The 144,179-nt window shown below is 36.5% G+C and overlaps 5 protein-coding genes and 1 non-coding gene across 6 annotated transcripts; 5 read left to right on the plus strand and 1 right to left on the minus strand.

Annotated features, from left to right (window-relative positions):
• Window positions 1-29,867: 29,867 nt before the first annotated feature.
• LOC131160926 (uncharacterized) lies at window positions 29,868-42,455 on the plus strand. Its single transcript, XM_058116799.1, has 3 exons — window positions 29,868-30,047; window positions 41,034-41,178; window positions 41,281-42,455. The coding sequence occupies exons 1-3, from the start codon at window positions 29,868-29,870 to the stop codon at window positions 42,453-42,455; spliced, it is 1,500 nt and encodes a 499-aa protein (XP_057972782.1).
• Window positions 42,456-42,899: 444 nt separating this feature from the next.
• Window positions 42,900-83,599, plus strand: LOC131160927 (extensin-like). Its single transcript, XM_058116800.1, has 4 exons — window positions 42,900-43,087; window positions 71,676-72,266; window positions 82,818-83,345; window positions 83,590-83,599. Exons 1-4 carry the CDS (start codon window positions 42,900-42,902, stop codon window positions 83,597-83,599), a joined length of 1,317 nt encoding a protein of 438 aa, XP_057972783.1.
• A 2,707-nt stretch (window positions 83,600-86,306) lies between these two features.
• Window positions 86,307-86,413, plus strand: LOC131161060 (small nucleolar RNA R71). Its single transcript, XR_009138221.1, has one exon. It is a non-coding gene; the product is annotated as a small nucleolar RNA R71 (small nucleolar RNA).
• Window positions 86,414-98,347: 11,934 nt separating this feature from the next.
• Window positions 98,348-99,174, plus strand: LOC131160334 (non-specific lipid-transfer protein 1-like). The gene is made up of 2 exons (XM_058115923.1): window positions 98,348-98,803; window positions 98,947-99,174. The coding sequence occupies exons 1-2, from the start codon at window positions 98,457-98,459 to the stop codon at window positions 98,960-98,962; spliced, it is 363 nt and encodes a 120-aa protein (XP_057971906.1). The 5' UTR covers window positions 98,348-98,456; the 3' UTR covers window positions 98,963-99,174.
• A 30,272-nt stretch (window positions 99,175-129,446) lies between these two features.
• Window positions 129,447-131,299, plus strand: LOC131160017 (non-specific lipid-transfer protein 3-like). The gene is made up of 2 exons (XM_058115302.1): window positions 129,447-129,836; window positions 131,078-131,299. The coding sequence occupies exons 1-2, from the start codon at window positions 129,472-129,474 to the stop codon at window positions 131,085-131,087; spliced, it is 375 nt and encodes a 124-aa protein (XP_057971285.1). The 5' UTR covers window positions 129,447-129,471; the 3' UTR covers window positions 131,088-131,299.
• Window positions 131,300-141,536: 10,237 nt separating this feature from the next.
• Window positions 141,537-142,066, minus strand: LOC131160077 (uncharacterized). Its single transcript, XM_058115396.1, has one exon. It carries the CDS (start codon window positions 142,032-142,034, stop codon window positions 141,717-141,719), a length of 318 nt encoding a protein of 105 aa, XP_057971379.1. The 5' UTR covers window positions 142,035-142,066; the 3' UTR covers window positions 141,537-141,716.
• Between the last annotated feature and the right edge of the window lie 2,113 nt (window positions 142,067-144,179).

Genomic DNA, 144,179 nt, shown 5'->3' on the forward strand with positions numbered 1-144,179 from the left:
AAATCAAAAGAGCTCACAAATACCAAAAAGAAATTCTTCTTGTTCAATCTATGAAAATCACTTAGTCACAATTAATACAAGGATATTGAACAAATTGAAATGAACTATTAAAATATTAAAGAATGAGTTTCTGAGCTTATTGTATGCTTATTATATTGAAACAAATGAAAACAAGATTGGCATTGTTCACTGCAATCAAGAAAGCTTGGATTATACAAGGCTTAACTTAGAAAGTACTAAGATTTGGAAAGTAATACGAATTTTGGGTATTCATATACAAAAGAATAATCTAAAATCAAAAGAGAGTAAATTTTAAGTAACTCAGGATTATTGCATAGTAGAGAAGTATTTTGAATAAGGAATAAGGATAAGGGCTTGAAGAAAGTAGGTAAGTCAAAAACACTTATTTATAGTCGTCTGACATTTCACCCTCAGTCAACCGGTTGCTCTCTAACTTACTAAACTTTTCAAGATAAGGCTCATCAGTCGATTGACTCATTGAAGCATAGTCGACTAACTTGCCACTGACTTATGAACTTTTAGGGAAATATACAGGTTAGTCAACTGCCCTTTCGAGCATAGTCAGCTGATACACGGCTATATGAATATGAACTTTTCGTAAAAGTATTAATTTTTCTACCTCAGTCTACTGACCCTGTGTCTCAGGCCAATTATGCATCTCTTCAGGAATATTATTCTTCTCTTGATCAAAGACTTGATCGTATTAAACAACATATAGCAGAATCTTAACATGGAAAGGCTCAAATGGAGATAAGTCCTGGTGGATATGATGATGGAGATGATAATGCCACTTATGGTTAAATAACTTTCTTAGCTTATACATAGTTTTGGGTTGAAATATAAGCTCTGATATACTTTGTTTCATGCTCTTTTGCACTTTCTCGTGCTAGTTTGGGATTCTTGATTATCTTCTTGAGCATGATGAGTGGTAGTTTATCTGTTTCATGTTTACGCTGTTTCATGCATTAGACTGCATATGCTTATTGATGACCTTCTCTTTTTTATTGATGTCAAAAAAGGGGAGACGTTTTAAGAAAAAACATAAAAACTGAGCATGAACATTTAATTTGCGCCATCTAACATATGACTTTGAGTATGAACTTTTGAAAAATGACTACATCATGCATGCATGACCATGAGCATACAAATCTGATGGAATTGTAGATGCATGAATATTTTCTTAAAACCAAAAAACTATTTTGGGTTGTAATATTTGACATTGATATTCAATTTTGTCTAGCTATTTTGTCTGTTTCTTTTGACCATCTTAGTTCACATGCTGATGTTGCATTATGTTATATATCTTTTGCATGTTGAATGATGGATGACTATGTTATGATTGAGTTCTATGTTGGCTTATGGTCTTTATTCTTGTGATCTAAGTGCGACATTTTTTGGCCCTTAGTACCTTTGCATGATATTCATTATAGTTTTTTTTTTTTTTTGTTGATTTAAAAAGGGGAGAAAATTTAGCAAAACTAAATGTGAGCAAATTAAGAATAAGCATGGCATGTTAAAAATTTAAAATGATTGATAATGATGAATCTTCATGTGATATTTACAACTTATACTATTCATGCTTTCGTACTTATTGCTTATTTGTTTAAGCATGCTATATGATATTTTTTTTTTTTTTTGCTTATGATTGCTTATTGCCTTGATATTTATATGGTTTTTCTTGATATCTTACTCTTTTTGATTGATGTCAAAAGGGGGATAATTTTTGGGTGAAACTTGAGCATGACACTAACCTAAGCATGAATATTGCTAATTATGAATTGATATGAATTGTTGAATATTGACTCAACCATGAAACGAAATATATGAGCATGACATTGATTTTGAATTATGACATGATGTGATATTGAGAATGATATTGATAGCAATCTTGATATATGAGCATGATATTGAAATTGATCTTTGAAATGAACATTGACTTGATATGCATTCATGTTATATGTTAACATACTTTTCAAATATTGTTAAGTTGATGCTTATTGTAAGGAGGCTTACTCATTTTTTTGTCTTATTTGCTATCATCAAGAAAGGGGAGATTGTTGGCCTAACAAGGCTTAAGAATCTTGTTTTGATGATAAAAAATCAAAAGAACTCAACATATTTGGTTAATTGAAGTTTCATAACTCAAGTGTTTTTGATAAAAAGGTTCAAGATCTCAAGTGCTTGATGAGTTCATTAAAAGCTTGGACTTAAAAATAGAAGATTTGATGAAACTAAAAGTCTATTAAAGTCTATTGAAGAATGAATACAAGATAGGCTTAAAGAATGGAAGTAAAAGCATGAAGACTTGGTGTTTAGAAAGAGATATAGTCCTTAAGAAGTCTCATGTAAGTACTTCAAACGATTTCAATATGGTTGCATGAAACTTTTAGGATCTTTTATTGACTTAGAGACCCGTTTTTGAAAACCATGGAAAATACTTTTAAAAGTCTCATTTGAATGCTCCAAGTTTAAAAAGATAAAGAGTTTTGGAAACAAAGTTTTTTGAAAGCATATTAGTTGTAAGATCATGCAACTGACTTAATATGTTTAGGCGACTGACCTTTCTATACTGACAAAGTTAAGCAAATGGAACTGAGACAGGCGATTAACCACTCAGGCTCATGCGACTAATCTCATTCTGTGTTTGAAAAATACGCCGAACTTAAAAGGTACAGGCGACTGACCTCAGGTCCAGTCAACTGACCTTCGTATTTTAGATTTTTTAAATAGCGAGGGAAAGTTTCCAAAATTGATTTCTTGGACCCCCAAACTTTGAGAAAACTTGGAAAACACTGCAAGCCACTTAGGTAACATGAAAATTAACTTTACTACTCCATAAATACATGTTATTTTCACAAATAAAATACAACTAGCGAGCACATACGAATTGAAAATTTAGAATTCTACTACTGAAACTTTTCTAAGGCATTGTTGTGCTATTGCTAATGATCCATGGTTTATCTGATTTTTTTATTCTGAGAATTTCAATTCTAAATCAGAATTCTGATAACAATCATCTAAGCTTCATCTTTCTATATTGATTATGGATTGAAATATATTGTGATTAAATTGTACTAATATGCTGTTATTGAAAGTGTTACTTGTACACAAGTTGTTTCTTGTTTTTCTTGTTATTATTTGACGATTCAGGATTGTTGGATCATTGCCTAATGAGAAAAGGTATTCTTGTTAGAGAAGGACTTGTTATTTGACGATTCAGGTCTATTGGATCGTTTCCTAGCAAGAAGGGGTATCTTTGTTAGAGAGGGATCTCCATGCGATAAGGAAAAGTTGTAACTTTGCCTGGTAAGAAATTTGGAAAGGAAAATCTTCACAGCGATTGCTTGGAGCAAGGACGTGGACCAGTGGCTAAACCTTGTAAAAGATACAGTCTTTATCTATTCTTCCTTACTCTCTTTAATTTACTGCAGGTATATATTTACTGCAGGTATATATGACCTACGTGTATGATTATTTAACACTTGCTGAATATTGGGAGTTGTTGAACTTTTGATTTTTAATATCAGATAGCTAAAAGGTATTTTGTGTTGTAAGTTTTACAAAATCAAATCTCTGAAATTATGTTCATTAAATATGAGATTTACTTCAAAAGATTCTGAGATCTGTTTCTTACAATCATAAATTGATACTTAGAATTTATCAGCTGGGCTTTAACATCAATGAATTGAATTTGTATTAAAAAAAAAATTAGATTACTAGGATACTAAATTACTAGATATTGAGAGTTTACTAAAATCATAATCTTAATTATTATTTGAACCAATTGATTAATTGAGTGGTAAAATTCTAAAATTGAAGTTCTTGAAATATAACTGAGACATATCTTGTGTGATTACCTTGTCTATTTTACAGGACACTTTAGATTGGCTTATTGAATCTATTATTGAAGTTATCATTGTTCATTGCTTAAAAGAATAATTGATTCTGAAATTTGGTTATATATTGAAGCATTGGATTCAAATACTAAAGTGCTGAATATTAAAACTGAGTTTAATAAATCATTATATTGAAACAAGATTACAAGAAAATTCAAGATAACATTCAAAAATCAATATTGTCTTTGAAGTATACTGAAAAGAAAATGTGATCTGAATTTTCATCAATTGAAATTCTAAAATTTGAATTACTAGTATCATCTCTTGTTAATTAACATAAATAAGGTGGTTGATAAGAATTGTGTTACTAGTTGGAGAGTGTGAATGAATATAAATTCATTGGATCAAAACTTATATTGAAAAAGGGTTATTCTTGAATAAAGTTTTGAAAGGGAAATTTTAAAAACCCAATTCACCCCCGCTCTTGGGATTACACCTTACTTCTCACTTTCCAAATTCAAATTCCTTTTATCAAGGGTCCATTTCGAATTCAAATTCCTCTCTCGAATTTCTTGAAACACCCGTATTTGGAGCATAACTTTTGCTGGAGAACTACACAAAGGGCAATTTGGGAATCTACAGAAAGCTAAGAAAAAAAATCCTACAACTTTCACGTAGAAGATTTTCCAAGATAGGAAGATCTCGATAGAAAACATGGCATATCAAGGTGGTAGTAGAAAAGGAGCCAATTTTGGGAGAATCTTGTTTTGGGGGCAGATAAGAGGGAGGACAACCAGAGCCTTGAAGAAGGATATTTTCTTCACCATCAAAGATAAAATTTGAAGCTTGGAATAAGAAAAAGAAGAGTGGAGCCGAATTGGAGTTGTTAATTATTGAGATTCTCGATCAATATACAGTTTATGTTTTAACTTTTTCATCTTTTCTTTGTTCAATTTTCATTATGAATTCTAGAATTATTATGGTTTGTTTTGACTCTATTATGAGCTTATTGGAATTGGTGTATTCCCAAGAGGGTGGTAAATTGGGTATTTAAAAATTTCCTCCTAGGTCAATTCAGATTCCATAAACAATATTACACAAACCTAATGTCTTTCTATATAATCAAAAACTCAATCAAATATTCAAACAATTAAACACAAACATTCAAGTGCTGAAATTTAAATTGCAGAAATTAAAAGTAGACACAAGAAATGTTATCGGGATTTGTTCAATACTGCTTACGTCCCCACCTCAAGCTAACAAGTAAGAGGATTCCACTTTGGCTCGCTTAACGAGTGAAGTGGTACCTAATACAACACCTTACCAAGATGATGCACCTAGTTCTCTTAACCAATTCTAAACCAGTCCGGTGCTTTCCTAACCGGGTCTGACCAAGTTCAGGACTTTTCATAGGGCAAGTCTCCCTCTTCCGATAACCCATCGGGAATACAACAGATAATCAAATATTGTGTACAAGACTAATGCTTCTACAACAAGCTGATATGTACAACCATGCACAATACAACCAATGGACTCATTGATGATTAATATTTAATGCTCAAGTGAGATTCTCAACTATATCTATCAATCAAATAAAATATATGATAATGTAAGAGATGCTAATATATATATATATATACGATCCTTGATTCAAAAGTATAATGCACTCTAAATATTTATCAAGGAAATCAAGGCACAATATAATCTCTACCTCAAATATATTTCAACAATGAAGTGTAGGTAGTGATTTAGCTTCAAAAATAATTTTCAATAATCACACAAGAAGCTCTTGAGCCTTGCAATGAATTTGCAAAGAGACACAAGCTCTAAAAAGTTTTCCCAAAGATAAAGATATAGCAATCAAGTAATATGGGAAGAACTTTAAAATAATACTCTCAAAAGGGATTTTAAAATAATGAAATTGTGAGAGTATGAATTTTGTAAACAAGAGTTTGAAGCACACAATGAAGCTCAATCAATCTCCTTTCGAACTTTCAATTAATTTGCAAGTGAGGAGAACAAGAATGAAGCTCTCTTTTGCTAAATGATTTTTGCAAAGAATGTTAAAAAGAGTACGAAAAATTTGGCTTGCATATGTGAAATATGGGAAAAGGGAGTATAAAAGTTTGAGAGGATTTGTGTTAATCTATTTGCTAATCCCCATCTTAATCAAGCCAAATGAAGGGGTATATATAGAATCCCCAAAAAATATAACCATTCGGGATACAGTCGATATTTTGGAAAAGATTAATTTGTAAGTTAAAACGAGATTTTAAACTTTTAAAAATATGGTAAAAATTATAGAACCCGAGTGGTTTGGCCGCCTGGTCCTTAGGGCCAGTCACTCAAACAGACACAAGGAGAAAAGTAAATTTCTCATGTTCGGTTGATCGTGGGCAACAAATGGTCAGTTAAGCTAGGCGATTTTCCAACCCTTCGTGGTTTCGATCACCCAATGAATAGTTCGGTCTGTCAAACCTTACAATTCGATTGCCCGAGGTGATTTTGAACTAAAAGTTTGGGCGCCCATGGAAGTTGGAAAAACTCAAGACTAGGGTTCGGTTGATCGTGGACAATATGTTCAAATCTGGGTCAATCGCCCGAGCTGAGTCAACAATTTGACTTTAGGCCGGTTCAATCGATTGAGGCATTTATAACACCAAGGTTCGGTCACCCGAAACTCTTTCAAAGTTGACTTAAGTTCTGATTTTACTTTAAAATCACCCCTGTTCACAAATGTATAAATTTAAAGATGTATGAGATTTTTCAAGAAATGCTTGGGGACCTAAGGTCTAGGCTTTTAAATTAATCCCAAAAAATCTAGCGTTGGTCTATTGAAGTCTTTGTAAGCCCTTATTTTAACCTTAAACTTATTCAATCATGTGTGAATAAGTTATAGCATTTTTTTTGCTAAGGTTTTAGGGTCCTAGTGGTCAGTCTATGGTCTTTTGTATCTTGAGCATTCAACCCTTATCATGCATGAGATGCAAATATTGTAGACTATATAATTATTACAGACCCAAAGAAAATATAATGCAATTACAATTGACAAATTTTATCTTCATTCCTTTTGCACTTGGTATTGCCATGCCATATGCCAGGTGATGTTGAATTTCAACTCCTTATGGTTTCTTTTTTATCCTTACCCTCCGTGCATGCAAAGTAATAATCCTACTCAACTTACTCAATGCATAGGCAAGATACTTCGTATTTTTCATAATCAAAATGGGATATGACTCAAAAAGTCAATAGAGGTAATTTCTATTGCTAAGGCTATGATGTAGCCTCTCCATGACAATTGTAAATCTTATTTCTATGTGATCATAATTTTATCATTCCTTTTGAGTATACATCATTGAGTTTAATACTTTCAATTATCTAGCCAATAGTTGAGTGATTTGTTGTGCATGTTAATTCAAGAGATGGTGCATGTAGTTTAGTTTCACATGATGTATGCCATGAAATGAATGAACAACAATAATGTGCAATGTGATTTATTTGGTTTCTATGTGAAATATTATTAATCTTAATGTACTTAAATGCTTTTAAATTTGCATAGACATATCGCGGGTTATCATATGTTGGGTAATTCTAATTTTATTCGAGAGAGGGTCTTAGATAAGTTAGAATATTTTGTCATCAAAAAGGATGATAATTGATTGATTGCATTATTAGGATTTAGGATTTGATTGGTTGGGTGAGTCAGATGCCTTAGTATTTTCTTCTTGGGTGAAATCTTCTTTTTTGAAAGTATTTGGTCAATTCTTCATTTGTTGATTTAATTTTATTTATATATTTATTTTAATTTTTTAGATTCAAAATCCACGACTTTTTTTTTTATTTTCAAATAATTTAGAATTAGAACAATTTCAACAATTGATGAGTCTATGAAATGCATGATTTTAGACCATCACTTATCTTTGTTTATCCTCATTTTACTATGTATTTACCCAGAGTTATTATTGTTCAGAGCTATGTAAGGTTTGTTTGTCTTTTCAGGAAAAAAAAGTTAAAACCATAGAGTTAGGCATTACGAGAAGCAAAGGAGGATTTAGAGGACTCAAAGCTCAAATAAGATGTTCAGCCAAACTCCTAAAGCTTCAAATCATCAAGGGACAAAAAGACAATGTTTGACCATGTGGTGCGATCAGCAACACACAAGTGTGACTTAATCCACCACAGACTCCATTGTTCAAATTGAGATCAAAATGTTGTAAGGTTCAACCAAGTCCTCGACCAAGTGACTCTCTAGGGCGACCATGTTGAGATGCTGAGCTAGATCTGATATCAAAATTACCGAGAGCCTCGACGAAGTGTTCAACCAGGAGATCTTAGGGGGCAACTGTGTCAAGTTCCTGAGATTTCCTAAAGATTGAGATCTTGCAAGTCTCGACCATCAAATCGACTAGCAAGACCCTGAGGCACAACACAATTGAAGGTATTGAAGATTTGAATTTTTTATTTTCCGCAAGTCTCGACAAGAGTGTGCACAGGAATAACATAGGGGGGACTTGGTCAACAGCAACGATCTTTTGCACAAGATTTGCTGCAAACTTTCCTAACTTGTTAAACAAACCTTGTAAACCCTAGAGCTTATAAGTATTCGCTACGAAAATGAACTCTGGACTTTTCACAACATTTTAGTGACAAACCTTACAAACAACCTTGCACCTTCTATATTTAGGAAAAAGGCTTCAACTAAACCCATGTGGGACATGTTTAAACAAGTAAGAATTGACAAGCCTCTCCTAGATAGCATGAAGCAATCGCCTGCATTCATAGAGTTCCTTAAGGACTTATCAACGCAGGAGCAAGAGTCTAGGGTACATATGGATGGTCTACTTAAGCAGGTTGAGCACATGAGCTCTTTGATACTAAGGCACCTTGTTCCTAAACTGAAAGACCTTGGCTCACCCACTATTTCGTGTGTAATAGGAGGTTATACCATTGAAAGGGCTTTTCTAGATTTAGGAGCAAGTGTGAACATCCTTTCATACTCAGCCTATCAAAAACTTGACCTAAGGAAGATTAAGCCCACCTCAGTAATAGTGAGTTTGGCTAATTGATCTCTTAGGCAACCCTGAGGTGTGGTAGAAGATGTGGTGGTAAAGGTGGGAGAATTCCATTACTTTTTCAATTTTATCATTTTAGATATGGAGTCTTCCACAAATTCGATCCCTATTCTTCTAGGAAGGCCATTCCTAGCCACTTCCAATGCTTGCACTCAATGTAGGATGAGGATTATGGACATTTCATTGGGCCATAATCACTTAGGCTGAATATATTTACTACTTCCCAACATGCTCTTAAAGCTGTCCAAGCTGTACCTGATTGAGACAATTTTCAAGGAGAAGGCTCCCTTACTTTTATGGAGGGACCCTTTAAATAATGCACTTCAGCTTGAATATCCCTCCATGACTAAACTAGGAGACTTTAATGAACACACTTCTGCAAGACTTGATTTGATCTTCCATACTAAGAATAAGTTGGGGGTATGCAACATCATGTGTGATGAGAGAGAGGGGAAGTCTAATGTCACTTTCGAACCAGGGTGAGTTCGAAACGAGCTTATATGTTTGGCTGAAGACAGTAAACTTAGCGTTTCCGAGAGGCAACCCAATAATTTTTCTTTTCTTTTTGAGTCCATAGGCTGTTTAGGTTAGATTAAGTAGGGGTTTAGCATCTTTAGAATAGGCCTTAAGATATGTTGGGGGTGCAACCAAGAGGGCGCCATTATACATGCGGGTGACTAGGTCCAGCCTCTATACTCTACTGAAATCTAAATATATAGAAAGGGTTGACCATATCAACGACAAACACTAAGCTATGGTGTGCCCTAGTCGAGACCACCGAAAGGTTGTTTACAAAAAAAGACAAAAAAAAAACAAAAAAAAAAAAACCTGCTTCGCACCTGACTCGTCACCTTCTATTTTTTTTTTATTCTCACCTTCTCCTCGCTCTCAAATGTGTCTTCTCCTTCTCATCCATCTCTGGAATCATCCCACGCGTCATCTCAACCTAACACCAAGTGGCGACGTCTTCGAGTTCTGGCACGATGAGGTTCCTCGTCGATGAGTCAACTGATTTCAGGAGTGCAGGGTGAAACTACATACGTAGTGAGGGCACCACGCAGACAGTTACGACAAATACCATGACGGGGTTTGGCTTTGTGACCAAGAAGTTCGGTACAAACCTTGAGGATGCCAGAGGAACCCTATGAAGATTTGCACACGTGTTCGCCACACTCTACAACACTTTCATCTGTGGAACAACCCCCACACCTTGCCATCGGAGTTCATGAGGTCATTGATGACCACACTACAAGGCACCGAGAGAGCATGCTAGGTGTACAAACATTGCCTTATACATTTGAATCCTACCAGTCTCTACAACCGGATACCATGCCTGACCAACCGAGGCCACTCTAGGTTCTCCAGCCACATCGGTCTCTACCTCCACTTTCCCCCCACCAGCTTCAATACCTATGGGAAACAGCATCATCCCATGATGCAGAGTTGGCCAAACCATTTATAATTTCTTCTAATTCGGGTTCTGATTTTGACTCAAACTAAAATCAACGCAGCTGTATCAGTCACTATTGGGTCATGTTTTGTGCTTTTGCGGCACAATTTTGGTTTATTTTTTTTTCTTTATTGTTCATCATGTTTATGTAGCAGCCTCAGTACTTGTAAATGTTCGAATATGAATGAATATACATGGTTCTTTTGGCTACCATATGTCTTTTGTGCTACAGTGTATTTTTGTATGCATGTTATTTTTGGCTTCTATAATATGCAGGTACACTATTTGTTATTATTGGCACCATGCACTATCCTCCCCCATGATTGGGTTCTATCTTTCTTGCTAAACTTCAGTGAGGACAATGAAGTTCTAAGTTGAGGGTTGGGGGTGGCACATTGCATAGCACATTTCATGCACAAAAATGGAAAATTTTCAATTTTTAAACAATTTTCAATGAATCCTATTTGTCCAGACCATGCTAACACATATGTTATACACACATATGTTATACCCTCTACATACACTTATATAACCTAGTGTCATATGCATAGGCTTCTCAATTACATGATTTCATTATACTCACTAATAATGTAGTGAGTTAGTTGTGTAAAATTCATATCACATGGCCGATATCTTGGTATCACTTTAGGTAGTTTGACTTGTGGTTTGTTTGGGTTAATATGACTGTGTAAACTTTTGTATTTACATGGTACTTCTTGGGGCTAAAAACACACTTACACGTGATTTGTAGTGTAATGATCTGAAGAATTGAAAGCCTCTTGCATGACAGATGCAGTTGATGTGTAATTGCATGTTGGTAGTGGATATAGGTTCTCGTGTGCCTTGAACTTAATCATAAATTGTTAAATTGAACCTATTAGGTACATGTTTTATGGGAAAATGTCCGATTTATAAACGACATGTTGCCGAAATTTTGACAGGAATTTTCCCAAAATAAAACTTTGTGCTAAAGATCATTATAATAAAATTAATATTAAAACATCTTTGAAAGGATGAGTGAAACCAAATAGATAATTAAACATCATCCTAACATAATCATCAACTGTTTAGAAAGGCTCAGATCCATCCCTATAGAAAGCGCATAAATGATCCATATGCATCACTATCATCTACTAAATTATTGAGGCTCTAATGAAATCCCTGAACATTATATCCTATGCTTGAAGTTTTATGGTTTGATATGGAATGTTCTTGGGTCATGAACGTTATTGGATGCCTTAATATATACTCTCTGATGCATCTATGGTCTATAGGGACAACTATACTAATCAAGTCATAAATGAAATTGAAAAATACTTAGTATATTTGATTTTAAATATTTGGATTGATGGCTTATACTACTAAGTATAATGAAATTAATCTTTGATTAGTATAAGGAGTTAAAGAATCTAAGTACGTACTCAAATTGATTGGGGGAGCATCTAAACATAAAATCCTATTTTGTTTTGCTCAAAAATATGTTTAGCTTAGATCTGTTTTTGAATCAAGTGTGACATGTGCTTAACTGAAATGATATTGTTGAAAATCTTTGTTTATGTTACCACAGTTGTTTGCACTTGCCATATGATCTTGCATGTGATTGTTAAATTTTTGGGATCATTATGGTTGTGGTTCTCTAGTTATATTTTGGTATGTGCTTAATTGAGAAATCAGAAAATTTGTGCTTGCTTGCTTTAAATTAAATTTGTTTAACAAGCACAACCCCTATATTTCTTGACAACATCATAAAAGGGGATATATATATAGGCAAGAGATAGAAAGTTTTTGATTTGAAAGGAATTCTTGCCATGTATATATATATATATATACATGGCAAGAATTCCTTTCAAATCAAAAACTTTCTATCTCTTGCCTTATTATCATTATATACTATACGTTTTTAGATTGCATAACTGGTTTGGCGACATCATATGAAAATGCATGCGAACTAGTTAGACTGCTTTTATGCTCAAACCTTCTATTTGGTATCATATACTGTGTGTTTTTAACTCAAAACCTTCACGGGTCTTATGGTATATTTCAATTGCAATGGTTTGTGTATCTTTTTGGTTTAACTATGTTTTTCATGTCATTTGAATATTTTAATAACCAGTTATATTGTTTGTCTGCTTAATTGCTGAGGTTATCTTTGTCATTCTTTTTGCATTGTATGACTATTATATTTCTTAAATGACTGAAAGTTATACCTCTATTTTATGTGTTAAGAATATTGGACTGGTTGAGTAAGTTGTTTTGGATATATTGTCAATATACTACTCAATCAGGTCACTTGTATATAAGTATTTTTGGGAAAAATGTTTTGTTTTCAAACAGCGTGCTGCTAAATTTTCTATAAAAAAAAAAAACCTTTTACAAACATATCTTGTATTCAGATGATTATTTGCCTATATACTTAAATGTTTATTTAGGCCATTTTTGCTGTTACCAAAAGAAGGAGAAGTAGGCAAGTATTTGTCATAAAAAAAAATGGGAGATCGTTGACCCTATGGGTCATATCCTAATTTTGATAATGACAAATACTCAGGTATTTGATGACTTTCAAGTGTATGTGTAGGTTTATATTAGTAGATACTATTGACTTTACGAGTCCAATCTTGTTTTGATAATGACAAATCACTTGATATTTGATCTATACATTGAGTTTGTGAACAGGACTTACGCTAAGCATGCATGGAAAGTTAACAAATCTTGGCAAGATCCATGGAACTCAAAGAGTACGGGAATCAAGATGCAAGCGGAAAAGTTCAAGAATATCTTGGGAAATGGTATTTAGAACTCATGTACTAATATTTTCATATGATTTAATTTGAGGCTCATTATAACTTAGAATGGTTTTAGGATTCATGCATTTCATGTACATCATTATAAAACTCTCATGGACCTTTAAATGTTTTCAAAATCATGAAAAATATATTTTATGAAAGACCCAAGAAAAGGAGTCAAGCATATTTTTTAGTTAGAAATGAAAATTTGAGAAAATGATGACTTCGGTCGCCTGAACTCAAACCTTAGTAGCCTGAAAAATTTTTTCGGTTGCCTGAAGATTAAGTTTAGTCGCCTGAAGAATTAAATGGAGAAGATAGAACCTGGCCGAGGCTCTTCGGTCGCTTGACCTTGGAACCTCAAGCGCCTGAAGTTGACACTTCAGGAGCCTGAAGTCGAGTTCGGTTGCCTAAACTCACGTGAAAGCCTAAAAATCAGTTCTTTATTAAAAAGGCACGCGAAGTATCTTATTGATCCAACAGTTGAGATTAATTCTAAGAGTAATATAATATATATTATGAATATCTAAACCCAAGAACACAAGCAAAGAGACACAACAAGAAAGATATACATCTCATTGCAAGACTTGAACCCTAGAGTCGATTTTTTGCACTTCAATCTTCTTCCATCTTCATTGGGAAAATCTCTACTGAAATCAAAAGGGTATTCATTCATCCAACTAAACTTTAATCCAGTATTAAGGTTTGATCTGTCAAGTTATTACTTTTCAAGAACCTCTCATCTCTTTACGTGTTTATCATTAGAAAGAGGTTTTGATCTCGAGTGTGTATTCATATATAAAAACTGATTTTCGAAAAGATCATGTTTTGAGAAAAACTTGTTAGCTTGGTTGATTGATTTGCGATTCAAGAAGTGCATAAACACATATTCATATATATTGTTCATTGGGATTCTTATTGAAAAACCTACTTTGATTAAAATATTGGAACTTGAAGGAAAACTTTGTGATTTTTGATTGAATTGTATTCAAGTCAATTTTTTGTTAAATAGCTCACTTCAAATATACTTGTGCATCTTTACAAAGTGAATCAAGAACCCTAGTGGACTCCAAAGCATTCCAAATATATTTTTACTTGGGAGTTTTGATTAAATACAAATTTGTATGTTAACACATATCATGCATCAAACGATTGTATCGTTTTTCATACATTTTTTAGCTTCAAGTTATATCATATGTTAATGTACTAGGAAATTGAATTGTACTCCTTAAGCTTTTGTTAGAACCATTGCTTTGAGTGTTATTTTTGTATTTCATTATAAACACGGTTCGGGTTGTGAACCGGGTGTGAGGAGGAAGTTGTACCTCTTGTAAGCAGCGGATAAGGAGGGAGTTGTACCTCTTGTAAGCAGCGGTTTGTAAGGGAAGCTCCATCCCACTTTAAGGAGCAGGGTTTTTAGTGAATCCTTAAGTGGTTTCTTAAGGCAAGGACGTAGGCCAAGTCGGATGAACCTCGTAAAATCGCGTTTGTCTTCTCTCTTCCTTTTACTCTTTATTTTCCGCGCTATATTTAAATTGAGTATATTGCATGCATAGATAGGATTGCCACACTCACATATAATTGAGGAACTAGAAATAGTTGGTAAACTTATAAGAAGTGTGTAAAAGGAAATTAAGTGGATTATTTTTTTTAATATCCAATTCACCCCCTCCCCTCTTGGGATTACACCTTAATCAACATTTGGTATCAGAGCGGGTTTACTTAGACTTGATAGTTAATTTGTAAAACGATCACATGACACACATTGGTGTAACTCCATTTGATGAGGGACACTCATTCACTAGATCACCCATTTTCTGTAGTGTAAATTACACCTATTGGAAACATAGGATGAGCATATATTTACTGAACGTAGATTGGAAGGATTGGAAAATTGTGACTAAGGGAAATCACATTCCCATGAAAGTAATTGATAAGATTAATGTACCTAAAACAGAAGATGGATATATTGAAGAGGATTGGAAGTCAGTTCAAAGTAATGCCACTGCCATGAATATACTCTTATGTGCACTAGACATAAATGAATTCAATAGGGTAATGGCATGTAACTCAGTTAAAGAAATTTAGGAAAAATTAGAAGTTACATATGAAGGCACTAAGGAAGTAAAGGATAGCAGGATAGACATGCTCACTAGTGAATATGAAGCATTTAAAATGATGGTTGATGAATCCATACAATCTATGTACACTAGATTCACACACATCATTAACTCTTTAAATGCTCTTGGAAAAACTTACCTTCTTATGAGTTGATCAAGAAAATACTCAGGAGATTACCTCCAGTGTGGGAAGTTAAAGCTACTGCAATAGCAGAAGGGAGAAATCTCAAGGAGATGTCGGTGGACGAATTTATTGGATCACTTATTACCTATGAGCTGGCGATAAACGAGAGGAAAAATGAACAAAGCAACGCTAATAAGGTCACTGCACTTAGGCATCATCAAGCTACTCAAGTGAAGGAATCGATTCCGAAACAGATGATGACATGGCCTTGCTAACAAAGAAGTTCAGAAAGTTCTTAAAGAAGAACAAAAAGTTCAACAGAAAATTTTAGAACTCTAAATCAGAAAGAGGAGAGCAAAGCATGAAGAAAAAGAAGGAAGATCCACCAACATGCTACAATTGCCGAGAAGTTGGACACATCAAGCCCGAGTGCCCCAAACTCATAAAAGCTTCAAAGAAAAAGAAGAAGGCGCTGAAAGTCGGCTGGGATACACACAGCACTAGAAGTTCATAATATGAATCCAGCGATGACGAGGTTGCCAATCTGTGTCTAATGGCACATGATGATATTGAGGTACAATCATCTCGTTCATCATCTTCATACTACTCTAGTGAATCTGAAAATGAAAACGATATGATGTCATATGATGAACTAAAAAAAGAATACCTATACACTATTAAAATGCTTAAGAAGAAAACAAAGAAAATTTCTGAGTTAAGAAGCAAAGTCAAAGAATTTTCAAATCTTGTTGAACACCAAAATGAATCTCATGCGTCTTTCATAAAGAATAAAGAGTTGAAAATTGAGGAGTTAGAAAAGGACTTGAAAGACAAAGTTGAAATTATCTGTAAATTTACTGAAGGACAAAACAATTTTGAAAAGCTCTTAGGATCTCAAAGAAATTCTCTAGATAAAGAAGGGCTCGGTTTTAATGGTAATGAAAATATAAGGAAAAAACAACTTTACATGGGGTATTTCACAAAAGAATCAAAGTCATTTGTTCCAACTAAGAATCATTATAGATATACTACATGCTTTAAATGTAGAAGGTTGGGTCACATACAATTTGACTGCCCTTTCAAAAATAAAGATGTAAAAATTAAGAAAGTATGGAAGGTGAAAGGTCAATCTAGCACTAACCCCCCTGGACCCAAGACAATCTGGGTACCAAAGCTAGTTGTTTAATTGTGTCTTGCAGATTTGCTTAAGATCCACATCTTCAAAAGATAGATGGTATATGGATAGCGGATGCTCACACCACATGACCGGAGACAAATCAAAATTCACATCCTTCACACTCAAGGAAGGGTTTGTTACTTTTGGAGATAATGCTAAGGGAAGGATCATAGGTGTCGGTAAAGTCAGTAATGATTCCTCACTCATTATTGATGATGTTTTATTAGTTGAAGGTCTAAAGTACAATTTAGTGAGCATAAGTCAACTATGTGATAAAGGCTACAAAGTATCATGTGAACATGACAAGTGCATAGTTGAAGACAAAACTAATAATAAGATATTGTTCATTGCTAAGCGACATGAAAACGTATACACCACAAGTTTTTATAACCTAACTTCACAAAGTGTAACATGCTTATCTGCTATGAATGAAATAAGTTGGATTTGACATAGGAGACTAGGACACGCAAACATGGATTTAATTTCAAAATTAGTTAAGAAAGAATTAGTTAAGGGACTGCCCAATACAAAATTTGTGAAAGATAAAATTTGTGATGCATGCCAACTAGGAAAAAAAGCAAGAACAAACTTTAAGAAGAAGAAAGAGATCTCCACTACTAGGTCACTTCAAATTCTACACTTAGACTTATTTGGACAAAACCAAATTCAGAGTTTAGGAGGAAAATCATACGTTTTTGTCATTGTTGATGACTTCTCAAGATACACATGGGTATTGTTCTTAGGTCATAAAGATGAAGCATGTGAAAATTTTATAAACCTATGCAAGAGAGTACAAAATGAAAAGGGATACACAATTACCAAAATTCGAAGTGATAGGGGTAGGGAGTTTAAAAATCAAGGCATGGAAGACTATTGCAACTTATTAGGAATTGCCCATAATTTTTCAACTCCTAGAACACCACAACAAAATGGCATAGTTGAAAGAAAGAATGGATCTATACAAGAAATGGCCAGAACTATGCGTAACGAACATAGATTACCCAAATACTTCTGGGCCGAGGCAGTGAATACCATGCTATGTACTAAATAGGGTTCTAATTAGACCATCACTTTATAAGACTCCTTATGAGTTATGGAATGGCCATAGACCAAACATATCATATTTTCATGTTTTTGGTTGTAAGTGTTTTGTGCTTCGAGACAATGAGCATTTAGGAAAATTCGATGTAAAATCTGATAAAGGTATCTTCCTAGGGTATGCCTTAGATAGTAAAGCCTTTAGAGTGTATAATAAATGAACATTGACGGTCATAGAATCTATTCATGTAGTGTTTGATGAGACAAATCCCTTCTCCAAAAGAATTGATGAAGATGAACCTGAATTAAACAATGAACTAAAAGAACTATCAATTGAGAATGATTCAGAAAAGAAAATTGAACTTAGAGAACCATCCATTGAAATTGAAGAAATTACAACTGATGTAAATGCACCAACTAGAGAATGGAAATACATAAAGAATCATCCCATAGATCAAATAATAGGTGAACCACTACGAGGAGTATCCACTCGCTCCTCTCTTAGGAACATGATGAGTCATGATCACAAGAAGAACCTAAGAATGTGAGTGAAACTATAGAGGATGAATCTTGGATGCTATCCATGCAAGAGGAATTAAATCAATTTGAAAGAAATAGAGTATGGACTTTAGTTCCTAGACCAGAGGATAAGTCAATCATAGGGACCAAATGGATATATAAGAATAAGAAAGATGAAAATGGAATAGTTGTGAGAAATAAGGCTAGATTAGTAGCTCAGGGATATAACCAAGAAGAAGGTATAGATTTTGATGAAACATTTGCCCCAGTAGCTAGGATGGAAGCCATACGAATGTTATTAGCATACGCAGCGTTTAAAGATTTCAAGCTATCAAATGGACATGAAAAACGCATTTTTAAATGGCAACATAAATGAGGAAGTGTATGTAGAACAACCCCCTGGGTTTGAAAACCTTAAGAACTCAGATCATGTTTATAAACTAACAAAGACCTTGTACGGTTTAAAGCAAGCTCCTAGAGCTTGGTATGAAAGGCTAAGCGGATTTCTATTAGAAAATGGATTTATAAGAGGAAAGATAGATACAACCCTATTTATAAATACTAAGAAAGATGATATTCTCCTAGTGCAAGTATATGTAGATGACATCATCTTTGGCGCTACCGATAAAGAATTGTGTAATGAATTTGCCAATACAATACAAAATGAATTTGAGATGAGCATGATGGGTGAACTAAATTTCTTCCTAGGACTTCAGATTAAACAAGCAAATCATGGAATTTTCATAAATCAATCAAAGTATATTAGAGACCCACTCAAAAAATTTAACATGGAAGACGGAAAAATACTAGGTACATCTATGAGCACTTCATTGAAATTAGATAAAGATGAACAAGGTATACCAGTAGATGTCAAACTATATCATGGAATGATAGGTAGCTTGTTATACCAGACTGTAACACCCGAACCCCAAAGGGCCTGGGATATTAACTTTTTACTAGTGATTTACAGCGGAAGCAAAATAAACTCAATTTTTATTAAACTAGAGTGCTAATTATCCATATTACAATCATTTATTTCAAAAAAAGAAAAATTTCACAAACATAAATATCTGAAACCATACTAATATTTCTAATAAATCTTTATTTTTTTCTAATCCCCACCCGCATGCTTGCTAAGCCTGATTTCCAACATATCCTTCAGAGTTATCTGAAATAAAATATGATTGGAGTGAGACGACGCTCAGTAAGTAAATAAGATTATTATTAGTGTGTGGCCAAAATGAGCTTTTAAAGAATTTCATAAAAAAATATTTAATACTATAACTTCAAGACTGCTTTTAGAATAAACATAAATTTAAAAATTTCTACATAAAACTTTTGTCATCTATTTCAATCGTAAATTTTTACAATCATATACTATAACTGCTAAATTAAACTTTTAACTTTAAAACTGTAAAAATATTTAATGATAAACATATATATACTTTTCCTTATACGTTTTCCTTAGATTGTCATTTAAGCACTAAAATGATCCTTTTCACGTAAACTTACACTTTTCCTTTAAATCATCAATAACTTTGTACATGTAATTAAATATGTATAAACATATATTATAAAAACCACCCTTAGGCCCATTTGCCGTAAGTCATGTTTACTCCCATGACTGGGTTGTGCGGTCCGAAGACTGGACTTAGCTGGCTGGTCGACCAAACTAAATCAGCGTACGTAAACTTTAAGTGAGATTTTCCTTATTAAGTCCTGGTCCGGAACCAGGTGTGCACTCAGGAGAAATCCACTAACATAAATAACCACTCTGTAAACAGTGTGGGTGCACTCTGATCCGTATAAACTTTAAGCTGCGGTACCGAGCATCTGTAACTTTGAATTTTCGTTGCCATAATTTTTATTAAAATCATCTTATTATAATTTATGCAATTTAAAATAATATCATGAAAATCTCATCTTTACTCATATTTTCATAAAAATGTAACGTATAAATAAACTCATGCCACACAATTTTTGTATTAAAAATATATATAATTTTATTTTTAAATAGAAATAAATGCTGAAAATTTACCCGAGGGGATTAGAACATTTATTAACCCAAAAATAGATGCAAGTATATTAAAGATAGAACTGGTATAATTAAATACGCGTAAAAATAAACTCATGGAAATTTTGTAGAACTAATTAACATAATTGAAATTTACTTATAAAATAAATTCGAGTATGAATTTTAAATAAAAAAAACTAACATAATCAAAATTTACTTACCTTCTTCTTTTACCGTGTGCTACGAACACAAAAACTATCTTTAAGCAATGAGATCGGAAAGAGTTGGTGAGTGAGAACTTACTCAAAATTCCCTCTCCACCACAAATTCTTTCATTCACTAATCCTTCTCTTCCTTGGAAAATTGTTGTGAAAAATGAAGATTGAGAGCTCCCTATTTATAGGAAAATTTTGGGGAAGAAATGAAATTTATAAAAGTGTGGGGAGATGGGTGAAATTATAATTTTTAAAAATTAAAGAATGGGCAAGGGATGGGCAAGGTATGGGTTGAGTATGGGATGGGGATGAAGGCCATGTGGGAGTGCTTGCCACCATTCCCATTAAATAAATTTTTAATTAATCACTTACCTAATTAATTAATCAATTAGTTAATTAATTATTTTATTATTTTATTATTTTTCTTAATCATTATTATCATTATTATTATCATTGTTATTACTTTTAAATTATTTTTAGTATTTATTTATTTTATTATTTATTTTTGAACAAGAATTAAATTTAAATTTTGAAAACTCATGTGGGCCCCACATGGTCTTGTGGCCCCACACAACTTCGAGACCCGAATGGATTATACGTAACCCGAATAACTCTTATACGATTTTATGCATCCTACATAACTTTGAGACTCGTGTAAACCTCCATATGGCTTCGAGACTCATGTGGGCCCCACACAGTCTTGTGGGCCCCGCATAGGATACCTATATTATTATTATTTTATCATATATTTCTACAAATTACATCAGTCAAAATATTATTTTATGTACTTATTTATGTATATAAACAGTGTCTTGTGACTCCGGGACTTATGTGGACCCCACATAGTCTTGTGGGCCCCACATATGATACCTATATTATTATCATCTTATTATGTATTTCTACAAATTATGTCTGTCAAAACACTATTTTATGTATATATACTTATTTACGTATACCAACAGTGTCTATCCTGTTTATCCTATGAAATTCCATTTTGATCAGGCCGACCTCCAGGGAGTGACTGAGCCGCAATGGTCTCTGAGCACTCGCTTAGACAAGGTCTTTCTTAGGCATCAAACATGGAATCAAGGATCCTACAAAAAAATACTTCTGTATTGATATTAACTTAATGACCATTTTTATTATTTTATTATTATTGTACTTTAATTATATATATATATATATATATATATTTTTTTTTGGGTCATCACACAGACTGCCAGTAAACCAGATATAATGTTTAGCGTATGTTTGTGCGCAAGATTTCAGTCTGCTCCAAAAAAGTCTCACTTGCTAGCTGTTAAACGTATACTTAGATATTTGATAGGAACCGTGGACATTGGGTTATGGTATCCTAAGCACACATCATTTGAGATTCTTAGTTATTCAGATGCTGATTATACTGGTAGTAAAGTGGATAGGAAGAGCACTAGTGGTACTTGTCACTTCTTAGGACACTCCTTGGTCTCTTGGTTTTCCAAGAAACAAAATTCAGTTGCTCTTTCCACAGCTGAAGCTGAATACATAGCGGCAGGTAATTATTGTGCTCAAACGCTTTACATGAAGCAACAATTGAAGGATTTTGGATTAAGCTATGAAACAATTCCCATAAGATGCGATAATACGAGTGTAATAAATATCTCAAAGAATCCCATATTACATTCACAAACTAAGCACATAGAAATACGACATCACTTTCTTTGTGACCATGTACAAAAAGGGGATGTAAGACTTGAGTTTGTATGCACGGATGAACAATGGGCCGATATATTCATGAAACCACTTGCGGAGGATAGATTTATACAAATTAGACGTGAATTAGGTCTCATGCATAGTCAAGAGGTTGCTTAAAATCATGATTAAATGATATAATTCAGAGGGAGCAACATCTCTTACGACTTAATCACTTGAAAGTGCATATTATTAATATTATTAATATTTGGTATCAACATTTGGATACATTCAAAACCTTAAGATCTCTAAGGGGAAAAGAACATAAGGTTGCATCTACTCATGCTTTATTTGTTTACACCTTTTCATCAATGTCAAAAGGGGGAAAAAATCTGGAAAAGCAAAAATAATAAAATGGAAGCAAAGAGTCTTGGTAAAACTAAGTTGCCAAGGGTGAAACTAATTTGCAAAGGGTGAGATATTAAAAGGGAGAAATCTAGCATATTACATTCATTATGAGCATATTTCATATTTCATTCATTATGAGCATATATATTTCATTTGGATTCCGGATAAACACTTTGTGTATGAACATGAACATATTGTCATTCATTGAATATTTGATGCATTAATTGAGGGGCAGCCTTGTTAGGCGTAACCCATTATATATATTTTTGCTCATGGATTTGTCATCATAAAAAAAGAGGGAGATTGTTGACTCTATGAGTCCAATCTTGTTTTGATAATGACAAATCACTTGATATTTGATCTGTGCATTGAGTTTGTGAACAGGACTTACACTATCCATGCATGGAAAGTTAACAAATCTAGGCAAGATCCATGGAACTCAAAGAGTACAGGAATCAAGATGCAAGCGGCAAGGTTCAAGAATATCTTGAGAAAGGGTATTTAGAACTCATGTATTAACATTTTCGTATGATTTAATTTGAGGCTCATTATAACTTAGAATGGTTTTAGGATTCATGCATTTCATGTACATCATTAAAATACTCTCATGGACCTTGAAATTGTTTTCAAAATCATGAAAAATATATTTTATGAAAGACCCAACAAAAGGAGCCAAGTAGATTTTTTAGTTAGAAATGAAAATTTGAGAAAATGGAGACTTCGGTCACCTGAACTCAAACCTCAGTTGCCTGAAGAATTTCTTCGGTTGCCTGAAGATTAAGTTCAATCGCCTAAAGAATTAAATGGAGAAGACAGAACCTAGTCGAAGCTCTTCGGTCGCCTGACCTTGGAACCTCGGGCACCTGAAGTTGACACTTCAGGAGCCTGAAGTCGAGTTCAGTTGCCTGAACTCGCGTGAAAGCCTAAAAATCAGTTCTTTATTAAAAAGACACACGAAGTATCTTATTGATCCAACGGCTGAGATTAATTTTAAGGGTAATATAATACATATTATGAATATCTAAACCCAAGAACACAAGCAAAGAGACACAACAAGAAAGATATACATCTCATTGCAAGACTTGAACCCTAGAGCCGATTTTCTGCACTTCAATCTTCTTCCATCTTCATTGGGAAAATCTCTACTGAAATCAAAAGGGCATTCATTCATCCAACTAACTTTAATCCAGTATTAAGGTTTGATCTGTCAAGTTTTTACTTTTCAAGAACCTCTCATCTCTTTACGTGTTTATCATTAAAAAGAGGTTTTGATCTTGAGTGTGTATTCACATATAAAAACTGATTTTCGAAAAGATCATGTTTTGAGAAAAACTTGTTAGCTTGGTTGATTGATTTGCGATTCAAGAAGTACATAAACACATATTCATATATATTGTTCATTGGGCTTCTTATTGAAAAACCTACTTTGATTAAAATATTGGAACTTGAAGGAAAACTTTGTGATTTTTGATTGAGTTGTATTCAAGTCAATTTTTTGTTAAATAGCTCACTTTAAATGTACTTGTGCATCTTTACAAAGTGAATCAAGAACTCTAGTGGACTCCAAAGCATTCCAAATATATTTTCACTTGGGAGTTTTGATTAAATACAAATTTGTGTGTTGCCACATATCATGCATCAAACGATTCTATCGTTTTTCATACATTCTTTAGCTTCAAGTTATATCATATGTTAATGTACTAGGAAATTGAATTGTACTCACACGCTTTTGTTAGAAGCATTATTTTGAGTGTTATTTTCATATTTCATTGTAAACACGGTTCGGGTTGTGAACCGGGTGTGAGTAGAAAGTTGTACCTCTTGTGAGCAACGGATAAGGAGGGAGTTGTACCTCTTGTAAGTAGCGGTTTGTAAGGGAAGCTCTATCTCACTTTAAGGAGCAGGGTTTTTAGTGAATCCTTGAGTGGTTACTCAAGGCGAGGACGTAGGCCAAGTCGGCTGAACCTCGTAAAATCGCATTTGTCTTCTCTCTTCCTTTTACTCTTTATTTTCCACGCTATATTTAAATTGAGTATATTGCATGCATAGATAGGATTGCCACACTCACACATAATTGAGCAACTAGAAGTAGTTGATAAACTTATAAGAAGTGTGTAAAAAGAAATTAAGTGGATTATTTTTTTAATATCCAATTCACCCCCCCTCTTGGGATTACACCTTAATCAATAGATACACTAATGGCATATGAAGTAAAGCTTGACGACCCTGAAGATCATTTTTATTGTATTTCATTATTATTTAATTCGGGTCTGTAATATTTAAGTAGGGAAAGTCTGTAATATTTAATGCATAGCATGCCTGTAAGAATTACAAAGCTCAAAGACTTTAGAACAACTTTAGGTCCCTACACAAAATCATGACCTTAGAAAGACCTTAAGGATAGGTTGACCGATGCTGAATTTTTTTGGTGTCCTAAAGAAGACCTAGACTGACCTTTGGACTCCCTATAATTTTTAAAAATATGCCCTGTAGTCTTAAACATTAATTATTATATGAATAGGGTTAATATAATAAGGGACTTTGAATCGAAATGTATGAAAAATACATGTTCAGTGATCGAACTTAAAAGAAAAATTTCTCACGATTGACTGAATTGGCCTGAGTCAACAGTTTGACCATAGCACGGTCGATCGAACCCTGCCTAGTTCAAATCACCCGATCGACCAAACTCTCTCCTAGTCAAAAGTTTGACCTCACGGTCAACCACACCTATTGCTTAAGCAAACCACTTGGTTGACCGAGTTCCCACGTGTATTTGGCCAACTACCCGATTGACCGAACCACTTAGTTCAAAATCACCTGGTCGACTGAACCGCGAAAAAATGAAAAATCACCTTTGGGAACCCTATTCTGGTCGACCGAACTTTTAGTTCAAATTTTACTTGGTCGACTGAACTTCGTCACTTGGTCAACCGAAGCTTACTTTTAGTTGACCGGTGCTCTCAGGTTGCCATATTATTTTTACTATGGTTAAAATTTTTAAACGGGGTTAATTGTGTTAAAATGGTTTAAAATAATCCTAATATAACCATATATGTCCCCAACAGCTATAATTCTTTCCCTTTCTATATATAGCCTTTCATTTGAAAAATTAAAGGGTGATTAGGGTTTTAGATTAGTGAAAAATTCTCTGAAAAATTTTATTGGCCAAAATCTTCCCCAATTTCATATTCTTCACACTAAAAGCCATATACTCTTCCATTGATGATTCTATTGCAAAACCCTTTTGAGAGAGAGTATTTTGAGTTGTTCCATATAGTTCCTACATGCTTATACTCTCATATAAGTGCATTGATTTTTGATTTTAGTGAGAGTAAGCCTTAGAGGTGTTCACGGTGATTTAATTCATAAATTCATTTGTGGGAAACCTTCTTAAGCTTGTGAGGCTTTGCATTCTCATTGCAAGACTCAAAAGCTTGTCTTGTGTTGTGAAGAAAAATATTTTTGACAAAACTTACTTTTCAAAAATATTCTTTGTGCTTGAGCTTTTGAAAATCTTGTTTGAGATATTTGATTTTCATATTGAAGGTTAAGTAAGGATTTCTCCAACGATTTAATTTGATAAATCTTATGTGTGAAAAATCCTATAACTAAGTGGGTCTTTGCATTATTATTGCAAGACTCATTTGGGCTTGTATTTTGTGCGTGCAAAAATATTTTTAATAGATTATTTTTAAATATCTCCTCGTGATTGATTATTGAGAAAGTATTTTTCAGAGATATTTAGGATACGTTTGGTAGTAATCTTTGAAACCCTAAGTTTGTGATTGAGATATAGTGATACATAGTTTCAAAGATAATTGTAGAATACATTCTTGTGCTTGATTAGATAAAGTCATTATTTTGAATGTTGATTGCACAAATAGAGCACTGAGCTTATAGTTCATACATCATTGAGGTGCATTGATTAAATTGAGCTTATTGGTACATATCAACTTAGTGTAAGAAGAATTTCCTTGTACGCAAAATTTTATACACATTTGTTGTATTCTAGGCACGGGCCTGAAGAGGGAGACTAGCCCTGGTAGATAGTCCTGGATTGGCTTAGACCCGGTTTGGAAAGTTAGGTGTGCCATCCTAGTAAGGTGTGTTGGTTGAGATCAACCCCTTGAATTAACCTGGTTGTAACCAGTGCCGCTCCACCCGTCAAGTGAGCGTTAGTGGAATTTTCGGGCTTGCGAGCTAGAGGCAGAGACGTAGGCACATTTGGTCAAACCCCGATAACATATCGTGTGTGCATTTTATTTTTCCTTAATTTATTTTTCGCATGTGCATGTTATATTGAATGTCACACATGATTTAATTTTCGAACGTTATATTTATCTGCGCATTTGGAACTGTATAGACAGAACTTATGTTCTGAATACACTACTGTTAGATTAGCTAAATCGAGGAATAAATTTTAAAATTCCAATTCCCCCCCCCCCCCTCTTGGGAATACACCAAAGCTAACAGTTTCTGCCGTATGTTGCCCTTTTGGATTTGACTAAGGCTGCAAAGGAAATTTACCTCACTCTTGGATTGTCAGAGAACTAGTGAATCTAGTGATTTTACTTGTTATCTCCTTATTCTCTTCCACCACCTGTGTAAAGACAAATTCAAATTTTTTGTTCGTCTTATTCTGTACCTCCATAAATGCATGTAAAGTGTTTTCCAAAGAGGATCTTGCAAGTTGAGCATTATATTGGAGTGGAGGATAAGATCAATGTGATGGTGTCTCGGGTTTCCAATTGTTGTGGTTGGATGGTGCAGGCTGATTGGAATTAGACTTCCAACTAAAATTGGGATGGCTTCTCCAACCAGGGTTGTAAGTGTTGGAGTACGGCAAGTATATATATATATATATCTTAGGATCCTTCAGGTAGAAGTAAATCTGCCTCCACCCCCCCCCCTCTGTCTCCTCATCCCCTTTCTCCCACTCTCCTCCATTTCATCTCTGATATTCGGCCGATTGAAATCTGAAAATACTGTTGGACTCTGTTTGCCGCAACCGACACTTCTACTGGAGCGGATTTGTTGTCGGAGCGATGTAGGTATATCTTTTGGGGTAAAGCCAATTCTCAAACTTACCTCAATTTTTCTTTAACTATAAGCCCAATTAACAAATGAAAATTTGGAGAAGACTCGTGGGGAGATTCTCTACAATCTAGTTGGGGTGAGTTTTCGAATTGGAGCCCCGGGGCACCAATCCTAAATCAGGGGTAAGTTTAATAATTTAGGCTTTATTAGCCTATTTAGGGTATTCAAAACTTAGGGGAATTTTATAGAAAGTTACTCTAGGGATTGTGATGAGTAATGTAGTGAAATTTGAATTTCAAGGTTTCAGGGGTTTTTGAATGCCTTAGGCGTAGGCTGAGGTGTTATCGGGTTTTTCAAGAATCAGGTAAGAGGATTAAGTTAAGTCAGTAATTTTATGAAATTTGAATCAATTTAATTGTTATGTTTATACCAATATATTTATTTATTTGTGATTTAAAGGTTATTTTGAAAACCAGCCATTCGAAATGGATTTTACAAACCTAGAATATATGGTATGGTATTTTTGAATAAAACAAACGGTGGAAAGCTTGTTTGTTTATATGGATATATTAAAATGTGAAAAATTGTATGGCAGATGATTTAATTTGTATAGATTATTGTATATCTAGATTTGAGGTTTTGAAATACTGGAATTGTTGTGAAAAATACCGGAACTCCTCGTGAAAAGTACAGGACTTTGATTTGACAGCAGAGGGCCAGGGTTTTGTTTAAACTACTTTGAGTCGGGTTGTATTTTGTGGCTGGAGGCCAGGTTTTGGAATAATAGGGAATATATGTGAATTGATGTTTTAAATGGTGATTTCTATTATCTAAATTGCATGATATGCATTAGGAACCCTGTGGACCAATGTATTGTGAGCACGGTACCGTTGCTAGAGATTTGTTATGTGGCCATGTGCGCCCACACCTATGCTGAGAGGTGTAGGGTGGCCTTATCCGATTTGCCTACGTGAGGTGAATGCACCCTTGGGTGAGGGCAATCAGACCAGTAGTTGGAGCTGCATAGACCCGCGGAGTATGTTAGCGAAGAGTACAGATGACTATTGTCTAAGTGGATCCCCCAGGATAATAGTCTAGCCTTCAGGCTGTACAACTCGGGCCATGGGGAAGTAAATGGCATGTTTGTCACAGGGAGTGTCTTATATTCATATTTGTTAATTTATGTTAATCTGGTTAATTAATAAGATAACTTCGAGGGCTTACAGAGAAAGGTGAGTGCCCTGGTAGTAGTAATGGTACTAGAGCAGAGGGAGGCTACTTGTATGGGTGGGTAATCTTCCCTATCATCGACTAATTGTGTGTGTGAGTGTAAAAAAAGAATGTTTTCATAAATGTGTTTATCTACTTAGTGAACTGGTTATTTTTTGTACACTAAATGCATGCTGGCCACACACTAACATTAACTTAGTCTTTCCCTTATTGAGTTGTGCCTCACCCCTACTTTACAAACTATATTTTCAGGAAATCCTAGAGATTGGGTCTAGCGGGCTAGAGGAGCCGGGCTAGAGGTGTAAATTTATGTAGGTGGTGTGTAGATAGAGATTTTTTTTTATAGTTTTATAAGATGTAATTATGTGGAAATGAATATATTTCTATATAAAGATAGTTAGAACTCTGGTAATGTAATTTGAGGATTTTGTATTTTATTTTCGCTACATATGTATGTTTTATATATGGTGAACAAGGTATTAGGTACACAGACGTCACTAAAGTAGCACTCTGGGCCCACGTGGTCTATTCGAGGAGCCCTGAGGAGCATGAAGCTCATCTGAGACTAGTACTTCAGGTGCTCAGGGAACAGAAGTTATTTGCTAAACTTAAGAAATGTGAATTCTGATTAGAGCAGGTTGCATTTCTAGGTCATGTGGTATCCAAGGAAAGGATTTCAATGGATCCGAGCAAAGTAAACGCTATAGTTGATTGGGCAAGGTCAAAGAATGTGCAGGAAGTCAAAAGTTTTCTAGGTCTTGTTGGATACTACCACCGATTGGTGGAGGGGTTCTCCCGATTATCAGGGTCTTTGACACGACTCACGAGGAAGAATTTGAAGTTTGATAGGACCGATGAATATGAGCAGAGCTTCTAGGAGTTGAAGCAGCGTCTAGTCACTGCCCCAGTGTTGACCCTTCCATCAGGTGAGAAGGGACTTGGTTGTGTTCTAATGCAGCAGTGGAAAGTCATTGCATATGCGTCTCCCAGTTGAAAGAGTACGAAAAGAACTGTCCTACACACAACTTGGAGCTGGCAGTAGTTGTGTTTGCATTGAAGATCCAGCGACACTACCTTTATGGTGTAAGGTGCGAGATCTTTACTGACCATAAGAGTATCGAGTATTTCTTCACCCAGAAGGAGTTGAATATGAGGCAGTGTAGATGGTTCGAGTTGATAAAGGATTACAACTGCGCCATTAGCTATCATCCAGGAAAGGCAAGCGTGGTAGTCGATGCATTGAGCCGAAAATCTGGGGGTATGTCAACCTCAGCAGTTATGGTTTCACACCAGATCGTGATAGACTTGGAGAGGTTGGGTGCAGAATTGGTAGAAGGGAATCACCAGACATTCATTTATAGTTTGGTGGTTTAATCGACTTTACGAGAGAGAATCTAAATAGCTCAGTTGAAAGATGTAGGGTTGATGAAGATTGTAGAGACAATATAGGATGAGCAACACAGGGACTTTAATGTTGCTGAGGATGAAGTTTTCAGATTTCACACTCAATTGTGTGTGCTAGATGATGCAGAGATAAAGAGGACGATTCTAGGGGAAGCTCACCGCTATCTCTATACTGTTCACCCGAGCAGCACGAAGATGTATAAAGACTTGAGAGAATCGTTCTGGTGGAGTAACATGAAGAGAAAAATTGCTAAATTTGTGGGTCAGTGCTTGACATGTTAGTAGGTGAAGGCAGAACACCAGAGGACAGCGGGACCACTTCAACCACTGGATATCCCTACGTTGAAGTGGGAGCATATCTCGATGGACTTTGTATCAGGATTTCCTCCATCATTACATGGGCATGCCATATGGGTAGTGGTTGATAGATTGATGAAGACTGCCCATTTCATTCCGATTAGAACAAGTTATTCCATCGATAAGCTGATAGAACTCAATGTTCAAGAGATAGTCAGAATACATGGCGTGCCTGTGTCCATAGCTTCAAATCGGGATCTGCGGTTCACTTCCCATTTCTGGAAGAGTTTGCAGGGAGCGTTGGATTCTCAACTTACTTTTAGTACTGCATTTCACCCTTAGACAGATGGATAGTCTAAATGAAACATTCAGATTCTTGAGGTTATGCTATGAGCATGTGTGTTAGATTTTGTGGGCAGTTGGATCCGATATCTGCCATTAGTTGAGTTTGCATATAATAACAGTCACCAGGCCAGCATTGGAGTGGCACCATATAAGGCTTCGTATGGTCGCCGGTGCAGATCTCTGTTATACTGGGCTGAAGTAGTCGAGTGGCAGATTTTTGGACCAGAACTTGTTTAGCAGACCTCCACAAAGGTCAAACTTATCAGGGAAAGGATCAAGGCAGCCCAAAGTCGACAGAAGAGTTATATGGATACTTGTCGATGAGAGCTAGAATTCAAAGTAAGTGATATGATATTCTTGAAGATTGCTCCAATGAAGGGGGTGATGAGGTATGGAAAGAAGGGCAAGCTGAGCCCTAAATATATTGGGTCGTTTGAGATTCTGGAGAGGATTGGTTTAGCGGTGTACAAGATAGCACTACCCCCAGTGTTGTCCAGGATACACAACGTGTTTCATGTGTCCATGTTGAGGAGGTATGTTCTAGACCCCTTCTACATTCTAGACCCCTTGCATATGATCAATTATGAATCGTTGGAGATCGGGGATACTCTAGTATACGAGAAGGTACCAGTTCAGATTTTAGATCAGAAAATACTGACACTGCGTACTAAGGATATACTGTTAGTGAAGGTGTTGTGGCGAAATCATGCAGTTGAGGAGGCTTCTTAGGAGTTAGAAACAGAAATACGCCAGAAGTACCCGCGGCTATTAAGTGAGGGCTAGTTCCAGACGAGTAAGGGTATGGTTGTATAAAGAGGGATTAGAGTAGGTTTTGTGGTTAGTTGTGTATAGTTTTAATTATGGATAGTCTTTGGAAAACTTTGTTATGATTATTGTAATTTCCCAAAGGCAGTATTGTAACCACGATGTTCCTCCGCCATAAGTGAGGGTAGTTAATATACTTAGGACAGGGCTGCTATGTGGGTGGCTACCGACTCTTCTGTAGACAGGGGTAGTAAGTTAAGAATGTGATTGGTAATAATTAATAAATTTGGAGGACGAAATTTTTTTAAGGAGGGGAGAATGCAGTGATCCTAAAATATATATGTAATGATCTGAATAATAATGGTATTTAAATAAATAAAGAGGGAGGGAAATGGAAGCGGTAACAGAAGCAGGTAGCGTTCGTCGACGACGTTGCACTTTGGGATGTAATAACCCAAGAAATTCTTCTAGGCCTCATCGACGAACACAGGGGTTTCGTCGATGAGGGTTCTTCAGGATCTTGTCGATGAGAAGATATCGAGAGAAGATTTTTTGAAGTCTGAAATTCATCAACGAGGGTGCAGGTTCGTCGACGAACTTTCTACAGGACTCATTGACGAGGCAATGTGTCTTGTTGATGAATCCAACTCCATAAATAGCTGAAACTCAGATTTTTACGTAGAAAATTCACAAAAACTCTCTTTCTCCCCTCTCTTTACGGTCTCTCTCTCCTCTCTCTTCAATTTCGGCCTCATTAGCTGCCGGATCGACAATCTGAGGCCACCATGACGCTCCTGGGGAAGTTCTCTCCAAGTCTGCTAAAGCGGATTGTCTGTGGGACGAAATTGGATTTCATCCCAAATTCAGGGTAAGACCTTTTTGTTGAAATTTGACTTTCTAGCAGTTGTAGGAAATGCTGTAGACATAGAAATAGTAATACTTTGTTTTGGGATATATGGTTTTCAGGGTGTTGAGTGGAGAACCTTGCGAGTGTAAGACCCGTCATAGTAGAGGACTTTAGCAGGAACCAAGTAAGGGAAATATGCTATGCTAGGCAATTCTAGTATGTTTCGAGTATAAATTATATGTTATTACCATATTATTATTCACAGCAGAAATTTATACAATTTATCAAGTATGTTTACTATGTTTTAAATTACTTTGTGGCTTTTGAATATAGATATAGTACATAAAAATGTTTTACAGTATTTTTCAGAGTTATGTTATACAGACACTGAATATGTTTTATAGAATTTTCAGAATACCATGATTATATAGTTTACAGTACCATGACATACAGATTTATAGTTAATCTCAGAAACACAGTTGATATAATACAGTTTACTACAATGTCATGGTTAATACAATTATTACAGAATCATAGTAAAATAGATAGTTGTATATAGAGAGGTATTATATAGTATCAGACACTGATGGACCATTACAGATACAGTTTACAAAGCACAGTACCATTGCTATATACAGAATAGAGTGCAACCACCTATTTAGATAATACGTGGTAGATAAGTCGAGCGTGCCCACGTGTGGACAGACTCCCCATTAGTTATGGGTTGAGGAGGGCCAATTGGACTGACGGAGTATAGTGGTTTATCCTGGTAGGCTAGCTAGTGATAGATCTCGCCTACGGGCTGCACAACCCTATCATAAGGGGTTAAATCATGACATACAGTTATCCATCTATGGAAGTTTTCAATTATTATTATGTATGTACAGTTTCATAGAAATAGGGAATATACGTGTATATATATATATATATATATATTAAAAGTATTATGTATAGAAACCTAAAATACAGATATGTTAAGAACCATGGAAAAGGTGATGGTTTATATTACTTGTACTGTATTTATAGATTCAATTATACATGATTATACAGAAACAAATTTTCCTAGTATTGTAACTCATTTGTCACATACTAGCAATAGCATATTTCGTCTTACTGAGTGTCGTCTCATCCCATTAAATTAATATTTTTTAGGTGATCCAGCCAGGCAAGCAGATCAGGCTCGCAGGTAAAGGGGCTTCAGTACCTCCCTGTTAGTAGAGTGAGTATTTTTGGGAGATTGATTTTTGTATAGCTCTAGTACAGTTGAGGGTATTTTGGAAAATATTCATATATGTATAGTTGGGGAACATTGTAGCTCTCTAGTATTGTACATATTTGTATAAGGTGGTGGTTGTGTGATTTTAGCTTCTTGCTGCTTAAGTGGATAACTAATTTTATATAGGAAGGTATCAGAGAAATGAAATTTCACAATAATTATTATGGTTATAAAGAGGAAAAAAAAACTTAGTTAATTTAGCAGGTCATTACAATATATATATATATATATATATATATATATATATATATATATTAAAAAATTGAAATTAAAATTAAAATTAATTTTTTTAAAAAATTAATTAATTAATATTACTATTATTAATAATTAAATAATATAATATAATAATAATATAATATTATAATGATATAAATATAAAAATATATATATATATATATATGCATATCCTGAAGGATCTTAGGATCCTTCATACGGAAGTAAATTTGCCTCTATCCCCCCTCCGTCTCCTCGTCCCCTCTCTCCCACTCTCCTCAATCTCGTCTCCGATATTCGGCCGATCGAAAATCCAGAATTACTGTTGGGCTCTGTTCGCCACCACCGACACTTCTACTAGAGCGGATCTGTCATGGGAGCAGAGTAGGTATATCTTTTGGGGTAAGACTGAAACCCAAGGTGTAGTCCCAAGAGGGGGGTGAATTGGGTTATTTAAAATTTATTTGATTCTTTTTTAGAACTCTTGTCCCTTTTTGGCAATCTCTTGAGGATTACTTGTATTTTTGTAAATGAGGCAATCGACACAAACTCCTATTTTCTCTAATCAATCCACAATCAACAAATACAATCAATTAATTTACCATTCAAACCCAACAACAACACAACAAAAATCAATTTGAATATTTAGAGTCCTTGTATATGAATATACAACTCCTGCTATTGTCTTTTGGATTTGAATATGACAACGACATCCAAATACTTTTTCAATATCAAAACTTCATTAGACCATCAGCTAATAAGTTTTTGGGTATTAACCAATCAACATACTTCTTTTCGATTTCCGCAAAAGATCGATTAACCAACGTACTCTATTTTGGTTTCCGAAAGCCCAAGAACAAATTAGTTTTTGGGTTTACTTAATTTCTAATATGTGTTTGCTTTATAATTAAAAGTATTAAACATCCACGCAGGGTATATCGTTGCTGAAATTAAAAGAGAGTAAGGAAAGGAGAGTGACACCACCACTTTAACGAGGTTCGGCTTATACCTAGCCTACGTCCTCTCCTTAGGTCAACCACCTAAGGAATTTACTATATCTTTTTCCTTCCGGGTGGAACAAAAACCTTACACAATTTACCCTCTTTTTCAGAAAAAGAAACCTCTCCACCTGTGCTTGGTCCAACGATCCAACAAACCTTTGAATCGTTCAAAGTACAAGAAGATAGAAGTAGATCTGCATACAAAAAATACTCTCAAAATTCAGAGCAGGTTGTACAAATTCAATTCTAAATTGTACTTCAAAACACCAAAGCTAAATAAAACACAGACGCTCTAAAGTTTTAGAAGTCACCGATGGTTCTTTAAAAAGACTTGAGTGTAACTCGAAACCAAGCTTTTGATTTTTCAATCCGCCGAAAAACATAGAGTTTTTCTCCAGCAAAATAATATGAGTAAAGGAACCTAAGCAGAATTTCAGTGCAGGAAGAATTTCAGCTTATTGTTTGTTTGATCTCTTAGACTTGTCTTGTTTGTGTATGCTCTCTCTATTTTTTATTACCCAAAGAGGTATTTATAGACACAACGTCCTCTTTTAATTAGGTGACATTTGAAAAATCATTAAATTGTTGAGTTAATTTTGAAATTCAAAATTTTGAAAAACTTCTCGTTAAGATTTGAAATCTATTATAAGTGGCAGTCACCTGCCATGGTTAGAATTGAAAACCTAGAAGACTAGTAGGACTGCTTGCCAGGACACAGGTAGTCACCTGGCTTGACCACCTAGGTGCCTGTCAGTGCTTAGGCAATCATCTGGCACCCTACTGCCTCCTAAATTATTTCTTTTTTAAATTGTCGCAGTCGTCGACCTATATAGGGCAGTCGCTTGGCTCTCAGTATTTTCCTTTTTTACTTTAAAAACTTTCTTCCCTTGAGGCCTTTTAATCAAAGACAAATTTTAGAGTCTTTCAAAAATGTGTTTCTTAGTTTGTTTTGATTTATAAAAGTTTCACATATATCTAGATTGTATTTGGCTTTGAAGTACTTACAACAGTCATTCTAATCATGGTTTCCTTATACACTAAGTTCTTCAGCCTCTCGAGGTGCACTTTTGACTTTAAGAATTCTTTGGCCTTTATCCTCTTCATTTGTCCTTTATTGACCTCAATAATCTGAGGAGCTTCCACTGGATTGACATTGAACTTCAGCATATCAACCATGAGTGTCCTTTTACCTAAATCAAATCACTCAACACCATATGTTAAAGCATCCTTCATTTTGTTATCATAAAAACAAGATTGAAAAGCTCAGTCAGGCCAACAATCTCTCCTTTTTTATGATGACAAATGAGGAGCAAAAATATTTGAATAAGCGTTGAAAAGAAAATCTCCCCCTTACAACTAGCATTATTCTACTCCCCTTTACAACAAACATTATTTTAACAATTTGTAGATTCAAGACCAATCATGCTTGTAGACACCCTAATTTTAACCAGGCCTTTCCGAGGGGACCACATGTCAAAACCTTCCTACACGGTTGTGGACCCCACACATCATTGTAGGTCCCATGGTGTTTGTGGACCCCGCACATCCTTGTAGGTCCCACACTGCTTGTGGACCCCGCACATCCTTGTAGGTCCCACACTGCTTCTGGACCCCACACATCCTTGTAGGTCCCACACTGCTTGTGGACCCCACACATCGTTGTAGGTCGCGCATTGCTTGTGGACCCCACATATCTCCATTGGGCCCCATATGTGTTGTGGGCCCCACATCTCTTAATACGCTAGCTTGGATTCCTACATCCGATGCACGTTACCCCATCTGGTACGCTAGCTCAGATTCCTACATTCGATGCACGTTACCCCCTGGTGCGCTAGCTTGGATTCCTACATTCGATGCACGTTACCCCCTGGTACGTTAGCTCGGATTCCTACATCCGATGCACGTTACCCCATCTGGTACGCTAGTTCAGATTCCTACATCTGAAGCACGTTACTCCCTGGTACGCTAGTTCGGATTCCTACATCCAATGCACATTACCCCCTTTGGTACGCTAGCTCGGGTTCCTACATTCGGTGCACGTTACCCGCTCTAGTACGCTAGCTCGGATTCCTACATCCGATGCACATTACCTCCTTTGGCGTGCTTGTGCGTGCTGGCTCAGGTTCCTATAACCTTTAAATGGCTCGTGGACCCCACATTGCTTGTGGGCCCCACACGGTTTGTGGGCCCCACTTCTCCTAGTACGCTAGCTCGGATTCCTACATCCGATGCATGTTACCCTCTTTGGTACGCTAGCTCGAATTCCTACATTCGATGCGCGTCACCCCCTCTGGTACACTAGCTCGGATTCCTACATTCGATGCATGTTAACCCCTCTGGTACGCTAGCTTGGATCCCTACGTCCGATGCATGTTACCTCTTTTGGCATGCTTGCACCTGCTAGCTCGGGTTCCTATAACCAGCAAATGGCTCGTGGACCCCATATGGCTTGTGGCCCCCCCACATATCTTCATTGGGCCCCACCTGTCTTGGTACGCTAGCTCGGATTCTTACATCAGATGCACGTTACCCCCTTTGGTACGCTAGCTCAGATCCACATATCCGGTGCCTTGCTAGCTCGAGTTCCTGTAACCCTCAAACGGCTTGTGGACCCCACATGGCGCGTGGGACCCACACATCTCTGATGGGCTCCGCACAGCTTCTAGAACCCTCATATTATTATTATTATTATTATTATTATTATTATTATTATTATTATTATTATTATTATTATTATTATTATTATTTATTTTAATTTTTCAAATGCAAGCATACTTTGTCCCCCCATCATCATTCACCACATGTCATGTTTTCTCCCTTTATCATTCTTCCCATGCTATATTCCCTTCATCATTCTTCATCCCATACTTTGTCCCCCCATCATCACTCACCACATGTCATGTTTCCTCCCTTTATCATTCTTCCCATACTATATTCCCTTCATCATTCTTCATCCCATACTTTGTCCCTCCATCATCACTCACCACATGTTATGTTTCCTCCCTTTATCATTCTTCCCATACTATATTCCCTTTATCATTCCTCATCCCATACTTTGTCCTCCCATCATCACTCACCACATGTCATGTTTCCTCCCTTTATCATTCTTCCCATACCATATTCCCTTCATCATTCTTCATCCCATACTTTGTCCCCCCATCATCACTCACCACATGTCATGTTTCCTCCCTTTATCATTCTTCCCATACTATATTCCCCTCATCATTCTTCATCTCATACTTTGTTCCCCCCATCATCACTCACCACATGTCATGTTATCTCCTTTTACCATTCTTCTCATGCTAATTTCCCTTCATCATTCTTCCCCCCATACTTGTTTCCCCTAATCATCACTCCTTTTTGTCTTCTTTCCTATGCTTGCCCCAAGCTAAGCCTATAAATAGCCCTCTCATTCCAAGCACAAAGAGAGGAGAGCTCTTAGCGGTGGTAAGGAGAAGATTTCAAATATTGAAGTTTTTTATCATGAGTTTGTGAAGCTAGTTTTTTTTGAGTGAAGATCAAGAGGTCGACTGATCCCGTTTCCTATCGGTGCTGAGTCACCCCATTTTGAAGAAGGAACCCCATAGTGCCTCGAATAAGAGCTCAAGAACAACTCTCGGGAATACGTTGTAGAGCGACCCTAGTAGACTCACCAATAGGAAAAGAAGACCGGAGCAGAGGAAAACGAAAGAAGATAAAGCGATCGATTGATCCCTTTTCCTACCGGTGCTGAGTCACCCCATTGGAAGAAGGTACTCCATAGTGCCTCGAGTAAGAGCTCAAGAACAACCCTCGAGAAGATGTTGTAGACCAACCCCTGCAGATTCACAGACAGGGAAGGAAGACCGGAGGAAAAAAAGACGATAGGTAAAACCAATGAACTTTCTCTTCCTATGTTACATCTCCGCCCCCCTTTCCTAAACCAGCCTCTGCTGGTTTATTTGATTCTGTTTCATTTCTTATTTTATTTTAAATAACTTCTTTTTAACCCATAAAAAATATATAAATAAAAAAAGAAATTTCATAAAAGACACAAAAATTCATAAAAATTGTCAAAGAAAATTCAAAAATTTTTAAGGCTTTGAAACTAATTTACATTTGAAAATTTTTGAAGAAAATCCAAGAAAGTTTCCAACATGTTTGGCAAATGTTAGATCTATTTCCTTACATTCAAAATTTTCAAACATACATTCTAAAGTCATACCTTTAAAATTATGACTTTCATGATTGTTGTCTAAAATTCTGTTGTATTCGGAAGAACATTGGAAAACCCCGAAAAATCAATGGTCTCAACCAAGACCTTAAACTGGTTTTTCCCCAAACCAGTCAACGTTTGATCGGCTCACCATTCCCGAACTGGTTCACCCCGGTTTTCTCCATTTTGCTTGTATATTATTGTTGTATCGATAAAATTCACAAAAATCACGAAATTTTCAAAAATTCCAAAAATATTTTCACATTTTGATTTCAACTGATTTCATTTGTATTATTTTGAAAGTTCGGGAAAAATCACAAAAATCATTTTCACACTTAGGAAAAATCACAAAAATATCTTTTTAGGCACAAGAAAAAATCATTCCAATCCCGAACAAATTTCAAAAACCTCCGGAAATAGTATTTTTGATACTTTTAAAAAAAACCTATAGATTTCAAAATCCCCAGGAGCGTATTTTGAATCCTATTTTTGATTTTCCTTCCCGATGATTGCGACCAAGAGCATTGGCTCTTTGGGGTATTGGATTGCCCCAGTTCTGAGGGAATACCTATATAGTATTTTCATTTTTTTGACTTTTGAAAGGGAGTAATCTTTAAAGACTTATTACATTTATTTGGGGAAAACTCTTTATTAATCTAGTACCGTTCGTAAGAACGGGCGTGTAGGGGGTGCTAATACCTTTCCCTTGCATAACCATACTCCCGAGCCCAACTTTGGTGACATAGACCGATTCTACCCCTAACGAGGTAGCAATCAAGTGTTCTAAGCACACTTCAAAAGATTAGTGGCGACTCCACCACACATCGTTTTCCACGAAAATTCACATTTTCAAAATACACATTCATTTTTCCCAGTTCGCAAGCCGAACCCATTTTTAAACCAAAGATTGGTTCTCTAGGCCGAGTCCGGGACGTCGCAACAGTTTAACAACTCCGCTAGGGATACTTGAGAGTTGAGCCAGTGATTAATTAAGAATTATCCCGATCTCAAATCTAAATAAGCCTTTTTGATTACTCCCTTTCATTTTTGAACAAATTTGGTTGCATATACATGAATAATTGTGAATGCCTTGCTTGCTTTGATTTTGAATAAGCATATGTTTGGTTCTGTTTGTTTTTGCTAAGCATGTGATTAGAAGTACCTTGGATAAGCATGATGTTTTGTTTCCCTTGCTATTTTATTAAGCATGTGTTCTGAATAATGGATGGATGTGGGGTAGGGGGTGTAGGTTGAAATGGTTAAACTCACACACTCTCACAGCTCTACACCCGGGCTTTCCCAGCTAGGATTAGAAAGGAGTGTAATAGTGCCAGTTCCCATGTGGCATGGCCTATGGGGACCCGCGAACCACTCTGCTCAGCACGAGCTCTATCTGGACCTTTTGTGAGGGAGGATGGAATTTCAATCTGGGAACCTTTTTTCTATAAGGATAGAGCTTAACCACACGTGGTCATCCACAATCCCTAGCCTAGGGTAGAGCCTTAGAGGACCCTATGTACATACCTTCCTCGGGGTCGGGACAGAAACCACATCCTTCTCCACATGTTGTAATCCATGTCTTTTATATATATGAAATGCCTTGTGTTTTGTACATCCTACCTCCATGTCAGACATCCATATCACTTGGCCAATGTTTTGAAAAAAGCCTGATTCACTTAAAAGTCAAACTTTATCTCTTAAAGTACCCTACCCAGGGGAAAATGGATCATCTTTGAGATCATTGAAGTTTTTCCCGAAACCTTGGCCAAATGATTAATTAGGTTGCATTCCATGCATACATGCATACATGTTCTTCTCCAAGGGGCCAGTAATCACTTTCTGACTTCCTGTCAGACCAAGTTAAATTCAGAATCCCAACATTGAGCCCACTACTACACACCCTTACAACATTCGCAGAAAAGCAAAAGCTATGGCAGAATAGTTGGAAAGCCATGTTCTGGGGATCAAGCAGGGGCAGGAAGAGCTGAGCAATCAACTGAAGAAGATATTGGACCTACTGCTGAACAATGGGAAGACAGTCAAAGATCAGGATCATGAAGAAGAAAATGACCCTATCCACCCTCCTGATTTTACGCCGATTCATGGGCAATCTTCTGGTTCGCCCCCATTCACCTCGGAGAAACTACCGCATGGCACGCCACCTTTTATCCCGGTAGTGACAGGAATGGGGATGCCCTCATAAAAAATTGCGGGTGTAGGGACAAGCAAGACCGTGACAGAATACCGTTGTGATGAGTTGGAAGAGTGGCTAAGGGCCATAGAGGGGACTCGGACCGCCAGTACCGCTAGACCCTCAGATTACTGCCTAGTGCCTAATGTAGTCCTTCCTCCAAAGTTTAAGATGCCAGACTTTGAGAAGTTTGATGGGACCACATGCCCTCAGACCCACCTCCGGATGTATTGTCAGTTGATGGCTGCCTATATCGATAATAAGAAGTTGATGATGCATTGCTTCCGAAGCAGTCTTACTAGGACGGCGACTAGATGGTATGTCCAGCAGAATAAGGCCCAAATCCGTACATGGGGTGACTTGGCCGATGCCTTCGAAGCGCAATATCGTCATATCTTGGAGATGGCTTCGGATAGGATGTCTCATTCTGAAATGGAGAAGAAGCCAACAGAAACTTTCAGGGAGTATGCACACCGTTGGAGAGACACGGCCACTCAAGTGGACCCTTCGGTTAGCGATCGTGAGGCAATATCGATGTTTGTAGGGACGTTAAAAGATCCCTACCGTTCACATCTGGTAGGGTCCACCCCTCATAACTTCATGGACATTGTGGCGGCAGGGGCCAGAGTGGAAGCCGACGTCAAAACTGGACGGATAAAGATTGGCACTGTCGATAATGAACCAAGTAAGAAGTGGGTCAAAGGTAAAAAGGAAGAAGAGACCCAAATGATACAGGGGTCTATCAGGAGCCTAAAGCAGAGAAGCCGAAGTCAACAACCTAGGGGAAATTTCTACATGGAACTAGTAGTAAACCAAACACTACATATGGGCCCCAGGCCCCAGTTTGCAACCCCCCGACTAAGACCAGCACCAACAAACAATCAAGTTCAAGAAAGGGATGCACTGAGAAATACTAGAAGGATTGACCCAATCCCAATGCCCTATGCCGACTTGTTTCCTCAACTGTGTGAGAGAGGAATGGTGATGACCATACCAACCATTCCCATCACCGATCCCCTACCACGATGGTTTGATCCCAATGCCCGCTGTGTATACCACACAAACTATCTGGGCCACTCCATTGACCAGTGCTGGGCTTTCAAATATAAAGTTCAGTCATTGAAGGATGCAGGGTGGCTGGCCTTTGATGACAAGCCGACGGGCATTCAGGGAAACCCTTTACCCAATCATAAGGGAGACTAGATTGGTATAGTCGGGGTAAAACTCAAAAAGGCACAAGAAGCCAACCTAAATCGTTTGGCTTTGGATGCTGAAATCCCCTCAAACACTTCTACAGAGTGGATTTGTCATCTCCAACCAGGAGTACAGCTTCAGAACTTGAGTTCTTTTGATTTACCAGATATCATCATGTAATGATCTTTTTTTAGGATTTGTTTAGTTCTATTTTTCTTTTGTATTCCCCTGGCCACTGAAAAATCGGGGAAGCTCCTTAATGAAAATGAATTATGCATTCCTTGTCATTTATGTGCATTTTGGAAATCAACTATCAAAATTTGTTTGTTAATTTCATGCAGGAATAAAGAAAATAACAACACCAGAATCCCTCGCCAAGTAATTGACATTAACTTTGAAAATCTAATCCATGAAACCAAAGATGAAGATTAAGAAATAAACTTGTCCCCTGAAATGGAAAGAATGTTAAAGTCCGATGAAAAACCAACCTTGACTAGTAGCGATCCCAACGTCATGATTAATCTTGGAACCAAGGAAGAACCCATGCAGATGAAAATTGGGGCACTACTAAAGGGAGAAGAAAAGAACCAGTTAAACTTGATCGAGGAGAAAAGGATGGTCGCCATGGCCCATGGACAATTGTACCAAAGAAGGATGATAAGAGCGTTTAACCGAAAAGTGCGGCCCTGATAGTTTCAGGAGGGGGACCTAGTACTGAAAACGATTTTACCGATTCATACCGACCCTCGTGGCAAATGGACACCAAACTATGAAGGGCCTTACGTGGTAAAGAAGGCATTCTCAGGAGGCGCCCTACTGTTAGTGAATATGGAGGAAACCGACCTATTGCACCCTGTTAACTCTAATGCAGTAAAGAAATATTATGCCTGATGGCTGTATACATCTCCCAAGGAAATTAATGGAAGGATCATAATGTTATTTCATGTGTCCCCTCTTTGCTCATTGTTTCGATTAAATGACGGATGACCATTTTTGGACCACCAGTTCCCTTAAAGAACCCAATGTTTTTAATCACTTGATGAACCTTTTTGAGCTTTAAAATCGAAACCATCTTCTTCGAAAAAGTAATTTTCCAAAATTTAAACCGGGTTGGGATTTTCAAAGGTCAGGCAAATCATGTAAGCCAATAATGCAGTGCCAAAATGACGGCATGCCATTTTTCTGCTACTTAAAAGTTAGAGAACGAAAACACCCCTTAATACCCTCTATTGTGTCTAAAAATGTTTAATCTTTCGTTTAAACCCGCCAAAGGATCACACCCCACATTGGGGCAGTTTTGGAAAGACCGATCTCGAACGAAGCCTAAATAAATAAATGTAGGCACGATTCCCTGTAAAAAAGAAAAAATGGAAAAATGATGCAAAAGAACAAGGGGAAATTCAAAGCACAGGAAAGGCAGGAGATATGTGTCGTTTGTGATCTTTGGCCAATTCACCCTTTGGAAAAATTCATAAGTTCGAGCCTCATGCACCCTTTCTTCTTTAACCAATACCCACAACCTACATTACAACTCGGATGAAAAGACTTGACCAAATTGGCATATGTTGTTGCCTCAAATGATTTGTCAGACTCAATATTAGTCTGAACTACGTAATGACCTAATCCTGAAAAGGTACGTAGGCAGCTTGTTCAAAAGGACCAGTTCGGTCAAACTCTTGCAAAAATATCTCACCCCAAACTAGGGCAGGATTTGTTGCCATGGGATGGGTTTTTGAGCCTTGGTTTCCTCATTCTTCTGAAAACCTAAATCCCCAAGTCTATGTTTCATCTCGAGTCTTAAAGACCATCTAGAGATCGAAATGTGAAGCAAAGCACCAAAATAAGCCTTGAGCAAAATATGGACCTAAAGGCACTTTTCAACCTTACAATACCAAAAGGGCCAGTCTCCTTCTAGTTGAAATTGGGGCAGTTGTCACAAGAACAAGAGGTTTTAGTTTTCACAAATTAATGTCGATACCTTTTAGAACAGGGGATGCTATTGTAAAACTTATCTTTTTCCTGAATAAATTTTGAATGTAACAGAACAACTATTTCGAACAGATTGACGTCTTGATTCAGCACATTAACGACATAAATGCATGATTATTCTCATTATTAGGAATCCCCCGTTTATTGAGGTAAAAAATCGGGAACCCAATACACCAAGAGGGTGTTCAGGAACCAATGGGGAGCCTGAAGCATGTCAAACATCGGTAATAAAGGAATGTTGGGTCGGATTCGGAGTACTCCTTCAAGTTTTGGGAATCACTGGAAGCGTTAGTGATCAACTACAAGGACAGATCTTGAACAATCCCTGAGCTTTGAAGATCATGGAAAGTACTGACTGTCAGACACCAGGGCAGAAATTGAGCACCTTTCGAATTTTGAAGAAAGTACTGACAGCCAGACACTATAACAAATGTTGAGTATCTTCTAGAAAGTACCGACAATCAGACACTGGGGCAGATTTTGAGTGCCTGTAGAAATTTGAAAATGGTCAGAGCCGTGATGAGAAAAGCACTGAGACAGATTTCGAGACTTTTTTGGAATCTGAAACGCGGTAAAGACTAATAGCCTATAATTGAAACCGAGGCAGTTGTTAAGTTCCAATTAAGGCAAAGTCAGGTACCGTCGTGCCAGACTAGAACTTAAAAGTGTGGCCAAGATCCGGGATCGAGAAGAAAGGCCATGCATCCTCATACATTTCATGCATGCACTTCATGCATCCTCATGCATTTAGTGAAAGGAATTCCCATTATAGGTAGCAGCATATAGACATATCATGTAACGGGCATCATGTATATATAACAACACGCCCCTGCATTCAAGCATCGCAATTTAGTAACAAGAATACATATAGCAGTAGAGCACCATTCATTCGTACTTGCCTGGTTGAATAAATTTTTGATTAATCTTGTCGCATCCATAGCCAACCATCGTAGGGGTTTGGTCATTGTACCCCTATGGCCCAAATTTTTACATCCATAACAAGTCATTCAAAGGATATTATAACCCAGTTCAGTGTACCAGCAATACTATTGTCCTCAGTAAAAAAAAAACACCCAAATTTTATTAATCGCCCTCACTTATGGCAGAGGAATACCGTGATTACAGTCATGGTCTTGGGAGATTACAACCAAATCTCTCCTAAAATCCAAAAAAAAAAAGTCTGACGTTTTTCAGGTCACATACAGACGGATTCTCATTTCAGGCTGAAGAACGAGAAGTCTGACCTTTTCCATACACCATGGTTTTGAGCCGTTTTTGCTCCCGCTGGATGTCCTCCCGGTTTTTCTCTAACTTAGGTATTCTAGGCCTAAGGTCGTCGGAGTAAACTGCCACCATTTTTCTCAAATCATCGATCTCCCGTTTTAACATCATATTTTCTTGCCTTAAGTTTCTCAATTTCCGCTGTTCCTCTTGGTATTTCATCCGTAAGGCATAGGTTTCATTCCTAAGGAGGGTCACGGTCTCGTTTTATCTCTGCAAGCGACGGACAAGGTGAGATGTCGAAGACATTGCCTGGGCACTATGATAGAGTGCCTAATTGACTATGCCTACATCGGACATCGTGGCCAGTACTGCCTCATTCCTTAGCATTTCTTTTTGGAACTAAGGAGAGAGCTGGAAGGAATTGAGAACAGTAGAACAGGATGGCACCTCGGGTGCCACATTCAAATCAGGACCCTGCTTGGAAGACGAAGCCCTAGCCATGAGAAACGTTTAAGAGTGTTGAGATATTTGAAAATAGTTGAGGTGCGGTTTCTCGTAATAGAGGATGGCCAAAGATAGGTTACAGTCACGCGTGGAGTTGGTCTGTGGTCTTTAGGTGTGAGAGGAAGTCCGTTTAAATAGAATAAAAAAGATTGCCATGCTAAATGTGTGTCTGACAGGAGGACGAGAGAGGTGACGTGCATCGAGAAGCCCCCAAAGTTTGTGAGCGAGGTAAGCTGTAGGAGTTGTGCAGTCCCCTCAGTGGAGGATTATGTTCACAAGGCGGCAGAAAAAAATCCCGAGATAGATTTTGGGAAACGTGGAGCAGTCATAATATCTAAACCAGAGGAAAAAGAAAAAGAAAAAGAAAAAGGCGAGGGGCCCATTTATTCCTAAGGCCTGTTTTTCTCTTTAGAACATGAAGCCAGTTTATTTTGCACAAAGCCCAACTATTTAAATAGACATGGGCTTCATTGTTTTTAAAGGGGAAAGTGGGCCGGCCTGTTTTAAAAATGACTTAGGCCATGTTTCTTTCTGAATTGGGTCGACCCAGTTTTAAAACTCCATCCAAACCCAACCATTTAAATAGACACGGGCTTTATTTTTTAAAAGGGAAAGTGGGCCGGCCTATTTTAAAAATGACTTGGGCCCTGTTTCTTTCTGAATTGGGCTGGCTCGTTTTAAAACTCAATCCAAGCCCAACCATTTATTTAAAATAAACCCAGGCTTTATTTTGTTAAGGGGAAAGTGGGCCGGCCTGTTTTAAATGGCCTGGACTCTGTTTCTTTCTGAATTAGGCCGACCCAGTTTTAAAACTCCATCCAAGCCCAACCGTTTAAATAGATACAGGCCTTATTTTTTAAAAGGAAAAGTAGGCCGGCCTGTTTTAAAAATGACTTGGGCCCTGTTTCTTTTTAAATTGGGCCAGCCCATTTTAAAACTCAATCAAAGCCCATTTTTTTAAAAGCAAACTCAGGCCCAACTCACTCAAGCCCGTCCCAAAGACCACACGTGACCTAAACACGTGATAGAGCCCATGTGGCTCACTCATGATTCCCCGAATTCACTCGAGTCGAAGACGAGTCGACTCACCATCGACCTCACCACCCCAACTGAAACCCTAATGTTTGAAACCCTAACCCTAACTTCTAAACCAGAAACCTTAAATGCCTCAAGCCCTAAATTTATATGAAAATAAAAACCAGCAATCAAGCATACACAAAATTGAAGATAGAATATATATATATATATATATATATATATAAAGGGAAGAAAGAAAGAGCTTATCTCCTTTGGGAGTTTGAAAGAACTCCCCTTGCATCTGTGTGGATCTTCCCTACTGGGGTACTCCCGGTGACCATCATTTGTCTGAGCTTCACCAGATCTCTCCAGATCTGACCGCGAAAACAAAATAGGAGGCCGATCGGAGCTGGATCACCTCTAAAGATGTTTGGGATCTTAAGTTTGCCAAGATCTAAGGTCTCTGAAGAACGGTATATAGATAGAGAGCTTGGAGATAGGCAAGAGTGGGAAAGAAATTATAGAGGGGCTAGGGTTTCAAGTTTGCAGAAAATAAGAGTAGAGCACAGAGATTGAAAGAGGAGAATAGAGAGGGTGAAAGAAGAGAGAAGAGAGAAAGAGAGGGCGTTCGAGAGAATGAAACGCAGGGAAATGAACAGATCAAAAAAATTAGGTTTAAATATCTAAAGCCCCGGAGCCACAATATTCAACCACGTGGCAATTCGCCGTCCGTTCTATCAAAGAGTCTTCGTGGCCACCCTGATCACCACACGATCTCTGTGTTTTCCAAGGACGGTTAGGATTGTGCCATGCCTTGATCTGGGTCACATTTGACCAGCCAATCAGTCACCAACACGTGGCTCATTTTCCCCCACACACAAAAAAGTCTGCGTGGCCACCCTGATCACTACACGATCTGTGTTTTCCAAGGACGGTCAGGATTGTGCTATGCCTTGATCCGAGTCACATTTGACCAGCTACTCGGTCACCAACACTGGCTTATTTTCCCCCAAACACAAAAAGTTTGCATGGCCACCCTGATCACCGTACGATCTGTGTTTTCCAAGGACGGTTAGGATTGTGCCACGCCTTGATCCGGGTCACATTTGACCAGCCCCTTAGTCACTGACACGTGGCACCCCACCTTAACCGCGTGATCTGTGTTTTCCAAGGATGGCCTAGATTAAGCCACATCATCGATCCACACCCACATACACCAGCCACTCAGTCACTGACACATGGCACCTGTCCTTAACCGTACGATCTGATTTTTCCAAGGACGGCTTGGATTGAGCCACATCATCGATCCACGTGCACCAGCCACTCAGTCACTAACACGTGACACCCCTCCTCAATCGCACAATATGTGTTTTCCAAGGAACGCTTGGATTGAGCCACGTCATCAATCCACACCTACATACACCCGCCACCCAATCACTAACACGTGGCACCTCTCCTTAACCGCACGATCTATGTTTTCCCAAGACGGACCAGATCATGCCACATCTTCGATCCGGGTCACCCTCCATCTTCCCTTTTTCTGATCGGCACATAACCTTACTCAGAAGACAACACGTGATTAGTTGTATGGCCTGGTTAAAATAGGTGTCTTTTATCTTCATAGGCCTGTTGCTATAGATAACATAGGAGAGTTCCTACTATTACCCCAAAGGAACAAGATCTACAAAGAGGGGCAGCTGTAGACACCCCAATTTTAACCAGGCCTTTCCGAGGAGACCTCATGTCAAAACCTTCCCACACGGTTGTGCACCCCATACATCTTTGTAGGTCCCACACTGGTTGTGGACCCCACATATTCTTGTAGGTCCCATGGTGTTTGTGAACCCCGCACATCCTTGTAGGTCCCATACTGCTTGTGGACCCCGCACATCCTTGTAGGTCCCACACTGCTTCTGGACCCCACACATCCTTGTAGGTCCCACATTGCTTGTGGACCCCACACATCGTTGTAGGTCCCACATTGCTTGTGGGCCCCACATATCTCCATTGGGCCCCATATGTGCTATGGGCCCCACATCTCTTGGTACGCTAGCTTGGATTCCTACATCCGATGCCCATTACCCCATTTGGTACGCTAGCTCGGATTCCTATATCCGATGCACGTTACCCCCTGGTACGCTAGCTCGGATTCCTATATCCGATGCACGTTACCCCCTGGTACGCTAGCTCGGATTCCTACATCTGATGCACGTTACCCCTTGGTACGCTAGCTCGGATTCCTACATCCGATGCACGTTACCCCATATGGTACGCTAGCTCGGATTCCTACATCCGATGCACGTTACCCCATCTGGTACGCTAGCTCGGATTCCTACATCTGATGCACGTTACTCCCTGGTATGCTAGCTCGGATTCCTACATTCGATGCATGTTACCCCCTTTGGTACGCTAGCTCGGGTTCCTACATCCGGTGCACCTTACCTGCTCTGGTACGCTAGCTTGGATTCCTACATCCGATACAGGTTACCTCCTTTGGCATGCTTGTGCTTGCTGGCTCGAGTTCCTATAACCCTTAAATGGCTAGTGGACCCTACATTGCTTGTGGGCCCCACATATCTCAATTGGGCCCCATATGGGTTTGTGGGCCCCACTTCTCCAGGTACGCTAGCTCGGATTACTACATCCGGTGCATGTTACCCACTTTTGGTACGCTAGCTCAGGTTCCTACATCCGGTGCACGTTACCCGCTCTAATACGCTAGCTCGGATTCCTACATTCGATGCACGTTACCTCCTTTGGAATGCATGTGCCTGCTGGCTTAGGTTCCTATAACCCTTAAATGGCTCATGGACCCCACATTGCTTATGGGCCCCACATCTCTTGGTATGCTAGCTCAGATTCCTACATGTGATGCACGTTACACCATCTGGTACGCTAGCTCGAATTCCTACATCCGATGCACATTACCCCCTGGTACGCTAGCTTGGATTCCAACATCCGATGCACGTTTCCCCCTGGTACGCTAGCTCGGATTCCTACATCTAATGTACGTTACCTCATCTGGTACACTAGCTCGGATTCCTACATCCGATGCACGTTACTCCCTGGTACGCTAGCTCGGATTCCTACATTCGATGCACGTTACCCCATTTGGTACGCTAGCTCGGGTTCCTACATCGAGTACACGTTACCCGCTCTCGTACGCTAGCTCGGATTCCTACATCTGATGCACGTTACCTCTTTTGGCATGCTTGTGCCTGCTGGCTCGGGTTCCTATAACCCTTAAATGGCTCGTGGACCCCACATTGCTTGTGGCCCCACATATCTCCATTGGACCCCACACGGTTTGTGGGCCCCACTTCTCCTAGTACGTTAGCTCGGATTCCTACATCCGGTGCAAGTTAGCCCCTCTGGTACGCTAGCTCGGATTCCTACATCCGATGCGCGTTACCCCCTCCGGTACACTAGCTTGGATTCCTACATCTGATGCACGTTGCCCCCTCTGGTACGCTAGCTCGGATCCCTACGTCCGATGCACGTTACCTCTTTTGGCATGCTTGCACCTACTAGCTCGGGTTCCTATAACCCTCAAATGGCTTGTGGACCCCACATGGCTTGTGGGCCCCCCACATATCTTCATTGGGCCCCACATGTTTTGTGGGCCCCACCTCTCTTGGTATGCTAGCTCGGATTCCTACATCTGATGCACATTACCTCCTTTGGTACGCTAGCTCAGATCCATATATTCGGTGCCTTGCTAGCTCGAGTTCCTATAACCCTCAAAAGGCTTGTGGACCCCACATGGCGCGTGGGCCCCACACATCTTCGATGGGCTCCGCACAGCTTTTAGAACCCTTATATTATTATTATTATTATTATTATTATTATTATTATTATTATTATTATTTGTCAATTGCAAGCATACTTTGTCCGCCCATCATTATTCACCACATGTCATGTTTTCTCCCTTTATCATTCTTCCCATGCTATATTCCCTTCATCATTCTTTATCCTATACTTTGTCCCCCCATATTCACTCACCACATGTCATGTTTCCTCCCTTTATCATTCTTCCCATACTATATTCCCTTCATCATTCTTCATCCCGTATTTTGTCCCCCCATCATCACTCACCACATGTCATGTTTCCTCCCTTTATCATTCTTCCCATACTATATGCCCCTCGTCATTCTTCATCTTATACTTTGTTCCCCCCATCAGCATTCACCACATGTCATGTTATCTTCTTTTACCTTTCTTCCCATGCTAATTTCCCTTCATCATTCTTCCCCCCATACTTGTTTCCCCCAATCATCACTCCCTTATGTCTTCTTTCCTATGCTTGCCCCAAGTTAAGCCTATAAATAGCCCTCTCATTCCAAGCACAAAGAGAGGAGAGCTCTTAGCGGTAGTAAGGAGAAGATTTCAAATATTGAAGTTTTCTATCATGAGTTTGTGAAGCTAATTTTTTTTTAGTGAAGATCAAGAGGTCGATTGATCCCGTTTCCTATCGATGTTGAGTCACCCCATTTGAAGAAGGCACCCCGTAGTGCCTCGAATCAGAGCTCAAGAATAACTCTCGGGAAGACGTTGTAGAGCGGCCCTAGTAGACTCACCAATAGGAAAAGAAGACTGGAGCAGAGGAAAACGAAAGAAGATCAAGCGATCGATTGATCCCTTTTCCTACCGGTGCCGAGTCACCCCATCGGAAGAAGGTACTCCGTAGTGCCTCGAGTAAGAGCTCAAGAACAACCCTCGGGAAGACGCTGTAGACCAACCCCTGCAGATTCACAGACAGGGAAGGAAGATCGAAGGAAAAAAAAACGATAGGTAAAACCAATGAACTTTCACTTCCTATGTTACATCTCCGCCCCCCTTTCCTGAACCGGCCTCTGCTGGTTTATTTGATTCTATTTCATTTCTTATTTTATTTAAATAGCTTCTTTTTAACCCATAAAAAAAAAAGAAAAAAAAAAAGAAATTTCATAAAAGACACAAAAATTCATAAAAATTGTCAAAGAAAATTCAAAAATTTTTAAGGCTTTGAAACTAATTTACATTTGAAAATTTTTGAAGAAAATCCAAGAAAGTTTCCAACATGTTTGGCAAATGTTAGATCTATTTCCTTACATTCAAAATTTTCAAACATACATTCTAAAGTCATACCTTTAAAACCATGACTTTCATGATTGTTGTCTAAAATTCTGTTGTATTTGGAAGAACATTGGAAAACCCCGAAAAATCAATGGCCTCGACTAAGACCTTAAACTGGTTTTTCCCCAAACTAGTCAATGTTTGACCGGCTCACCATTCCCGAACTGGTTCACCCCGATTTTCTCCATTTCGCTTGTATATTATTGTTGTATCCATAAAATTCACAAAAATCACAAAATTTTCAAAAATTCCAAAAATATTTTCACATTTTGATTTCAACTAATTTCATTTGTGTTATTTTGAAAGTTCAGGAAAAATCACAAAAATCATTTTCACACTTAGGAAAAATCATAAAAATATCTTTTTAGGCACAAGAAAAAATCATTACAATCCCGAACAAATTTCAAAAACCTCCCGAAATAGTATTTTTGATACTTTTAAAAAAAAGCTATAGATTTCAAAATCCCCTGGAGCGTATTTCGTATCCTATTTTCGATTTTCCTTCCCAATGATTGTGACCAAGAGCATTGGCTCTTTGGGGTATTGGATTGCCCCGATTCTGAGGGAATACCTATATAGTATTTTCATTTTTTTGACTTTTGAAAGGGAGTAATCTTTAAAGACTTATTACATTTATTTCGGGAAAACTCTTCATTAATCTGGTACCGTTCGTAAGAACGGACGTGTAGGGGGTGCTAATACCTTCCCCTTGCGTAACCATACTCCCGAGCCCGACTTTGGTGACGCAGACTGATTCTACCCCTAACGGGGTAGCAATCAAGTGTTCTAACCACACTTCAAAAGGTTAGTGGCGACTCCACCACACATCGTTTTCCACGAAAATTCACATTTTCAAAATACATATTCATTTTTCCCAGTTCGCAAGTCGAACCCATTTTTAACTAGAGATTGGTTCTCTGGGCCGGGTCCAGGACGTCGCGACAATGCTCATCGCTCAATTTGTCGTTCTTATCATACTCAATATGCTCAAATATGATTTTTTGATATCATGCTATCATACTTAACATGCTCAAAATTTAATATCATGCTCTCAATCATGCCAAGATTGAATATCATGCTCTCAATCATGCCAAAATTTTGGCTCAAATACTACTCCCCCTTTTGACATCAATAAAAAAGGGTAAATATTCAAATGAACATATTATCAGACACTCCTCAATCATAAGCATACATGGTCAAGATCTTTTAAAAAAACATGTTTCATACTTAATATCTTAGATTTTCAAAATACCAATTTCAATATGGCAATTGTTCAAACATCCACATGTAACATGTTGCATATCACTTATCATGAGCCTATTTTTCAAGTAGTAAGGAAAGAAATTCAAGCTAAGTGTTGTATTATACAACACATCAAAGTACATGCCCAAAACAAACTTAGATCAAGCCTTGTCCTTTTAGTTTACTTCTCTATTATGTAGTAGACCAAGCTCTCGTCTAATAGTTATAAATCTATCTTCTGAGAGTGGTTTAGTAAAGACATCAACCCATTGGTCATTTGTATTGATGAATTCTAGAATGATGTTTTCTTTTTGAACATGATCTTTTAGGAAGTGGTGTCTTATGTCAATGTGTTTTGTTCTTGAGTGTGAAATAGGATTTTTAGATATGTTAATTGCACTCGTATTATCACACATAATTGGTACAGTTGTGTATTTTAAATTCAAATCTCTTAATTGTTGTTTCATGTAAAGAGTTTGTGCACAACAACTACCAGCTGCCACATATTCGGCCTCAGCAGTTGACAAAGTCACGTAATTTTGTTTCTTGGAAAACCAAGAAACTAAAAATCTTCCTAGGAAGTGGCATGTGCCACTTGTGCTTTTTCTATCTATCTTACAACCGGCATAGTCTGCATCTGAATAATTGATCATTTCAAAAGCGGTGTCTTTAGGGTAATATAGTCCTAATTCCATTGTGCCTATTAAGTATCTTAGGATTCTTTTAACAGCTATTTGGTGTGATTCCTTAAGTGCTAATTGAAAACGTGCACACATACACACACTAAACATTATATCCGGTCTACTAGTTGTTAGATATAAACTTCCAATCGTGCCTCTATAGTGCTTTGTGTCTATGGATTTTCCTTTTTCATCTTTGTCTAGGCTGATGGTGGTACTCATAGGTGTGCCTATGGGTTTACTATTTTCCATACCAAATTTTTGTATCATATCTTTTATGTATTTGGATTGACTTATAAAAGTCTCATTCTTTACTTGTTTAATTTGCAGTCCAAGAAAATAGTTTAACTCTTCCATCATGCTCATTTCAAATTCTTCTTGCATATATTTTGCAAACTCTTTACATAGATGTTCATTTGTAGCACGAAAATATTATATCATCTACGTAGATTTGAACTAAAAGTATGTCATCTTCCTTATTTTTAATAAACAAGGTACTATCAATTTTTCCTCTTGAAAATCCCTTCTTAATTAGAAATCCACTAAGTTTTTCATACCAAGCCCTAGGGGCCTGTTTTAGTCCATATAAAGCCTTAGTTAGTCTAAATACATGGTTAGGATTTTCAATACCCTCAAAATTAGGGGGTTGTTCAACATATACCTCTTCATTAATATACCCATTTAAGAAAGCACTTTTGACATCCATTTGGTATAACTTAAATTCTTTGTAGGAAGCATAGGCTAACAACATTCTAATAGCTCCCATTCTAGCTATGGGGGCAAAGGTTTCATCATAGTCCATTTCTTCTTCTTCATTGTACCCCTTTGCTACAAGTCTAGCTTTGTTTCTAGTGATTATACCATTTTCATCCTTTTTATTTCTAAATACTCATTTAGTTCCTATGATTGAATGATTTTCCAATTTGGGTACAAATTTCCATACTTGGCTTCTTTCAAATTGGTTTAATTATTCTTGCATTGCAACTATCCAAGATTCATCCTTAAGGGCTTCTTCAACATCTCTAGGTTCATTTTGGGATAAGAATGCATAATGATTGCAAAGGTTCTTTAGTGAAGATCTAGTAGTCACACCTTTAGATGGTTCACCTATAATTTGTTCTTGAGGGTGATCTTTCTTATACTTCCATTCTCTTGGAAATTCCATATTTTCTATGAGTTCATCTTTTAATTTTTCTTCTTTAATTTCCTTTTCTTCCTTGATTTCTATCTCATCTTCCTTTTTGAACGTTTCATCTTTTTCTTCATTTTTGACTTCTCTTGAAAAAGGGTTAGATTCATCAAAGTTTACATGAATTGATTCAACTATGGTAAGCGTTCTTTTTTTGTAGACTCTATAAGCTTTACTATTTGTGGAGTATCCTACAAAAATGCCTTCATCCGATTTAGCATCAAATTTTCCTAAGTTGCCTTCATCCGATTTAGCATCCCGGTCGACCGAGTACTTTTGTACTCCAACTACCTGGTCGACCGAAGGGTCTTGGGAGAACTCCCAACGGTCTGGTTGACCGAGCCCTTCAGTTCAAAATAGCCCCGGTCGACCGAACCTCGGAATTTTGGAAAATCGCCTTCCTCGGTCGACCGAGCCATTTGAGTCCTGGTCGACCGAAACAATCCTGGTTGTCCCTTAATTTTTACCGTGGTTAATATTTTTAAACGGGGTTAACTTGGTTAAAATATAATAAAACTTTCCTAATAATCCCATATGTGTCCTTAACGGTTATATTTTAAGGGTAGTCTATATATACCCCCTCATTTGGAATAATTAGGAGGAGATTAGCAAATATAATTAGCCAAAATCCTCTCAATCTCAAAAAGCCCATATTTCATATTCAAGCTTTAAACTCCTACTCTTACTCATTTATATTGCAAATACCTCCTTGTAAGAGTATTTTTGTGCTTATCTCATCTAGCTTATACTCTCTTTTGGTTGTTTTATTTGTGATCTATATTTCATAGAGAGTAAACTACAAGTTCTCCTAGGGGGTTTCATAAATAAGCCTTCCATAGGAAAACTCCCTTGAGCTTCTGAGTTTTGCATTTTCATTGCAATACTCAAGAATTCATATTGAGTTTTGGTTGCGAAAAATATTTTACAAATCCTTTTTCAAATATCTTTTGTGATTTATCTTGAGAAAAATATTTTGAGATATTTGCTTGCGTGCTAAAGATCTTTGTTACTATACTTTTTGCTTGAGAATATTTTCTTAATACAAAGATCAAATAACTATTTTTGCAAACCATCTTTGAATATTTCTTGTGGTTATATTGTGAAATACTATTTGTTGAGATATTTGAAGTGTGCTTGTGATCTTTGTTTGTGCATTGCGACTGAAATATTATTTTGACGCAAAGATCATACCATTTACACTCTCACGCACTGATTGTTATATTTGCATAAATATTTGAGAGTAAACACTTAGACTACATCGAGCTTATCAAATCCTATCTTTTGGTAGTGTATTGATTATACTGTGCGTATCTGGGTACTCATCTGCTTTACACGAAAGCACAATCACTGTACCATTTGATTGTATTTCAAATACTGTTGTATTTCCAGGCACGGGCCTGAAGAGGGAGACTAGCCCTGGAATAGTCCCGGATTGGCTTAGACCCGGTTAGGAAAGCTAGGTGCGTCATCCTGTTAAGGCGTGTAGGTTGAGGTCAGCCCCGCTAATTGACTTGGTTAAGGTTGAGGTCAGCCCTGTGTTAATTTGACCTGGTTGTAAACGGTGCCGCTCCACCCTTAAGTGAGCCATTAGTGGAATCCTCTGATTTGCGAGTTAGAGGCGGGGACGTAGGCACTGTTGGCCGAACCTCGATAACATATCGTGCGTGTTCACTTTCATTTCTACAATTTACTTACTGCACGTGTATGTTATATTGTGAATGATTAGGTTTACATTTGTATAAACAAACCCTAGGTTAAGTAATACTGTTTATCTGGTTTAACCTAGGCGATAAATTTTAAATATCCAATTCACCCCCCCCCCCTTTTGGGGTTGCACCAAAGCTAACAATTGGTATCAGAGCCTCATTACTTAGATTTAAACATTATTTAGTAAAAGATCATGATGGCTCATGTTAGTGCATCCTATGCATGTAAGGGTAGGTTAGTCACACACCCACCAGTATTCTATGGTGATAATTTTGTTGTATGGAAATTCAGAATGACTGTGTATGTGAAAGCTTTAAATTGGAAATTTTAGAATGTCATTGATCAGGGTGATAGTGTACCTGTTAAATTCATTGGTTGTACTAGTGTTCCTAAATCTGAGTGTGAGCTGAATGATCATGATAGGAACTTAGTGCAAATAAATTTTGATGCCATGAATACTTTACTGCACGCTTTGGATTCTAATGTTTTATGTGAGGTCATGGCATGTAGTAATGCTAAGCAGATCTGGGATGAACTTGAGAGAAGATATGGAGCACCTATGCAAAACAATGTGATCTCTCCATGTGACTCAGGCCCTACTAATCCTGAAGGAGGTAACCAGTGCTTTGTTGCCTTAATAGATAATGAGGTTATCTCTGTTCCTTCTACTTTAGTAGATAAACTTGGTAATGATTCATGTGATAAATTGAATGATGCATCTGATACTGAATCATGTAATAGTACTGATAGTGAAAACATGCCTACTTATGAGGAATTGCAAGTTGAATATGTTAGAACTCATAAGTCACTTGTTAAAGCTAATAAAAGATATATTGCTTTGAAAAACAAGTATGAGGCATGTGAGAAAGAATGTGAATCAAAAGTTCTTGTTGAAAGAGAAAATGACCTTAAAATCAAACAATTAGTAAACAAGAATGAAAAATTGGAAAAAGAATTGAGTGCAGTAAGATCCCAACTTACAATTGAAAATGAAAAGGATCTTCATATCCATGATCTTGAGAATAAAGCAAACAATATGTCAAAAGAACTTATGAAACTTCAAAGTGTTTGCAAAGAACTGAAAAACTCAAAAATTCAAGATCTAGATAAGAAAATAGAAGACCAATCTAAGATCATCTACACGTTCACTAGAGGCAAAGAAAATTTTGATAAATTGCTTGGCTCACAAAAAATGACCTTAGATAAGGAGGGTATAGGTTTTAATGGAATTGAAAATAAGAAAAAGAAGAACCTATACATGGGGTACTTTATAAAAGAATCAAAACATTATGCTAGTACCTCCTCCGGTCCATACACTCACACCATATGCATTCTATGTAAAAAGAATGGGCACACAAAATTTGATTGTCCATTTAAAAGAAAAGGTGTGAAACCCAAACAAGTTTGGAGAGTCAAAGTACCACCTAGTCCTAACCCATCGAGAATAAAAAGTAGAAAAATGATATGGGTTGTTAAGAAAGAAAACTCCTTGACATTCAAGGAAGAATTTGCTCAAACAGGAATTACATAATCACATAATTCTTCCTTATCGTTTAGGATTAGCCATAGGGGGTAGTATCTTCTAAAGGCTTAGGAAATGGTGATTAGCCATAGGGGGTAGTATCTTCTAAAGGCTTAGGAAATGGTTCGGGGTTGAAAATGTAAAATCTTAGTATATGCCAACTATTTAAAATCTTACATACTAAGTATTTTGAAAAATCAAGCCAATATGCAAATCCAAGCATACAACCAATCTAAACTTAATGCATACATTCCTTGGTTGAAATATGAAATTATTGGTTGCTTGAATGAAAATCCACTTCCAAATGGACATGATATTTTTGCCTTGTATTAAAATTTCAAATTGCTTAACTCATGCGTAAATATGAATATCTAAAAGTTAAGCATACATTTTGTCCATTACCTATCTTGTGGTTTAGGGAATCCATCTCATACTATATATCATTTAATCCTAAACCCTTCGTTGAACTTAAATGCCTAATAAAATGTTTAGTCATCACTCTAGGCTTGTAGCACTATTAATCATCAACTCCAAATATTTATGGTGCTTATTAAAAGATATCCTTCCATAATTAAAATTAGAGGCAATCACTAAGGGATTCAAGTTTCACTGTTAAATCAAAAATTCCCTTTGAGCTTATATTATAAATCCTCTAATTTTTGGTTTGTGTCTTCCATAGGAAATCTTTACCTTACCACGATCATATCAGGTAAAGATCCATCTGTCTCATTGGTTCGTATCCTTGCTCTAAAATTATGATCATATCTAAAGGATACATTCCAATCACCAAAGAGCATGAGTTCCTAGTTATTCATATCCTCCACAATGCTCTTTGCCAAAATAAGTTAGGACATATTCTTCAAAATGCTTATCTTACACAAGTTCTACTTTTGAATATTCTATTAAACCTAAATAAAATGCTTAATCTTTAAGAGTATTCAATTCTCTTCCAAGCTCTCAAACTTTATATAAAATCATTTAAAGAGCTTCATTCTCATGAATTAAGTTAAAATGGATAATTTAATTGATATAGGTTTCAATCTATATGATGGAACAAAAATTCAAAGAAACCTATGCATGAACCTTAAAATGAAGTCATTTGAACTTAGGCCTCTCATGTATTGCAAATCATAAGAAAAGAGGCAAATATTGGCTTAGCTTATTTAAAGATATATATCTTTTGACCTTTTTGGTCCTCTAAGCCTATTCATCCAAAGCCAAGCATATAACAATGAAAATCTTAATATACTTGGCCTAAAGAACCTGAAAAATAAGTAAAGGCATAAAATGAATTAGCGCATAATTAAGGGGGAGCATATATTCTTTCATGATTATATAAATTAAAATGCCCTCATATATTTATTTCATGCCTAAATGTCCATATGGGTATTGCACTGAATTTCTAACCATCCATGGTTATTTATTGTTCATAATATCTAGTTGGATGGTTTACATGTTATATGGACAGTTGATTATACTACCTGATTGCATGTTTAGTTTAGAATGCCTCCTGCATGGCGGATGCAGTTGATGTGAATTGCATGCTGGTAGTGGATTATAGGTTCACGTATGCCTTGAACTGAAATATAAATTGCTTGTTTGAACCTATTAGGTACAATTTGTATGGGAAAATGTCCTATATACAAACGGCATGCTGCCGAAATTTTGCTAGGATTTTTCCATATAAAACCTTGTGTTAAAGATGATTATAATAAAATTAAAGTTAAAATATTTTTGAAAGGATGAGTCAAAACTAATTGAAAATTAAATGTCATCCTTGTATAATCATCAAACACTTAAAGAGCTGAGCACCTACCCTATAGAAAGAACTTATAGGTATCACATGCATCACTATTGTTTATTGAAATATTGAGGCTCTTCCTATATCCCTAAACATTATATCTTGCATGTAAAGTCTCATGTTTTGACATGAAAAGTTTTTGGATCATGAGTTGCATTGAATGCCTTAGTATCTCTTTTTAATGCACTTGTTGTCTATAGGTATGAATATACTGATTTGAGATGAATGTTGTTAATAGACATCAAGTATAGTTGTTGAAGAATGGTTTGTGTGCTCACTTATACTTTGGCATATTCAATGAAATCAATCCCTTTCAAAGTATAAGTAATTTTCAGTATCTAAGCAATAACTCAAATTGATAGGGGGGGAGCATCTAAAATTGAAATGCCTATCACATTATGCTTACCAACTTTTTAGCTTAGATATGGTGTCAAATCAAATGTGGCATGTGCTTAACTAATATGTTGGTAAAAATCTTACATTGACTTATAGTCCTTTGCCACATATTGTTTGTGTTTGCCATATGATCCCACATGTGAATTATTAAATCTTTAGGATCATCATGGTTATGATTTTCTGGATATACTATTGTATGTCTTAATTGAAAAACCAGAAAATTTATGCTTGCTTGTTTTAAATTAAAGCTTCCTTTCTGCAAGCTACCCCCAACACCATCTTGCAAATATCATAAGGGGGATATATATTTATATATATATATATATATGTATTTATTACTTTATGGCAAGAACTAATTTCAAAACTCAAACTTTTTCTCTTGCTTCATCATTATTATTATTATATACATATATTATTTTAAAGTCGCATAACTGGTTCTATACCTACACATAAAAATGCATGCGAACTAGTTAGATTGTGTTTATGCTCAAACTTCTTGTTTGGTATCATATACTGTGTGCCTTTAACTCAAATCTTCCACGAGTCTTATGATATGTTTAAATTGCAGATAGTTTGCGCATATTCATGGTCTAATTTTGTCTTTCATGTCATTTAAATCATTTTTATAACATGTTATAGAGTTTGTGTGCATAACTGCTAAATCAGTCATTGATTTTATACTCTATGAATTTGTCTGTGCTATGAAATGCATGACTATTCTATCTTTTGAATGACTGAAAGTTATACTTTTATTTAATGTTTTTGAGAACACTGGACTATTTGAGTAAGCAGTTGTAGACGTCTTGAATATATATTACTCAATCAGGTCACTTATTTACAGATTTTTTTTTGGGAAATGTTCTATATTCAAACGACATGCTGCCGAATTTTCTAAAAACCTTTTCCCAAACATTTTCTGTATTCAGATGATCATTTGCCTATGTGCTTAAATGTTTATTTGATCCCCTTTTTGTTGTTGCCAAAAGGGGGAGAAGTAGGCAAGTATTTGTCATCATCAAAAAGGGGGAGATTGTTGACCCTCTGGGTCATACCCTATTTTGATTATGACAAATACTTTAGTATTTAATGGTTTGATGAGTTTGTGTGCAGGACCGATCGAACGTATCCTATGGTGCACGCACACGAGACACGAAGTGAAGACCCGAAGACCTTATTTATGTTGTATTGTAATTTAATCATTCATTTGGGTCTGTAACAGTAATTAGGAGAACATGGTCTGTAATAATTAATGTCTTACCTGCATGGAAGGATCGATAAGCTCAAGACCATAGATGGACTTCAGGGAACACTCTTCGATCGACCGAACGACCAACACCGGATTTTTTCGGTGTCTTGAAAAGGCCTAGAATTGACCCTAGGACACTCACTCATGCATACACATGTTTAAATATTTGACTTAAATAATTGCATGCTTGAAAAAGAGCAAAAATGTACAAGTTTTGTACTTTCTGTCGACCGACCCACACAGGTCATTTCCTCCTGGTCGACCGAAACCAGTCCGGGTCAACATGTTGACCACGGCCCGGTCGACTGAGACCATGTAGTTCATTTGACCCCGGTCGACTGAACCACCTTGAAGTCAACTTTTTGACCTCCCGGTCGACCGAGTACTTTTGTACTCCAACTACCTGGTCGACCGAAGGGTCTTGGGAGAACTCCCAACGGTCTGGTTGACCGAGCCCTTCAGTTCAAAATAGCCCCGGTCGACCGAACCTCGGAATTTTGGAAAATCGCCTTCCTCGGTCGACCGGCCACTCAGTTCAAAATAGCCCTGGTCGACCGAGCCATTTGAGTCCTGGTCGGCCGAAACAATCCTGGTTGTCCCTTAATTTTTACCGTAGTTAATATTTTTAAACGGGGTTAACTTGGTTAAAATATAATAAAACTTTCCTAATAATCCCATATGTGTCCTTAACGGTTATATTTTAAGGGTAGTCTATATATACCCCCTGATTTGGAATAATTAGGAGGAGATTAGCAAATATAATTAGCCAAAATCCTCTCAATCTCAAAAAGCCCATATTTCATATTCAAGCTTTAAACTCCTACTCTTACTCATTTATATTGCAAATACCTCCTCGTAAGAGTATTCTTGTGCTTATCTCGTCTAGCTTATACTCTCTTTTGGTTGTTTTATTTGTGATCTATATTTCATAGAGAGTAAACTACAAGTTCTCCTAGGGGGCTTCATAAATAAGCCTTCCATAGGAAAACTCCCTTGAGCTTCTGAGTTTTGCATTTTCATTGCAATACTCAAGAATTCATATTGAGTTTTGGTTGCGAAAAATATTTTACAAATCCTTTTTCAAATATCTCTTGTGATTTATCCTGAGAAAAATATTTTGAGATATTTGCTTGCGTGCTAAAGATCTTTGTTACTATACTTTTTGCTTGAGAATATTTTCTTAATACAAAGATCAAATAACTATTTTTGCAAACCATCTTTGAATATTTCTTGTGGTTATATTGTGAAATATTATTTGTTGAGATATTTGAAGTGTGCTTGTGATCTTTGTTTGTGCATTGCGACTAAAATATTATTTTGACGCAAAGATCATACCATTTACACTCTCACGCACTGATTGTTATATTTGCATAAATATTTGAGAGTAAACACTTAGACTACATCGAGCTTATCAAATCCTATCTTTTGGTAGTGTATTGATTATACTGTGCGTATCTGGGTACTCATCTGCTTTACACGAAAGCACAATCACTGTACCATTTGATTGTATTTCAAATACTGTTGTATTTTCAGGCACGGGCCTGAAGAGGGAGACTAGCCCTGGAATAGTCCCGGATTGGCTTAGACCCGGTTAGGAAAGCTAGGTGCATCGTCCTGTTAAGACGTGTAGGTTGAGGTCAGCCCCGCTAATTGACCTGGTTAAGGTTGAGGTCAGCCCTGTGTTAATTTGACCTGGTTGTAAACGGTGCCACTCCACCCTTAAGTGAGCCATTAGTGGAATCCTCTGATTTGCGAGTTAGAGGCGGGGACGTAGGCACTATTGGCCGAACCTCGATAACATATCGTGCGTGTTCACTTTCATTTCTGCAATTTACTTACTGCACGTGTATGTTATATTGTGAATGATTAGGTTTACATTTGTATAAACAAACCCTAGGTTAAGTAATACTGTTTATCTGGTTTAACCTAGGCGATAAATTTTAAATATCCAATTCACCCCTCCTCTTGGGATTGCACCAAAGCTAACACTATGGTAAAGTTGTAGATGACCTTTTCTTTCTCTAGAATTTGATTTTTAAGATCATTTATTTCTTACACTTTCTTACTATCTTCATTTACTTGAGACATAGTTAATTCTTGAGATAAGTTTTCTACTTTCTTCTCAAGTTCTTCAATCTTTAAGTCTTTTTTTTCTTTAACAAGTTTTGAAGATTCAAGTTGATTTCTAAGTGCTTCGTTTTGTTGTTTCAAGCTAGTGTTCCTCTTTGAGACTTTGATAAATTTGTTATGTAGAAAGAGTAATTTAGCTTGAAGTTCTTTGTAAGAGGGCATACTTTCACACAAATTACTACAAGATTCATTACGCAAATCTTCAGAGAGAGAATAATAAGAGTTTACCTCTTCGTTATGCACCATGAAGCACATGTTTGCTACTTCTTGATCACTTGGCTCACTTTCCGATTCACTCGAACTAGTGTCATCCCAAGTTGCCTTCATTGCAGGCTTCTTTTTCTTCTTTTCCTTCTTGAGTTGTGGGCATTCCAGTTTGATGTGCCCGACTTTTTTACAATGATAGCAAGTCGGAGGATCATTTTTGTTTTTGTATTCTTTTTTATTGCTTTCTCCTTTTTCAGCTTTTGATCCATTAAATTTTCTAGCGAATTTTTTGTTTCTTCTTAAGAATTTTCCAAGTCTTTTAGTTATGAGAGCTAAGTCCTCATCTTCTAATTCACTAGATTCATTATCTTCCTCACTTGAATATTATTTCAAAGCTTTTAGAGCTATGGACTTCTTATTTTTGTTTTCGGTGCTCCTTTCTTTTAACATCCCATTAACATCATTTCATAGGTTAGAAGAGATCCTATGAGTTCATCAAAGGAAGTTGTTTTAAGATTTCTTTCTTCCGTAATGGCTGTGGTTTTTGGTTCCCAAATAGGTGGAAATGCTCATAGAATTTTACGGATCAATAAGTTTTCCCTAAGGCACTTAGGGAGTTTATGATATGGGTGAACCTAGTGTACATACTTGTTATACTTTCATCGGAGTTCATCCTAAAAGCTTTATATTCATTGGTAAACATATCGATTCTACTTTCCCTAACATCTACCGTGCCTTCATAGGTTACTTCCAATTTATCCCAAATCTCTTTGGCTGTTTTTCACACCATTACTCTATTAAATTCATTTGCATCAAGTGCACAATATAAGGTGTTTATTGCACTTGAATTAATTTGCAACATTTTTTAATCTGAGTCATTTAGTTCTTTATCTTCTTTAGATACTTCTTTTCCATCAACTAGCTTAGTGGGGATTAAATTTCCATTTTTGACAACATTCCATACCTTCCATTCCATGTTTTGAAGGTTGATTCTCATTCGTTGCTTCCAAAAGGTGTAATTTAATTCACAAAAAATGGGTGGCCTAGTTGAGGATTGACCCTCACCAAAGGGAGCATCTCCTATTTGTGCCATTTTGATCTTTGTATAACTACTTGTTAGGTTTTGCTATAACCGGGCTCTGATACCAAGTGAAACCTAAGGTGTAGTCCCAAGAGGGGAGGGGGTGAATTGGGTTATTTAAAATTTCTTTGATTCTTTTTGAGAACTCTTGTCACTTTTAACAATCTTTTAAGGATTACTTGTATTTTTGTAAATGGGGCAATCCACATAGACTCCTATTTTCTCTAATCAATCCACAATCAAAAAATACAATCAATTAATTTACCATTCAAACACAACAACCACACAATAAAAAATCAATTGGAATATTTAGAGTCCCTGTATATGAATATACAACTCCTACTAGATTTGAATATTACAACGACATCCAAACACTTTTTCAATATCAGAACTTAATTAAACCTTCAGCTAATAAGTTTTTGGGTGTTAACAAATCAACGTACTTCCTTTCGATTTCCGCAAGATCGATTAACTAACATACTCCCTTTTGGTTTCCGCAAGCCCAAGAACAAATTAGCTTTTGGGTTTACTTAATTTATAATATGAGTTTGCTTTATAATTAAAAGTTTAAACATCCATGCAGGGTATATCGTTGTTGAAATTAAAAAAGAGTAAGGAAAGCAGAGTGACACCACCACTTTTAAGAGGTTCGGCTCATACCCAGCCTACGTCCTCGCCTTAGGTCAACCACCTAAGGAATTTACTATATCTTGTTTCTTTTGGGTGGAACAAAAACCTTACACAATTTACCCTTTTTTTCAGGAAGAGAAACCTCTTCAAGCACTGACCTGTGCTTGGTCCAATGATCCAACAAACCTTTGAATCGTTCAAAGTACAAGAAGATAGAAGTATATCTATGTACAAAAAATACTCTCAAAATTCTGAGCAGATTGTACAAATTCAGTTCTAAATTGTACTTCAAAACACCAAAGCTAAATAGAACATAAGAAACTGTTGACCTTATAGGTCACGCCCTAGTTTTGATAATGACAAATACTCTTGTATTTAATAAATATCTAATTCATGTGTAGGTTCATATTAGTATATCATCAATGGCACGAGAAAGCACAAAAGCTTGAAGACAAACTCTTGATCTTAATTGTAATAATCTTAGTGAAATTTGTCTGTAATAGTAATTAGGGTATTCGGTTTGTAATAAGCACACACATCACATGCATGATTTATTTTGTAAGCTCAAACCAGATACAAATAAAAAATAACCTTAGAAAGACCTTAGGGTATTCCTTTCAGTCGATCGACACAGGACTTTTTCGGTGTCTTCGATTTTGACCCCAAGTGCCCATAGGAAACACACATTTACACATATGTTTGTTAGACACTTGAATAGGACTTGTTTGGTTCAATACGGGACCGAAATGCACACTTGGTGCACTTTCGGTCGACTGGCCAACACAGTTCACTTTGGCCTGGTCGACCGAACCGGCCCTGGGTCAACAGTTTGACCAAGGCCTGGTCGATCGAACTTCATAGTTCATTTCTTACCGGTCGACCGAACCACCTGAGAGTCAACATTTTGACCTCTTGGTCGACCGACCTCTTTTGTACTCCAACTACCTGGTCGACCGGAGGGTCCTCTAGAGAATTCCCAGCGGTATGGTCAACCGAACCATGCAGTTCAAAATGGCCCGGTCAACCGAACCTCGGAAGTTTGGGAAATCTCCCTCCCCGGTCGACCGAGCCCTTCAGTTCAAAAGTCCCTTAGTCGACCGAGCCATTTGAGTCCTAGTCGACCGAATCATTTCTGGTAGACCGGACCTCTCAGGTTGCTCTTTTTTTTTACTGCGGTTAAATATTTTAAACAGGGTTAAATTGATTTAAATGTCATTAATCTTTTCTAACAATCCCTAATAGGTCCCCAACGGTCAAAATTTTCAGTATGTCTATATATACCCTTTCATTTGGTGGATTAAGTACCGATTAGCAAAAAGATTAAGAAAATCTCTATCAAGCGAAAAGACTTATTTTTTGCTTCTCATTACTCATACTCTTTTTGAAACCTAGTCAAGCTTACCTTCTTCATCTATCTAAATCATTTGTAAGTGTATTGAGTATTGCTGCTTAAAGGTTTGCTCTCTTATTTGTTGCATATTTAAATCAAGTTTTCTTCGAGAGCATAACCTAAGTTTTCTTAGGAGGCTTTGCTAATAAGCTTACTCTAAGAAGACCTGTGGAAAACTTCCGAGTGTTGCATTATTATTGCAGTATCCTTGGAAGTTTGTATTTGTATTCGATTTGCAAAAACTTACTTCAAGCTTACTCAAATATCTTGTGGAATTTATTGAACTATTTGTGAAAAGATATTTGTGCTTGTTACACTAATCTTTGTGGTATTATTTATACAAGTATCTATATCATTTGCCGAAAACAAAGATTATCTATTCTGCAATCCAAGCATATACACATTCGTATGATTGAGATATTCTCTTATTGATATTCTTAAGGCTTGCTTGGTGTTATGTGCAAACATGTTTGATTGAATATTTTGAGGTACACAGATTATTATTGACACTCTCACGTACTTACTACACAGATAGAAAACATAGTTGAGAGTTGAAATATTTAGACCACACAAAGCTTACATTATTAAATCAATTGTGGTGTTTGTGTTTGTGCGCATTAGTGGTACAAATCTGCTTTACGTGAAAGCACTCTTGTATTGTACCTTTTGATTGTATATTTGAGAGATTCCAGGCGTAGCCTAAGGGGGCAGTAATCCAACCCGCTAAGGATTGGTGTAAAGGTTGAGGTCAGTCCTGTGGTAATTTGACCTGGTGTGTATAGGTGCCGCTCCACCCGTTTAAGTGAGCAAGTTATTGTGATAATCCTTGTATTGGTTAGCCAAGGCGAGGACGTAGGCAGTTGGCCGAACCTCGATAACATATCTGCGTGTCATCCCCTCTTTAGTGCTTTCTGGTGCTTGTGTGATTGTTTAAACTGCTTTATTTAATTTCTGGTATATTTACATTATCTGCACTAGATTGACCATAGGCTTGTGAACATACTGCTGTTAGGAGGAATACCTAGGAGATAAATTTTTAAAATACCAATTCACCCCCCCTCTTGGGATCGCGGTAAAGCTAACAGAAACTCTAAAGTTTTAGAAGTCACCGATGGTTCTTTAAAAAGAATTGACTGCAACTCGGAACCAAGCTTTTGATTTTTCAATCCACCAAAAAATGTAGATTTTTTCTCTAACAAAATAATATGAGCAAAGGAACTTAAGGACAATTTCAGCGCAGGAAGAATTTTAGCTTATAGTGTATTTGATCTCTTAGACTTGTCTTGTTTGTGTATGCTCTCTCTATTTTTCATTACCCAAAGAGGTATTTATAGACACAACGTCATCATTTAATTTGGTAACATTTGAAAAATTATTAAATTGTTGAGTTAATTTTGATATTCAAAATTTTGAAAAACTTCCCATTGAGATATGAAATTTGTTCTGAGTGGCAATCACCTGCCACAACTTGGCAGTCGCTTGCCATAGTCAAAACTGAAAACCCAGAAGACTGGCAGTCATCTGCCAGGACACAAGTAGTCACATAGCTTGACCACCTAAGCGCCTGTCAGTGCTCAGGAAGTTGCTTGGCACCCTACTGCCTCCTAAATTATTTCTTTTTAAATTGTGGCAATTGCCTACCTATATAGGGTAGTTTCCTGGCTCTCAGTATTTTCCTTTTTAACTTTAAAAACTTTCTTCCTTTAAGGCCTTTTAATCAAAAACATATTTTAGGGTCTTCAAAAATGTGTTTCTTAGTTTGTTTTGATTTATAAGAGCTTCACATATGTCTAGATAGTATTTAGCTTTGAAGTACTTACAACTGTCCTTCTAATCATGGTTTCCTTATACACTAAGTTCTTCAGCCTCTCGAGGTTTACTTTTGACTTTAAGAATTGTTAGGCCTTTATCCTCTTCATTTGTACTTCATTGATTTCAATATTGTGAGGAGCTTCCACTAGATTAACATTGAACTTCAGCATACCAACCATGAGTGTCCTTTTACCTAAATCAAATCACTCAACACCATATATTAAAACATCCTTCATTTTGTAATCATCAAAACAAGATTGAAAAGACCAATTAGGCCAACAAAGGTCAATTCTCAAACTTACCTTAATTTCTCTTAAATTATAATCTTAATTAATGAACAAAAATTGACAAGAGACTCGTGGGGAGATTCTCTATAATCTAGCTGAAGTGGATTTTCGAATTGGAGCTCCGGGGTACCAATCCTAAATCAAAGGTAAGTTTAATAATTTAGACTTTATTAGGCTATTAGGGTATTCAAAGCCTAGGGGAATTTTATAGAAAGTTACTCTAAGGATTGATATGAGTAGTGTTTTGAAATTTGAATTTCAGGGTTTTAGGGGTTTTGAACGCCTGGGGTATAGGCCGAGGTGTTATTGGGTTTTTCAGGAATCAGGTAAGGGGATTAAGTTAAGTTAGAAATTTTATGAAATTTGAATCAATTTAATTGTTATGTTTATATAAATTTATTTATTTATTTGGGAATTTAAAGGTTATCTTGAAAACCAACCGTTCGAAATGGATTTTACAAACCTAGGATATATAGTATGGTATATTTGAATAAAATGAATAGTGGAAAGCTTGTTTGTTTATATGGATATATTAAAATGTTGAAAATTGTATGGCAGATGATTTAATTTATATAGATTATTGTATATCTGGATTTGGGATTTTGAAATATTAGAATTGTTGTGAAAAAAACTGGAACTACTAGTAAAAAATGCAGGACTTTGATTTGACAGCCGAGGGACAGGGTTTTGTTTAAATGACTTTTAGTTGGATTGTATTTTGTGGCCGGAGGCCAAGTTTTGGAATAATAGAGAATATAAGTGAATTGATGTTTTAAATGATGATTTCTATTATCTAAATTACATGATATGTTTTAGGAACCTTGGGGACCAGTGTATTGTGAGCACGGTACCATTGCTAAAGATTTGTTATGTGGTCATGTGTGCCCACACTTGTGCTGAGAAGTGTAGGGTGGCCTTGTCCTTTGCCTACGTGAGGTGAATGCACCCCTGGGTCAGGGCAATCGGACTTGTAGTTGGAGCTGCATAGACCCGCGGAGTATGTTAGTGGAGAGTACAGATGACTATTGTCTAGGTGGATCCCCCAGGACAATAGTCCATCCTTCGGGCTGCACAATCCATGCCATGGGGAAGTAAATGATGTGTTTGTCAGAGGGAGTGTCTTATATACATATCTATTAATTTATGTGAATACGGTTTGTAGACACCCTATTTTTGCCCTAGCCAAATAGAACAAGGGGTTCCCTTTTTATTATTATTTTATTATTATTATTAGTATTTTTATTATTACTTTCTTATAATTATTTATTTATTTATTATTATTGTTATTATTAATTTAATATAATTATTTTTATTATTATTATTATTATTATTTTATTCAAAATTGATACTTTATTATTATTATTATTATTATTATTATTATTATTATTATTTTATTCAAAATTGATACTTTATTATTATTATTATTATTATTATTATTGTTATTTTTTTTATTATTATTATTTATTATTACTATTATTATTATTATTTTCCTATATTATTAGTACTTTACTATTATTTTGCTATTATTATTATTATTATTTTTCATTTTTATTATTATTACTAGTACTTTTATTATCTTTATTTTATTTTTAATTTACTATAATTATTTTTCTTTTCCATTTATTTTATTGTTATATTATTATTATTATTATTATTATTATTATTATTATTATTATTATTACTTTTTGTATTATTACTCTATTATTATTATTATTATTATTTTATTGATATTATCTTTATTATTTTTACCATTATTATTTATTAGTATTTACTATTAATAGTAGCAGTATTATTATTATTATCTTATGGATACTTATATTATTATGATAATTATTATTATTATTATTATTTCCTTTTTCATTATTACCATAAGAATAAAAGTAAAAAAAAAAGAAAAAAGAAAAAGAAAATCAAAAACAAAAGGTTTTTAGGGTCGTCAATTTTTTTTTTTATATAAGGGTGATACACGGAGGTCAAGCGGCGAGGGCGCAGCCGAGCAAACGAAGCAAAAATTTTCTTTTCCTTCTTCTTCTTCTTCTTCTTCTTCCGACCTCCTACAGCTCCTCGCGTAACACAGAAAGGCCAAAGGTCCTCACAAGGTTCCCATCTTCAACTCCGGCCACCAGCAACTGCCCCCCCTACTGCCATCGCCATCTTCCACACGCATTCCCGGAGCAGGAGAGTGCCGCAAGGACGGAACCAAAACAGACCGTCATCGCTGCAATCCGAGGACCATCCCTGCAGCAGGCTACCTCACGGCCAACACCACAACAGCCCCAGCCCAGCTTCCATCCGACCATCAACTCCACGCCCGAACCTCCACAGCCACCGCAGCCCCTCTACTCTGCAACTCCCGCAGTCGTCCAGCCTCCAGCAGCAACCTCCGGACAGCCACGAGCCACACCAGACCCCTCTGCAACTCCTCTGCCCCGTGCGTCATTCCCTCAGCAAGTTACACCACCAGAAGTCCTCTGTTCCAGCCTCCAGCAAAGCCACGCGCCATCTCCTCTCCTCTGCGAAGAACCACCACCATCAACGCCTGGCAGCTCCCAAATTCCAGTGCCCCTCGCTGCCAGCCCCTCTGTTGGTAAGTTCTCTGCTCAGCCGCCGACACCGTCGCCGCCCATTAACTCCGGTGGTACCCCCCCATGGTAAGTCCCCGGTGAGTCTCCCTGCACAGAACACACACACACAGGCATGCAATTTCATTTTATTTTTGTCATTTTGTTTTATTCTGTTTTTATTTATTTCTCTTCTAATTTTGGTCTTTACTAATATCTAATATTCGGGTTTTTGTTTTGTTTTGTTGTTTTTGTTTTTTATTTATGCAGGTATGTGTAATATTTAGTGTCTTTGTTTTGTAATATATAGCTTTCATGTTTAGACTCTTATTATATGTATTAGTATTATTGTTGGATTATTATTTTTTTTAATACCTTATTACATGTCCATATTTATCGTTTGAATATCGGTGCAAAGTGTTTATATTATCATTGTATTTTCAATCATTGTGATATACTTATTTATTATTTAGGGTATCTATGTTATTGTTGTTTACTATCTTGTGGTATGTTATTTATTTTAGTATATATTGTGTATTTAGGGTTTAAATTATTACGTGTTGTATTTAGGGTTTTAATGGTATATTTAGGGTTTTGTTCATCATATGCTTTATTTAGGGTTCGATTGGTCTCTCATATTGTCATAATATATTAATGGTAAGGTTTTAAATTATCCCCATAATTATTGTCGCGTGTTTTATTTATTAACTTTAGGGTTTAAATTGCTTTCGGTAATATTACTTGTGTAATAGTTTCTATTATTGTATATATTGCATGTGTATTATAGGGTTTAATTTGTTTCCACATTTTTATTGTACATTAATGGTAAGGCTTCAATTATTTCCATAAATATTATTGCATATATTGTATATTTATTTTAGGGATTGGCTAATTCAATAATTTCATCTTATTTGCTTCCATGTTTGTTTTTAACTTTTAGGGTTTGATTTATTGGCGAGTTCTTAAATGTTTCCTTTATTCTTAATATTAGGGTTTTGTTAGTGCTATGTTAAAGTTTTGATTATTTAGAATTAGGGATTTTGCATGTATTTGTTAAAATGTATTATTATCATATTGTATAGTTATTAAAATTATGATATATATGTATTATTAGTATAGTAGTATTATTATGGTATAATATTAATATTTACGTATTAAGATATGTATATTATTGTGGTATATGTGTATTAGTATTCTAGTAGTATTGTTATAATATATGTGTATTACTATTGCTAATAGTGTGATATAGGTATATTATCATTCTAATAATACTATTATTGTACAATGTTAGTACTTACGTGTTATGATATATAATATTAAAATATTGTTTTAACATTTATATGTTATTAATATTATGAGATATATATATGTATCACTATCATAGTAGAATAGTTATTACATGTAGTGTATTATCATTATGATGTATTAGCCTTATTATTATCATATATATATATATATATATATATATTATTTTCTATGTTTCTATTGTATTACAATATTTACTATTTCTAGTATTTTTGTATTATTGTATTAAGTATTTTCGTATTTATATCCCTATGATTTTATTGCGGGGGTATGAGCCTTTGGGCATCACGTACCCTAAGCTCTGAGGGAATATATATATGTATATATTGTATTTATTTTTATTTATTTATTTATTTATTTATTTTTTTATGTGTATTTATAAATTCATAAGAAGGAGTAATTTAAAGAATTATTAGATTAACTTAGGGATAATTTCAAATTAATTAGGTACCGTTCGTAAGAACGGGCACGTAGGGGGTGCTCGTACCTTCTTCTCGCGTAACCGAACTCCCGACCTCAACTCTGGTAATGTAGACCGATTCTACCCCTAACGGGGTAGTAATCATGTGTTCTAACCGCACTAAAGGTTAGTGGCGACTCCAACATTCCATGTATTTTCCTTAAAAATATTTAAATAACTTTTAATTTCGCTGCCCGGGACCTCGCGACAGCTGGGCTACTCCGCTGGGGACATTAGAGAGTCGAGCCATTAATTAATTAGAAATTATCCCAAGTTCAAATTTAATAAATCTTTTAATTACTCCTTATTTTGTGAATATTGTAATTTGTAAGTAACTTTGATGAATTGTAGATATTTTGCTTCCATAATTTGTAAATAACCTTAATTAATTAAAAATATTTTGTTTCCTAATTTTTTGAATATTAATTGTGGATATTTTGTTTCCAAATATTTTGAATAAACATATTAATTGTAGATATTTTGAATAAGCATATTAATTATAGATATTTTGTATACTAATCGTAAATATTTCGTTTCCTTATTTTTTGTTTCCAAATTTTTTTTTTTGAATAAACATATTAATTGCATATATTGTGTTTCCTTATCTTTTGAATATATATATTAATTGTAGATATCTTGTGTCCATATTCTTAATAGAATGTGAATAAATGTGGGGATAGCGGGATTAGGTTGAAATTTGAATTCACACACTCTCACTAGCCCTCTACCCGGGCTTCACCCTTTAAGATTAGAAAGGAGCACAGTACCGTTAGCCCTCATGGGACAAGGTCCTTGGGGGCGCGCGAACCACTCCGCTCAGTTTGAACTTTGTCCAAGCCCATTGGGTGAGGATAGGGTTTAGGCTGGGAACCTTTGTATATAGGGATTAGAGCTTACCCACACATACTTGTATATAGTTTTCCTTAACTAGGATAGTGCCATGACAAACCCTGTATATACATACCTACCCTAGGTTGGGACATCCTTATCCCCATACCGTCTATTATATATATGCTGTGAGATACCTTGTATTATACCATGCATGCTGCATCCATTTTAGAATTACATACTACTTAGCCAATATTCTAAAAAAGCCCAATAATGAGACCATGGCCCATCCTTTCAAAAAAAAAAAAAAAGGAAGCACTTGGCCCAAACATTTTAAAAATATGGGTCGGCCCAACCCTTTTCAAATAACTCGGGCCCAATTCTTTAAAAACAAATCTTGGGCCTGACCTTTTCCTAAGCAAAAACTCGGCTCATTCCTAAGTTTCAAAAAGGGGCAAACCCAGATTTCAAAAGAGGACTTCAACCCCATTGCCTAAAAATTTGGGCCAACATTTTTTCAAGTGATCCAAGCCCAATTCCTTTTCAACTAGGGCCTTAACCCATCATGAAATAGCTCGAAGCCCATATTTTAAAATACTTGAGGCCCAAGTGCACACTAAAGTCCACAAGTCCACATTGAATGAATCCAATGGGTTGACTAGCCTGGGTCAACCCCAATCTCAGAACATAATTTGACCCTTTATAGAATCTGAGGTACATGGACCATCATCAAGGAAATGAATGGGTAAGGGAGAAATTGAATTGAAATCGTGACCCATCAATGGTCATGTTAATCTTGACCCGTTTCATTAGTGGGATTTTTTCTAGAATTCTAGCTAAGTGGTAATTTAGGACATCATATTCATGCATTTCATTTCATACATAGTCATGCACGATAGGCTGCATGCACGTTTATATCTTTGTTTGTATATGTAAGTGCACTAGTTGCATTCATGCATAAACACCTATTGCATACCCTAATCATGCATCAAAACGCTTTCACTCATGCAGTACATAATTGTGCATTCATGGTTCTAAAAAAGGAAATTTTTTGGTTTTCAGTTCCTAATCAAAGAGGTGGTTTGAGTAATATAAAGCAATAATTGAGACCACCACGCATCAGTACAATACCAGGCGAAGAGCGAGAGAAATGAGTGAACAATTGGAAAATAGAGTCCGGGGTCTAGAACAAGGACAAGAAGAGATAAATAACAAGATAAGTAAGGTTCTAGAGTTACTGATGAACAAGGGAAAGGCAGTGCATGTTGATCCCGAAGTAGATGTGGACCCCGCTCATCCCCTAGGGTTCACCCCAGATCATGGACAAACATCAATTCCGCCGCCTGGTGTCATGGGGGGTCCACCGCCAAATATGCCTCCTTTCATCCCTACCATGCCAGCACAGGGGTTCCCAGTAGTAGGAACTCCTCCATTAGTACCTTCTGATATGGGGATCAGCAAATCTGAGGCTGAGCGTCGTTGTGACGTATTAGAAAAGCGCTTAAAAGCAATGGAAGGTTCTAATACTTTTGATTCAGTTAATCCAAATGACCTTTGCTTGGTGCCTAAAGTCACCCTGCCGCCAAAGTTCAAAATGCCGGACTTTGAAAAGTTTGACGAGACCCGGTGCCCTCGAACACATTTAGTGATGTACTACCAAGCAATGGCCGTATACTCAGACGATGAAAAACTAATGATGCATTGCTTTCAAAGCAGTTTGACCGGGTCCGCCATCCGTTGGTACATTCAGCAAGATAAGGCTCGGGTCCGCACTTGGAAGGACTTGGCCAACGCCTTTGTTACTCACTACCGCCATGTGACGAAAATGGCGCCTGATCGAATGACTCTACAAGAGATGGAGAAGAAGTCCACCGAAACATTCAAAGAATATGCTTATAGGTGGAGGGATATGTTGATCCAAGTGGACCCCCCGGTGAGTGACCGAGAGGCCATCTCCTTATTCGTGAGCACATTAAAAGACCCCTATCGTACGCACCTTCGGGGAGCAACTCCCCATGATTTTATGGATATTGTGGCTACGGGAGGAAGAATTGAAGGCGATATCAAGGTGGGCCTAGTCAAGGATAGTGGCTCGGAAAATGGTTTAGGCAAAAAGTGGACTAATAGGAAGAAGGAAGAAGAGGCACAAATGATATAGGGGCAATTTAATTGGAAGAATCAGTACACCAGAGGTGGGAACCAATGGCCCAAGAGAAACTTTGGTTTTGAGCCCATGGTAAATCAAACGGCGCATACAGGCACAAGGCCCCAGATTGTTCACTCTAGTCCACCGAATCAGCAAACACAAGACAGGTTTGTGACCAGAAACTTCCGAAGGGTGGACCCCATTCCCATGACATATGCCGAATTATTTCCTCAGCTGCGGGAAAAGGGGATGGTATCTGCAATCCCTGGGATGCCCGTTGCGAACCCTCCTCCACAGTGGTATGATCCTGGGGTTCGTTGTGAGTACCATGCTAACTCTCCCGGCCATACTATTGACCGATGTTGGGCCTTCAAGCATAAAGTGCAATCATTAAGAGATGATGGATGGTTAGCATTCTACGACAAGCAACCGGGAATCCAGGGGAATCCTTTGCCCAAACACGAGGAAGGAAGTAGTTGACATATCCAGGAGGTTCCCAAATCAATGGTTTCAGTCATTATCCGCCGAGGCTAAAGTGATGGAGTACTGAACTTTTGACTATCTAATCCTTTTCAGTTGATGTTCTTTTGTTTTCCATTGTTATTTGCTTTTCGTAATCCGTGGACGCCTGTGTCTCGGAATAGTTTCTATTCTCAATAAAATGAATTATGCATTTCGTTATCTCACTTGCATCATGAGTCCCATTGCCAAATTATGTTTGCTTATGTTTCATGCCGGAATAGGGAAAGTAATATTGCCAGTGTTCATGAGCTAGAAAGAGATGTTAAAGGATGAAACAATCATTGAATTCAGACATTATGAAGAAGTTTTTTTTTTTACTTTCCAAGGAATTCAACGAAGTGGCTACGCTGTTCTGATAATTTCCTATCAATTAATCACTCATGTTTTGATCAAATGATGGATGGCCCTCTTTGGCCGACCAGTTATCCCTAAAAAGAACCCAAACATCGATTTACCATTTGTTAACCAAATTGAGCCTGAATGTTAAGCCAGCTTTTTCTTAAAAGTCAGATCACCAAAAATCCAACCTGGGTTTGGGTCCCTTAACGTTTGGCAAATCATTTGAGACAATAGTCATTACCAAAAGGATGGCAAGCCATTATTCTGCTACCCAAAAGAAAGTCAAAGAATAAATCCCTTGCCAACCCCTTTTGAGCTTGAAAGATTCATTTCTTGATTAACCCGTCAAAGGATCACACTCCACACTGGGCAGTTTTTTTTTTTAAAAAAAGATTGGTCCCAATTGAAGTTCAAATGAAAATGAAGTCAAGATTCCTTTATAAAAGAAAAAGTGAAAGTTGCAGTAAAAGAAGGAAAAGAAGAAAAACAGGAAGAAGAAGAAAGAGAATAAGGGACTTACTACATATGTGATCTTTGACCAAGTTACCCTTGATAAAATTGATGATTTTGAGCCTTATGTAATTCCTTTCTTCTTTAACCCATATCCTTAGCCTACATTACGGTCCAAATGAAAGTCCTGACCAGATTGGTATACGTTGTTGTCTCTAATGATTTGTCAGACTCAATACTGAGTCTGAACTACGTAATGACCTGATCCTGAAAAGGTACGTAGGCAGCTTGTTGAAATAACAAGTTCGGTCAACATCTTGCAAAACACCTCAACTCGAACTAGGGGCATAAAACATTATTTGGGGTGGTATTTTTGAGCCTTAGTTTCCCTTTTATTCTAAAATCCTACATCCCTAAGCCTACGTTTCGTCCCGAGTCTTAAAGACCATCTTGAGATCAAAGCATGGGTTGATGGAACTGGGGCAGTTGAAGAGAAAGACAGTCATCTAGGCTGGGAAATCAACGTTATACGACTTTTGAATACTGGTATGAATTTTTCCCTATGATAGCATTGAAACATGTTAAAACATTTATTTTGTGCAAATGGCCTTTGATTTAGCAAGTTGACGTCATAGTTGTATAATCATTTCTCGTTCCTTAAAAAAAAAAAAACACTTTTTACTCTTTAGAGCGTTAAAAAAGGATGGATAGTCAAAGAGTTTCAAAATCACTAATACTTTCTATGAAAAAGATACCTTTGGAGAAAGAGCAGTCAAACTAGGGCAAATGTTATGTCAAGTTCAAAAGGACTCCAATAATAGAGTCAAGATCGGTGGCAGATGAATTTAACTGGGGCAAATTTCGAATTGAGTCTCAGTAGGTCCCATTCAAGCACCTTCTTATCAGATTGGAATATGAAATCAAAGTCAAGATCAGCTGTAGGTCCATTCAACTGGGGCAGATTTTGTGATTTTCATTTGAGCTGAGTCAATCACTTTCATGACTGGATGAATAAAGAAGATTAAGCCAAGGTCAGTTACAGATCCATTCAAATATGGCGAGCTTCATGTAGAGACCAAAGATGAGGTCATTGATCACAAGCGCATTGGGAGAAAAGATTCATGCATTGCCTCAAATTTCATACATTGTCATGCATTTCATGTATTACCTAAATTTCATATATTGTCATGCATACCATGCATTACCATACATCTCATGCATTGCCATGTAATTTATGCATCACCTAAATTTCATGCATTGCCATGTAATTTATGCATCACCTAAATTTCATGCATTGCCATGCATTTCATGCATTACCATACATTTCATGCATTACCATGCATTTCATGCATTATCTACATTTCATGCATTATCATCCATTGCATGCAGTACCTACATTTCATGTATTCCATACATTTCATGCATTGCATTATATTTCACACATTACCACACATCTCATGCATTGCATGTATTACCATGCATCCCATACATTGTCATGCATTTCACGCGTTACCATACATCTTATGCATCACCATTGTGCGCTTCATGCATTACACAAAAAAATAAAAAATATATATAAAAAATGCATACATATAATCATAAGTTAGTAACATGCTATCAATAGCAACATATCACTGCATTATAAGTTAGCCACATGCATACATATAGTAACATATCATCGCATTCTAGTATCATAAGCAATAATAGAGCACCCTTCACACTTGTCTTGAGCTATCGAATGATCATTTGACATCCTTGATAGAGAGATTTCAGTTGTGTTTAATCCTGAGCTGGGGTAGCTGACCCCAAGCACACATTGATTTACTTGAAAAACTGAGGCAAGTTGACCCTAGACACACATTGATTTATTTTGAAACTAGGGCAACAGACCCCAAAGACAAGGGGATTCATTCATTGACATTCAGACTTTACCCCAAGAGCATTTTTCAAATAGAGTAACAACTTTCCAAACTTTGCTTTCACACCTTGTTACTGGTTGAGGTGGCTCGGATCATCGTATTCACTACTGCTCGGATTCTTACATTCGAAGCAAGCCATCATTGTGTCCCATGGCTGGATCATCGTGTCCCTACGGCTCGGATTCTCACATTCGAAGCAAGCCATTATTTTGTCCCATGGCTGAATCATCGTGTCCCTACGGCTCGGATTCTTACATTCGAAGCAAGCCATTATTGTGTCCCATAGCTGGATCATCGTGTCCCTACGGCTCGGATTCTTACATTCGAAGCAAGCCATCATTGTGTCCCATGGCTGGATCATCGTGTCCCTACGGCTCGGATTCTTACATTCGAAGCAAGCCATCATTGTGTCCCATGGCTGGATCATCGTGTCCCTACGGCTCGGATTCTTACATTCGAAGCAAGCCATCATTGCATCCCATGGTTGGATCATCGTGTCCCTACGGCTCAGATTCTTACATTCGAAGCAAGCCATCATTGTGTCCCATGGCTGGATCATCGTGTCCTTACGGCTCGGATTCTTACATTCGAAGCAAGCCATCATTGTGTCCCATGGCTGGATCATCGTGTCCCTACAGCTCGGATTCTTACATTCGAAGCAAGCTATCATTGTGTCCTATAGCTGGATCATCGTGTCCCTACGGCTCGGATTCTTACATTCGAAGCAAGCCATCATTGTGTCCCATGGCTGGATCATCGTGTCCCTACGGCTCGGATTCTTACATTCGAAGCAAGCCATCATTGTGTCTCATGGCTGGATCATCGTATCCCTACGGCTCGGATTCTTACATTCGAAGCAAGCCATCATTGTACTTTGTCGCTCGGGTTCTCAAACCCAGTGCAAGTCATTCTCATATACTTTGGCGCTCGGGTTCTCAAACCTAGTGCAAGTTAGTCTCATGTACTTTGGCGCTCGGGTTCTCAAACCCAGTGCAAGTCATTCCCATATACTTTGGCGCTCGGGTTCTCAAACCTAGTGCAAGTTAGTCTCATGTACTTTGGCGCTCGGGTTCTCAAACCCAGTGCAAGTCATTCTCATATACTTTGGCGCTCGGGTTCTCAAACCCAGTGCAAGTTAGTCTCATATACTTTGGCGCTCGGATTCTCAAACCCAGTGCAAGTCATTCTCATGTACTTTGGCGCTCGAGTTCTCAAACCCAGTGCAAGACATTCTCATGTAATTTGGCGCTCGGGTTCTTAAACCCAGTGCAAGTCATTCTCACATACTTTGGCGTTTGGATTCTTACATTCAGTGCAAATTATCCCTGATTGGCAAAAGCAAACAACACCCGATTGAAAAGCCCAGATAGTTGCGTGGCCTGGCTAAAATAGGCGTCTTTTATCTTTGCAGGCTTGTTACTACAAAAAACGTAGGAGAGTTCCTACCGTTACATTAAAGCAACTAAGCCTACAAAGAGGGGCAGCTGTAGACACCCTATTTTTGCTCTAGCCAAATAGAACAAGGGGTTCCCTTTTTATTATTATTTTATTATTATTATTAGTATTTTTATTATTACTTTCTTATAATTATTTATTTATTTATTATTATTGTTATTATTAATTTACTATATTTATTATTATTACCTTATTATTATTATTATTATTATTATTATTATTATTATTATTATTATTTTATTCAAAATTGATACTTTATTATTATTATTATTATTATTATTATTGTTATTTTTTTTATTATTATTTATTATTATTATTATTATTATTATTATTATTATTTTCCCATATTATTAGTACTTAAATATTATTTTGCTATTATTATTATTATTATTATTCACTTTTATTATTATTACTAGTACTTTTATTATCTTTATTTTATTTTTACTTTACTATAATTATTTTTGTTTTCCATTTATTTTATTGTTATATTATTATTATTATTATTATTATTATTATTATTTTATTCAAAATTGATACTTTATTTATTATTATTATTATTATTATTATTATTATTATTATTATTGTTATTTTTTTATTATTATTTATTATTATTATTATTATTTTCCTATATTATTAGTACTTAAATATTATTTTGCTATTATTATTATTATTATTTTTCATTTTTATTATTATTACTAGTACTTTTATTATCTTTATTTTATTTTTACTTTACTATAATTATTTTTGTTTTCCATTTATTATTATTATTATTATTATTATTATTATTATTATTATTATTATTATTATTATTATTATTACTTTTTGTATTATTAGTCTATTTTTATTAGCATTATTATTATTATTATTATTATTTTACTGATATTATCTTTATTATTTTTACCATTATTACTTATTAGTATTTACTATTAATAGTAGTAGTATTATTATTATTATCTTATGGATACTTATATTATTATGATAATTATTATTATTATTATTATTTCCTTTTTCATTATTACCATAAGAATAAAAGTAAAAAAAAAAAAGAAAAAAGAAAAAGAAAATCAAAAAGAAAAGGTTTTTAGGGTTGTCAAATTTTTTTTTTATATAAGGGTGATACACGGAGGTCAAGCGGCGGGGGCGTAGCCTAGCAAACGGAGCAAAAATTTTCTTTTCCTTCTTCTTCTTCTTCTTCTTCTTCTTCCGACCTCCTACAGCTCCTCACGTAACACAGAAAGGCCAGAGGTCCTCACAGGCTTCCCATCTTCAACTCCGGCCACCAGCAACTGCCCCCCCCTACTGCCATCGCCATCTTCCACATGCATTCCCGGAGCAGGAGAGTGCCGCAGGGACGGAACCAAAACAGACCGTCATCGCTGCAATCCGAGGACCATCCCTGCAGCAGGCTACCTCACGGCCAACACCACAATAGCCCCAGCCCAGCTTCCATCCGACCATCAACTCCACGCCCGAACCTCCACAGCCATCGCAGCCCCTCTACTCTGCAACTCCCGCAGCCGTCCAGCCTCCAGCAGCAACCTCCGGACAGCCACGAGCCACACCAGACCCCTCTGCAACTCCTCTGCCCCGTGCGTCATTCCCTCAGCAAGTTACACCACCGGAAGTCCTCTGTTCCAGCCTCCAGCAAAGCCACGCGCCATCTCCTCTCCTCTGCGAAGAACCACCACCATCAACGCCTGGCAGCTCCCAAATTCCAGTGCCCCTCGCTGCCAGCCCCTCTGTTGGTAAGTTCTCTGCTCAGCCGCCGACACTGTCGCCGCCCATTAACTCCGGTGGTACCCCCCCATGGTAAGTCCTCGGTGAGTCTCCCTGCACAGAACACACACACACAAGCATGCAATTTCATTTTATTTTTGTCATTTTGTTTTATTCTGTTTTTATTTATTTCTCTTCTAATTTTGGTCTTTACTAATATCTAATATTCGGGTTTTTGTTTTGTTTTGTTGTTTTTGTTTTTTATTTATGCAGGTATGTGTAATATTTAGTGTCTTTGTTTTGTAATATATAGCTTTCATGTTTAGACTCTTATTATATGTATTAGTATTATTGTTGGATTATTATTTTTTTTAATACCTTATTACATGTCCATATTTATCGTTTGAATATCGGTGCAAAGTGTTTATATTATCATTGTATTTTCAATCATTGTGATATACTTATTTATTATTTAGGGTATCTATGTTATTGTTGTTTACTATCTTGTGGTATGTTATTTATTTTAGTATATATTGTGTATTTAGGGTTTAAATTATTACGTGTTGTATTTAGGGTTTTAATGGTATATTTAGGGTTTTGTTCATCATATGCTTTATTTAGGGTTCGATTGGTCTCTCATATTGTCATAATATATTAATGGTAAGGTTTTAAATTATTCCCATAATTATTGTCGCGTGTTTTATTTATTAACTTTAGGGTTTAAATTGCTTTCGGTAATATTACTTGTGTAATAGTTTCTATTATTGTATATATTGCATGTGTAGTATAGGGTTTAATTTGTTTCCACATTTTTATTGTACATTAATGGTAAGGCTTCAATTATTTCCATAAATATTATTGCATATATTGTATATTTATTTTAGGGATTGGCTAATTCAATAATTTCATCTTATTTGCTTCCATGTTTGTTTTTAACTTTTAGGGTTTGATTTATTGGCGAGTTCTTAAATGTTTCCTTTATTCTTAATATTAGGGTTTTGTTAGTGCTATGTTAAAGTTTTGATTATTTAGAATTAGGGATTTTGCATGTATTTGTTAAAATGTATTATTATCATATTGTATAGTTATTAAAATTATGATATATATGTATTATTAGTATAGTAGTATTATTATGGTATAATATTAATATTTACGTATTAAGATATGTATATTATTGTGGTATATGTGTATTAGTATTCTAGTAGTATTGTTATAATATATGTGTATTACTATTGCTAATAGTGTGATATAGGTATATTATCATTCTAATAATACTATTATTGTACAATGTTAGTACTTACGTGTTATGATATATAATATTAAAATATTGTTTTAACATTTATATGTTATTAATATTATGAGATATATATATGTATCACTATCATAGTAGAATAGTTATTACATGTAGTGTATTATCATTATGATGTATTAGCCTTATTATTATCATATATATATATATATATATATATATATATATATATATATTTATTATTTTCTATGTTTCTATTGTATTACAATATTTACTATTTCTAGTATTTTTGTATTATTGTATTAAGTATTTTCGTATTTATATCCCTATGATTTTATTGCGGGGGTATGAGCCTTTGGGCATCACGTACCCTAAGCTCTGAGGGAATATATATATGTATATATTGTATTTATTTTTATTTATTTATTTATTTATTTATGTGTATTTATAAATTCATAAGAAGGAGTAATTTAAAGAATTATTAGATTAACTTAGGGATAATTTCAAATTAATTAGGTACCGTTCATAAGAACAGGCACGTAGGGGGTGCTCGTACCTTCCCCTCGCGTAACCGAACTCCCGACCCCAACTCTGGTAATGTAGACCGATTCTACCTCTACCGGGGTAGTAATCATGTGTTCTAACCGCACTAAAGGTTAGTGACGACTCCAACATTCCATGTATTTTCCTTAAAAATATTTAAATGATTTTTAATTTCGCCGCCCGGGGCACATGCGCTCCCGGGACGTCGCGACACGGTTAATTAATAAGATAACTTCGAGGGCTTACTGAAAAAGGTGAGTGCCCTGGTAGCAGTAATGATACTAGAGCAGAGAGAAGCTACTTGTATGGGTGGGTAATCTTCCCTATCGTCGGCTAATTGTGTGTGTGAGTGTAAAATAAGAATTTTTTGATAAATATGTTTATCTTCTTAGTGAACTGGTTATTTTCTATACACTAAATGCATGCTGACCACACAGTAACATTAACTTAATCTTTCCCTTTAAGAGTTGTGCCTCACCCCTACTTTATAAACTATCTTTTCAAGAATTCCTAGAGATCGGGTCTAGCGGGCTAGAGGAGCCAGGTTAGAGGTGTAAATTTATGTAGGTAGTGTCTAGATAAAGATTTTTGTTTTTTTTTAGTTTTATGGGATGTAATTATGTGAAAATGGATATATTTGTGTATAAAGATAGTTAGAACTCTGGTAATGTAATTTGAGGATTTTATATTTTATTTCCACTGCATATATGTGTTTTATATATGGTGAACAAGGTAGTAGGTACATAGATGTCACTAAAGTAGCACTCCAGGCCCACGTGGTGGGTCGAGGTCGTTACACATACCTCGCATCTCTTCATAGGTGGGACATTCCTGAGCTGGGTGGTCCCCTTCTCCACAGACAAAGCAAGTGACTTGAGATTCCACTCTAGCGACTGTTTGAATGGGCCGATTACCTCTGCTTTCCAAGGCTTCAAGTTTCTTTGTTACATGATTCAATTGGGCCTTGAGGTGGTCTTCTTCTCGTAGATGGTAGACACCACTAGGTTTTAACCTATTGGTGTTATTAGTAGCACTGGGTCCAGTTCAGGTGTGAGCTTTCTTAGCTAGGTCATATAAGAATTCAATCCCTTCATGAGGATCTTTTTGGAGAAACTCTCCATTGCACATCATCTCCACAAATTGGCGCTCTGTAATTGTGAGTCCTTCATAAAAGTAGCTAACTAGGCGCCAATTCTGATACCCATGGTGTGGGCACAAATTTAACAATCCTTTAAACCTTTCCTATGCTTGGTATACGGTTTCACAATCTTTTTGGGCAAAGGTTGAGATCTGTCTTTTCACATTATTGGTCTTATGGTGAGGGAAATATTTATTAAAGAAAGCTTCAGTCATTTCCACCCATGTACCTAAGGATCTCGGTCTCAGAGAGTATAACCAATTCTTTGCTTTGTCTTTTAGAGAGAATGGGAAAAATTTTAGTGTAATAGAATCTATGGCATTGGGTTGGCTATAAAAAATGGCCACTACCTCCTCAAATTCCCTAACATGTACATATGGATTTTCACATTCTAATCCATGAAAGGTGGATAGGCGTTGGATCATGCCCAGTTTGAAATCCAGTTGTAGAGTGTTTGCGGGAAACATGATACATGATGGAGTGGTTGTACGGGTTGGGTGCAAGTAGTCCTTCACAGGCTATGCAGGATTAGGCACAAGTTGATTCATGGTAGCAGGTGTGTCAGACAATGTTATGTTTGACCAAGAATCAAATGAGGTCTCACTAGTAGTGGGGCTTGGTTGCTACTCAATTTCAACTCTTCTCACAAGTCTTCCACGCTTAATTGGCTGCCAAAACATACACCCAAAACAAAGGGAAATTCTTTTTTTTTTTCTTTCTTTTTTTAGAACATAAACTATAAAAAATAAAATAAAAATCTATTAGAAAAAACTTTAACAAGAGAATAAAATGAAGCTATGAGGCATAGCCATCCATAAAAGAGAAAATAAAAATAATAAAAGGCAGCTTAGCCGACCATATAAAAAAAATTAATAATAATAATAACATTAATAAGAAATAGGTGGCTTAGTCATCCATAAGATTAATATTAACAATGGAAAAAATAAGAGACGTGAGAAATTACAAGTAAAAGTAGGAGGCTTAGCCTTCCATTAAAAGAAAAGAAAAGGTAGAAAAAAAAAAAATCTAACTTTACCTTTGAAGTACAAACCTTTCTTATTGATATGGCTTCCCCAGCAACGACGCCAAATTTTGGTTATGCTCAAAATATACTAGTGGTTATTGAAGTATAGATTGAGGTATTGATCCCACGAGGAAGCGCTTACAACAAATTAAGTTGAAGAAAATCAAGTATTAAGTATAACAAGGCATTGAGAATCCCTTTTATGCTTCGTAAATCTATTTCCTACTTTGATTCAATTTTATAACTCAACTGAAAGTTTCACATCTCAAACCTTCAATCAAAAAGTATTTCTTTGAAAAACAAATGACAAACAAATGTATTTGATATTCATAAAACTCTTTTTCCTTGAGAACAAGAAGATGTTATCTTATAAGTTATCCAAAATCGACAATATATCTACTGACAATACTACAGTAAAAGATCAACCTATAAAATAAAACTATGATTAAAAAGAAATCGCATAAAGAAAGCATGATTGAATTTATATGAACTTGAAAACCATAATCTTTGGTTTAATTGAAACTGAAAATGATAAAGAGCTTCATACATAATAAAAAATATTACATTTATTAAACTCGAATTTGAATCAAACTAGAGAAGTAGAAATACTACACATAGAGGTTCGTAGATCTCTAGCCTTGTTAAGAACTCTAGCCTAATTTACAATTCATCTCACAAACTTGAGAGAGAAGTTCTACAACAATTTTGGGAGAAGAATGGTCAGAATTTCATGTCCTTAGAGCTCTCCCAAGGTTTCCTTTTATAGGCATCACAAGCACCTTATGCAAGTGTGAACACAAGTTTGAACACAAGCTGAAATTTTATCAACTTCTATGAGATTGCTTCCTTTTTACCCCTTTACACATGGAATGGGAGCTTGTCAAAACATAAAAGTTGTAACCTCATGTCTTGGGCATTTAAATACCAAATTTCATTTTTATTCAAGGTTTGAAGCTCCAGATATGTCCAAAATAGCAAGTTCTGCGCAGTCAGCATTGTTGACTTATCTTCACCCAGATTGATTGCAATATTTCACATACATGCACACTAAATTTGAAATTATTCAAAACATAAAATTTTTAGATATATGTATTGTCCTTTTAGATATAAAATATCAGCTCAATTTGAGGTCTACAACTTCAGATATGTTCAAAATATTGACTGCTGCACAATAGGTAAGCAAGCTAAAATTGCTGAATTTTCCTTCACACATTTTTTTTTCTACTTGCACACAACAAATACACTACATAAATACTATACTTTATGAATAATACTTGATTACGCGCCAAAACTGCGTAATTGGGCATTTTAACCTGTGCTTTATGGCTCATATTTTTAAATAAATGGCCAATTATGTCCCATATTTTAATAAAGTGTCGTATTTATCATTTTTGAGTTTTATTGCATAATTTATGATTTTTTGGTAATTTTTTATGGCAGAAAAATTCTCAGGAACCAAAACCAGTATTTGTTCTTAATTCGAGCATCACTTTCCCGTCCAAGCTTCAATCGAGACGATTCAAATTTTTGGAGAAAGTGAAAAGAATTATCTACAACTTCTGTGTTTTGAGTTTCGCGAAAAACGGGCTTTAGGAAGGTCAAACTTGGCTATGAACGCAGAGAGCAAAGATGAAAAAAATAAGAAAAAATAATAATAAAACCATGTTTTGATGTGACCCAACCATGCATGGCCGGGTCAAGTTGACGGATCCGAGTCGTAGGGCTCCAGAACTTCCCTTCTTTATTCCCCTGTTCTCTTCCCCCTACGCAGGCAACCCCCGTGGGCTCTCCTCCCTACTTTCCCTTCTCTCCCTTTCTTTGTTTTACTTTTCTTCTATCTCTCACCCTCTCGAGCCTGCTTCTTTCCCTATCTTCCCCAGCTCCTCCTTCTTCCCTAGTTTCTCCTCTTTCCCTTTTACTTTCTCCCAGCTTCTTCCCTCTACTCCCCCCCCCGGTTTTCTCTCACACCAATAGATCTCCTGCCCCTCCCGACTGCCTCCTGCTGGTCCTTGCCTCAAGCTCCGGCCAGTTCTTTGTTGTCACCTTCGGACCAGCCACACTAGCAAGATTCTGCCCCCCTAGCCACCAACACTCGAGGCTTCACTCCTTTACAGCATCACCGTGAACCTCCTGGAGTTGCTGCACAGCCCCCAGGCTAGAGCTCCTCCTTCCAGCCTCCAAACTTCACAGCTCCAGCAGACAGCACAATCCTCCAGCCTTCGGCCAGCCACAACTCTAGCCCAAGGATTCTCTCTCTCTCTCTCTCTCTCTCTCTCTCTCTCTCTCTCTCTCTCTCTCTCTCTCTCTCTCTCTCTCTCTCTCTCTCTCTTCTTTCTTTGTTTCTTTTATTGTTAGTTAATATTTTTATTTTTTTATTGATGTTATTGAAAAATTTAAATTCTTAATATTATTTTTTTTATTATTGCAAAGATTATTTATTTATTTTCTCACGTAATTTAGTTGGTAAGTTTTAAATTTAGTTGACAGTTCACGAAATTTTAAATGTTTGAGTTGGTAGTTCAGTAATTATCTTATTTATTTCCTCACGTAATTATTCGGTTTAGTTAGGGTCAGTTTTATTAAAGTTCGTATTTTTATTACGTCCGTTATCGTTTAAGTTGTTTAAAGCGTTAATTTTTGTTGGTGTCTGCGTTTAAATTGTGATGTTGGTTCGAATTCTTGATTCGTGTTAAAGGTCCGGTTTTTATTGCACGTGTATGTGTTTGATTGAGTTTCCATTGGGTATTTTTAACTCCATGTTTTAGGTTACCGTCTTTAATTAATGCATGTTTCGATGTTTCCTTGAGTAGATTAGGGTTTCCATCTTAGTTCGTTAATTCAGTGCTTGTTAGTTTTGGAGTTTCAAATTGCCTGTTGTTTTAATTGGTCTGAATAAATCTCAACAATGTTGAAAATCCCGAATCTGAATCGAGTTCAATACCCTTTTAATTTCGATTGGGAGAATGTAAAATTCAAGATTAGAACGCATTCCCTGAGGAGACGATCTAGCCCTTGGGCTGAGTATTACACGACGTAACTCCTATACTTGGGATAGCTTCTGAGCTGCTCATTTTTCGAGTGAGTCAAGTTTTTGACACCGTTGCCGGAGAATGTCAGTCTTAGTCTCAAATTAGCATTTTTTCTGTCATTTTTGTTAGTTTTATGAAAAAGGAAAAAAAGGTAGAAATGAAAAATAGAAAAAAAAAATTGAGTTTTGAAAAATGACTACACCTGCTCCGCGCACGATAATGGGCTTTTTGTAGCTTGAATATGCCACTGCATCCTCTTCCACTGTTTTTCCTACTGACGAGCTTAATTTCATGATGCAGCACGGGAGGACGTCATTGCTACTTGAGTTCTGCGGGACGGAATCTGAATGCCCCTATCAGCACTTAGCAGAGTTTGAATTAACTGGCAATATGTTTTTCCCTCATGCTAGGACTGATGAATCTGTTCGACTGAATTTATTTCTTACTACTTGGCAAGATAGGGCACAGATGTGGTTTCATTCCTTGAGACCTCATTCTATCACTAATTGGTCTGATATGGAGTGTGAATTTCTACATGCGTTTTGTCCCTTACAGAAAACTCAATTTTTGCAAGAAGAGATTCTTAATTTTGTGCAATAGGATGACAAGACATTTTGGGCTTGCTGGGAGCGATTCAAGGATCTGCTAAGTACTTGTCCATATCACGAGTTTGATCCATAGAGGTTAGCTGATTGTTTTTATACTGCTCTTACCTCTGATTGCAAGCACTTTGTCCAGACCATGTGTAATGGAGAGCCCGTCAGCGAGGATCCAGATCATGTATTAACATTCATTAATTACTTAGCTGAAAATGTCCCACAGTGGAACACATGATACACTCAAGCACCCATGACTACACACCCTATCAGCACAATCGGTGGTGGAGATATATATGAACCACCAAACTATCCAGATATTCCTCAGCCTCAACACCAGCCATAACAGATCCCTCAGAGCTATACGCCGTCAGGACTTTTTGAGGATAGCATAACATAGATGGTGAACATGCTCCAGCAGTTCATGCATACTCAAGTCAATCATAACAATAAATTACGGGACACAATTAATGCGATGAGCACGCAGTTGGACATATTAGAGCAAGAGGAATCACTCGCGGAACCTCGGCCTAGTTCTTAAGAGTGCCAGCAACAACAACAGATGAACAATGTTCTCTTTGAGACAGTAGAGACTGCCACTATTTCGAGAAGCGAGAAAGAATTTCCCCAACCTAAGATGCTCATCGTTGAACAACCAATTGTCCCAGCACCCGAAATTACGACTGAAATAGATGAATTCAAAGAAAAATCAAAGGAAACAGACCTAGAATCGAAGCAATTAGTTGATGCGGAGACTGATACCAATGAGGAGTACCAACCTGTGGTACCTCCCTCTTAGAGCCCAGAAACCGTGGAACCATCACTCCTGCCTGAATCAAATGTCAAAGAGCCCAATGTGAAAGCAGACCCCTGCAGTGGTAAGATGAGAAGTACACCCGATAAAGAGGCTGACCAGTCTGGTAAGAATTTAATTTTCAAGGAATTAGGTAAAACCTTTAATGCTAATACTTCTAAAGAACTACAGATAATTGCTCCAATAACTTCCCATCACATGTTAGTTCGTAAAGAAGCAAATTTCCTGGACACGATGTTGAATAAAGACCATTTCTTGGCAACGCACGAGGGTCGATCTGCACACATATTGTTTGGTATTTTAACGAGTATTAACTCATTTGAGGCTGATTTTCATGCAAATATGAAGACTGATCGATTGTGGTGGCTCAAATTTGGAGAATCATCGATGCAATTTATAGACCTGCAGCCACCAGACGAAATTCCTCCAAAGCCTCCACCAGAAAATTGTGATGTTTTTCGTTTCCTTCTTTTCCTTTTATTTTATATTATTTTATTTTTAGTTAGTTTTTAGGTCTATTTTCTCGTAATTCAATCTTTCTTTTCCATTACCCTGTCACTCAGGTATGCTTTACTTTTTCCCGTGCACAGTCCTTTCTATTTCCCCTATGCTTTCACATTGAGGACAATGTTCCACTTTAGTTAGGGGGTGAGCATTCTCATGTGACACTATGCATGTACACGTACCAGGTTTTATATTATAAAAAAAAATCAAAAAAAGAATCAAAAAGAAAGAGAACTGACGAATTACATTGCATTATGTCATGCTTAACACTGCGTATACCTTTCACATACTCGCTTATAACTTAAGAGTGACACACTTGAGTCAATCATGCGTAGTTTCTCTTTATATGATCTTATGACTCCATGAAGAATCGATTGGTAGTACATTCGTGTTAATTTGGCTATAAATTTCTTGTATTTACACGGCATCTCACGAGACTAAATAGACACATTCACGTGATTCATTGCACTTAGGATTTCTTGTGAGCATTGAGAGAACATCCGTAGCGACTATGACACCTTGTGAGATATCCTTGAGCTATTTATCATTTTTTGAGCGTTAATATCAAATCAAAGTTCAGAGAACTCAATTCTCTTTTTCTGGATGATTCCTTGTACACTAATCTTTGTTTTTGTTTTGCTAGCCTAAAGGTGACATCTAGTGAGGCGATAAAAACTTAGGTCTTGTAGCCTACTCAAGATGTGAAGGTTGAGCCACCCCTAGAGATAAACTTAGTTCATGGACTACTATTCGAGCTCAATTCCCATTGATTGTTTGAAGATTACAAAAGAAGTGTTAAAATTGTCATAATTGATCAAGAAAAAAGACAGAAAATGAAGAATAAGCAGAAGAAAGACTAAGCAATACACATGCGCATGAAATGAAATGCTAATGCCGGCTCCATATAAATAAAAAAAAAAAAGTCAATGACACGACACATATTTTCTACGTATGAAGATTCTTCAATCAGTTAATATCTCATATGTATTCACGATAAGTTTGTGAATAAGTTGATCTAGGGTGGTCTCGGTTGGATATGACGAGTAGGTGAGAAGATGCTAGAGTAAAGGACCCGACACCTCATAGATAGGCTAGATCTTTTCCAGACTAGTCCACTCCATACACTTAGCGTTCATTCCTTTTAATATGTGGGATGTTTGAACGCGACAGTCCTCCTTACATATGATGAGTGAACCCATTTTCTTTGAATGTTCTTGAGTCAAAGTGACCGTTCTGTAGGTGTCCATTGGTATCTTAGGTGTATTGAGTCACACACATCACACACACCTCGAGAGCTTACCTGTTTATACTTGGACTTATATGACTGCATTAACTCTGAATTGAGCCACTAATTAACTTCATGTGAGTATACTTTTCTTAAAATACATATAAACGATGAAACTTGCATGAGTAACGTGCTTCGGTGTTGTGTACATTGAATATGAACAAGCTTGTGTGAAATTCAATTATGTTCTTGTATGTGAAACGGTATGCTTGTGTCGCATGTGCATTGATTTCATGAGCATTAGAGTTTGTAGTTGTAGACACCGTCCTAAAATTCATTCACGTCATTTGCTAGAGACTAACAAAATGTTAGTTGGGAGGTGTGATTACGTGCCAAAACTACGTAATTAGGCATCTTAACCCGGGCTTTACGACACATATTTTTAATTAAATGTCCAATTACGTCCCATATTTTAATAAAGTTCCGTATTTATCATTTTTGAGTTTTATTGCATAATTTATGAATTTTTTGTAATTTTTTATCGCAGAAAAATTCTCGGGAACCAAAATTGGTATCTGTTCGTAATTCATGCATAACATTCTCGTCTGAGTTTCGATCAAGTCGATTCAAATTTCTGGAGAACGAGGAAATGATTATCTACAACTTCTATGTTTTGAGTTTCGTGAGAAACGGGCTCTAGGAAGGTCAAATTTGGCTGTGAACGTAGATAGCAAAGATGAAAATAATAATAATAATAATAATAATAATAATAATAATAATAATAATAATAATAAAACCACATTTTGATGTGACTCGACCATGCATGGCCAGGTCAAGTTGACGGATCCGGGTCATAGGGTTCCAGAACTTCCTCTTTTATTCCCCTGTTCTCTTCCCCTTGCGCAGGCAGCCCCCGCGGGCTCTCCTCCCTGCTTTCCCTTCTCTCCCTTCCTTTGTTTTACTTTTCTTCTATCTCTCACCCTCTCGAGCCTGCTTCTTTCCCTATCTTCCCCTGCTCCTCCTTCTTCCCTAGTTCCTCCTCTTTCCCTTTTACTCTCTTTCTGCTTCTTCCCTCTACTCCCCCCCCCCCTCTGTTTTCTCTCACACCAGCAGATCTCCTGCCCCTCTCGGCTGCCTCCTGCTGGTCCTTGCCTCAAGCTCCGGCCAGTTCTTTGTGGTCACCTTCAGACCAACCACACCAGCAAGATTCTACCCCCCCAGCCACCAACACTCGAGGCTTCACTCCTTTGTAGCATCGTCGTGAACCTCCTGGAGCTGCTGCACAGCCCCCAGGCCAGAGCTCCTCCTTCCAGCCTCCAAACTCCACAGCTCCAGTAGACAGCACAGTCCTCCAGCCTTCGGCCAGCCACAACTCCAACCCGAGGATTCTCTCTCTCTCTCTCTCTCTCTCTCTCTCTCTCTCTCTCTCTCTCTCTCTCTCTCTCTCTTTTATTGTTAGTTAATACCGTTATTTGTTTTATTGATGTTATTGAAAAATTTAAATTCTGAATATTATTTTTTTATTATTGCAAAGATTATTTATTTATTTTCTCACGTAATTTAGTTGGTAAGTTTTAAATTTAGTTGACAGTTCACGAAATTTTAAATGTTTGAGTTGGTAGTTCAGTAATTATCTTATTTATTTCCTCACGTAATTATTCGGTTTAGTTAGGGTCGGTTTTATTAAAGCTAGTATTTTTATTGTGTCCGTTATCGTTTAAGTTGTTTAAAGCATTAATTTTTGTTGGTGTCTGTGTTAAAATTGTGATGTTGGTTCGAATTCTTAATTTGTGTTAAAGGTTCGGTTTTTATTGCGCGTGTATGTGTTTGATTAAGTTTCCATTGGGTATTTTTAATTCCATGTTTTAGGTTATCATCTTTAATTAATGCATGTTTCGATGTTTCCTTGAGTAGATTAGGGTTTCCATCTTAGTTCATTAATTCAGTGTTTGTTAGTTTTAGAGTTTTAAATTGCCTGTTGTTTTAATTGGTCCAAATAAATCTCAACAATGTTGAAAATCCCAAATCTGAACCGAGTTCAGTACCCTTTTGAATTTCGATTGGGAGAACATAAAATTCAAGATTAAAACGCATTCCCTGAGGAGACGATCTTGCCATTGGGCTGAGTATTACACGACTTAACTCCTATATTTGGGATAACTTCCGAGTTGCTCATTTTTAAAGTGAATCAATACTCAAGACAACCTAAACATTTATGCATAGTCATATTTTTACAATTAAAATTGATACAAATTAAAGTTGTGACATGAGTTTTGAATTTGACCAAAAGTACGAGTATTAATATAATGGAAGTGTAATAAATTCTTATGAAATGTATGAAAATACTGAATTTTTAAACTATTATCAGGTACATGGCTAATTTCAATATATTTTGCCTTAGTTACATTAACGTTGCCTGCGCCTTTTGCCCATTATTGCGCGGGGAACCTTCTTTGGTAGTTATAGCTTTCCACGAGGTTTTGTTGATCTGGACCTCAACCTGAAGCTTTCTCTCTAAAGCTATTATTTCCTCTTTGGCTTGTATGCGTTTTTCCTTTTTCCGCTTCACATTTCTTTGACATCGGAGGATTATTTAGCATTCTCTATCCTTCATCATCCTAGTGGTGAGTTCTCCCTCCATGATTTTTTCTTCAACTCGAGCTTGATCCGTGGGTGCTCTTAGTAGGTTTGGGATTCCCACAACTTGAGGATTAATCCGGTTGGCGACCCAATTTTAGTAATTTCGATGGACTTCAGTCAAATTCTTTCTAGAAACTATTATATAGACGCTCTTCCGTGCAGTCACGAATCCTCCTATCTATTTGTGGACTCCTTCTTCAAAATACCTTAAATTATTGAATGATTTGCTTTCAAACTTTATTTCTTGCGCAAGATTTTTGTTTTTGGGTGCAAGTATGTTGTGGGATATTCCTGCGTCGAAGAAGCTACTCAGTCCCTCCATATTTTGAATTAGGGTTTTTTTTGTATTATATTTTGCATTTGTATCCTCGTAAGTATTCCTTGTATTTTGAATTTGTACCTCTCTATGTACCCTATGTATTCTATTTGAATGTGTACCCCTATATGTACCCCTTGCTGACGTAATAAAATTGTTGATTTTCTTTCTATCAATGGCCTTATGGGACCCACTGGAAATCGAAAGGATTGGACTCAGTAGAATATGACTCAAAAGAAACTTAATTTTGGACAAGACTTTACAAAAATTACTCAATTTCAAATAATCCGAACTCAATAATAACAGAGATTTAATAATAGGGACTCAATTTTACAGGGACTCGATTTCAAATGCATAAGGACTTAATTAACAGGACTCAATTAATAAAGACTTGACTTTAAAAATAAGGACTTAATAATTTGGGCTTAATTTTAGGGATTTGATGATAGGGACTCAATTTTAGAGTAACAGGGACTTGATTTCAAACACACAAGGACTCAATAAGATATTTCAAAAAGGGCCTTCAAATTACCATGTTGTCACTAAAAGTCCCCTCACTGGAAGGAAAAGAGAGGTCTGGTTTAAATTGAGGTGCCTACATCAACTATTTAGCTTCCTAGATTGAATACGAGAATTGATGCGGGAAGTTGAAGAGGTGGATGTTTAATTTATATTGGAAGTGAGAATGGATGTGGGAAGTTGAAGGAGTGGGTGTTTAATTTTGACTTTTGGGATATATGTGGAATTACAAACTTAACGAATGCATAGAAAACGATAGAACTAAATTTTCAATTTTTGTCACTTTGAGGATTACCGTGATATCACCTCTAGTATTTTAGGAGTAGTTTAACTAGTGTATCAATCGAATTATAAATTTTATTTACAAAACTTATGAATCATAGACACAAAGGTTAGATTAGACATTCTTGTCTAGCTAGGCAACCAACAAATATTGATCAAGTACTTGCTAAGCTAACTGAGCAAGCAAGAAATAGATAGTTCACACAAAGAAATTAAGGCCAACTCCATACTAGCGAAACTAATGAAACAAATAAGGAAAGTTAAGACAAACCTCACACAACTCATTTCAAATTAAATCTATTATACTAACAAAAAGACACCAAATGTACCCTATCTTGGTGGTATGCCTTCATAATGAATCCATTGATTTGATAAATACAACCAAAACAAGTGTCGTCATAAATATAGACATGCTCATTGCATTCACACCGAGCAAAAAATATTCATGCACTCAAGATCCTTCCCGCAATCAACGTCTACCTATATCTAAATTAAAGATAGTCGCACATATGATATATAAATACATTAAAAATACTAAAAATATAAGTAGATATGCAAAGGGATTAGATGAGATTGTCTTAAGTGTTCAACTCTTTATTACAATATATATATATAATTTTATGTAAAAATCTTAAAATATCCTTATATGATAATATATACAAATACATTATGCCCAACTGATTCAAGCGTAACATAGTGCAAGGAGAAAAAAAAGAAAAGAAAAGAAGGAGGTACTCCTATCCTCAGCGCAACCCAGCTCAATTCGATTTGTATTAACAAATTTTACATTATAACCCTTCTAAATATGACTATATGAGCCATAACTTAATAGTAGGAATAGAAGAAAAAGTGAAAAATGACAGATCCCGAACTTCCCAACCAATGAAGAGTGAAGGCTAATATGAAAGCATTGGCAGAGCATTCAATGGATTGTGTGTAAATGGAGTTTACAAGTCCCTACCTCCTTACCACGCTTCTGTCATAAAGCGGTGCCAGTATGGTTCCCATCTTCCTCCTGCTTCGGCAGCATGGCATTGAATTCACCCCAAGTACCTGCCAAGTGCCAACCCTCCCATGCATTACACCACACTATCTTTTGTCTTCACACTCACCACTTCCCACTATTTAATCCACTACCCTCTCGCTGCCTTCCGCACTATTCCCCATTTCCAGCCAAAAGTAATTAAGCCACAGGCGCTATATACCTATCTATAGCTAGCTAGTCTTCTGAATCTTGTTTGATCGGGAAGCAGAACCAATCATGGCTGCCCCGGGAGTGCTGAAGTTGGCCTGCGTGGTGGTCGTGTGCGCGGCCGTGGTGGCGCCGTGTGCGGAAGCTGCCATGTCGTGCGGGGACGTTACGCAGCGGCTGGCCCCCTGCTTGACGTTCCTGCAGAAAGGTGGCGCGGTGCAGCCCAGCTGCTGTGGCGGGATCAGGACCTTGCTCAGCGCCGCGAAGACAACAGGGGACCGCCAGACGGCCTGCAAGTGCATGAAATCAACCGCCATGAACATCCCCAGCATCAAGCTCAACTTCGCCGCTCAGCTCCCCGGCAAATGCGGCGTCAACATTCCTTACCCCATCAGCCCCTCCACCGACTGCTCCAAGTACCCCTCTCTCTCTCTCTCTCTCTCTCTCTCTCTCTCTCTCTCTCTCTCTCTCTCTCTCTCTCTCTCTCTCTCTCTCTCTCTCGCATAATGTATTTATTTTTTTTAGTATAAATTATCGATATTTTGGTGTTGATATGCAGAGTGAAACAAAGATGATGGACGATAGATCGAGCGGTTTCACGACAGAGGAAATAGTTTCCGTGAGAATAAGACGAAAGTATGACGTTGAGTCCGGACTGGTTCCCCATCGACGACTGTGACTGTTCTTCTTCTTCTTCTTCTTCTTTTAGGTATTGTGTTTATGTACTCCTCTGCTGGTCGACCTTCTATATATATATATATATATTTTACCGCTGTTATGTCTGCAATTTCTATTTTCCACCTCTCTCTCTCTCTCTCTCTCTCTCTCTCTCTCTCTGTTTGTGTTCATGGCAATCAAGATATGACGGATTTGATTAGGTGAATAAAATTTGAGGAGTTTAAAATGAATAATCAAATAATTTCATGTGAGTTAGAACCTAAAACATTGAAGTGAACATGTCAGTGGTGGTGGTACCCAAAAATTCATCATGGTTTGAAAATTTGGACACCAAGAACTAACTTAACCTTCATAGTTAAAATTACTAATTGAATGTTTAACTCAAGTATCAAAATCAAATATACGAGCTATAAATTGGGTAAGGTTAATTTAGCATGTTGGTGATATTGAAGTGGACGGGAACTTTAAGATACCCGAAAGTTTATCATGATTTGAAATTTATACATGTAGAACTAATTTTATTTTAATAGTTATAAATACTTAGTTGACTTTGAAACTCAAGTGTCTAAATTAGGTATGCGATGTCAAAATTAAGTAAAATTCTAATATGTCTCTGATATTGAAGTGGATGTATCGGTGAGAACTTCTCTCAAGTTGAAAATTAGACACGTAAAACAACTTAACCTTAATAGTTAAAGTTACTTGATTTTGAAACTCAAGTGTCCAAATAGGACATATAAGCTTCAAATTGAGTGGAGTCAATTCCAACACATCTATGACATTGAAATGGTTGTGTTAGGACTAACAATTCCTAAAAATTGATCCCATTTTGAAAACTAGACACATAGAACTAACTTAATCTTAATAGTTAAAATTACTTAGTTAATTTTGTAACTCAAGAACCCATATCGCGCATACGTGTAGCACTACGAACCCCATGGGGCCCGAAGTGCTATTTTCCATACATATATCTCTAATACCATTATTATAACAACTCGAACCTGAAGTGGGGTACTGGGTACACCTATCCATAACTTAATTTAAAACATGCAACGGAAATACATCAAACCTCAAAAACTATACCAGAGTTTTAAACCTTCTTATTTACATGAGTATCTCCCCAAAAATAATACTACAACCCAAGGTATCACTACAAAAAGTTAGGATATTAGTGATGGATAAAATTCATCACTAATAGTCATAAATTCGTCACTAATAGTATTAGTGACGAATTTATGAGTCTATTAGTGACGAATTTATGAGTATTAGTGACGATTTTAAAATAGTTGTTATATGTGCCCTTACTACTAACTTTTAGTGATGAATTTAACTTTCGTCACTAATAATGGAGTATTAGTGACGGATTAAATCTATCACTAAAACCATAACACCGTCACTATATAGTATATAACGGTTCAACTCAAATTCGTCACTAATAGTAGGAGTATTAGTGACGAATTTATAATTTGTGACTACTAGTAGAGTATTAGTGACGAGTTAGATATTCGTCACTACTAATATGGTATTATTAACAAATTAAAAATTCGTGACTACTAGTAGGGTATTAGTGACGAATTAGAAATTTGTCACTACTAGTGTGGTATTATTGACGAATTAGAAATTCGTCACTAATAGGAGCAGTATTAGTGACAAATTAGAAATTCGTCACTAATAGTACGATATTATAATTCGTCACTAATAGTACGGTATTAGTGATGAATTTGAATCCTTCACCAATAATTAGAAAAATTAAACACCCCTTTATACTAATTTTATTTAATCATGAATTCTTATATAAAAATTTATAATTACATTTTTTAATATATAAACTGAAACCATAATTACTACAAAATTCGTAAATCATTCAAAATTTCAAACTTAAATACAAATTCAATTAAAATGAAGAAATAACATATGTTCAAATAACAAAAATTATTTAAAAATATTTAAAATTCAAATACAAATACTAATACAAATTCAAATTCAAATAAAAAAAATTCATTTGTTCAAATAACAATAAAAATTATAAAGAAATAGTCAAAAGTTGCATCTGACGACTGTAGTGCATGCAAGCATAGCATCATGCTGATGTTATGACAGCCGCGAATCCTACAAATTAAGAGTCATTAAAAAAAATTAGTATACCAAATTATAATCAGGAAAAATAATTATATGATATAACAAATTGACAAAGATTTCATAATCATGCATATTACATAATTTGCACAGTAGTAATATCAAATAATGAAAAATGTAATGTTGCGTTTGAGGGCATAGATTTCGAACATTTTGAATTAATTTGGACAAATTTTAATACAATTTAATATTACATTTTATTTAAATTCAATGTAAATTCAAGTCTAAAGTGTCTCGAAACACGAGGAGCATAAAATTATATTGAAATTTATTAAAGTCTATTTAAATCTAAGCATAAGATGTAAAATGCATGTTCTAGAACGCAGAATGAGATTAGTTTATGGGGGATTTGCACAATGACTCAATGAGGTATTAGCATTGCGTGGGGAAGGAGATGCAGCGAATAAATCCAGTCGGGGACACGTGTTCAATTAGCATGCTTTACTGTTTCGTAGATAAACATTATTGCTCTACTTGAAATAAAACTCTAAACTGTGATTGTAGGGTTTGCAAAGGAGGGAAATGGGAAGATTCATGTAGAAAAATGTCATGAACTGGCATGAGCAAGTGTGTATCTTTTCAAGTCTTAATGAGAAAATATTAGAATTAAGTAAAATATGTCAGTCAAATGGACATGAAATTGGTCATTTGTTTGGTAGTTGAGAAAATCATGGAAAATAAAATATGCCCTAGGCGCTTTCATCGGTGATCTCGTGCATGGACCATTTTTTTCACTTTTTTTTTTTTTTTTCTACAGTGACATGGCAACCCATATTTCCAGACGAATCCCTAATTATGCCTTTTTCAAATAATTATGAAAATGATGCTCCCTGTGAGTTATGTATATATATCAACTTATGTCTTTTTCAAATTTTCAAATCCTCGGCCAAGTGTATATAATATTTTCAATGATTTCGGTACGGCAATGAATGCTTTAAGCTTACCGGACCAAAAACATCTAAATGAATGTCCGTTCTAAATGAACTAAGTCTACATTGGCTTATTTATTATGATTCCTAAGTTTCACTCATCCTTTCAAAAATATTTTAACATTAAACTAAGCCTATCTTTTCTTTTTGTTTGGAAAAATTTTAACGCAATTTCGGCAGCATGCCATCTGTAAATTGGATATTTTCCCATAAAACCTGCACCTGATAGGTTCAAATAGATCATTTATAAGAAGTTAAAGGCACGCGAGAACTTATATCCACTACTAGCATGCAATACACATCAACTGTATTCGTCATGCAGGAGACATTCTAAACTAGCATACAATCATGTAGCATATTCATGACAGTAACACAAGTAACCATATCTTAAATTCAGAATATCAAGAGCAGAGAACAATGGATAGTATTGGGTTCAGTGTAGTATTGTTGTTCATCTAGGCATTTGGACATGAACGTTATGAGATGATGAAAGCATTTAATTTAAATAATTAAGAAAATAATGCTCCCTGTGTATATATTCAACTTATATTTTTTCAAATTTTCAAATCCTCGGTCAAGTGTATATAATATTTTCAATGATTTCAGGCCGACAATGAATGCTTTAAGCTTACCAGACCAAAAACATCTAAATGAATATCCGTTCTAAATGAACTAAGTCTACATTGTCTCATTTATTATGATTCCTAAGTTTCACTCATCCTTTCAAAAATATTTTAACTTTAAACTAAGCCTATCTTTTCTTTTTGTTTGGGAAAATTTTAACGCAATTTCGGTGGCATGCCGTCTGTAAATCGGACGTTTTCCCATAAAACTTGTACCTAATAGGTTCAAATAGAACATTTATAAGAAGTTGAAGGCACACGAGAACATATATCCACTACTAGTATGTAATACACATCAACTGTATTCGCCATGCAGGAGGCATTCTAGACTAGCATGCAATCATGTAACATATTCATGACAGTAATGCAAATAACCATATCTTAAATTCAGAATATAAAGAGCAAAGAACAGTGGATAGTATTGGGTTCAATGTAGTATTATTATTCATCTAGGAATTTGGACATGAACATTATGAGATGATAAAAACATTTAATTTAAATAATTATGAAAATGATGCTCCCTGTGAGTTCTGTATATATTCAACTTATGCCTTTTTCAAATTTTCAAATTCTCAGTCAAGTGTATATAATATTTTCAATGATTTCGGCACGGCAATGAATGCTTTAAGCTTACCGGACCAAAAACATCTAAATGAATGTCCGTTTTAAATGAACTAAGTCTACATTGTCTCATTTATTATGATTCCTAAGTTTCACTCATCATTTCAAAAATATTTTAACATTAAACTAAACCTATCTTTAATTTTTGTTTGGGAAAATTTTAACGCAATTTCGGCAACATGTCGTCTGTAAATTGGATGTTTTCCCATAAAACCTACACCTGATAGGTTCAAATAGATCATTTATAAGAAGTTGAAGGCATACGAGAACCTATATCTACTGCCAGCATGCAGTACACATCAACTGTATTCGTCATGCAGGAGACATTTTAGACTAGCATGCAATTATGTAGCATATTCACGATAGTAATACATGTAACCATATTTTAAATTCAGAATATAAATAGTAGAGAACAGCGAATAGTATTGGGTTCAATATAGTATTGTTATTCATCCAGACATTAGGACATGAACTTTATGAGATGATGAAAGTATTTAATTTAAATAATTATGAAAATGATGCTCCATGTGAGTTATGTATATATTCAACTTATGCCTTTTTCAAATTTTCAAATCCTCAGCCAAGTGTATATAATATTTTCAATGATTTCGGCAAGGCAATGCACTACAAAAAAAAAAAAAGATTATTAGTGACGGATTTCTATTTGTCGCTATACCAGCCGTTACTAATACTTATTAGTGACGAATATTTCAAACCGTCACTAACAATAAAGTATTAGTGACAGATTAAAACTGTCACTAAAAACCTAAGCCTGTCACTATAGATTCTACACCAGATGGACCAAAAATCGTAACTAAAGCCACAGTATTAGTGACGGTCTACTCTAAAATGAGTGGGAGGAAGGAACAAACAAGCAAATGGGAAACAAATTTTTACAGACTTGCATGGGAAACAATGCCACTTCCTCTAGTGTTCCATCCATTCTGATGGACCCTATATTACTTTTAATCTTCTTTTTTGGCAATTAACAATTAATTTTTGGTTGCACATAAATTAAACTTAAACCTTGAAACATGAATAACAGACTCCAACCAAAATTGGCATAACCACCAAGTAAGCAAGAAATCAAAGAAAAATCATATCACATAGTCCAAAATTGGTCTCATGAATTTTTCTTTCCTTTCCCTAAAATTTTCAACAAATTTTCGGCGGCATGTCGTCTATAAATAGAACATTTCCCAAACCTGCAAGTCACAAAAGCATACAATTCATAATATTTTTGCATCATACAAATGTCATTTAGATTAAGACATGCAACAACCTAAAACTATCTACCAGTAGACAATACACATCATTGCATCAGCCATGCAGGTGGTGTTCCAATCAAGCATGCAATCCTAATGTCCACTACTAGCTTGCAGTTCACAAGATATGTCAATCCAAGCATGCGGTCCAGAAGTTAAATCATGTATTAAACTGAAGTTAGATATATACCCATCTTTAGCTGCAAAGAGGTTATGGATGACAGAGAAGGACGACGAGGCCATGGATGGTGGTGGTTGCATCAACGATTCTTTATCTAGTTTACCCGGAGTTTCTTTTCACAATTAATTTGAAATGCGATAAACCTGCCCATGTAGACAAAATGAATTTTAGTCTTTTATCTGATAGGTTGTCTCTTATAGTTTAGGTATGATTTAAATATTAATTTTATTTTTTTTGAATCTTGATGCCTTTCTTGTGGATGCAATGACTGTAAGAAGGGCATCAAGATTTCAGAGAAATAAAATTAATATTTAAATCATACCTTAACTATAAGATAAAACATATTAGATGAAAAGCTAAAATTCATTTTGTCTACATAGGCAGGCTTATCGCATTTCAAATCAATCTTGAAAAAAAATTTTGGGTAAACTAGATAAAGCCCCTCCATTCATTGTATACACACTGCAAATGATATGCCCACTATCAAAAATAGAAATTATCAAAAGTAGACCTAAAATTTAATTAACAAACCCTTCTCAATGACGACAAAATCTAAGGAATAAACTACATAATTATAAATCCAATGTAAAAAATAAATATACTTTTTAAACTATTTTTTAGTCATTCAAAATACTAACTTAAATTCATTAAGTAAATAAAGCCAAGAGAAAGTTATAAAATTGCAAAGTTTATATTACTTTCAAGATTTATACAACTCCCAATTATTCCTATATTGTTTCCAAATCTCATCCAAATCCCAATTATTCCTATATTGTTCATATTACTTTGAAGTTTGGAGTACTGGGCTTTGAACGTGAAGTCTAACCTCCTCCTAAGTAGTACTATTTCTTTTACACAAAGTGTTTTTTGTGGGAAAGTGGTAGATTGTGTATGTTATTTTTAGTAGACATTGAAGTGGTAGGATGTTCGTCGTACAAAGAAAAAGGGCATTGTATTCAAATTAGATTTTCTGATTTTGAGAACGCATGTGATTGAGCTAGTTGGGAGTTCTTGGATAAAGTGCCTTTGAGGAAGGGATCAGGTGTTACGTGGAGGAATTGGATAGAGGGCTATTTATCTAATGCCTTTGTGAACCACCAATATGAATTGGAATCTCTAAAATCAAGCAAAACTAATATAGAAAACAACCCACCCTAAACATATGTGAACCACCAATATGGATAATCTTTAAAATCAAGCAAAACTAGTATAGAAAACAAGTCAACTAGCCAATCCTTAAAAGAAGGTCTGCTTGTGTCCCAAATCATAATTTGATTGTTTGACGCACTCGAAAAGGGTTCCTAGATTCCCATATGCTTCTAATAACAAACTAAATGTAATTAATAAATTTTCTTTTCAAAATTATTTTCTATTTTTTTAACATTTATATGAAAATATTGAAAATTAAACAAAAGTGGCTTTTTCAATTTTTGATCCAAGTGTTCTAAGAACTAGAAAACACTACAATTTTACTTGCTCGGACATGGCAAATGTTTTTACTCATACTTTCAAAAATATTTTAACTTTAAACGACTAGTCCTATCTTTTATTTTTTTTTGGAAAAATTTTAACGCAATTTCGGCAGCATGCCGTCTGTAAATTGGACGTTTTCCCATAAAACCTGCACCTAATTGGTTCAAATATAGCATTTATAAGAAGTTGAAGGCACACGAAAACCTATATCCACTACCAGCATGCAATACACATCAACTGCATCCGCCATGCAAGAGGCATTCTAGACTTGCATGTAATCATGTAGCATATTCACGACAGTAATACATGTAACCATATCTTAAATTCAGAATATAAATGGTAGAGAAGATGCTTAGGTTTCCATTTTTCGGATAAGGAGAAGATACAGCAGTGTAATCAATAAGGAAGGAGAGAATGAAGTGGAATTGGACTTTTGGGTTAATAGGTATTTTTGAAAATGTGACATGTTTAAACTCAGCTTATGTAAAAACGTCTGTTTTTGTCAACTCATGATATGCTATGCTCATTTGGTAGCCACTCGGGTGGGACAATTCATGAAGTTTGAAGAAGCATCCGCAACATCTTCGAGACATGGTGGGATGACAACTGCAGGGGCAGTTCCTATCCCTCAGTTGCCAAAATTACAAGAAAATGTGTGCTACTTCATGTTCTTCTGTTAAATGGTTTCAATAAACTTATTTTAGGGGGGGGGGGGAGCGTAAAATGACTGAGCACAGTATGCATGGCTTCTGTATAATTTCTGAATTTTGTTCCGTGTGTTGGACAACTTGAATTTTTAGAAGTAATAGTCGAGGTAGTAGTGGTGATAAGCAGTAAAAGATTAATTATGTTCAGTTTTTCCAAAACAATTAACTGTAACTAATATTTTACTTCTTATCACCACTACTACCTCGACTATTACTTCTAAGTATTCAAGTTGTTCAACACACGGAACAAAATCTATAAACTATACAGAAGTCATGGATGCTGTGCTCAGTCATTTTAATCCCCCCTCCCAAAAAAAAGAAGTTTATCCAAGCCATTCAATAGAAGAACATGAAGTTGCACACATTTTCTTGTAATTTTGGCAACTGAGGGACAGGAACTGCCCCTACAGTTGTCATCCCACCATGTCTCGAAGATATTTCGATGCTTCTTCAAACTTCATGAATTGTCCCACCTGAGTGGCTGCCAAATGAGCATAGCATATCATGAGTTGACAAAAACAGACGTTTTTACATAAGCTGAGTTCAAACATGTCACATTTTCAGACATACCCATTAACCCACACTTCATTCTCTCCTTCCCCATTGATTACACTGCCTTATCTTCTCCTCGTCCAACAAATGGAAACTTAAGCATCTTCAAACTTCATGAATTGTTCCACCTGAGTGGCTGCCAAATGAGCATAGCATATAATGAGTTGATAGGTTCAAATAGAGCATTTGTACGAAGTTGAAGGCACATGAAAACCTATATCCACTACCAACATATAATACATATCAACTACATCCACCATACAGGAGGCATTCTAAACTAGCATGATTTAACATGAAACTCAATTTTTTATCATAATACCTTATAATCCATCAAAGGAGCCACCAGCATCATCTTTTCCAGATTGGCACATCCTTTCCTCTAACCGCGAGGTCCTATCCATCATGGCTTGCATCTGGGCTCGAATGGTGGAAAGGTCCAATCTTAATTCCACATTCTCCACAACGATCTTCTGCATCTGTCGAGCCATCTCTTGCTTATCACACTCGGCCTCTCGATGCTGTCGTTCCATCTCTGCACGAGCCGCCGCACCCATGGATGATATGCTGTTGGGGCAATGTATCCACTTCCAAGACCTTTCACCCAACCCCCCGCTCGTTGCCCAAGCACCTGGGAAGTGATTTCGAAATCCGTCATGTGCGGACTCCCCTTTGAAACAGGTGCACCCCTCAGCTCGGCCATTTGTGCCTAATTTCAATCATGAAAATGATAAAAAGGAATAAGTAAAACTATAACTTTGATGTTTTGAATAAAGTAATAAACTAAATCTTTTGCTTCACTTACATGTCGATCCTATGCACCTTCGCACCACTCCCCCGATCGCTGTTGGTGTGTTCTTTGATACAAATCCAGCAGCGGCTCCTCTGTGCCAATCTCGGGATCACGCTACATTATCATATAAGTCATCATTAGTATTATGTCATGTAATGGTCAGACAATTTTATATATAGTAATTACCTAGCGATGATTTACAAATAGCCTCGATCCACCGCCATGCGTCGTAGGGAGTTTGCTGCAGTTCACAACATTTGTTTCACATATGGCCTGCAAGGAAGATGTCATGACGACATATTAGCGACATCATTGTGAAAAATTAGTGATTAGAATACAAACACATCACCTGATAGAGCCGGTCGTGGAAATGGCGACACACCACGTCCCAATCTTCTTGGGATATCTTATCGTATGGCCGCGCTTCTGCTTCATCTCCCATCGCTCGAAAATGGGAGCGCATTTTCGAGCGATAGCTCTTAAATTTATTACACAATTGGACATCGACCGCCCTCCTCACATGGTCATCCTCGAGAATGTCCATATCAAACTCCTCCTGCATATATAGGTAATACAATTACAATGTTAGATTGTTGTTAATTGGCTAGTATATTAAAAGTAAAAAAAAAATTCAAATTAAAAACAACTATATAGGGTTAGGGAACTTACCAAAATGCGCATGTAAAGGACCATGCGCTGTTCCTAAGTCACCTAGTGCCAACTGAATGCAGTGACTAAAGCATACTGTCAGCATATAATATCGAGTTCCCTCGTCCACGAGATGCACCAATCGTTTAGCGGGGCGGTGTATCCTAGAGGAATGTCGATCCGAGTCTACTGTTTAGTCCTATCCAGGTGCTTCTTTAGCAACATGTTCTTTGTTGCACCATGGCTTGACCTGACCGTGGACGTAGATGCTGAAAGTAGAGTTAATTTAAAAACAACATTATAATTATGCACGTGAATAACTATCATCAACAGTTGACATGTAAATAAATGAATCGTATCCATACCAACATTGCTCATGACGATCAGAAACTCACCCTGTGTGTCAGTCGCATAAGTGGTATCCATGAAACGCCTCGAACCCTTAAACCTGGGTTCGGTGCGTTATACCTGATCATCCATAATTAACATAACATACGCAGCGGAAAACATGATCATAATCTCCATATAACATAATACCAGAGTTTACTAATTCTAACTATAATCTATAATAAATCATCCAACACCTGCATTTCCATAATTACATATATCTCCAAAACATTTCAGTATGTTCACAACTTTCTTTTCTCCACAGACTTAAAATATAAGGACGTAAAACATATATATTTGCATCCCATAATTAAAATAAAAATATACCATTTTCTTTTACTATTTCCCAATAATGTTATAGAACCTCGAGCTCTCTAAGCTTGATCTCGATGAAATCCTGAAAAAAAAAAAAAAAAAAAGATAAATTTATATTCGAGTGAGACACATCTCAGTAAGGGAAGAAACCATATATTAAAGCAGTGTGTGGCCAACATGAGTTTATATATAACATAATATTTAACATTTGAAAATCCTTAACATAATTTTCAAAAGCATTCCCTGATCCTAATCAAATACATGCGAATGTTTAACCTATAAGATTTCCCGAAGATAGGGGTGATTACCTGCCCATACAAGTAGCACCCCTCTACTCTGATACATTTGGCAACCCGAAGGTCACAATTTAAGCATACCAGGGCACTCACCTTACTCAGTAAGCCCTCAAGTGATAAATTAATCTCGTACTCACGCATTCAACAATAGTTTATCGGTAAAGGCCCTAAGGATAGGGAATTCTACCCGCCCATACAAGTAGGTTCCCTCTGCCCTAGTACGTTATGTGGCTACTACCACATCTGTAGCTACTAGTGCACTCGCCTTACTCAGCAAGCCCTCAGGCGAAAGGTACGCCTCGCCCAATCGTAACATGTTCTATGTACATACATACTTCTAATATCATAATACATCATTCTTTTTTGTCATTATACATTCATGCACATTCATTCCTGTTCATAACTTAACTTTGCATTTCGTTTCACTTTAAGTGACTCTTTCCTATTTACATCATTTGCCTTTCTCATTTCATTTCATTGCCATTTCATCAGTCATTTCATTGCATAGCATTTCATTTCATTACTTCGTACTACAACTGGTCTTTAGTCATCATCAGTTAGTCTACGTAAAAATGTGCTAAATTTGCTAACACAGCTCCTTTTAGCTGTCATCAGTTAGTCTACATAGAAGTGTGCTAGATCTGCTAACATGGCTCTCTTTCAGCTATCTTACATTTACATGGATGCATTTAGCATACACAGGCAACATTGTCCATATCATATTTTATTTTCATTGCTTTACTTACTTAGCCTGCATCTTATACATTTAACATATATTTGCACAGATTCTCATGCCACACAATTTAGCAATAAAATTCATACACTGCCTGTAAAATAAGCCAACCAACATTTAATGTTTATATACTAAAAATACCTTTCATTTCTTACTTAATTATCCTGAAAATATTTCCCACTTTCATCAGTTCATTTTCGCATATACATATCTAATAAACAGCCCTAAGCTCGCAAAAAATTTAATTTAAACAGTTGGCATTTTACCCATACTGAAACATATACACGCACATATAACACAATTTATTTTTCTATTAAATTCATAAAAATTCTAATTTAATATATATTTTCCCCTTAGCTGGTTTCTTGAACTACGCCAACAGGGACTTCAAAAAATACCTACGGCACTCACCCGGACCCTGAAATTAAATTCCTAATTCCAATAAATTATTCTTGAATAAAATATTATTTAAATATTTCCTAGGGTCATAATTATTAAATAAATAAATATAACCTTAAATTTAGCCAAATTGCCAAATTTCCCAAATCTCACTCTCACTTTGGAGTATGGCATAGAAAACTCCAATTGGAAAATTACACACGCCAAAATGACGATGACAACAACTAGGACCCCATGGTGGTGTCCGTTCGTTGATTTAACCACGTATTAACGGTGAAATTGAGAAAATGGAAAAAAATTACCTTTCTCCAGGAGCAGTGCCTAAGCCTTTCCCATGAAAAATCTGCTCCAATAAAAATGTCGGCAACGGAACCAGAATTCCAACGGCACCTTCCGTTTTTCGATCCGCTACCAATTCGCTGAGTAATTGAGAGAAGAAGAGAGACGGAGACGGAGGTGACTGACGCGCACCCAGGAAAATTTCAGGGGGGGGGGGGATGCAGCTCTGACTCTTCTCTTTCTTCTTTCTTCTTTCTTCTTCCTTCTTCTTTCTTTCTTCTCTTCTTATCCTTTTGTTAGTACTTTATATATATATATATATATATATATCTTATCATATACTTATTAAATATATATATATATATATATACATATATACATATATATATATATTTATATATTATATTAGCCATATATATATTTCTCTTATTTCAATTAGTTTTTTTCTTTTTTGTTTAATTTAATGTAAAAATATTTAATTTAATAACTAATTATTTAATTATTTAATTTATCTTAATTTAATTTAATTTCTTTAATTTTTAATTTTCTTTTTCCCATGCCATTCCTTTTATTTATTTATTTGTTATTTTATTTATTATTTTTTTTCTAAATTATTTTAATCCTTTTTAAATTTTCGGGTCTTTACTATCCATGTCTTGCCGAGGTGCCGATGGCTCAGACAATGGTGCTGCCGCATCAGGACTGACGGGCTCTGCCGGTCTCAAGGATGTCGGATCATCCTCATGCGATGTAGTAGTAGTGTGCCTGAAAGGAAGTCTCCAATGTCGACCTCCTGGTGCCATATCTACAAATAATTAGACAAGTAAATATAAGAAGAATGAATTTTTATCTTATTTACACATGTCAGATACAAAGTGACAAAAATAGACAAGTACATATATGAAGTACGAATATTAGATGGATGCAGCAGACATATATTTTTAAGTTATTTACACATGTCAAATACATAGTGAAAATAATTACATGCTTACCCCTCTATACGTCCTCAATATTCGTATCATCCTCACTTTCTAAAGTGTCTTCCTCTTCACTACAGTACTCGACCCCTATTTCATCTTCCCCATCAATTTCCTCATCGTCGATGAAGTAAACGTCTACACAAGGCTCAATTGTAATGTCAGCAGCTCCTACATGTTTTGCCCTATCACCATCCCTATGCAATGGTATAGGATCAGCGCCTTCTTCGACAACATCAGTTTCAGATTGCACTGCTACGTGAACAGATGGCTCATCTTCTTAGAATGAAGTCTCACTAGCACTCATCTCACTATCTACCACTTCTGCAATTGCGTACAAACTTCGAGGAGGAATCTTTTGGGCCACATGCCATTCACCCTTCAATTTGGTGTCTTTAAGGTAAAACACTTATTCTTCCTGCGTCGCAAGCACAAAAGGGTCATTTTTATACCAGGTCTTACTAAAATTGACATTGGTGAAGTAGGCATCGATGTTTATCCCAGTCTTTTTATTGCCGATGTCCCACTAGGTACACTTGAACAAGTGGACGACTCTGTTTGCTCCATAGCTAAGCTCTATAATGTCATCCAACACACCAAAGTAGTCAATATCTTCATCTCCTTCTATGCCCAGCACCGCAACCCCACAATTTTGGGTTTTTCTATGCAGTTCGAGGGACTTTGTATGAAATTGTAACTGGTTAACAATGTAACCGCTGTAGCGGTTAACTCGTTGATCGGGGCCACATGCCAATGCGTACAAATCTTTACTTGTTGTTGGTTCCTTATTGTAAAACATGATTTTCATCTATTAAATAAACAGGAGTTTAGAAGAATACTGTCAATAGTGAAACCATACATTGCTTCTAACTGAAGTAGTTTTTGTTACTTACACGACTCCCAAACCATTAATAAATTCCTTCTTATGTCTTTCGTCAACATTCCGTTTATTTTAGGCCAGGAGTTCAGTTTTATGTTCGCTATATGCAACAGTAGTACATGTTAATGTCGAGTAAGTATATAATTATGCATATGTAAATACAATGCAAAGTAAGGAGTTTGGAACAACGTACTCGATATATGGAACAGTTTCATCACAATTGTTGAAGACGTAAAAATGAGCCTTTTCTAGGTCGTCCATGTTAATGAAATCGTAAACTCGTGCACCGAGAGGCCGAACATTTTCTCAAAATATAAAGCTCCTGGGTTCTTCATCTTCAGCATTAATAGCATGAACGTCTGCATTTTTCTCATCACGAGTGAACATTGTGTCAATATCATGTAGATACATTGAGCAAAATGCAAGACATTCACTATCAATGTACGTCTCAATGATTGAACCTTCCGACCGTGCCTTATTGCACACGTACCCCTTCAAAGTGGACAAGAACCTATGCATTTTATGTAGCATTATAGACTTGTAGACACAATGAAGAAAAAAAATTCAAACAAGGAAATCATATGACCATTATACAAGGACTTTATACTTTTCCTCTCAATAGGATACATCCAACAATATTGAACCGGTCCTCCAATTATGGCCTCCCTTGGTAAATGGACAGCTAGGTGGACCATCACATCGAAGAATGCTGGCGGAAAAATTTTCTCCAGCTTGCATAGTATGATCACGATGTCATCCTCTAACCGTTCAAGTATGTTTACGCTCAATTTTTTTGAGCATAACTGCCGAAAAAAGAATCCCAGCTCAATCAGCACTGAGTGAACATCTTCATTCAAGTGTCCACGAAGGAAAAGGGGTAGAACCCGTTGTACAAGGACGTGACAGTCATGACTTTTCATTCCTACCATCCCCCCTTTCTTCGTGTTTATGCATCGAGCTATGTTCGATGCATATCCATTGGGGAACTTCACTGATTTCAACCAGTCAAAGAATTTATTCTTCTCATCCTTCGAAAATGTGTAACAAGCTGATGCCATGAGAATTTTGTCCTCATCATAAAACAAGTGCAGCTTGGATCGTATTCCCATGTCTTCCATATCTCGGCAAGCATTTGCGGTGTCCTTTGTCTTCCCATTTATATCAAGCAATGTACCAATGACATTCTCACAAATGTTCTTTTTGATGTGTATGACATCCAAGTTGTGGCATAGTAGAAGATCTTTCCAATATGGCAACTCGAAGAAAATGCTTATCTTTGTCCAATTCAACTCCCACTTAGCTTTTTCTACTGGTTGGTGGTTTCCCAAATTTCACATCTCCGATCAACCTTAGCTGGTTTAATATCTCTTTCCCATTTAGCCGCTTTGGCAACGACCTTCGTTCAAGTTTTCCATTGAAGCTTTTGACGCCACACAGTCCTCCAAGGATGTCCAGTTCGTAGAAAACGGCGATGAGACATAAATCATAACTTGTAGCCATGCTTCAAGGATAAGGACCTAAGATCCTTATTACATACTAGGCATGCTAAGTAACCTTTTGTGCTCCAACCTGATAGGTTGTCGTATGCGGGAAAATCATTAATTGTCCACAAGACGGCAGCATGGATCCGAAATATTGTCCCGGTTTGCACATCGAATGTCTCCACTCCTTTTTCCTATAATTCTTTGAACTCGTTAATTAACGGACACAGGTAAACATCAATATCATTACCAGGTGCTCTCGGTCCGGGAATCAGTAGAGACATAAATGAAAGGTTCTTTCATACATCGCCATGACGGCATATTGTATGGCATCATCATAACTGGCCACATGCTATATGGGTTGGTCATGTTACCGAAAGGATTGAACCCATCTGAAGCAAGACCAAGTCTGATGTTGGGAGGATCACTAACAAACCACGGATGCATTTTATCAAATTCAACCCAAGTTTCGAAATCCGTTGGATGGCTAAGGGTGTTTCCATCTTGAAGACGTTTCTCTTGATGCCATCTCATATCTGTAGCAGTCTTTTTGCACATATACAATCATTCAGTCACAGGATTAATGGACAATATCGAAAAACTTTTTTGGAAATCTTTTTACCCTTCTTTTGATTAGTTCTATACCTCGGTTCATCACATTCTAGGCACTCATTCGCATTTTCATGTTCACCATAAAAGAGTGCACAATCATACCTACACGCATGCATTAGAGTGTAACTGAGACCCAATTCATGCATGTATGCCTTCACCTTATAAAAAGACTTGGGAAGTGTTTCACCCTCCGGCAATGCTGCCTTAATAAGGCTTAAATGCATGTTGAATGCGCTCTAAGATAACCCATGCATTGTCCTTGCATGAAGCAACTTTATCAGAAACTCTAATTTTGAGAACTTTTTACAGTTTGGATATAGGGGCACCCGTGCATCCCTCATGATATTAGCAAATGGTTTACCAAGTCGATTCAACGTACTAGGATCATAAGGTATGGTACCCGCTGAAGTAGTTTCATCACCAGTATGCGACACACTGACATCACCCGTGTCCACTGCAATCCCCCTTTGCAATTCACCTAACATTTCGATTAACCCTTCCGAATGTGTATCACCACGTACTATATTTGCCCCCTCATCTTTATCATCATTTAAATTATCGCTCTGAACTGCGTAATCTTCACCGTGGAACACCCATCTTGTGTACCTTTTCTCCATTCCGAAGTCTAACAAGTGTAAATGGACCAGATCAATGTGTTTGCATGTTATGTTTTGGCATTTCTTGCAAGGACACCTTATTCTACTGGCTCTGTCTACACGAGGACGCGCGAACTCTATGAAATCATGTACCCCTTTCACGTATTCTGGAAAAAACCTACCCTGAGCATTCATCCAACTCTTAATCATGTTCATTAATTACCCTATAATATGTTCAAGTAAATGGTGTTCATTATATTCTCATAATGTTTATCATGCATGCATCATGAATCCTATAATCAACCATCATACTCTAAAGGGTACGGATTTTATCTCATTCAGGAATGTTGCATTTACATTGCGATCAATCGCTCAAATTCCTTCGTCGTAGTCGTTATAAATTTCGACAGCATCTCCCCATGACTCTCCAAGTACACGATATAGGGGAAGTGAAAATTTGGCTAGTTTTCCAACACTAACAAATTGTCACGACACCCCACTATGCACCTAGAGAACACAAGTAGAGACGCGCTTGAAATATATAATGACAATTGACAAAGCATGAACGATGACAACAATGTAAATACAACTTCCTGAACTGTCAACATTGGACAATCCAAGAATGGTTGAAATACAAATATTACTAATCGTAAGTGAAACAAATAATTAACATGTTCAAGTGATTATTAGTCAACATAGTATGACTAATACAATTAAAATATAACAATTGATTTGCCTCATATGTACGATTAGGAATGAATGTATAGTAACTGTTCTTGGACAGATCTAAGCTTCAATGAATACATGAAATGACAATAATTAAATGACAGTTCCAGTATCTCCCAAAATATAGGTTGAAATCAAATGCTCCATGTATTTTCATTAATTTTAGAGGCAATACAATATAGATAGACACATCGAAGCACGCGTACAACCATTCAAAAGCATGGTAAAACAGAATGCAATAAAAAAATAACAAAAAAAAAAAAGAAATAAAATAAAAGCACAAGGGTGCATAAGCGCAGTACATAAGCAAAAGAGAAAGTGCATAAAAATATCTCCAGCATCTAGTCTATCTTAATCAGAGTCCAAATCAGAATCAGAACTACCCGAGGCTCCCTTCGCGGAGGCATTAGCTAGTAAAGAGGAAATCCTACGATTTAAGTTCAAAACAAAACTTTTTTTTTCAAAGGGGCATTCTTAACAATAAAATTAGGAGAAAATATTCACACCTACTTATTGAAAAAGTTCAACGTAAATTTAATTTTAAAACCTATTTACTAAACCAAGTAAAATTATTAGTTACTTGTTCATGTGAGCACTTTGTTCTAGTTATTATATACTTTTAAACACCTTACAATTGTTTTCATCATATACTCAAATCTAACTTTTTCTTTCTAGTAGCTCCTTTTTCACAAGGAGACCAATAGAGAAGAAATAAGTTGAACTCTAGTCATACTCCTCAAACTTTAAATTTCAATAAGTTATTTAGTTTGCCTGTGTGGTTGGTGAAATTATCTTATGTTTTTGGCATATTGTACTGTTCATTCTTTAGTTTGTTTTCTAACTATTTAATTATTTTTTATATTCTCTTTTTAACAAATTTAATTATTGATCGATGTTACTATTAGTGTATCCAAATGGTGTTTAAGTATCTAATTTGAAAAAATCAGGTGTCTACAATAATATATTAAACACAACAATCATACAATTTTATCAAGTACAATAAATCACATTAAGTTAATACTAAACAGTTCCTTAAGAACATAAGCAGTACGAGAAAATGATAGTATAGTAGCAAAAATATAAAATGCAATGAATGACAGAAGGACATGGACAACAATTTAATTTTTTAATTATAATTGAAAGTATATTTGAATAAAGAGCATGCCTCATATCATTTAGAATCTTCCTAGGCCAAATTATAGCACCAAACCAGTCATCAATCTTTATAATATATTTATATCTCGTTATTGTCAATAAGTACAAACCTGTATCAACACCAAACCACCATCCTAACTATTAACTTTGCTTTGTTCTTTGTGCAATACATTTATTTTGTACTAATTTATTAAAAAATTAATTTTCTCTTTAAAATAATATTAAAGCTCAAGAAAATATAATATAATAGAGACACTAAGAAATCACAAGATGAATACAAGATAAAATTGAACTGACCATATCAGATAAAATAAAATTCAAACAATTCCAAAGAAGTGAGAAATTAGGAAAGCATTGAAACATATAAATCAATTCAGGAGCCAAGTCATACTCAAATGGTAGTGCGGCTGGGGCTGCGGTTCCAAGTGCAGCCTAAGGCGGGATACCCGACGGCGATGAACTAGCCCGGTAGCAGCGGCGCGGATGGGGCTGCGGCTCCAAGTGCAGCGTTAGGCGAGGTACCCGATGGCGACAAACTGGCCGGGTAGTGGCGGCGCAGCTGGGGCTGCGGCTCTGAGTGAAACTAGAGGCCGGGGACTTGACAGCGAGTGGCGGGTAGCGGCGTGCTACGAGCCAAGACAGAGGAAGGTCAGGGAGTCCAAGCAAATGACCAAAGAGGAGGAGTGGCTCGGGTAGGAAGCTACTTGCAAATGACCAGAGGGGAGAAGGGACTTGGACGGTGGCTGCGGTACTTGCTATAGGCAGCCGGAGGAGGAAGGAAAGGAGGGGAAAGAAGGGAGAAAGGAAAGCTAAGGGAAAGAAGGAAGAGAGAAAGGAGATCGCAGCAGTGCACAAACGAGCGGGAAAGGAAAGGGAAAGGAGGGAAGAGAAGGAAGATTAGAGCAAACTTTATTAAAGGACTAGTAGTGACGAATCTATAACCGTCACTACTAGTAAGGCAATAGTGACAAATTAATAAATTCGTCACTAATGCTCTACAAAAAAAAAAAAAATTCTTTTTTTTAAATACGTGAAGTATTAGTGACGGTCTACAAATCCCTCACTAATACAAAGGAAATAGTGATGAATTTTGAAATTCGTCACTAATACTCTGAAATAATAAAATTAAAATTATTTTAGAATATGGGAAACATTAGTGACGGTTTTAAAATCTATCACTAATATCCGGGCACTAGTGACGAATATATATATATATATATATATATATATATATATATTCGTCACTAATACTTTAAACAAAAATATTGAGATCATTTTTAAATACGGAAAGTATTAGTGACGGCTCCCAAATCCGTCACTAATACTGGTGCAATAGTGACGAAAAAACAAATTCCTCACTAATACTCTGAAACAAAAAAAATCTTATTTATTTTTCAATACGTGAAGTATTAGTGACAGTTCCCAGATCCGTCACTAATAATAGGCAAATAGTGACGAATAAAGAAATTCACCACCAATACTCTAAAAAAAAAATTAATTTACTTTTAAATACGATAATTATTAGTGACGGTCTCAAATACGTCACTAATACTGAGGCAATAGTGACGAATATACCAATTTGTCACAAATACTCGAAAAAAAAAAATTTATTTATTTTTAAATTAATAGTAGTGACAGATATTAGTCGTCACTAATACTGTAATAAGAATCTTTTAGTGACGGATATTAGTCGTCACTAATACTGTAAAAATCCTCGTAAATATTTTCCCGGGATAATTTATGGACGAAAAACTATTTCCTGCAATTTTTTTTCGATTTTTAATGATGAACTTATTACTGATGGATTAAATTTCGTCACTAAAAGTCCATATTAGTGACAGTTCTCAAATTCGTCACTAATACCCCCCCTTTAGTGACGAAATTGAATCCGTCACCAATAAGTTATTACTAAAAGCCAGTTTTTTTGTAGTGATGAATGCTTTAAGCTTACCAGACCAAAAACATCTAAATGAATGTCCGTTCTAAATGAACTAAGTCTATATTGCCTCATTTATTATGATTCCTAAGTTTCACTAATCCTTTCAAAAATATTTTAACATTAAACTAAGCCTATCTTTTCTTTTTGTTTAGGAAAATTTTAACGTAATTTCGACAACATGTCGTCTATAAATTGGACGTTTTCCCATAAAACCTGCACCTGATAGGTTCAAATAAATCATTTATAAGAAGTTGAAGACACACGAGAACTTATATCCTCTACCGGCATGCAATACACATCAACTGCATCTGCCATGCAAGAGGCATTCTAGACTAGCATGCAATCATGTAGCATATTCACGACAGTAATACATGTAACCATATCTTAAATTCAAAATATAATAACAAATGGTTATCTCGAGTCATCCAATAATATGCTCATTAAAAACCTTTTAAATGACTTAAACATATCCTGAAAAATCGATGTGAGACCCAAATAGAGCATGATAAGAACACATCTCATCTCAATCTCACCCACATAAGACATGAATTTGCTTTGCCACTATCGTACTATATACAAAATAATATGCCTCCAAATCATCTCATTCACTCCTCTCGTATCATGTAAGATCTATACCCATATAAGTATAAAAATATAATTTAACATGAAACTCAATTTGTGATCATAATACCTTATAATTAATCAGAGGAACCACCTGCATCATCTGGTCCAGATTGGCGCATCCTTTCCTTTAACCGCGTTTGCCTATCTACCATGGCTTGCATATGTGCTCTAAATATGGAGACCTCCATTCTCAATTACGCGTTCTCCATTTCCATCATCTGCATCCATCGAGCTATCTCCTGCTTATCATACTCGGCCTCTCAATGTTGTCGTTCCATCTCTGCACGAGCTATCGTACCCATGGATGATGATGCTATTGGGGTGATGTACCCACTTCCAAAACCTTTCACCCAGCCCCCCGCTCGTTGCCTAAGCACCTGGGAAGTGATATCGAAATCTGTCATGTGCTAACTCCCCTCTGAAACAGGTGCATCCCTCAACTTGACCATCCGTACCTAATTTCAATCATCAAAAATGATAAAAAGGAATAAGTAAGACTACAACTTTGATGTTTTAAATAAAGTAATAAACTAAATCTTTTACTTCACTTACATGTTTGTCCTGCACACCCTCGTACCACTCCCCTGATCGTCGTTAATGTGTTCTCTAATACAGATCTGGAAGCGGCTCCTCTGTGCCAGTCTCAGGATCACACTACATTATCATATAAGACATCATTAGTATTATGTCATGTAATGGTTAGATAATTTTATATATAGTAATTACCTAGCAATGATTTACGAATAGCCTCTATCCACCACAATGCATCGTAGGGAGTTTGCTACGATTCGCAGCATTTGTTTCATATATGGCCTACAAGGAAGATGTAATGACGACTTATTAGCGACATCATTATGAAAAATTGGTGATTATAATACAAACACATCACCTGATAGCGTGGGTCGCAGAAAATGGCAACACGCCACCTCCCAATCCTTATGGGATATCTTATCGTAGAACCGTGCTTGTGCTTCATCTCCCATTGCTCGAAAATGGAAACGCATTTTTTAGCGATAGCTCTTAAATTTATTACACAATTGGACATCGACCGCCCTCCTCTCATGGTCATCCATGAGGATGTCCATATCAAACTCCTCTTGCATATATAAGTAATACTATTACAATGTTAGACAGTTGTTAACTGGCTAGTATATCAAAAGTAAAAAAAATATTTAAATTAAAAACAACTTTATAGGGTTTAGGAACTTACTAAAATGAGCATGTAAAGAACCATGCGCTGCTCCTAAGTCACCTGTGGCCAACTAAGTGTGGTGATTGGAGCATACTGTTAGCATATAATGCCGAGCTCCCTCGTCCGCGCGATGCACCAATCGTTCAATGGGGTGGTGTATCCTGGAGGAATGTCAATCTGAATGCACTGTTTTGTCCTATTCAGGTTGTAACGACCTGCTATTTAACTGGTTTTTTCTTATTTTTTATATATAGTATGATATTTAACATGCTCTGAGACCATATTGGATTGAACTCAATCATTAACCTAAGCAGCAAGAAGCAGAAATCAAATAAACATATCCATATATAATTATATATAATACCAGAGTGCTAACAAGTTTCCCAAAATACACATATTTGACTGTTCCCCCAATATCCTCAACCGGTGAGGGCTATACAAAAATACTCTCAAAAATATACTCACTCTCTCTGAGAGGGCAGTACTGTAACCCCTTTATCTGAGAGCCTGGTCCGCTCGCCCAACTAGCTCACCTAAAAAATAATTCAACACTAGGATGAGCCAAAGCTCAGTAAGACGAAATATGTTATTACTAGTGTGTGGCAATTGAGCTACAATACTGAGCAAATCTATTACTATATAGTCATGTATCACTGAATCTATAAAGCACAATACTAGAAATATAATCTTCATCTTTTACCTGTTGCTTACATTTCTGTACTTTAGGTTTCTATTCAAAATACTGCTAATATATGTATATATTTTCTATTTCTGTAAAGCCGTATAAACATAATAATAACTGTAAACTTCCTTGTGAATAACTGTGTGTCATGATTTAACCCCTCATGATAGGGTTGTGTGGCCCGTAGGCGGGATTTACCCTGGCTGGCCAACCAGGAATAAATCACTATACTCCATAGTCTGATCAGCCCTCCTCAATCCATATCTGATGGGGAACCTGTCCACTCGTGAGCTCTATGCGATCGACCTTTATACCATGTATTATCTGAATAGGTGATTGCACTCTATAAACTGTATGTAGCTACGGTACCGTGCTCTGTAACTGTATGGTCCAATAGGTTCTGATACTATATAATACACATCTATATACAACTATCTATTTTACCATAATTCTATAATAACTCTATAAACCATGACGCTATGGAAAATTGTATCTTTATATCAACTGTGTTTCTGTAATTAACTATGAATTTGTATATCATGGTACTGTAAAACTATATAATCATAGTATTTCTATAATTGCTGAAAAATAGATTCATTATCTGTATATTCTGTAAAACACATCTCTAAAAAATACAGTAAAGCATGTTTCTATACTAGGTACATATTCTCAAGCCACACAGTAATTTTAAAACATATTAATCATATTTGATAAACTGCATAACTCTCTGTTGTAGAACAATAATTTGGTGGAACATTTATAATTTTATACTAAAAACATTCTCGTACCATTAAGGTGCTGTCAATCTTCGATTCATTTTCGGATACTTCTTTCACAAATGCTATAAACCCCTAACCTTCGTCGAGGAGTAATCTGCTCGCCTGCACAGCTGATACCAACTGCGTTGGAGCACGTGCCCATGAACCAACAAATCTGAATTCCTACTCTCCAGGAGGTCTGAAAATTACTTCTTTTTGATAACAATCAATGCTAGCATGATTGGCAGCCAACCAATCCATACCCAGTATTTATCGAACCCACACATATCAAACACAGTCAATTCTGCGAGTAGTACTTTCCCCTGAATTTCTATTGGATAGCCCCTAAGTACCCTCTGACATCTGATCACTGATCTTGATGGTGTAGCTACCTACAGCGCTATATCTAATGACTGGGTCTCACTCTCAGATAATTTAACATAAGATGCAGAAATGAAAGAATGAGTAGCACCCGAGTCAAAAAGAACAATAACTGGATGTGATAAAACAGTAAATGTACCTGTCACCACATCTGTAGTAGCCTCTGCATCACCCGGCGTCAGAGCGTTTACTTGCGCTGGGGCCACATTCCTCTGCTGGCCACTACGAGGCACTTGATATCCTCCCCGAGCTTCCTGATATCCTTCTCGATAGGGCTTGGGAGCTGGGACCTGGTCTGGCGGACCTGGACATGGACGTGCCATGTGGTAGGGCCTCCCACATCGATAACATACATCACTATCTACTTGACACTCTCTCGAATGACGTCTCCCGCACATCTGACATACCGGGATGATCGGCGCACCCTAATTTCCCCGAGGTCCCACCATCTGCCCCTAGTCTCCCCTATCGTGACCTCCTTTCCATGGGCCCCTACTGGAGCCAGCCTAAAAACCCTGAGGTACAGGCCTCTTCCGCTGACTCTGAGCCGATATACCCCTCTGAATGTCATTCTCAATAATCGAAACTCTGTCTACAACCTCTATGAATGTCTGAACCCTGAAACCAATTACTTGCTCAACAAATTTTGCCTCAATTCCTCTTCAAACTTTCTCGCATTCTTCTTTTCATCAGGTGCTAGATGGGGAGCAAAATGTGAGAACTCGACAAACCAAGTCGTGTACTGGGATACAGTCATCTGCCCCTGTACCAAATGCAGAAACTCTGTTGCTTTCACACTCCGAATGATAGTAGGGAAATACCGCTCGAAGAATAGATCCTTGAATCAATCCCATATCACTGGAATTGGAACCAGCCTCTGCTCCTCTATCAGACACGCTGCTCTCCACTAGAACTTCACCTCCCTTGTCAACTTAAATGTTGCAAATGCTACTTTCTATTCATTCGTACATGGAAGCGCCGCCAATGTCTCTTCAATGTTATGGACTCAATTCTCAGCTACAATCGGGTCATCTCTTCCAGCAAAGGATGGGGGCTTCATCCGCGTAAAATGCTTAATCAAACTGCCACGCTCCCCAAAACTCCTGGTCATCTCAGCCATCACCTGCTGAGTGACGTTGTGCAACACAACATCAGTATCTTCTCCACCTATGCTAGAAGGTCCTGGCCTATCCTCCCCAGCATTCGTGCCACTGCTTCTTGGGTCCATCCTAAAAACAAGAAACACACTTAAGCACTTTATCTCCTATACAGACCTATCATGTACCAACTCAAAATTAACTGCCTTCCCTGACCTTAACCCAATATTCAGTTCTGTCACCTAGACACACAACCTCACAATAGTTTACTATGATTTTCTTGAAATCGTCACCCTAGGAAAAACACAGAAACCACCACGGAAATCTTGTATCCAGACAACCAAACAAACCTCAAATCCTTTTCCTATACTCTGATATTGCTTCTGCTGCACTCAATAGTCTACAGAACCTAGCAACCTAGGCTCTGATACCAAATTGTAACGACCTGCTATTTAACTAGGTTTTTTTTTTTTTATATATGATATTTAACATGCTCTGATACCATATTGGATTGAACCCAATCATTAACCTAAGCAGCAAGAGGAAATCAAATAAACATACCCATATATAATTATATACAATACCATAGTGCTAACAAGTTTCCCAAAATACACATATTTGACTGTTCCCCCAATATTCTCAACCGATGAGGGCTATACAAAAATACTCCCAAAAATATACTCACTCTCTCTGACAGGGCAGTACTGTGACCCCTCTATCTTCGAGCCTAGTCCGCTCACCCAACTGGCTCACCTGAAAAATAATTCAACACTAAGATGAGCCAAAGCTCAGTAAGAAGAAATATGTTATTACTAGTGTGTGGCAATTGAGCTACAATATTGAGAAAAGCTATTACTATATAGTCATGTATCACAGAATCTGTAAAGCATAATACTAGAAATATAATTTTCATCTTTTACATGTTGCTTACATTTCTGTACTTTAGGTTTTTTATTCAAAATACTACGAATATATGTATATATTTTCTATTTCTGTAAAGTCGTATAAACATAATAATAACTATAAACTTCCCTGTGGATAACTGTGTGTCATGATTTAACCCCTCATGATAGGATTGTGCGGCCCGTAGGTGGGATTTATCCTGGCTGGTCAACCAGGAATAAATCACTATACTTCATAGTCTGATCAGCCCTCCTCAACCCATATCTGATGGGGAACCTGTCCACTCGTGGGCTCAATGCGATCGACCTTTATACCATGTATTATCTGAATAGGTGATTGCACTTTATAAACTGTATGTAACTACGGTACCGTGCTCTATAACTGTATGGTCCAATAGGTTCTGATATTATATAATACACATCTATATACAACTATATATTTTACCATAATTCTATAATAACTGTATAAACCATGACGCTGTGGAAAATTGTGTCTCTATATCAACTGTGTTTCTGTAATTAACTATGAATCTGTATGTCATGGTACTGTAAAACTATATAATTATGGTATTTTTGTAATTGCTGAAAAATACATTCACTATCTGTATATTCTGTAAAACGCATCTCTGAAAAATACTATAAAACATGTTTCTATACTAGGTATATATTCTCAAGTCACACAGTAATTTTAAAACATATTAATCATATTTGATAAACTGCATAAATCTCTATTGTAGAACAATACTTTGGTGAAACATTTATAATTTTATACTTAAAACATTCTCAAATAACCTAGCATAGCATATTTCCCTTACCTATTTCCTGCTAAAAATCCCCAACTATAACAGGTCCAACACCCGCAGGGTTCTCCACTCAACCCCCTAAAAATCATAAATCTCATAACAAAACATCAATATTTCTTGGCCTACATCATTTCCTATAACTGTCACAAGGCCAAAAATGGACTAAAAGGCCTTACCCTGAATTTGGGATGAAATCCAACTTTGTTTCACCAACGATCCGCTCCGGTAGACTTGTAAAGAACTTTGCGAAGGGCGTCGTGGTGGCTTCAGATCGTCGATCCGGCGATTGGCGGGGTCGAAATCGGAGAAAGAATAGGGTGAGGTCATAGAAGAGAGAGAGGAGAAAGAGAGAGGTGACTGAAATTTAAATAAAAATCTGAGTTTGCGCTATTTATAGGGCCAGATTTGTTGACGAGACATGTCATCTCGTTGACGAGTCTTTCAGTAAATTCGTCGACGAACCTTACCATTCGTCGACAAAATTCAGAGTAACCCAAAATCCTCACTCAATATTTTTTCGTTGACGAAACAGGACCTCGTCGACAAGATCCTGAAGACATTCGTCGACGAATCCCCAGAAATTCTTGAAATCATATTCTCCAAAATGCAATGTTGTCGACGAACGCATTCTGTTATTGATTCAATTTCTCTCTCTCTTTATTATTTAAATACCATTATTTTTCAGGTTGTTACACAGGTGCTTCTTCAGCAACATGTTCTTCACTGCACCACAACCTAACCTGATCGTGGACGTAGATGTTGAAAGTAGATTTAATTTAAGAACAACATTATAATCATACACGTGAATAACTATCATCAACAATTGACATAAAAATAAAGTAATCGTATCCATACCAACACTGCTCATCACAATTGGCAACTCACGCTGTGTGTCAGTCGTATAAGTGGTATCCATGTCTAGCTGAGGTGCCGATGGTTCAGACAATGGTGTCGCCACATCACCAATGGGGTTCGCCGGTTTGGAGGATGTCAGATCATCCTCATGCGATGTACTCATGTGCTTGAAAGGATTTCTCCAACGTCGGCCTCCTGGTGCCATATCTACAAATTAATAGACAAGTAAATATAAGAAATATGAATATTAGATGGATGCAGCATACATCTATTTTTAAGTTATTTACACATGTCAGATACATAGTGACAAAAATAACATGCTTACCCCCCTATACGTCCTCAATATTGGTATCATCCTCACTTTCTAAAGTGTCTTCCTCTTCACTACAGTACTCAACCCCTGTTTCATCTTCCTCGTCAGTTTCCTCATCATTGATGAAGTGAACGTCTACAGAAAGTTCAATTGGTATCAGAGCGAGGTTATAATAAATCTTAATTAGTAGTTATAAAAAGATCTGAATGGCTAACTTAGGTATAGCTCCCTCTGGAGAGGGACAATCTTCAACTAGGAGAGGAATGTTTTGTATAGTGACAGTTAGAGTGCGATACATCTGGTAAAGAACTCCACATTTCATTTTAAAACTAAGCATATTGGATTACGTTATCACTTCGTCAGCTAATAGAGGACGGCGTGTTGATACTTGAAAAAATCCAAGGTAGCAGAAATCTGACAGATATGTTAACTAAGGTGGTGACTACATGGAAGTTGAAGTTGTATTCAACTTCAGTTGGTCTTTATGTCTGGAGTCATATTTTGAGCACATCATTTATTCATGATACTGGTTGAGGAGGCGTCGTCGTCTCCAAGTGGGAGATTGTTGTAGCTGGAGCCAGGAGACATAGTTGGAGCCTGAGCTGGAAACGCATTTTTTGCAAGCTGTGCAAGCTGCCATTTATCTCCATGATTGTAACCTTCTAAATTTCTAATTTATTGTATTAAATTGTGATTGATTATCAACCCTATAAATAGAGCTGTGGAGAGTTGTGAAATGTACAAGAGAAGCTCAGAGAGTAGAGAGAAGAAAGAAAGGAGGAAGAGAGTGAGAGGAAGAGAAAGTTGTAATTTTTCGACGATTCTAGTGAATTTGTGGTGTGCTTTGTGGACGCAGGTCAATCTTGACCGAACCATGTTAAATTTCTGGTGTCATATCCTTCTGGTTGCTCACAAGATCTTAACAAGAGGGTGGTGAGGAAGATGGTCTTGGGAGCACTACGAATTGAAAAGGGGAGAGATTTTTTTTAGGTTAACTTGCCTTTTCAAAGTACTTAAATTGGAAACAAAAGAAACTTGATTTAATTATCTTCAGCAAGGAAAAAAGTCCTCGCAAAAAATCATTAGTGGCAATCTTAGCTTATGCTATTGTAAAATATGTGCAATATTTTTTGCAATAAATTTTTAATTTGCCACAAAACTTTTAATTTTTAGCAAGGAAAAAATATTTTTCTTGCAAAAAAAAAAAAAAAAAACTTCTCACCTATTCTAGGAAAGGGGTAGGAAAATGTTTTATTAAGATTTTAGTAATGAAAAAAAAAAAAAATTGACGTTTTTGCTAGGTGTTTTTATTCCTCACAAAAAGTATATTTTCTTGTACTTTCTATTTGGATTTAAGTTAGTATGGGCAGCTTAAATCAACTTCACTGTCTTAATTATAAGCTAAAGACAACATTATTGAAGGTATTATTAAGCTTGAATCCTCATAGCCATAAAAATAAAATATGAAATGAAAGAAGAATTCCCATAAATGAAGAATTCATGTCCATTGTGTATCCAATATGACCACTAAGTTCCAATTGAATAATATATATATTACCTTTGAAGTTGTAGGATTAGCTTCAAGGGCGCGAAATTAGTCACATGAACTATAAAACGGACACGTAGAAACTCAATGCGTAATTTTAAAAAAAATAATATATATATATATATATATTACATAATAAAAAGCTTTGTTAGGTTTGTGGGAAAGGGTGATCGAACTACCACGTACATGTGTCTTGCTTTTAATTGCAGACCACCTAAAAACCTATGCTAAAGTTCCCAATGACTATGATTTCCCCTCCCATGGCCCCTTCTAGCTACCCTAAAAGTTAGTCTGCAAGTGTTAAGTGGACTGAACTTTTTTCTTCAAGAAATCATATCATACTTCCAATTAATCTTTATCTCAGTGGTATACTTCCAATTAATCTTTCAAAAAATAATAATAAATTAAGTAGGATTTTAAACACCATTGCATAAATAAATAAATAAATAAAAATATTTGCTGTATCCCTCCAACTCAATGCGCATGCAGCCTATAAAGCGCCACCTCAAACTCAACTACTCCAATCCACTCTCCGCTGCAAAATATTCCAATAATGGCTGCTGCCTCGAGAAATTTGTCCGCCGTTGTCGTGGTCCTAGCGTGCGCGGTGGCCGTGGCGGTAACCCAGGTGGCCGAAGCCGCGGTGTCATGCGACGACGTGAGGAACGAGATCGCCCCGTGCTTCCCGGCTGTGGTGGTCGGCGGTGGGACGGTGCCGCTGCCCATGTGCTGCGACGGGGTTAAGGCCGTCAAAGACGCAGCTAAGAGCGCAGAGGACCGGCAGGACGCCTGCCGCTGCATCAAATCGGTTGCCGATGGGATCCCCTACATCAACTATACATTAACAGCAGAGCTTCCTCGCAAATGCCGGGTTCAAAAATTTTTCATGGTCTTCTCCAACACCACCGACTGTTCCAAGTATTACACATATACATTTGGGCAAATAGCTACGTAGATCCATAAATATTATGCTTTAGATAGCCACGTAAATCCATATATATATATATATATATATATATATATATTATGCTTTGTGTTATATATGTAGATGCACACTCTGACATTTAAGTATGTTTCAAATTTACCGTTTAAAAAAAGAGTATTTTTTAACTTTTTGAATTTAATGTTTAGTAGGAGATAATGAGTTAAGAAAATAAAGGATGTTTTAAAGAATTATTAAAATTTTACAATTAAATTAATTTATTAACTTTTATGTATATATGGTTTGAAAATACTGCAATTATGAGATAACTTTTAAATTGAAAATATTTTTAAAAATATATTAAATAAAATAATTAAAATTTTCCATATATATATATATATATATCAGAAAAAAAACATACAATTTCGGTAAATAATTAATGATGGGCTGAGCAGTGAGCACAGATTAGATAACTAATGAAAAACTAGAAAGCCCAGCCCAAAAATACAAAACTTGTGGAAAGACCTTACGGCCTACACAATAAGAGAAGCAGCCCAAACCCACAAAAAGCTCATGCATTCGTATTCTGTAGGACATATGCTATGCATTTTTGTAAATATTTATTCTAAGGATTACCGGGAAATATGATTGAATTATACTAAACTTATGTATTGAAATTTGAAGTTTGTGCATGAATAGTTTAGAATAAGTTCAGTAAGGCAATTCAAGTGACGAGGACAAACTTGTGACTTTGGAAACCCTAAGGTCACGGGTTCAAATCCCCCTTGAGACATTACACTAGTGAATTATTAGGGGTGCATGAATGAGCGGGCGACTTTCACTCCTCCGGATTTGGTGCTGCACCATAACATCTAATGTGGTGCGATGGTGACTATAGTCCCAAATTATAAAAAAAAAAAAAAAAAAAAGTTTAGAATAATAAAAATTAAAGCAGGAGTATTAGATCCGTGAATTCTTTCAATAATTAAAATTAGTTATATGTTTTGGTAATCATGGGATTCTCTATATTGAACTAGTGTCAATTGTTATTTCACAAATATTTGTACAGAGTATTTTATGCAATAAAAGGTGAAGGCCAAAGTGAGGAAGTTAATCCCCTGTATACATATTTGATTATTTCCCTTAGGAAATAAGCTCTCTCTCTCTCTCTCTCTCTAAACATTTATCTTAACATTTTCTATGAACTACTTATAATGATCTTATATTTGTATTGCAGAATTAATTAGGGAAGAAGCTAAACGAATAAGCCATTTGCAGGTAGATGATTCAGTACTGCACATGTATCCGTCAAAATAAATAGCACATCGGATGATTACTTATTGAATAGCAGTTCCATATTGTAGTCTTTTTATTTTATTTTTTTCACTTTTTTATGTCTTTTTGTGTATTAATTATAATGTTGTTGCAAAAGTACACCTAGCTAGATTGATTCTGTGCCTATGACATAATTCTTTTCTCTGCATAATCTATCATTTTGAGTTTTGAATTTGATGAATTTGAATTTGAATAAATTTTGACCAAATTTAATATAATTTAATATTATATATTTTTAAAAAATTTATATAAATTTAAGTTTAAGACCTTTCCAAAGCATAGAATTAATGAATCTGGGTCTTAATTCTTTTTTTGGATTACGCACCGGATTTCCACTTGTCCGTTTTACGGTCCACGTGACTAATCCCGCGCCTCTTGAAACTGACCCCATAACTCCAAAGGGAGATATATTTCAGGAATTTAGGAGTGGAAACGAATCGAGAGGGTCTTAATTCTTAGATCATCAGTAACTTGACAACCACACACAGCTCTGCTTGCGACTGCAAAACAAAAGAGCACTTAGGATGCTTTGGTGACCTCAGGAGAGATCTCTAATGCCTAAGCTGTACAATTTGACAATATAAGTAATTGCCGAGTGTGTGTCAATGTGAGGCAGAGATGATGAAAGTTTGAGTTTATAGAGGTGGGTGAAACCAATATATGAAAGTAGAATCAAATAATACATAATCATAAAGAAGGAGAAACATGACAAATTTATAACAGTTTGGTCAAACTTCACCTACATTAATCTTCAAGTAATTCTATTGAGATTTTACTATAAATTAGTTGATTAATTACAAATATACAATGTTGGGTTATTTCCTTCCATGTGGAGGAAAGCCCAAGTGGGCTTTATTAAAAGACCAAAGCCCAACCATTTTAGTGTGGAAAACCTAAAGGAAGTTGTAAAAAGAGAGGCGAGAAGAGAGGAGCCGTCACTTCTTAAAAGAAAGAGAGAAAAATGTGGTTTTTTCTCATGCTGCCCAGATTTCATCAAGAGTCCGATCCCGCTTCGTCCGTGGTCCGATCGAGCTAAAATTTGGAGGAGAGGTTCACGACTCAAGGAGCTACAATCTAAACGGTGGAGATTGGATTTAGAGCTCAGGAGTTGGGGTTTTTGCCCGTGAACAGTAACCGCGAATTTGGTATATTCTTTCCAATTCTCTTTGTATTTACCAAGATTGTAGATATCTTGATGAGAGATTTTTGTATCTTCTAATTACGATTAGAAAAGACTTTGTGTACCCATTATTTGATTGATAGTAGAGATTTTAACTGGACTAGGTCCCGTGATTTTTCTTCCTCACACTGGGGAAGTTTTCCACGTAAAAAACTGCTTGTGTTCTTGTGGCTTTGTGTGATTGATTATTTCTATTATTATTTCCAGCACGTATAAAAGTAGAGATACACTATATTTGCTTGCATATAGGGAGAAGAATTATTCCGCTCTGGTTGTTTATTGATATCTCTCCCAATAAAGTGGTATCAGAGCCCGGTTTCCAAATTGTCAGGTTGGCAGTTTGAGTTATGGAAGCAAATACTAGTAGAATGATTAATCTCAATGGTTTAAATTATCACATATGGAAAGGAAAAATTGAGGATCTTCTTTATGTGAAAGATTATTACCTACCGGTATTTAGTGCTGAAAAACCCGAAAAAAAGTCTGATGTGGAATGGACTTTATTACATCGACAGGTGTGTGGGTATATCAGGCAATGGGTAGATGATAATATTTTGAACCATATTAGTGGAGAAACAAATGCACGTTCTCTATGGAATAAGCTTGAACAGTTATATGCTAAAAAGATTGGAAATAATAAGTTATTTCTGATTAAACAAATGATGACTTTGAGGTACCAAGATGGGACTCCTTTATCTGATCACCTGAATACATTCCAAGGAATTATTAATCTGTTGGCTAGAATGGGTATTAAGTTTGATGATGAGATACAAGGGTTATGGTTGCTTGGTTCATTACCGGACTCATGGGAGACGCTCAGAACTTCATTGTCTAACTCTGCTCCAGAAGGTGTAATCACAATGGATATGGCCAAGAGTTGTTTGCTAAATGAAGAGATGAGAAGAAAAACACAAGAGTCCTCTTCACAGTTAGAGATCTTGGTTACATAAAAGAGGGGGAGAAGTAAGAGCAGAGGTCTGAAGAATAGAGATAACAGCAGAAGCAAGTCCAACAAGTTTGCAAATGTTGAGTGTCATCATTGCGGGAAAAAGGGACACATCAAGAAATATTGCAGGCAATTGAAGAGAGAAAACAAGAATGAGAAAGGCAAGGGAATAAAGAATGGAGATGACAAAGATGGTGATGATAAAGTTGTTACTACCACTCCTGCAAAATTCCTCATTGTTTATAATAATGAGATGATAAATGTTGCATAACATGAGACCAGTTGGGTGATTAACAGTGGTGCCTCCATTCATGCTACATCTCAGAAGGATTTCTTTACATTCTATAGATCTGGTGACTTTGGAACTGTAAACATGGGAAACGATGGCTTAGTTAAAGTCATTGGAATGGGGGATGTATATCTGAAGACAAATAATGGCACAAGTTTAGTTCTTAGAGATGTGAAGCATATTCCTGACATTCGTTTGAATTTGATTTCTGCAAGTAAACTTGATGACGAAGGGTACTACAGCACTTTCAGTGATGGCTAGTGGAAGCTCACCAGGGGTGCTATGGTTGTGGCTTGAGGCATGAAGCACTCTGCATTGTACATTTTGCAAGCAAATATCTCCAACGACAATATTAATGCGATGGAGGATAATGGTATAGCAGAGTTGTGGCACAAGAGACTGACTCAGATGAGTGAGAAAAGATTAGCTCTACTGGGGAAGAAAAGTCTACTATGTGGACTGAAAAGCACACTTCTGAAAAGGTGTACTCATTGTTTGTCAGGGAAGCAGAGTAAAGTTTCCTTCAAGAATTCCCCTCATTCGAGAAAGTCAGAGATATTGGATTTAGTACATTCGGATGTGTGTGGCCCTATGAAAACGAGAACACTTGGTGGCTCCAGATACTTTGTGACCTTCATGGATGATCATTCAAGGAAGTTGTGGGTATATATCTTGAAGTCAAAAGACCAAGTGTTGGCTGAGTTCAAGAAATTTCAAGCCCTAGTTGAGAGACAGACTGGGAAGAAACTGAGGTGCATCCGGACTGACAACGGTGGAGAGTATTCTGGTCCATTTGATGAGTATTGCAGACAACAAGGTATTCGGCATCAAAAGACTCCTCCGAAAACTCCTCAATTGAATGGCATGGCAGAAAGGACGAACAGAACACTGCTTGAGAGAGTGAGATGTTTGCTTTCATAAGCACGGTTGCCAAAATCCTTTTGGGGGGATGCATTGAGCACTGTAGTTCATGTGTTGAATCTTACACCCTGTGTTCCTCTACAGTTTGATGTGCCAAACCGAGTTTGGACAGGTAAGGATGTTTCCTATAATCATTTACATGTTTTTGGGTGCAAAGCATTTGTGCATATTCCAAAAGATGAAAGGTCCAAACTTGATGAAAAAACGCGACAGTGTATATTCCTTGGCTACGGTTAAGATGAATTTGGATACAAACTTTATGATCCAGTTGAGAAGAAAATTGTGAGAAATAGAGATGTCGTGTTTGTAGAAGATCAGACGATTTAGGATATTGAGAAGGCATAGAAACCTATGTCTCAGCAGGGTGACAGTTTAACTGATGTGGATCCAGTTCCTTTGAAGAATTTTTCATCTCAAGTTGAGAATGATGTTCAGGATGACCACCAGGGTAGAGGTGATATGGATGTTCCCTTACAGGTTCAGAGAGATGTTGAGACTGATAAGCAGTTGACAGTGCCAGAGATTCCATCCAGGAGGTCAGCTAAAGACCGACATCCTTCCACTCGGTATTCAGTAAAACAATATGTGTTATTGACTGACGAGGGAGAGCTCCAGTGTTTTGCAGAAGCCATGGAAGATGAACACAAGACAGAGTGGGTTGAGGCCATGCAAGATGAGATGCAGTCATTGTATGATAACCAAACCTTTGAGTTAGTGAAGCTGCCTAAAGGAAAAAGAGCTTTAGAGAACAAGTGGATTTACAAGAAGAAGCCAAATGAGTTCTCTTCACGACCATGGTACAAAGTTAGATTGGTTGTCAAAGGGTTCGGTCAGAGAAAAGGTATTGATTTTGATGAGATATTCTCTCCAATTGTAAAGATGTCATCGATCAGTACAGTACTCGGTTTAACAGCTAGTCTTGACTTGGAAGTTGAGCAGATGGATGTGAAAACTGCCTTCCTTCATGGTGATTTGGAGGAAGAGATTTATATGAAGCAGCCAGAGGGTTTTAGAGTGAAAAGGAAAGAGGATTATGTGTGCAAGCTGAAGAAAAGCCTATATGGTTTGAAACAAGCACCGAGACAGTGGTACAAGAAGTTTAAGTCTGTTATAGGGGAGCAAGGCTACGAGAAGACAACTTCAGATCACTGTGTATTTGTTCAGAAATTCTCTGATGATGATTTTATTCTCTTACTGCTTTATGTGGATGAAATGCTAGTTGTTGGCAGGAATGCTTCAAGGATTGACCAGTTGAAGAAGCAATTGAGTAAGTCATTTGCTATGAAGGACTTGGGGCTAGCAAAGAAAATTCTTGGCATAAGAATCAGTCGTGACAGGAGTGCCAAGAAATTATATTTGTCACAAAAGGAGTACATTGAGAAAGTGCTTCAGAGATTCAATATGGACAAAACTAAAGTGGTTAGCTCTCCTCTTGCTACCCACTTCAAACTAAGTACAAAGGAATGTCCTTCTAAAGATAAGGAAAAGGAAGACATGGAAAGAGTTCCTTACGCCTCAGCAGTAGGAAGTTTGATGTATGCAATGGTTTGCACAATACCAGATATAGCCTATGCAGTTGGTGTAGCTAGCCGATTCTTGTCAAATCCAGGAAGAGAGCACTGGAATGCAGTGAAGTGGATCATGAGGTATCTTCGAGGCACTTTCAGTTTGAGACTTGGTTTGGGAAATAAACAACCATTGTTAGTTGGCTACACAAATGCAGATATGGCTAGGGATGTGGACACTCGTAAGTCTACTTCAGGCTATTTGATAACTTTTGCAAGTGGGGCTATAGCTTGGCAATCGAGACTTCAGAAGTGCATTGCTCTTTCTACGACAGAGGCAGAGTTCATTGCAGCAACGGAAGCAACTAAAGAGTTGTTATGGGCAAAGAAGTTCTTGAGAGAACTTGGTTTCGAGCAGCAAAGGTATGTGTTGTTTTGTGATAGCCAGAGTGCTATTCATCTTGCTAAGAATTCCAGTTTCCATGCAAGATCGAAGCACATTGATGTACGATACCATTGGATCAGACATGCGTTGAACGATTAGTTATTGGAACTTGAGAAGGTTCACACTGATGATAATGGTTCTGATATGTTGACAAAGACACTACCAAGGGAGAAGCTTGAAATTTGTTGTTCGATCGCCGGGATGGCGATTCCCTCCACATAATCAGAAAGGGGGAGATTTGTTGGGTTATTTCCTTCCATGTGGAGGAAAGCCCAAGTGGGCTTTATTAAAAGACCAAAGCCCAGCCCTTTTAGTGTGGAAAACTTAAAGGAAGTTGTAAAAAGAGAGGGGAGAAGAGAGGAGCTGTCACTTCTCAAAAGAAAGAGAGAAAAACGTGGTTTTTTCTCATGCTGCCCAGATTTCATCAAGAGTCCGATCTCGTTTCGTCCGTGGTCTGATCGAGCTAAAATTTGGAGGAAAGGTTCACGACTCAAGGAGCTACAATCTAAACGGTGGAGATTGGATTTAGAGCTTAGGAGTTGGGGTTTTTGCCCGTGAACAGTAACCGCGAATTTGGTATATTCTTTCCAATTCTCTTTGTATTTGCCAAGATTGTAGATATCTTGATGAGAGATTTTTGTATCTTCTAATTACGATTAGAGAAGACTTTGTGTACCCATTATTTGATTGATAGTGGAGATTTTAACTGGACTAGGTCCCGTGGTTTTTCTTTCTCACACTGGGGAAGTTTTCCACGTAAAAAACTGCTTGTGTTCTTGTGGTTTGGTGTGATTGATTATTTCTATTATTATTTCCAGCACGTATAAAAGTAGAGATACACTATATTTGCTTGCATATAGGGAGAAGAATTATTCCGCTGTGGTTGTTTATTGATATCTCTCCCAACATACAAAACTTGTACTCTAGACTACCCATCCTTACATGATTAATTACCCGCTTTAGGCTAAAACAACATAAATCGCAGAAACGAGAACCACGGTCAACCTACCCTCACTTCAAGTGAACTACACACCAAAACATTAAATACTTTCACAACTCTAGCTTAGTCGTCTTGTACTATTACAATTTAAATGCGAGACTCAAGCATTTTCAAAATGAGGCCCAAAACCGTACGGGGTCCGCATGGATCTTAAGGTGGATCTTGCTTCAACATTTTCACTTGGGTCTTCATGCACCTAATAGTTTTGAAATAAAATGTCCAAGAAAAATATAAATCCAACATAGTAATAAAGTCTCAAAAAGTCTTCCATCAGAATGATAGATGATCTTCAAGTAGTCTCTTATGTATCTACAGAACAATTATAAATAATAGTGGACATCAGAAGGTCGTCCACGTGTCACCATATTGGCAAAGAAGATAGTCAAAGCATGTTGATCCTTTAGCAATCACTTGGCGAGCCTTCCAGCCCATTGCTTTTATAAATATGCTCATTCTAAATTTCCAGGTGGTGTAATCAACACCACAAAATAATGGAGGACTGGAAGGTGATCGTCCCTCTCCAAACGGGGATATACTAATGTGAGTCATTGCGATCTTTTGAAAAAACATTTAAATCTATGCAATGAGACTCTGATGCCAATTGTTGGAATTGGTGTATTCCCAAGAGGAGGGTGAATTGGGTATTTAAAAATTTTCTCCTAGGTCAATTCAGATTCTACAAACAGTATTACACAAACCTAATATCTTTCTATATAATTAAAAACTCAATCAAATATTCAAACAATTAAACACAAACATTCAAGTGCTGAAATTTAAATTACGAAAATTAAAAGTAGATACAAGAAATGTTATTGGGGTTCGGCTAATACTACCTACATCCCTGTCTCAGCTCCCAAACCCGAGAATTACCATTATTGCTCACTTAATGGGTGGGGCAACACCGTTTACAATACCAGGTCAAATTATCAGGGTTGATCTCAACCTTTACAATCTCTCCTTAAAGGGGCGGAAAAGACCCACCACAGGCCACACCTGAATTACAACCGATCAATACAAATTTTGTGTACAATGAAAGGTGCTTCTAACACAAGTAAATTTGTATAGTATTATAATCCAAATATGCACTCACATATAATAGGAATATATGCTCAAGTGAGATAATTTCTAACAAGATTTCAACTCTCCAAAGATGCATATAAATGTGTGTATACGTGAGAGTGACTACCTTTGATTTAGAAAGATTATAATCAGTATATAATATCAAACGAACTTTGAATCTCAAGGTAAGAATTTCAACAGTAATATTTTTTTAAATAATAAGCACAACTGAGATTTAAGGATCAAGCTTACTCAAAAATAATTTATCAAATAGTGCAAACAAACTTTCGAATCTAACAATGAAGATGCAAAGACTCAGAAGCTAACAAGAGCTCTTTTCAAATAATATTTATCAATCAAATATATTGAGAAAAACCCTAAGTTTACTCTCCAAGAAAAATTTCGAACAATGCAAGACAATGAGAATTAAAAGCTTCAAGAGCAATATATGTAAGCTCACACAAGTGAGAGTCAAATTCACTTTAACTTGCAATTAGTTTGCAAGAAAGGAGCACAAGAAAAATATAACTCTCTGTTTTGAAAAGGATTTAGCAAAAATAAAATGAGAGAGTATTAAAAATTTGGCTTGGAAATATGAAGTATAAGTAATATGGGCTCAAGAAAAATTAAAGAGAATATTTGCTAATTATATTGTTAATCCCTTTATAATCTCTCCAAAATGAATGGGTTTATTTAGAATTCCCTTGATTTTAGATCGTTAAGGACACAGAGGGAATTTTTGAAAAGTTTAGTGAAAGTTAATTAAAAATAACACCAGTTTAATGCGGTAAAAAATAAGGCAATCCAAGAGTTTGGTCGCCCGGTTCTTAGGGCCGCTCGCTTGAATAGACATAGAGAAAAATGCGCTTTTGGGTTCAGGTGTCCGAGCGTGAGGCCAATGGGCTGAAACCAAGGCAATTTTCCAAATGATCGAGGTTTAGTCAGCTGGTGAGGATTTTGGTTTGCTGAACCTCACAATTCGATCGACCAAGCCTATTTTGAACTAAGCGTTCGGTTGCCCGGGAACAGTAGAAAAGTACTTTCTAAACATTCGGTCGACCGAGGACAGTTAGTTCAATTGAAGTTTGGTCGCCCAGGCTTCAGTCAACTATGTTGACTCTTACCTATTTGGTCGACTGAGGTGTTTTTAACACGCTAAGTTCGGTTTGCCGAAGTCCTTTCAAACTTCAAGTTAAGCCCTATTTTTGCTTAAATTTTACCCCTGTTTGCATATATATAACTTATGAGTTAAAAGGGATTTTGCAAGTGATGTTTTAGGGACCTAGTAGTTGATCTATGGCCTCTTGAGCATTTAGTCTTATCATGCATGTAGATGCATTATTACAGATCATATTATATTACAGACCTAATAGAATTGAATGCAAATACAATGACAAAGAAGTCTTTATCCTTTTACATATTCATAGTCATATAGGAGACATGATCTTTGTGGTTTGCATGGGTTCGTTGAATTCCTATCATCAGTGCATTCTAAGAATGAACCTATTCAAGATGCTGAGTGCATAGGTGAGAAACATTGGTTTTGTCATAATCAAAACAGGATCAGACTCATAGAGTCAACATTCTCCCCTTTTTTGATGATGACAAAAATAATTTGCAAAAATGGGTAGAGCCAAATAGACTCCCCCTAAGTATATGCATAGAATTTAAATTTAAAGTGCAGGCATATGACAAATGAAAACAGTCATACACAAATTAAGCATTCAATCTATAGTTGTCAATAAAACTCAATTAATATGCATTTAACTTTCCCAATTTTGCATTAGACACTTTTCCCCCTTTTGAGATTAGTAAGAAGGGGCTAAGGTAGGAAAGTAAACAAAAGATAAAAGACACTCAGATATAAGATTGCAGTATGCCATTTGAAAATAAAGTCATTCCCAAAAATAAATCAAAGACCTGAATGATTACAAGTATTGTTCATCATTCAATTCATGCAGGGTATTCAGTATAGTCCAGGATAGTGCATACAATGATTCAAATACACTCAATATTCATGATCAATATAAAACACACATCTCAATATATATATATTAAGAATATGGATGTAAGTGTTAGAATTGTTAAGGAATTTAAGAGTCGTAGTGTTTTATGTTAAGTTGCTCCCCCCAACAATTTGAAGATTTGACTTAGCTGAAATGAGTTGTTTATACTAATCAAGATTCATTTCATTATGCCTAGTAGTATAAGCCTTAAAAAAAATTTATTGGATATTGAATAATTCATAAAAAATGCAACCAATATAATTATTCCTACAGTTCACACATGCATCAAAAAAGTGATATTAAGGCATGATATGATACTCATAAACCATGAACAGTCCATATCAGATTATGAAGCTTTAAGTACTGAATATAATGTTCAACGATTTTCTAAAGAACCACAATATTTTAATAAATGAAAGTGATGCATATAAGTTCTTTAAGCTCTTTCTGTAGAGATAGAGCTGAGCTCCTCTAAATACCTGATGATTATGTAAGGATAAAATTCAAAATTTATAATTTTCACTCATTCTTTCAAAAAGATTTTAATATTAATTTTATCATAATCATCCATGTACAATGTTTTATTTTGGAAAAATTCTTATCGAAATTTCAATTGCATGTCATTTGTAATTTGAACATTTTCTCATAAACTTGTACCTGATAATTGGTTGTTTTCAACAAAACATTCATATTAATCATGCAACAACCTAAAATCAACCATCAGCATGCAGTTCACATCACTGCATCCACCATGCAAGAGACATTCAACACAAGCATGCAATGCGGTAGTTCAAATATATGCTATCCAACAAATGATATAATCATTAGACAAACAATAGATAGTGGGTGCAGAGTTATTCTCATCAAGACATATAAGCAAATAATAATGGAAGAGTATTAAATTTATATAGATGTGAAGGAGAGATGGTCCCCTTGAGTCATGCACTTATTCATTTTATGTCTTTCTTTTCTCTTTTCAATTTCTCAAGTTCATAAGTCAAGTGTTTTAAGATTTTAAAAAATGTACTTAAAATTGCATATAAAATTGAATTTTGAAGTTCGCTGAGTTATAGTTCTGTTTACCGAACCACGGCGATTCTCCATCCTCGTCATCGTGCACCTCAGATCTCGGCTTGCTAGATTCATCCTCATCGGATGCCTTAGCTCCCTCGGCAGCCAGCGATTTCCATTTATCTTTGCCAACCTTGCCGGGCAACAGACACAGATCTTTTGCTCAGATGCTTCTCCTTGTACTGCTTTCGGGACTCGAAGAAGGCACTTGGCGGCCTCTTTGGCCTGTTCGGATGCTTCATGGCTTTCTTCGCCGCTTTCTCTCTACAATCAAACACAAAATCCCCAGCCTCCGTCTCCTCTTTTCCCTCACAGATCCCAGCTATGCGTCCTCGAAGCCATAATCCTCTTTTGTCTCTGCCGCGGTGGGAGGCAGCGCCGCTTCCTCGTACTTCTCCACCGGGACGGTCGTGTCCGCGTGCTTCGCCAGCTTCCATTCTTCCTCGAACGGAACCCTAGGATTTCGCTTTTCAAAATATGTAACCCCAAAACATTTTAGACGTCCCTCTCATGTGAACTCGAACCCAATGCCTTCGAAGAACTCCTAGAGAAATACTTGCTTTCGTCTTCACAGTCAAATCCGATGAGACTGAAACGATCGAAGAATGCCGAGAAGTTCTCCGACATTGGTGTAGATGTGCGATAAGTTTCGTCCAGTCTCGAGAGGTCGCTGGATCAAAAGATGAGTCTCTTTCTTCCTCTTCTTTTTGTTTTGATTTTCCTTATGTTTTTTTTTTTTTTTTTAATTTTGCAATGTGATGTGTGTGACGTGCACCCCGTGGATTGAGTGCTGGTGTTTGGCATTCTCTGATGTGGTGCTCAGGGGTTCAAGGTCTCTGGTTCGTCAAGTTAGGGTTTCTGGGCTCAAGTGTAGGAAGACGAAGCAACTCGTCTTTGAATCAGTGAGTGATGCTTAGGTTGACTGGTGCGAGTTAACCCGGGTGTGTGTGCGAACTCGGGTAGGTCCGAGTAAGGCTCAGTGGGTTTCTTCTGATGGTGCATCATGCATGTGCGTGTGGGTTGGTTTAGTTAAATGGGTCTGATTTGAGTTTGATGAAATAGGTCGGGTATTTCAAAAATGGGGATTGGGCTTTGGGTTGGACAACAGGAGTTGGGCCTCTGGGTATTTTGAAATTGGGCTCAGAGGGTGAGTTTTCAAAAGTGGGCCTTGGGGGTTTGATTTTCGAATGAACTGGCGCTATTCAAAATGGGTCGAATCTCTTCTGAAAATAATTTGAGCTTAGGAGTTTTTTAAAATGGGTTTTGATTCAGGGAAGTGGGCAAAGACCCTAGCTTGGGTTCAATTAGGGTGCGGGTTAAATGTGATTCGGTTCGGATCCGAAGATCCACATCCTAGTTCGGGTTAGGGCATGGTTTGGGTTTTCGGATCTCTTGGTTCGGGAATGCATTGAGTTCAGGTTCACATGCGAACCTGAACATGAGAGGAAGGGGAAATACTTACATTACAATTCAATTATGCATACTTGATATGGGAGGATAAGATATTCAATTACCTCAACTCTTGGCTCCTCCGGTCTTCTTCTCCCTTCTGTATGTGTGTCTGAGAGATCACGAACTGAAATCAGGTTCGGGTCAAGCTCAGTTTCTGATTTTGAGTGCTGCCTGACTCTGGTTCTGAATGAGTGTTACCCTGTACTCCAAATTCCCCAGAATTCTTTCCTTTACTGCTCTGAAACCTTTCTGCACTCTAGATCCCTTTTCAACTCTACAGAGATTCCCCTTCTCTAATTCTAATTTTCTCTCTCTCTCTCTCTCTCTCAATTCTTGCAGGGTCTTTTGGATGTTCCCCTTCTCCCTATCTTTTTGCAGGGTTTGGCTATTCCCTATTTATAGGGAGTCTGGGTGGCATCTTGGCGCCAAATTGCTTTCTTCTCTCCTAGATTTTCCCTGAGCTGGCAAGGAATTTTGGAGTTTTTTTCCGTTTTATTCTTTTTTTTTTAAATATATTAAATAATACCCTTTTTGGAAAAATATTTTCGAGAATAGACGTAATCTGAGTAGCGAAATTTGCCACGCGTCATTCTTATAAAAAAAATATTAAATAAAAATATTAAAAGAATTTATTTTTCGATTTATTACGTAGAAAAATTTATTACGTAGAATAATTCATTTTCAGACTTATCATTTTAAAAAATATATATATTAAATGAATTTATTGCATAATAAATTAAAATTTTGAACTTTATTTAAATTACCAATTTTAATTGTACCAGAAATTAATATATATATATATATTGACACAACAAAAAAAATTACTTTAATATTTATTCAATATAAGATTTTTTATCAATACCAATATCAAAGAAAAATACTTATTATTAACATTGCAAAACTACAGGCAATAATTTCAATATTTATTTAATACCAGATTTTTTTTGTGATAAATTGTTTCTTTACTGTACAAAAATGAATATAAAAAAATAAAAATAATACCATAGTTTAAATTCTAATTATTGAGATTAATTAGCTAGTTTGGTGTCACTTGAGATGTTCCAAAAGACCCATACATATTAAAATTATGAGTAATAAAAAATAAAAAAATTAGGAGATATTTTAATTCA

This window comes from Malania oleifera, chromosome 7, assembly GCF_029873635.1.
Source record: "Malania oleifera isolate guangnan ecotype guangnan chromosome 7, ASM2987363v1, whole genome shotgun sequence".
NCBI classification, from domain to species: Eukaryota; Viridiplantae; Streptophyta; class Magnoliopsida; order Santalales; family Ximeniaceae; genus Malania; species Malania oleifera.

What these genes read in the sequence shown, in the direction of transcription:
- LOC131160926 (XM_058116799.1), top strand. Translation starts at nt 29,868, where the DNA reads ATGAGGCAGTGTAGATGGTTCGAGTTGATAAAGGATTACAACTGCGCC. An exon ending in AGAGGTTGGGTGCAGAATTG is followed by an intron (nt 30,048 to 41,033) that starts GTAGAAGGGAAT and finishes GGGATCAAGCAG; the next exon opens with GGGCAGGAAGAGCTGAGCAA. An exon ending in GATTCATGGGCAATCTTCTG is followed by an intron (nt 41,179 to 41,280) that starts GTTCGCCCCCAT and finishes TTGCGGGTGTAG; the next exon opens with GGACAAGCAAGACCGTGACA.
- LOC131160927 (XM_058116800.1), top strand. Translation starts at nt 42,900, where the DNA reads ATGGAAAGAATGTTAAAGTCCGATGAAAAACCAACCTTGACTAGTAGC. An exon ending in GCCATGGCCCATGGACAATT is followed by an intron (nt 43,088 to 71,675) that starts GTACCAAAGAAG and finishes GACCTCCTACAG; the next exon opens with CTCCTCGCGTAACACAGAAA. An exon ending in TCCGGTGGTACCCCCCCATG is followed by an intron (nt 72,267 to 82,817) that starts GTAAGTCCCCGG and finishes GACCTCCTACAG; the next exon opens with CTCCTCACGTAACACAGAAA.
- LOC131160334 (XM_058115923.1), top strand. Translation starts at nt 98,457, where the DNA reads ATGGCTGCCCCGGGAGTGCTGAAGTTGGCCTGCGTGGTGGTCGTGTGC.
- LOC131160017 (XM_058115302.1), top strand. Translation starts at nt 129,472, where the DNA reads ATGGCTGCTGCCTCGAGAAATTTGTCCGCCGTTGTCGTGGTCCTAGCG.
- LOC131160077 (XM_058115396.1), bottom strand. Translation starts at nt 142,034, where the DNA reads ATGGAAGCTGGCGAAGCACGCGGACACGACCGTCCCGGTGGAGAAGTA.